This window comes from Doryrhamphus excisus, chromosome 1, assembly GCF_030265055.1.
Source record: "Doryrhamphus excisus isolate RoL2022-K1 chromosome 1, RoL_Dexc_1.0, whole genome shotgun sequence".
In the NCBI taxonomy this organism is placed as follows: domain Eukaryota; kingdom Metazoa; phylum Chordata; class Actinopteri; order Syngnathiformes; family Syngnathidae; genus Doryrhamphus; species Doryrhamphus excisus.
The window spans coordinates 24,275,478-24,419,656 of record NC_080466.1 but is presented as its reverse complement, the minus strand read 5'-3'; the positions used below and the strand labels follow the sequence as shown (position 1 = coordinate 24,419,656).

The 144,179-nt window shown below is 40.5% G+C and overlaps 4 protein-coding genes across 6 annotated transcripts; 2 read left to right on the top strand and 2 right to left on the bottom strand.

Moving 5' to 3' along the window:
- Nucleotides 1–31,524: 31,524 nt before the first annotated feature.
- On the bottom strand, nucleotides 31,525–58,130 carry LOC131100376 (CD151 antigen-like). 2 transcript variants are annotated; one of them, XR_009119087.1, is made up of 9 exons: nucleotides 57,912–58,130; nucleotides 55,334–55,418; nucleotides 47,523–47,714; nucleotides 41,056–41,130; nucleotides 35,915–36,019; nucleotides 33,937–34,095; nucleotides 33,686–33,772; nucleotides 32,450–32,597; nucleotides 31,525–31,931 (listed from the first exon to the last, which is right to left on the bottom strand). XR_009119087.1 is itself a non-coding variant. In XM_058046130.1 (8 exons), the coding sequence occupies exons 2-8, from the start codon at nucleotides 55,415–55,417 to the stop codon at nucleotides 32,538–32,540; spliced, it is 762 nt and encodes a 253-aa protein (XP_057902113.1). In that variant the 5' UTR covers nucleotide 55,418; nucleotides 57,912–58,130; the 3' UTR covers nucleotides 31,525–32,537. The 2 variants fall into 2 exon arrangements, 1 of the variants encoding a protein (XP_057902113.1); XM_058046130.1 differs by having other exon boundaries at nucleotides 31,525–32,597.
- Nucleotides 57,515–77,859, top strand: LOC131100397 (transmembrane protein 138-like). Its single transcript, XM_058046131.1, has 7 exons — nucleotides 57,515–58,176; nucleotides 58,267–58,335; nucleotides 59,291–59,519; nucleotides 60,942–61,023; nucleotides 64,074–64,708; nucleotides 66,875–66,950; nucleotides 76,558–77,859. The coding sequence occupies exons 5-7, from the start codon at nucleotides 64,418–64,420 to the stop codon at nucleotides 76,668–76,670; spliced, it is 480 nt and encodes a 159-aa protein (XP_057902114.1). The 5' UTR covers nucleotides 57,515–58,176; nucleotides 58,267–58,335; nucleotides 59,291–59,519; nucleotides 60,942–61,023; nucleotides 64,074–64,417; the 3' UTR covers nucleotides 76,671–77,859.
- On the bottom strand, nucleotides 74,071–94,751 carry cfap70 (cilia and flagella associated protein 70). 2 transcript variants are annotated; one of them, XM_058046129.1, is made up of 28 exons: nucleotides 94,329–94,751; nucleotides 93,172–93,271; nucleotides 93,007–93,092; nucleotides 92,584–92,770; nucleotides 90,779–90,874; nucleotides 90,607–90,692; nucleotides 90,151–90,342; nucleotides 89,827–90,009; nucleotides 89,514–89,608; nucleotides 89,196–89,289; nucleotides 88,923–89,060; nucleotides 88,692–88,823; nucleotides 87,669–87,731; nucleotides 87,472–87,563; nucleotides 87,246–87,306; nucleotides 85,107–85,289; nucleotides 84,867–84,998; nucleotides 84,649–84,777; nucleotides 84,416–84,549; nucleotides 84,088–84,203; nucleotides 83,597–83,824; nucleotides 82,378–82,496; nucleotides 81,090–81,227; nucleotides 80,377–80,538; nucleotides 80,131–80,220; nucleotides 79,171–79,272; nucleotides 79,012–79,059; nucleotides 74,071–78,942 (listed from the first exon to the last, which is right to left on the bottom strand). In XM_058046129.1, exons 3-28 carry the CDS (start codon nucleotides 93,076–93,078, stop codon nucleotides 78,847–78,849), a joined length of 3,168 nt encoding a protein of 1,055 aa, XP_057902112.1. In that variant the 5' UTR covers nucleotides 93,079–93,092; nucleotides 93,172–93,271; nucleotides 94,329–94,751; the 3' UTR covers nucleotides 74,071–78,846. The 2 variants fall into 2 exon arrangements, 1 of the variants encoding a protein (XP_057902112.1); XR_009119084.1 differs by having other exon boundaries at nucleotides 78,845–78,942; nucleotides 79,171–79,279.
- Nucleotides 94,449–139,797, top strand: ddb1 (damage-specific DNA binding protein 1). Its single transcript, XM_058046128.1, has 27 exons — nucleotides 94,449–94,785; nucleotides 95,962–96,110; nucleotides 96,264–96,380; nucleotides 100,897–101,118; nucleotides 102,143–102,257; nucleotides 102,431–102,528; nucleotides 104,673–104,831; nucleotides 106,294–106,377; nucleotides 106,524–106,640; nucleotides 110,419–110,521; nucleotides 112,363–112,438; nucleotides 112,513–112,621; nucleotides 114,349–114,527; nucleotides 115,611–115,774; nucleotides 116,713–116,820; nucleotides 118,096–118,303; nucleotides 118,445–118,540; nucleotides 118,872–118,983; nucleotides 122,772–122,895; nucleotides 124,633–124,797; nucleotides 125,734–125,828; nucleotides 129,047–129,217; nucleotides 130,786–130,895; nucleotides 133,888–134,057; nucleotides 137,171–137,273; nucleotides 137,482–137,605; nucleotides 139,197–139,797. The coding sequence occupies exons 1-27, from the start codon at nucleotides 94,725–94,727 to the stop codon at nucleotides 139,278–139,280; spliced, it is 3,423 nt and encodes a 1,140-aa protein (XP_057902111.1). The 5' UTR covers nucleotides 94,449–94,724; the 3' UTR covers nucleotides 139,281–139,797.
- The last annotated feature ends 4,382 nt before the right edge of the window (nucleotides 139,798–144,179 follow it).

Genomic DNA, 144,179 nt, shown 5'->3' with positions numbered 1-144,179 from the left:
CATCGGGGAGAAGGCTCTGCAGCATCCGCTGTAGGACAACCAGGTTTAGAGACAGCTATCTATCTATCAGCTACTTCCCCCTGGCCATCAGATTGCTCAGTGCCAAATAAGCCCCTCTACCTGCCCACACGCACAACCAAAACTTTACATTATTATTTTTATTCTAAATTATTTAAATTATTTGTACAAATTACTGTTTACGCTGTACATTTTATGTCATCTATTTATTCTCCACATTATTATTATTTATTATTATACGCGAGCCAGGCAATGACATTTCATTGGCAATGTCACTGCTGTGTTATTGTGCAATGACAATAAAGGACAACCAAAATTACCCCAAGAGCACAGTGACAACTTATCCAAAAAGGTCACAAAAGACCCCACAACAACATCCAAAGAACTGCAGGCCTCACTTGCCTCAGTTAAGGTCAGTATTCATGACTCCACCTTAAGAAAGAGACTGGCAAAAGATGGCCTGCATGGCGGAGTTCCACCGCTGAACATAAAGAACATTAAGGCTCATGTCAATTTTGCGAGAAAACATCTTGATGATCTTCAACACCTTGGGGAAAATACTCTGCTTTGATGAGGCAAAAGTTGAACTTTTTGGAAGGTGTGTGTCCCATTACATCTGGTGTAAAAGTAACTTCAGTAATATCAGCAAAAGAACGTCATACCAACAGAAAAATATGGTGGTGGTAGTGTGATGGTCTGTTTCAGAACCCGGAAGACTTGCTGTGGTGAATGGAACCATGAATTCTGTCCACCAAAAAATATCCATCCATCTGTTGGTGACCTCAACATGAAACCAACTTGGGTTCTGCAGCAGGACAATGATCCAAAACACACCAGCACGTCCACCTCTGAATGGCTGAAGAATAACAAAATGAAGATATGGAGTGGCCTAGTCCTGACCTGATCCCTATTGAGATGCTGTGGCATGTCGTTAAAAAGGAGGTTCATGCTGGAAAAGCCTCCATTGTGGCTGAATGACAACAATTCTGCAAAGATGAGAGAGCCACATTTTTTTAGGTTTGGATTTTTTCTCACTTAATAATAACATTTTCATTTAAAAACTCAATTTTGTAATCAGAAATACACCACTGTATACGTATGTTCTTACTATTTGCACTGTTTATATCCTACTTGTGTTTATTATTTTCATGTTTTTGCATTGAAATCTATTTTGTTGTTGCTGATGCTGTGAGAGAACCTCCCCACACGGATCAATAACATTTCATATCATCTTATATGAATCTGTGCACACGGTGCTGACAAGGGTGCGTGAGATACTTTCCTAGGTTTCCATTTAACATCCACTAATATTGCAGTATAACTACTTCTACAAGTGCAACAATACCGCTTATGTCGTAACTAATTATTGAAGAAAATGATGGCACTGTAACCATGGAACGTCATAGCCGTGAAATGTTGTTACACAAACCACCGAGAACCATATGTAAGACTATCACAGAAATGTATGGTTATGATAAAACTGCTCCTTTGCACCATGTTTTAGCTGCTGTGTCTTTGTCATCAAAGCTGTGTAAAATAAATGGTTTTAATCATTAAAATCTAGCATGAGCAGATGGGATTTAGTTTAAGTATATGATTTAAATCCAAAATAAATATTGTACTTTTCTTTCAGGACGCCATTGATCTTTTTTAGCCTTACTTTTTTTAGCCACGCCTTATTAATATGCAAAAGGAAAAATGTAACCTGAAAGGCTTCAATGCAAGAACAGCCTGAAGTGCAAAATATGACATGCATATTGTGTTCCAATTATCTCCCTTCAGAGTGCCTGCATCCAAAATGTCCTCATTTTTGTTCCGCAGGCAGCAGGATTGTAAGCCGACGGTTTATTTGAGCAGTGATGAATAGGATTTAGCAAAGGCCAGAAGCACTGGAATACTAACCAAAAGGAACCGGCACACTGCAACATTTGGAAAACATGACTTTATACATGCCTTCTGCTCGCAGGTATTGATTATTAGAGGAGACAGACTGGTGCTTTGTCTCACCTGACAGACATATAAGATAGGATATGCCTTTATTCGTATGTTGTCCTGGTTGCTGCGGCATCAACCATCAAATGACTTTCGGACAAAGCTGACTTTCATTCACTGCTTGTTCTCAAAGGGTTTTCCTTGTGTGGTTGCTGTCAGGTCAAATTTCTGTTTAGATGATGAAAAAATCTTAATTGATATTAACAATAAAAATGTGGAATGGTCCGATCAGAGTTTTATGCTGCTGATTTTGATGCCGATCATTCATGAGTGAAATAGGCCAAATACCATTTAAATACCATAAATTTTTTCTATTTAAAATTGGCTCTATGACATGAAAATGGGAACCGTAAAATCGCCTTCATTTAGACAAAAACATCTTTGACTTACTTTTCCAAGAGAACATATATGAGACGCCTTCTTTGATTGTCGATGATGATTGTTTTGGGTTTGGCATCCCAGCGCAGCGTGAAGGAAAGGGAAGTGGGCTGGAAAGTCTCACTAAAGGCTGCATGCTGCAATCGTACGAGCCAGATGTGATTGATTGGCTTTTGTGATCAGCGTTGAAAGGCTTTTTCATGGAAATCGGACAATTTTGATCGGTGGCCATTGGATCGCCGCACTTCTAATAATGATGTGAACCACATACAGTATATAGATAGTACAGTCAAACCCTTGTACTGTATTGTTTTAAGGCCCTGAATGCATTTCTGATTCACTGTCGGGCATCTTTTTTTAAGTGAGACTGCCAGGTAATGCCAGGTATAATAATTTCACATTGTTTTCTGCATGTAAAACTATAGATGAATAAACTGTTTTTTTTTTGTTGTTTTTTTTTATTTATTTTCCTAACATATCTGGGTGTCTGGTTTTGGATTAATTGGATTAATTTGAAATCAGATGATTGCTTTCCCGTTTTATAGCACGTACAATCTGTTCACAATACTTGAATACTTGTTTTATTTTTGGGTGGTATTTTCAGTTTTTCACTGGCTAACATACAGCTGTAATCGTATTGAAATGGGGAATCATCCATTGTACTGCAGTTGCGAATTTCATGTTCTTGAATATCTTTGGCCAGAACACAAAAGACAAATTAGCAGTTAACACAGATGCAAGTTGACAATGGGGAATACACAACGTCACTAATAGGCTTTGAATTTGTTGGAGCACATTTCCGTCCACCGCCTGCTTTTCCCTCTGCTGATACCATTTCATCTGTGCGGAGCATGATGAATAGTCCGTTGGATGTATTCTTCCCCAATGGCGTGGACTTTAACCCCATTGGGAATTGTCAGGATGTGTTTGGATGGCTGTTTAACCATCATCACTACAAGATCTACAGATTGATTTTTTTTTGCCAGCGTGTGTATCTTAACATGCTCTGAGGATCTAAAAACAGCAACACGGATAAACTGTCTTGGAAATTCCACTCGGAAAAGCCTTTGGCTTTCCTTGACAAGACTCCTTAAGAAGGTTTTAGACTGTTGAGTCGCCCTTGTTAAATCCAACTCCACAGACTGATTCAAACATTGCATTTGGTGACCTAAAAAGATTTGCAAGTGTACTTACTGGTATGCTCCAAAGACAACACAGCCTAAAGACAGAGTCATCCCGGATCTCGAGTCAAATCAACTTGATTTCCTGATACAGTCCCATTTTCTTACTGCTTCCTTTCTGTTGTTCATCCCTAAAGGAAAGTGAAAAAAGATTCATTCAGCATGTTCATGGTAGCATAGTTCCAGTTGCTAGATGGGTAACTATGACAATGCTATAGTGTATTTACAAAGTGTGCTAATAAAGACACACTCTATTTGCAGCATTTCTCTGGAGACTTTGCAAAAATGTGTTGTGGAGTCATTAAGAGTCTCTGTAGCATTCGTCACCCGCTAACGCTCTGCATTCACACCTCTTCAGTCAGTTGGCTTCAAATCACTTTTTCAAAACACATGTAAACACGTTAATTAGATCGCGTTCAGCTGTCTAAAGATCGGATTATAGGACAGTCACAAGATCTCTCGAGACTAAAATGTGATAAGATTTCTTGTTGGAAGAAAAGCTATCGAACGAGAACAGGGCAGACTGTGAAGCATGGCGTCGCTACTACGAATGATAATTCTTTACAGTAAACTGGAAGTGGCGGTGCATGGTGCATTATTGGTGCTGCACTCTAAGTGCTTCATGCAAACCTTGCAATCCAAACTACCTGGTGTTGTCACTGTCAGCAAGTGACATGTTGTTGGTCGCATGTGTTTTTGTACTTCAGATTCTGCTTTGTCATGATTGTTAAAATTTCCCCTTCAATTCTGTATTAACCTCCATCCATCCATCCATTTTCTGTACCGCTTATCCTCACGGGCATGATGGAGCCTATCCCAGCTGTCTTTGGGCGAGAGGCGGGGTACACCCTGGACTGGTGGCCAGCCAATCACAGGACAATTTGGAGTGGCCAATTAACCTAGCATGTTTTTGGAATGTGGGAGGAAACCGGAGTACCCGGAGAAAACCCACGCATGCACGGGGAAAACATGCACACTCCACATGCCCGAGGGAGGAATCGAACACAGGTCTCCGAGCTGTGTGGCCTGCACGCTAACCACCAATTCAAACGGAAATCCAGAAATGCTGAATTATTGAAACTGGTGGTGAAGGAAAGGGAAAACACCGGCATTATCCGGACACCAGAACAAATTTGAATAAAATGGAAACACATCAAACAGGTTTATTCCAAGACAGAAAAGGACAGTGAAAGGAGTGTACACGATGCACTTGAGGACATGCTAGGAGGACGACCATGGTTTCGGGGCACAAACGGTCCCCCACAAAACTTATCAAATTGATATGGATATGGATATGGATATGGATATGGATATGGATATGGATATGGATATGGATATGGATATGGACATGGATATGGATATGGAGAGTACATCCCATAATCAGTTCCCAGTTCCACATGTCCAAAAGGAGTAGGAAGAAGCAAAGCTTATTAAATCCTACCCCTCCATCTGGTACTTTTACAATCAGTAACTGTTACATTTGTTCACTTCCTGCTTTCCATAATACAGTTTAAGTTTTTTTATTTTTTTAATAATGTACCTCGTACCAAAGTCGGAGGTGATATGAGCATCCAATGCCATAATGGGTACCATAGTGCGTGTCAATATAGTGATATATATAGCACATCATGACTGGTTCAAGACCATATGGTTCAAGACCATATGGATATGGATATGGATATGGATATGGATATGGATATGGATGTGGATGTGGATGTGGATGTGGATATGGATATTGATATGGAAATGAATATGGATATGGATATGGAGAGTGCATCCCATAATCAGTTCCCAGTTCCACATGTCCAAAAGAAGTAGGAAGAAGCAAAGCTTATTAAATCCTACCCCTCTATCTGGTACTTTTACAATCACTAACTGTTACATTTGTTCACTTCCTGCTTTCCATAATACAGTTTAAGGTTTTTTATTTTTATTTTTTTAATAATGTACCTGGTACCTCGTAGGAGGTGATATGAGCATCCAATGCCATAATGGGTACCATAGTAAGTGTCAATATAGTGATATATATAGCACATCATGACTGGTTCAAGACCATATGGTTCAAGACCATATGGATATGGATATGGATATGGATATGGATATGGATATGGATATGGATATGGATATGGATATGGATATGGATATGGATATGGATATGGATATGGATGTGGATATGGATGGAACCATAACCGTGCAGTTGTCCAACCACCAACACAACACAATAATCCAAGTTAATCCAAGTTTTTCTCGACTTCAGTGACAACACACGACCTACATAGAGTATGTGCCGATGTTGAGCGTGATGGGTCACAGTTTCATATTTCAGGCACCAAACAAACCTCCTCCTTTCCTTCAATATTGGGCTGACAGTCGCCACCAATTATAATTGTGGCCTATTAAAATGACCCACATGTGTCAACTGCCAATGTATCATCTGCTGAATAGCAGTCAGTGATGAATGGAGCCGTCTCTCCAGCTCAGTATGATGCTGGCTGGACGCCTGTCCTCAATGCAATCACCAGAGATTATTCATACATATTCTATTTGGTTATGTCATGATTGCCGGAAAATATGGACCCACAATAGGTGATTGAAGAAGCTGGACGTCCACCAAGGAAGACTTGTTTGTCTGAAAAATGTGCAAGACGGTATTGTGCCGTGCCATTCCGGTTTGCTCATTCCCTTTTTTCGGTAATTTTTGGTAATTTGTTATTTTTAGCCTTATGCATTATTTTAGCGGGCGGCACGGTGGTCTAGGGGTTAGCGCGCAGACCTTACAGCTAGGAGACCAGGGTTCAATCCCACCCTCGGCCATCTCTGTGTGGAGTTTGCATGTTCTCCCCGTGCATGCGTGGGTTTTCTCCGGGTACTCCGGTTTCCTCCCACATTCCAAAAACATGCTAGGTTAATTGGTGACTCCAAATTGTCCATAGGTATGAATGTGAGTGTGAATGGTTGTTTGTCTATATGTGCCCTGTGATTGGCTGGCGACCAGTCCAGGGTGTACCCCGCCTTACGCCCGAAGACAGCTGGGATAGGCTCCAGCACCCCCCGCGACCCTCGTGAGGAAAAGCGGTAGAAAATGAAGGAATGAATGAATGAATGCATTATTTTAGCTGTTTGAAGATGAACTATATCAGCAAGTTGAAGTATTTGTCATTTTAGAAATAAGGAGTTAGTATGTTCTCTGTAGGCGGCATTATGAATTATCCTTACGGACCTTTTTTTGCAGTACATTTAGTACAGTACAAAATTGGTAGTGTATTTTTTCTAGAAAACACTGTACATATTCATTTGAAATGAAGGTGTCAGTGGAGGGTGTAGGAATATACACTTTTTTTATTGCATCAAGGACTCCTGACTAATAAGAACATTTGTTTGAGCAAGGAAAGCAGAGAGGGCCAACTAGCGTATCGTGACAGCGAGTCTGGGGATCACCTTTGGGTGAGTGTCCTTTTGTATAATGTTTGTTTTTGTTTTTTAGCTCTAGGACTCCGCGTGTGACACGGCGAGCTGATGTGCTTAAAATAACAATTGCCACGGAGCCTGCTCGTAAACATCCTGAAGATGTGTGTTGACAGATTCTCTGTAACAGGAGGATCTGACTAACAAATGGAAACGTCCTTTTTTTTTTTGTACAGATCTCTGATTTTCATCTGAAACACACAAATAACCCAAATAAAATGATGAATTCAGAAAGTGACAATGTAATATGATGCAGTGCAGTTTTTGTTTTACATATCAAAAAGTCTATTTCGACATTGACGGTTATGGCAATGAATGAAACATTGTTACAACAATAAATGAGTGACAATAATGGAACAACTGATTCGTATTAGGGCGTGTCATAGCTAACAAAAACTAATCTGCATATTGTTCTGTTGCAGTTTATGAAGAAAAACCTACAAGAAAATCCCATTTTAGTATTTGTTATGACAGCAGGGGACTGTTTAGGGAAATCTTAAATGCTTAAAAAAGTTATCCAATTTATTCACTTCATAAATGCTTGATTTTCACATTTGTATGACTAAAAAATTTTGTTTAAATCAAAGGTTTTGAAAAAAAATGTTCCTGTGATTAACAAGTGCCTCACCACTGAGGCACAAAAAACTAAAGGACAGTTTCTTGGAAAAATTATACTGCTTTTTATTAAAATTCATGATAACGAGGCTTTTAATGTGAAGTGTTTTTCATAGCGTACCATATTTAAGTTAATGTAATGGCAACATATTCTGACATAGAGATAATGGACTGACCCTGCTTAACTTCTGGGTGGTCTTCAAATCTTTGTTAGTTCACCTTCCTCAGAATAATGATGCAAAAGTGTGTTTTTGTTTGTTTATTTCGGGCTTTTTCCTGTTTTGATATACATTTAAATATAGCTTGAAAAATGCCCAAGTAAAAATAATATCTGTTGTCATGATGGGACCCCAGGATGCAGAGATAATAGCAAAAAGTGTAAAAAAAAAAGTCTTTAATTGCAAACATTCACAACAGCAAAAGTTGAGTTAAAATTGACAAAAGGCAACAATGAAATAAAAAAAATAAAAGATCTGAGCTGCTATGGCCATAGCAGACAAGTGATACTAAAGGTAGGCACTTGCAACCGTGCAAAGAAGAAAAGGAAATACCAAAATAAGAGTCTTAAACAGGAAATGGTAGAAGAAATGAAGGGAAATACAATTCATGACAGTGACAATCTGTACTAGTATTGCAATAATGACTGTGTATTAACTATATGTGTAGTATGGCCAACTTCTGTTGGGCCGCTGAGTGCGGTGGCACATTTTAAAAATGTGCTTAAACATTTAAACAAGGTAGTTAAAAATGTAGTAACCATTAGTGAGGTGACAGCTAATCTGTACATATTTCATTAACTAAAATGAATGGAGGTGGTGGGGGGGGGTCTGATGCTGTATGAAATCTACCTGACTAAAATTCCAAGGAAAAGATAAATAGCAGCATGGAGCTGCCTCATTGGTCAGTTTATCCAGACACGTCGACCCCTCCTGACTCTCGGTACGGCCATTCAGCCAAATACGAATTGATATTTGGAACCTCAAATGGCCCGCACCAATGTTGTCATATCATCAGTCATTGTTTCATACTCACAAATATTAATTTGGTCACCGTAGGATGAACACGATCAATCAGGTTGTAATGTAGCTGCAGAGGGGGATGACGTAATGTTCCTGTCAGGGAGGTGGGAGACTACGGTGACCATCAATGACCATCAAAGTTTTACAAAGCATATTGTGTGATGCTATCAGGGATTAGCAAGACAAAATAAGTAGATAATAAGTGGATATCCCTTAAAGGGGAACTGCACTTTTTCATGGAATTTTTCCCATCATTCACAATCCATGTGTGAAACACGCACACATATTTCTTTCCCTTTTCTGTGCAACACGAGAAAACTAGTTAATTTCAGCTAGCTTACAATGCTGTCATTGGGATACACCGATTTCAACTCTGAAGCCCTGTAAAAAAACCTCAAAAAATATTTCATTGTTTAACATCTAAGCTGTGATCATACATTAACAAGTACAGTGATGATAACATGTAAGAGTTGCAGTGTCTTGCCGTATTTTGATGATTTAAAACTTCTAACCGTCTTCCTTGGCACATTGATAGTAACTAACTCACTATACACCTTCAATAATGTACTGCAAAAAAGGTCAGTAAGGATAATTCATAATGCCGCCTACACAGAACATACTAACTCCTTATTTCTAAAATCACAAAACACATGCTATGTGCTATAGCATGTGCTATAGCCATGCTATGGCTAGCATAACGTAGTCCTAGCATAGAAGTGTTTCAAATGTACTTCTTCCCTGAGATCATATTTCTCCTCTCTTGTAGAGAAGTATTGGATGACATTTTTAGCTAATTGCTTATTTTTAGCCTTATGCATTATTTTAGCTGTTTGAAGATGAACTATATCAGCAAGTTGAAGTATTTGTCATTTTAGAAATATGGAGTTAGTATGTTCTCTGTAGGCGGCATTATGAATTATCCTTACTGACCTTTTTTGCAGTACATTTAGCCAGTGAAGATTGCTTTTATAGTTATTAGCCCATATTTCCACACAATAAGTAAGATATGGTAGAACCAGAGAACAATAAAGAGTGTGGAGTGATTTCTGATTGAGAACAAATTTTGCTTTGTCCAATATTGAAATATTTCTGACCACCTTATGTTGTATATTTGTAATATGAAAACTATGTTGATCCCCAGAAATTTATTTCCGTTCACCCTTTCAATGTCCACACCGTCTAAAGCAGGGGTGCTCATTAAGTCGATCGCGAGCTACCGGTCGATCGCGGAGGTGGTACTGGTCGATCGCTGGTCGATCGCGGCGTGACATTAAAAAAATATCATCCCAGCATCAATGCCGTCACTTGATTGATATACAGGGTAGCCATTCAGATGACAACTGAATGTTGCCCTTCGGGCGACCAATCAAATCAAACAACGTCTCTAAGTGCAGCAGAACTTACGATGTCAGCCTATCATCCATCCCCGTTACTTGATTGACATACAGGACAACCAGTCAGATGACAACTGAATTTTGACCTTTAGGTCACCGCTCATGCGTAAACAACGATGCAAAGTGCTAAGCTAGTCGGCGAATTGCGAGATTTTAAGCCCTCGCTAAAGTTTATGGTCACTAAAATGAGTGAAGGAGCTGGACCAAGTAAAAAGGCAAAAACTGGACCAAGTAAAAAGGCAAAAAACATATCACTTCCATACGGATATGGAATATTATACGGATATTATGATACGGATATTATCCATGACTGATAAACATTTGGAAGTGTGCTTGAGGCTGGCTATCAGCAGCTACTGTCCGGACTATGCATCCCTGGCTGGTTCAATTCAGTGCAAGTCATCAAAGTAAACTCAGGTAATTACAAAAAATGTTAATAGTTAATTATGTGTGTTTTGCAATATTGGCTCATTTGGTTATGTAAGGTACATCAACATACATTGTACGTACAAATAATCCTCAATACATTTGAAAATAAATAGATGTTTTGCATTTTTGTAGTGGGTAGATCATTTTGACTCGGTCATTTTAAAAGTAGCTCGCATGCTGAAAAAGTGTGAGCACCCCTGCTCTAAAGCATCTATCTACTGTACATGCAGCAACCTGGTGGATGCTTGACGTGTTTCCAGAAAAGGAGCAAAACGATATGAAACCCTAAAAGCGGTGTTTTTATTAGTCCACTCCACAACGCCAAGGCCCATGAAACACTGACTTGGTGTGCAGGCTGGGGGCACTGCCACTAGGAGTTAATGAGGTCAACTCCCAGTTACATCACTGCATGGCACTCAACCTGATAAATCTGCCCTGGGAGGAAATCGGTCCAGTTGACTGGGAATGTGCATATATTCGGTATCATGTGACAACACACAAAGAGAGGTTTTACACTTGAAGGCGGCATCACATCAACAACAATTGTAGGCATTCACATGAATCATCTCCTCCCCGTACCAGCGTTCATCCAAGCTTGGGCCACCTATGTGCTCCAATCTCTCAACAAATATTACTGTTGGCAAAAGTTTGGCTGTCACGTTGACTTTTGTTACGAACGCAACTTTGACAGTGCAGCACGACGGAGAACAAAGTGTGTAAAAAATAGCACCGCAAATGGTCCTCACTGTCACGTCGCGTTGACATTAATGAGCCTGCCCGGGCAAATAGATAACCATCCCCATTCTGATCGAAGCTATATCCACATCAGCCACGGCCGCAGCAGCCCAGACGACACTAACATCCGCAGATGCATCTCATTTGATGCATCGCAATTGATGCATCTCCCTGATGCGGCCCTAGCGCTTCTCCATATGAGCGTCTGGCAAGACCCTCCTTGTCAAAGCAGATAGGATGCCTGCACACAGTCCAGGGGACAAATAGTGGGGGTGCTGAGCTGCAAACAGAATGAAAATGACCCAGAGAGACAGAAGGAGATGCAGCGATAGATATAGAGGCATCGTGCTGACTTATTCAACGCTATCACTCCTTGTTATTTTTGGGATTGTTTTTACGACAATGATTTTGCCATGAATCACCTTGTGACCTCCGTGTGAGCACTCCATCCCTCCAGTGATATAAGTCCTCAAAGACTCAACATAGGCGTTAAGGTGTGGGTCGTCTTGAAATGCATACTGTATTCTCCAGACAGGAAGTCAGGTCAGAATATAAGAGGAAAAAAATAGGTGTCCATAATGCTGACATATTATTCATTCATTCATTCATTTTATACCGCTTTTTCCTCACGAGGGTCGCGGGGGTGCTGGAGCCTATCCCAGCTGTCTTTGGGCGAGAGGCGGAGTACACCCTGGACTGGTGGCCAATTATCCATTCATTTTCTGTGCCGTTTATCCTCACTAGGGTTGCGGGTATGCTGGAGCCTATCCCAGCGGCGGGGTACACCCTGGACTGGTTGCCAATCATTCAGACTTGCATTCGTACCTATGGAAACCTGAGTACCCGGATAAAACCCACACACTAACGGGGTCCTAGGTCTTCCTGATCTTTTGACTGTGTGGCCTACATGCTAACCACGCGTCCTAACCACTCGTCCTAACCACTGCTAACCACTTGTCCACCACGCGGCCCATGGTAAATTATCTATACCAGGGGTCCCCAAAAGCCAGGCCGGGGACCGGTACCGGTCCGTGGAGCATTTGCTACCGGGCCGCACAGAAATTCCTTCATTCATTTTCTACCGCTTAACCTCACGAAGGTCGCGGGGGTGCTGGAGCCTATCCCAGCTGTCTTTGGGCGAGAGGCGGGGTACACCCTGGACTGGTGGCCAGCCAATCACAGGGCACATATAGACAAACAACCATTCACACTCACATTCATACCTATGGACAATTTGGAGTGGCCAATTAACCTAGCATGTTTTTGGAATGTGGGAGGAAACCGGAGTACCCGGAGAAAACCCACGCATGCACGGGGAGAACATGCAAACTCCACACAGAGATGGCCGAGGGTGGAATTGAACCCTGGTCTCCGAGCTGTGAGGTCTGTGCGCTAACCAGTCGTCCGCCGTGCCGCCTTGACATATTATATGCACAGTTATTCAGCAACACAATAGCATGAAGAACATACCTGGGAGGCCAACAAGCAAGTTACCCATAAGCAAGTTCACCAAGCTCCCAATCTCATTCCACTTAACTGTTGCTATCACAAGCATTAAGCGTCCTCTCACGGCTGTGAGTGCTAATGTTCACCCATGGTTCATGTCAGTCAGAATCAATTAACGTTTAAAAACATGTTCAATTATCCATTCATATTCTATGCCACTTATGCTGGAGCCTATCCCAGTGGCGGGGTACACCCTGGACTGGCTGCCAATCATTCAGACTCGCATTGGTACCTATGGAAACCGGAGTACCCGGATAAAACCCACACACTAACAGGGTTTTAGGTCTTCCCGATCTTTTGATTGTGTGGCCTACATGCTAACCACTCGTTCATCATGCGGCCTGTGGTCAATTACCTATACCAGGGGTCCCTAAAAGCCGGGCCGTGGACCGGTACCGGTCCATGGAGCATTTGCTACCGGGCCGCACAGAAATAATAAATAATTAATTATCAAGTCCCCTCACACCCTGATGGGACCATCTCGTCTCAACGAAACAAGCTCAGGCCCCCCACTGATTCAGCGGGTGAGTTATATTTTCCCTGCACTTAACATTTGCTTTTAGCCCCGTCATGTCATTTCATATTTGCTGAAAAAAAAGACCCAAATCACACCAGTCCTCGGTGCAAAAAAGGGTGGGGAGCCCTGATCTATATTGTATATTTTGTAACATATAATAAGTCTCACTTGACTAGGACCGGCCAGATTATAAAAAAAAAACAAACATGTGACTTATAGTCCAGAAAATATGGTTCAGATTCATTCATTTGGAGGTGTGTTGGACCGGTTTTTCTTTGCAAGATTCAGAGATTTCATCTTACAGAAAAATGGGGCAGTGAAAAAACCTTCTACAGGGCTCTAATAATGCTTAATAATTTGTCTACCCACCAACTATATGTGGTTTCTTAAGTTTTTATTATTTGCCATTTTATTATTATTATTATATTTATTTATTACTGATTGATTGATTTTCTTTATTCTTCATTTGTTTATTTATTTTTCATCTTATTTTGTGCAGAAAAATAACAATTAAGATATTTGAGAACAGTGGAATGTTTTATCAGAGCTTTTATTGTAGAAGATCAGAACCAAAGCACTGAAAAAGTTTGTATATTTTTCTGTTTTTAATAAATGCGTTTGTTTTTTTTTTTTGGAAAACCTGATGCAGCCCAGTCTTGCCCAGACCCTAGCTCCAGTGGCCCCCAGGTAAATTGAGTTTGAGACCCCTGGCCTACAGTGTCTCTATAATATTGTTCTCCATTCTCTTGGCCTTCAAGGAATTGGTTAGAGTATGTTTAATAAACATAAATATGAAGAAAAACAGCTTGGGCACCCCTGTCATGCACTCTACTAAGACTCGTATTGTTATGCTGTTTTGGTTATGATTTTGCGTTTCTTTTTTGAGCAGTATATCTATTTCTTTCTTCATGTAATGCAGGCCTGCAAACAAGCAACAAAGAAAAGAAACCAAGCATAAGATACAAAATAAAGTCGCTGTTTAGCAGATTGGAAAGCATGGCAAGAACTAGCTGGCTGGCAAAAACAACATCATTTGACTTGTTGGTTGTCAGCTTAGATTGTTTTCCAGCTTAGGCCATTGAGCAAGGCACGCTACGTTTCACCCACAGGATCCCAGCAGCACGTTCTCATTTCAGGACCAATGAATTATCATAATGAGCCGTCTGTGGAGTTGATGTGTATGTAAGTCAAACATGCTGCTGCAAAGTAGCCTAAGGCGCACACACACACACACACACACACACACACGCACGCACACACAAGTGCACGTCTTCGTGTGAGTCTGCAATACCATTGACTGAATGATCCCACGTAATGTGCAGTCCTAGAAAGTCATTTTGTGGCTCAACATGGGGGAGGAGGCGGCCCTCAACCAAACATCAACATGGCGTATGGCGTGTAGCGTATCACGTCAGAACGACAGCTTCCTAGAACCATCAGTCATCGTGACAGAGGTTGCATTATGAATATAAAAACAACAATGGCATATGGAGATGTTTAAGCTTACCTTTAGGCTCAGAGCTCAGGTGAGTCCAGGTCAGTTCAAATGGACTCTGAAGGTGATTAACCCTGAGATGCACGAGTGACCGGACCCTACACTCTTCCATAAGTGGGTCAAATATGACCCATACTAGAATCAATGCCTTTTTATGACAATTTTGCCATTTTGGTTAGGAATGATCACATGTATGATATTTAGTATTATATTTAGGATCACACAAGAATGATTTCATGTTAGAAACATCTTCATTTGTCACTTTTTAACATCTTTGAAAAAGAAAATGACCCTGTACAACAATAGAAAATGTGAGGATCCATTGTGTGTTGCATAAAGGTAAGTTAAAAATGTGAATGACATGATATCAAAAACACGTTTTTTTAGGAATACTTTGAATATGAAATGATGAAAAATTTTCATTACGAAGATATTTCAAGAAAACAACCTGACCGGGTCATTTTTGACCCACGTATGGAAGGTTGGGGTAGTAACACAAAAACTAAAATTTCTTAAAATGTATAAAAGGTAAGTTAAAAATGTAAATGACATGATATTAAAAACATATTTTTTTTAGGAATACCTGGAATATGAAATGATGAAAAATTTTCATTACAAAGATATTTCAAGAAAACAACCTGACCGGGTCACTTATGGAAGGTTGGGGTAGTAACACAAAAACTAAAATTTCTTAAAATGTATAAAAGGTAAGTTAAAAATGTGAATGGCCTCATATTAAAAACATGTTTTTTTAGGAATACTTGGAATATGAAATAGAACAATTTTTCATTACAAAGATATTTCAAGAAAACAACTTGAGAGGTCATTTTTGACCCACTTATGGAATGTTGGGGTAGTAACACAAAAACAAAAATTTCTTAAAATGTATAAAAGATAAGTTAAAAATGTGAACGGGATGATATCAAAAACATGTTTTTTGAGGAATACCTGGAATATGAAATGATAAAAATGTTTCATTACAAAGATATTTCAAGAAAACAACCTGACCGGGTCATTTTTGCCCCACTTATGCATCTAAGGGTTAACTGAAATTCTAATTAAAAGCAATCTTTTTCCGGACTTCTCTAATAGGCCCATTTGAAGGACAAATATGGCAGCTAGGACTGTGACATTAATGGGAAAACAGAGCCACCGCTCTGCTTGCACCTTTATTAACACCACAGCTGTTGCAATGGCTGTTTTTTACCCGCTGCAGAAACACAGCGGAACTCACAGCAGTGGGTTATTTATGGAGAAATCACAGTCATCAAAACACGAGGTATTCATCTTAGATGCTCAACGTGTATTTCATTTGCTCAATTGACCTTAATATTACCTATAGTTACAAGTAGGGATCGTTCATTCATTTATTCATTTTCTACCGCTTTTTCCTCACGAGGGTCGTGGGGGTGCTGGAGCCTATCCCAGCCAATCACAGGGCACATATAGACAAACAACCATTCTCACTCACATTCATACCTATGGACAATTTGGAGTGGCCAATTAACCTAGCATGTTTTTGGAATGTGGGAGGAAACCGGAGTACCCGGAGAAAACCCACGCATGCACGGGGAGAACATGCAAACTCCGCACAGAGATGGCCGAGGGTGGGATTGAACCCTGGTCTCCTAGCTGTGAGGTCTGCTAGTAGGGATCAAATCAACTTTATTTGTAGAGCACTTTTCCTGCAAGGACATGCAACACAAAGTACTTTACAGAATTAAAAACAATTACCACAATTAAAAAGAAAAACAATTACAAAGAAAGCCCCTCCCTCCATACTAGATACACACACACACACACAGTAGGGAGACATGGCATGGCACTGAGGATCAAGGGGGCGTCCACACTGGGAGGAGCCGCAGGCCGTGCCATCGGGGGACCAGCACCCGGGCCCCCTGACTCCGACAGACGGGTGGACCCCCACATCAAAGGGAGGAACCCCCAGCCGGCCGGGTCAAAGGGACCCAAGGACAGCAGACCCGACACAGCCCCCAGTGTGGAGGACCCCCCCTGAGGAAACATTTGAGTTAAAAGCTAAAGACTAAGAGCATAAAATAGAACTAAAAAGATAAAAAAAGTTTAAAATATGAGTTAAAATCCTGATTAAAAAGGAGTGTCTTTAATCTTCTTTTAAAAATATCAACAGTCTCTGCAGACGTCCAACTGATATGCCAATATTGGCCATTACGGTCGATCGGCGGTTGATGCGGGCTCTCTTCCTGTTTCCCAGAGTGCTTTGCTCCACGGTTGTTGAAATGGCAATGGCAGTGTATAAACGAATGAATGTTGTATTTTAACGTACCTTTTACTCTGTTTACTTGTTTTTATTCAACTCCATTTTTCTGTAAAGTGTGTTTGAGTATTTTGAATAGCTTTGTATGTTCCATGATGTATGGGAATTATATAAATGCTCTTGTTTTATTTTCAGATTGAATATATTGTTTTAAATTTATACAAAAAGTTCAGTCATCCTGTATATACTAGTGAATAATAATGGGCCAGTAACAGTAACAGTGTTGTAGTATTAGAAATAGTAATATAATTAACAACAATTACTGGATGACAATAACAGTGTTTATTAACGTCCCAACACTGGATAGTAATAATATTCCTATACAACAACTATGGGACTATGGGGGAAGATTTATGGCAAAGTACCAAAATGTGTGCACTGCAAATGGCCACAGAACCACAGTTCCCATCATGCAGATTCAGGAAGTCGTGAAGTGGACTCCAATGCTATGTTTTGAAGTCATATGCAGCAATTTTTTGTTTTGTTTTTGATCTGACAAATCTTAAGTCAGTTTGATCAAGTGTACAATTGGCCCAATGAGGTTCATTTGGCCTAACATTTAGATATTTTTAAACAATTCATTTGAACGAGACCGAGATTTTCAGTTTCCAGTTTAAAATGTGTACTAGCAGGGTTCGTCAGAGTGGCCATGTGATTTTCCTGTGACGTGTCATGCCCCCTCATTTATGTGTGGATGTTTGTGTTCCTGTCAATGAAGGCAGGGTGAAATCTCTGTGGTTTTTTTTTCCATGGAGGAGAAGGCCATTGATACGGCACCAAATGTGGACTCACCATGTGGAGAAGATGTGAGGATGATATCTTAGAAAAAATAAAGAAGGGACACACACAGAAGGGACAACTAACAGACCATTTGAACACAGTAGACAGCACAAAAAATATCCAATATACTCCTGAAGGAGAAATGAACAATGCAATAAACTTTCTGGACTTGAATGTAGAGCACAAGGAGGATGGAAGCATCAAAATAAAAAGATACAGGAAAGCAACTCACACCGATCAGTATCTCCTATATCTCCTATATATCTCCTATATATCTCCTATATCTCCTATTAGCATCAGAACACCCCATCACTCATAAACTCTCTGTTGCATTCATTCATTCATTTTCTACCGCTTGTCCTCACGATGGTAGCGGGGGTGCTGGAGCCTATCCCAGCTTGGTGCTGCACTTTAAGTGCTTCATGCAAACCTTGCAATCCAACCGACCTGGTTAGGCTTGAACAATTGCATCCGTGTCAATGTCCAAGTAGAGCTGTAGTCATTTTTTGACCAAACTTACTCAAAATTTGTCAGATCAAAACACACAGATGTTCTGTTGTAATGTTGACAATATATTTTTAATTATAAAATGAGGCTTTATTGTTGGTTGCATGTGTTTTTGTACTTCAGATTCTGCTTTGTCGTGATTGTGAAAATTTCCCCTTCAATTCTGTATTAACTTCCATCCAACCATTACCATAAATGATACCAACGTTTCAGACAATGAGGTTTGCATATTCGGAAGTGAGCCCTGAAAGAAGTTTGGGGTGGCTCAAAACGCTCGGTTTGAAAATACGTAGTAAAACTGCCTCTTTGTACGACAAACTCCTACGTAGCAATTTTGTTTACTCCTCCTTTCCTTTATATTCCTGCTCCTGTGTAATGGTTTTGTGTGTTTGTCTGCATTACGCTGACACAAGTCGATGGCGCCATGGCTTGTTGACCCTCCAAGTGTCGCTCGCATGCATGAACGCAACAGGCTCATCAGATTCACGCTTCTCAAGGCACATCAAGGCGTCCAGAGGGCCATTGGTCCAACATGCAACCGCGGGTCTCATTGACAGGAAGTTTGAGTCCGCATGACCAACAATGGTGGATTTGCACGCTAGTAATTAATCTAGCATGTCTGTGGTACATGCGAACGCTTGGCACGGGAATGCGGATCTGCAGTCAGCACATCTCAGCAAGAAAGGCTGTAAATCTATTTAGTTTGGGAATGATTGATAATTAGGGTAATTGAATCCAACAGTGAGAATGAGCGGGAATTAGACATACTTATGCCTGAGAGTCTTCTCCAAGTATAATAACAATAAATATCATAATCCCAATGCAATTACATCCTCAAAAATAGAACAGACATTATTATTATTATTATTATTATTATTATTATTGTGGTACATTCAGAGACCCTCAGGGGGTCTTTGTGTAACAAAAGCCAGTTGGGAAAGTAAACATCTGCACATAAAAAAACAGCCTGTTATCACTGAACCACCATATTCCAACATACAGTAAAAAGTGGTGTGTGATGGGATACATGCAGATCATAAATCATAATATTCATGTAAAAGCCCTCCTGATGCTCATTGCTCCCACAACAAAGTGTTCCATAATGTACAGCTCATTCTTCTATACACATTTCAGGTAGAATGTTAATCAGTAAAACAAAACAAAAAAGCCTGGCCATAAACCTTTTATTACTGCCATTATAGAACGCTTTCATGCAGAATTAATGCCTATAGGGAGCTCCAATCTAATAAGGCAGAAATATTGACCTCATGTTATAGATGAAAAAAAAAAAATCCTCTGCGCTTGCAGCAATTAGCAGTTGTGAGGCTGTGCAATACACAAGAAAAGAAGACCCACAGAAGCAGCTTTATTGTTACCACTATGCCACTACGCAGCATACTCAAGCAATCCATGGCTGTAATTAGACTGCTTGACGGAGCATTCATGTTCACTGCTGTCTTGGCACAGCAATATTTACCTTTGGTAGACACAACCTATAGCAATACAACGTTACCCCTGCATGAACCCTCACGTTATGCACATGAGGGCTGCATGGTTGTCTTGCTTAGAATTGAGACCAGGATTCTTTGGGACAACCTTTTACACCAAATAAATCAATTTTGGTAATGGTAATGGTAATGGTAATGGTTTTATTTCATTTGAACATGCATCAGATTCCAATTGAGTGCATCCCATAATCAGTTCCCAGTTCCACATGTCCAAAAGGAGTAGGAAGAAGCAAAGCTTATTAAATCCTACCCCTCCATCTGGTACTTTTACAATCACTAACTGTTACATTTGTTCACTTCCTGCTTTCCATAATACAGTTTAAGTTTTTTTTTTGTTTTTGTTTTTTAATAATGTACCTGGTACCTCGTAGGAGGTGATATGAGCATCCAATGCCATAATGGGTACCATAGTGCGTGTCAATATAGTGATATATATAGCACATCATGACTGGTTCAAGACTCTTCATCCTTGTATTTAGCAAACATCAACTGCTTGTATTGTTTCTTGAATTGGCTCATAGTTGTGCATTGTTTGATTTCCTTACTCAATCCACTCCATAGTTTGATTCCACATACTGAAATGCTATGGCTAGCATAACGTAGTCCTAGCATAGAAGTGTTTCAAATGTACTTCTTCCCTGAGATCATATTTCTCCTCTCTTGTACAGAAGTATTGGATGACATTTTTAGCTAATTGCTTATTTTTAGCCTTATGCATTATTTTAGCTGTTTGAAGATGAACTATATCAGCAAGTTGAAGTATTTGTGATTTTAGAAATAAGGAGTTAGTATGTTCTCTGTAGGCGGCATTATGAATTATCCTTACTGACCTTTTTTGCAGTACATTTAGCCAGTGAAGATTGCTTTTATAGTTATTATCCCATATTTCCACACAATAAGTAAGATATGGTAGAACCAGAAAGCAATAAAGAGTGTGGAGTGATTTCTGATTGAGAACAAATTTTGCTTTGTTCAATATTGAAATATTTCTGGCCACCTTATGTTGTATATTTGTAATATGAGGTTTCCAGCTCATATTTTCATCTATTGTGATCCCCAGATTTCATTCATTCATTCATTTTCTACCGCTTATCCTCACGAGGGTCGCGGGGGTGCTGGAGCCTATCCCAGCTGTCTTGGGGCGAGAGGCGGGGTACACCCTGGACTGGTGGCCAGCCAATCCCAGGGCACATATAGACAAACAACCATTCACACTCACATTCATACCTATGGACAATTTGGAGTGGCCAATTAACCTAGCATGTTTTTGGAATGTGGGAGGAAACCGGAGTACCCGGAGAAAACCCACGCATGCACGGGGAGAACATGCAAACTCCACACAGAGATGGCAGAGGGTGGAATTGAACCCTGGTTTCCTAGCTGTGAGGTCTGCACGCTAACCACTAATCTGCCATGCAGCCCTGACACAAACATGTCAGCTCAAAATAAGATTAGTTTATTTAGGATACTAGTTTTAATTCTAAATGTTTGTGAGTAAAAAAAGCCCATTTATGAACATTCAGAAATGATTATTATTCAAGGTTTTATTCAATTGACCTTTCCTTCATGCTAATGTACAGATGAAAATAGTTTAAACACAGGGAAATAGACATAAAACATTTCATCAAAATTGCAAACTCAGTGTCATTGAATTCATTTCTCTTTTAAAACACATTCAAATACGTAGAAATTCATTATTGTATTACAGTAAATATTTGACTACAATACTGTAACTATAAATTAGAAATCCAACACTTTTTGAATGTTTAACGCAAGCTGCGATATGGCCTACTTTTTTCATGGTCATTGAACTCACCGTCTACGGTTTTCCGATGCAAAGAGGGATATGGGTGCATTTGGATGTATTTTCACACTTTCTCCTTCACTTCATATTTGCTCCCAAATGCTGATACTATGTTGGAATACATAAAGCTAACATCTGATGACTTCAAGTGCTAATTAGCATCATTGTGGTACACAAACAAAGTCTACCAAGCGGGATGGTGGCTCTGTGTTCATTTAGTACTTTTCATGTGACGTTCTCCCTGCCATAGTTTTATCATACATAACATCAATCACATCGCTATAATGTACCTATAATAATGTTTTACCCAGATGTTGAAAATCTTCCAGCAAGTTCGCTGCTAAATGGCTAATGCTAGCACAACACTCATCATCACATTGACAGCCTGTCAATAGCAGCTGTGATTTCAACTTTGGCTGGCAGTTCAACCCTTTTCCGGTTAAACCACGCCCACTTCCGGTTTATGCCCCACCCACTCCAAGTAATTACAATACAAACAGACATAACGTGCGGCTGTAAATATGTTATGGTGCCAGGATAGCTTTGTGAGGGAACAGTTTTAGTCCGAGTCCGGTCCTCCTTTTCAGTTCATTTTACAGTTTAATTTATCAACTTTATACGGAGGCGACCCCGCCATGTTTACATTTCCCTCCGCTACACCGTTTCACCCTGAAGCAGAGCGAGACGCTCAGACCATTTTTACAAAGTCCAAGACACCTCGAGACGTGGAATTCCGTGCATCCACGTAAATTGGATATGACCCGGAAGACGACAGAGGGCCAGCTGTTGAGGCGCTACGCTTCAGGGAGTTGGCGAAGGCCCAAGCGAGGCTGAGTGAACAAGTGAGTGACAAACAGAGGGATGTGATGTGGATCTGCATGCGGAGGGATGAGCAGGCTGGAGCTGTACGCAGCAATAAAGTTGCTCCTTTTTTTTTTTGCACACGTGCACATCAGCCGACACGGGCTTAAAGCCGAGAGGCGGCTCAGTGACGGTTTTTAATTCACAGCTTGAAAGTTTTCTCATTTCCCTCAGCAAGGGGCTCGCACATCGCAGGAAATGTAAATCACTTACGTTATGAGGACCCCTCACACACTTATCCAAATGTCAAGTCAGCACTCAAATAGCTAAATAGAACCAGTGAACACATTTTTTGGGAGCTTCTGCTAATGAGTCGTGGTGATGATGTGGTTGAAGTTGTGTTAATTATGAGCCAGTCTTTACCAAATTGGTCAAAAAATGCATTTAGACGTCAATTAAGCTTGGATTTGTGCACAGGTGTGAATCCATGGTGCACCATCTTTTTTCTCATGAAGGATTATATTCATTCATTCATTCATTCATTTTCTACTGCTTTTTCCTCACGAGGGTCGCAGGGGTGCTGGAGCCTATCCTAGCTGTCTTCAGGCGAGAGGCGGGGTACACCCTGGACTGGTGGCCAGCCAATCACAGGGCACATATAGACAAACAACCATTCACACTCACATTCATACCTATGGACAATTTGGAGTGGCCAATTAACCTAGCATGTTTTTGGAATGTGGGAGGAAACCGGAGTACCCGGAGAAAACCCACGCATGCACGGGGAGAACATGCAAACTCCGCACAGAGATAGCCGAGGGTGGAATCGAATCCTGGTCTCCTAGCTGTGAGGTCTGGGTGCTAACCACTCGTCCGCCGTGCCACCCAAGGATTATATTATTAAATCCTATTTTATCGGTGGCCCTCGACAGCCATGGAAGAATATATTTTTTTTTAATCCATTTTATTGCGATAGATAGACCAAGCGTATTGCTCCCATCTACACACACTAGATTACATTTGTTGGCTCTTTGCTGAGGTCTCCATGCAGCACACATCCAAGGCCTTGAGTCAAAGTGAGACATCTGCACTTGGAGCACAGATAATGCAGGCAATATAGCCCAATACTGACAGATTAGTTGTGTCTCGCATTCCCTTGTAACATCGCCGCAGGGTTTGGCGGAATGAAAGTCACAGCAGCCTGAGGCCTTGTAAAATATCCTGCACAAACATTCATGTAGTACTACTTCACTCTTCATAGTCACAGCAGCGCTGTGAGGGATTTGACCTCCGACAATGAATATACAGTAAAGAGGCTTGCATACTCACCATTACACATTCATTTGGTACAATACATTCTATTTGGCCGAGTGGTTAGCTAGGAGACCGGAGTTCGATTCCACCATCAGTTATCTCTGTGTGGAGTTTGCATGTTCTCCCCGTGCATGCGTGGGTTTTCTCCGGGTACTCCGGTTTCCTCCCACATTCCAAAAACATGCTAGGTTAATTGGCCACTCCAAATTGTCCATAGGTATGAATGTGAGTGTGAATGGTTGTTTGTCTATATGTGCCCTGGGATTGGCTGGCCACCAGTCCAGGGTGTACCCCGCCTCTCGCCCGAAGACAGCTGGGATAGGCTCCAGCACCCCTGTGACCCTCGTGAGGATAAATGAATGAATGAATAAATTCTATTAAGAAATGATAATACAGGTAAAAAAACAGCATATACTGTATGTATACTGTACTAGATGCTTCCACAGAACAACGGCAAACAGAGTGAGATCTCTTGTCTGTCATACTATTGTCTCAGTGGGGGAGGCAGGTCCAGGGTGTACCCCGCCTGTTGTCAAAAGACAGCTGGGATAGGCTCAAGCATACCTCAGTGAGGATAAGCGGCTCGTCTCAACAGTAAACAAACATTGGCTGGCAAAGTAAATACAAACAGAACAGCACTAAGTTGTGTGCGTTCACAGGAAGTCATTGAAAAAGAAAGCAAGACGAGATCGACAAAACAAGAAATGCTGCAAACGTTAGACAGCATGAATTGCCTGCCAGAAAATACATTCCACACATGGCAAAGAAAGAGGGAATATTAACAGAAAATATTGCATTATTATGATATTTATTACAGTATTTACATTGTTGTTAATATTATATATTATCATAACATGAATTGTTTATTTGATTAAAATGTTTACAATAATATTGTTAAGTGTCAATCTGTGGGACAATAAACATATCTAAACGCATCTGTATTGTTTTCTAATGAGGGTTAAATAAACTGTTTGATTCTTAAAATGAATGTTCAAATCTTGTCTCCTTTTGTGGACCCAATCTCGTGATCATCTCAGCTGGTGAGTTGGGTGACACTTCTATTCACGGGTGGTGTGTACCTGTACGTTTTAGACTTTAAAATGTGTGTAAAATAAGGTTATGACACATATTTAAGATCTCGGGGGAGGGGGCTGGACCTGAATCTAAAATGGCCAATATTGACACTCCAACACAAGGCGTCCATTCCAGACTCGGTACCAGCACTTCTACCCTGCAGCAGTCCTCTTCCATAACGCAGAACCTACATAAGCACAACAGTGTGCTAGCATGTTAAGCAAGTAGGAGAAGGAGTGATCTGAGCCGTGGAGCTGGGTTCTCGTTAAAAGTCCAAAAAATGATTTTGCAGCCGAGTGCAAGACATGTCATTCACAACTCCTTATTTCTAAAATCCCAAATACTTCAACTTGCTGATATAGTTCATCTTCAAACAGCTAAAATAATGCACAAGGCTAAAAATAAGCAATTAGCTAAAAATGTCATCCAATACTTCTCTACAAGAGAGGAGAAATATGATCTCAGGGAAGAAGTACATTTGAAACACTTCTATGCTAGGACTACGTTATGCTAGCCATAGCATTTCAGTATGTGGAATCAAACTATGGAATGGATTGAGTAAGGAAATCAAACAATGCACAACGATGAGCCAATTCAAGAAACAATACAAGCAGTTGATGTTTGCTAAATACAAGGATGAAGAGTCTTGAACCAGTCATGATGTGCTATATATATCACTATATTGACACGCACTATGGTACCCATTATGGCATTGGATGCTCATATCACCTCCTACGAGGTACCAGGTACATTATTAAAAAACAAAAACAAAAAAAAAAACCTTAAGCTGTATTATGGAAAGCAGGAAGTGAACAAATGTAACGGTTAGTGATTGTAAAAGTACCAGATGGAGGGGTAGGATTTAATAAGCGTTGCTTCTTCCTACTCCTTTTGGACATGTGGAACTGGGAACTGATTATGGGATGCACTCAATTGGAATCTGATGCATGTTCAAATGAAATAAAACCATTACCATTACCATTACCATTACCATTACCAATTGCCTGATGACAAAGAGATTTACGGCTTACATCAGCAGATGACATTACTTGGGAAACACTTGTTGTTCAAAGATGTACGTCTATTTAAAGTCGGAATTAGACAAGTTAAAAGACGGGCAGACAACCTGTGTTCAACAGTCGTCTTCATGTGTTAAACTACTTTCACTGCGCTGATCTGCATATCACCATTAACAGAAAATCACCAGGTTTCACATGGAGTACCACCACGAGGTACTGAATTGTATTTTATTATCCCAGGTAAAAAACCAATTATTCCACTGTAGGTATTGGAAAATAGCTACTGTATTTTTTAGACTGTTAGTTGCAGTTTTTGACAGATTAATTTACTATTTTATTTAAGTTTCAGGTTCAAGAACACAGTCTTTAAAAGCCGAAATCTTAGAAAATGTGGATTTAATGTCATTTTCTTTATTCACGCTGGTCATGATCACTTCAATGCAAAGTCAAAGCTCAGTCAGATTGTGGAGCTGCTTAACTCTTAGATGCATAAGTGGGGCAAAAATGACCTGGTCAGGTTGTTTTCTTGAAATATCTTCACAATGAAAACTTTTTATCATTTCATATTCCAGGTATTCCTCAAAAAACATATTTTTGATATCATCCAGTTCACATTTTTAACTTATCTTTTATACATTTTAAGAAATTTTTGTTTTTGTGTTACTACCCCAACCTTCCATAAGTGGGTCAAAAATGACCCGGTCAGGTTGTTTTCTTGAAATATCTTTGTAATGAAAAATTGTTATTTCATATTCCAGGTATTCCTCAAAAAACATATTTTTGATATCATGCCATTCACATTTTTAATTTACCTTTATGCAACACACAATGGATCCTCACATTTTCTATTGTTGTACGGGGTCATTTTCTTTTTCAAAGATGGAAAAAATTAATTAATTAGAAATTATTCTTGTATGGTCCTAAATATAATACAAGTGATTATTCCTAACCAAAATGGCCTAATAAGGCATTGATTCTAGTATGGGTCATTTTTGACCCACTTATGGAAGAGTGTAGGGTCCAGTCACTCATGCATCTAAGGGTTAAGCAAGCTTTTCGCCATCACGCAGTCGTTTTTTTTTTTTTAAAGCTTATTTTTTCAAATTTTTTTTACAACATTAATACAAACAAACAAACTAAAAGAGGGCACTGGACATACGCAGTTTACAAGTTAGGATTTCCTTGTCATGGTGCAATTTGAGTGATTTCCTTGGCTTCTGTCCATGAACAGAGTCCACTTCAGCCATTTTTCTCCACATATGTCTTCTTCAGTCCTCAATCTATGTGTTAATAGTTACATATTGTTTATTGTGTTCATCACACAAAGCCAGTCCTCCTGTACCGGGGGTCTTGGATTAAGCCATTTTTTGGTAATGGCTTTTTTTTTTTTACCTGCTACCAATATGATTTGATATAAATACCTATCTTCCCTTAACACAAGGTCCCCCACCAAGTGGCCCAGATACAATGTCCCGCATGAAGACGTCACATTATAACCCAAAATCACAAAAACCCAGAACCAAAACACATGGACTGTACCACCCTGGCGCCAGCGTGGCTGGGTAACTTTAAGACATTTTTGTTTCATTTCTGCTGTATTGAAAAATCTGATTATATTCTTCCAGCAATGCTCCCTCCAGACCCGAGATGATGTTGTGGAGCTTTGGGTCATAATCATACACAACCATTCGTTTCTGTAATGTTTGTTTTGAGCTCTCTTTCCCATTTTTCTTTAATATATCGAGTATTCGCCTTTCCCTCCATTAAATGTTGATATAGTGTGGATACTATCTTGGTCGGTTTTGATTTATAAGCAGACATCACCATTTGAATCAGCCCATGTCTTCTTCTATTCATCAAGCATTTTATTTTCCGGTCATAGTAATTTCTCATTTGTATGTATCTAAAATAATCGTTTTCGCCCAGGTTGTATATTTGTTGTAGTTCTTGGAAGCTCATGAATTTCCCCTTGTTTACTTTTGTACACCATGCGTGATACCTCTTGGGATCCATTGTTGAAAGGTCTTATCATGACCGTTCGGAACAGTTCTTATCATAAGCTATCCGTTGGAACAGACAGAGGTCATCCTCTAATTTAAGTTTCCATATTAGACCGAACCATAGTTCTCGTGTAATGGTTAATGGTCTATAATTAAAAGGTCAGTTGCAAGTTTTTCCATTTTGATACAAAATGTACGTCACACCAATATAGAATCACTCATCTGTGCAGCATGGAAATATTCTTTACGGTTTGGTAGTCCCATGCCCCCCTTGTCTTTGCTTAATTGCAATGTTTCAAATTTGACCTCTGGCTTTTGGTTATTCCACACAAACCTTGAGATCATTTTATTCCATTGTTTAAACTGTTTTTCTGGAATATTAATAATTGGTAGTGCTTGGAATAGATAGAGAAGCCTTGGGAGCATATTCATTTAGAGCCAAAATGGAGTACAAGGACTGCCAGGCAGTCATTTTTAACTTCTTAAACGGTCCTGAGGGTTATGGAACCAAAAAGTCAATTGGGAGTACCCCCCAAAAATCGTACGGGATCATCCTCAGTCCAAATGAATGTTGTTACTGGTGCTGAGTGCAGGCCAAAAACCATCAAACAGGATTTTAAGGTCAAAAAATGTTGTCAAATGTTGGCCTCGTCTCCTTCAATGCTACGAAATTTCCCATTTGGAATTTGCACAAGAGCACCAAAACGGGATATTGAAAGGTGGAAGAAAGTTATTTTCTCTGATGAGAACAAAATGGAGGGGAGCGCCATCATGATCTGGGGGGCTTTTTCCGTCGATAGATCAATGAATGTTCAGGTTGTGCAGGGGTGTGAAATGGCACATGGCTACGTGGAGATATTCCAGGGTTTCTTTTGGACTATTTCCCCCTGATTGAAATCCAAATGAGGACATTTGAAGATGGATGGCAGGGGACGGATACAAGACATCAAGTTTACTCATGTCCGTTCCAGACTCCTCCGTGAAGCCATCTTCACCACCTGGCATCAACACTGGCATCAAGCGTGCCAGACCGTTTTTTCAAGTGAATAAAAAGAATGGCAAAGTTAATGGCAAAGCTATTTTATGGGCGTTTCTGACCCCCCCTCCCCAGCTATTGTCTTGAAGTTTTGATCAGCCTATTTCAATATAATCTATGTTAAATTGCTTACTTGAAAATGTTTTTGTCTCGCTTCCATTTCTTCTATTTGGATTCTAAAGCACTTAAAACCTCCTTAAGATCCAAAAGTGCAAAATGTCAATTCTTGCAATTTTTCAACTGGTCTTAATATTGATGTTTTTGCTCTTTATGATGCATTCTTAGCCAATGCAGTTTATAGTCTGGAAAATACGGTACACACATAAGCAGAATTTAAAATGAAATAATTGAACGCTATGACAGATGACTCAGTAAGATTCACAGCCCTTGCGACATCTGCTACTCACAATGTAAGCGAAAATATCTTTCCTGCGTCTATTAGGAAAGATATTAGGAAAGAGCGCATGGCGGGGGGTGGGGGGGTTGGGGGGGCGGTGGGTAATCCTGAATAGCTTCAGGGTGTTTTGCACACACTCTCACCAGCTGTTTTCGTCAGCAAGCTGTTGAGCTGATGTAAGTACGGAAGGTGCCGCCTCCCCGCGTTTGCACTCGAGCACTGCTGCAGTCGCAGTAACATTGCTGACACGCCATCAGCATCACAAGAGGTCACAACAATAGATAAGTTAGACGACATAAGGCCATAGTAGCTTTCACGGTATGTAGGTAATGCAGCAAGCAAGGCAGCCCCTGTCAGGGGAACGCTTCATGTTATGAACTTACAGCCCTGTAGCACAGCGACATTAGGGAATTGATTAATACACTAATGTACCTGTAAGCTTGTGCCAATCATGGAGGGGCCGCAGCTTACAGGGCGGCAGGTCTTAACACATTTTTGGTGTTCTTTTGTACATTTTTGTGGGTGGCATGACCTGCTGACTGGCATGTGAAGGACGTTGGAAGTCACTGTTGCACTGCACATTTTACTCCAAGTACATTTTGTCACTGGGGGGAAGCAGTTACTGTTATATTGGCATAGAAATGGCATACCGGATCATATAGTTATGTTTTTATGCCAATAATGATATCGGTACATGAGTGAGACCTCCTCCATTTGCACCATGTTCCACAGAGCAACAAGCTCACTATGTCTGGTTTGCATGGCGTTCAGATCGCAAACTAGCAATTTGCAAAAGTGTTAGGTTTTGCACTTTGTGGGTAATGGGTTCGTGTAACTTCGGGTCATTGGGTTTTCTTTTCATGATTTGAATTTCATTTTGATATACAGAACAAAATTGGAAAAGCAAAGCATTCTGGTTTAGTGTCAAAAAGCAATAACTACAGTCGCCCCTTGCAAATCACAGTTTTCCACTAAAATAATTCATAAATTGGTCATTTTGAGGTTGAATATGGCCTATTATTAGTCCAACAATATTGAATTACAGAATATATAGTACTCTAGTAAATAGGCATCAATAATGTCACGAGACATGATGTTAGATTATATTACTTTCACACAGCATGGAGACTGGCTATGGAGCCAGCAGAGCCAAGCCAACAACCATGGTTGAGACGGACATGCCATGGTTCGAGTGAAAACACGCTTATCCTCTCATCTGTGTGGAAGTGGTAATTTTTTGGCTTGTCATTTTTTCCTAAATGCTTAAGTTTAGAATATGTACACTGGCGAGGCTAAGTTAGCTTGGTAGCTTGCTATGCTAGCGACTGCCGTTTGTTATGTTCCTGTAGCACAATGTGATCTAAATAAATAATAGGAGTGTAAAAGGTGGTTCATGTCTACGGGGCTCTGCTACTGTTAAAACCTGCATTTAATCATAAACAGGTTATATAGTCATAATGACTATGAAAATATTCAATTTGTTTATTAGTATTGAACCCCACTTAGCATATTCACCTATCGCTGTAAGATCTGGAACCAATTAACAGCGATAAATGAGGGACACGTGTCCATGTAAATAAACAGTTAGATTTTTATTGTATATTTCATACAACATAAAATAAAATCACCAATCAACAGAAAAAAACAGACCAATTACTGATTATTTTTTTGGTCTTTTTCTTTTTTGTTGACTTGTTTTGTTGGTATATGAAATATATAGTATTTTTTTTCATAGGTGTATTATTGCTTTTTAACACCAAAACGAAGAATGCTTACTATTTTATGTTCTGTATTTCCAGTCATGAAAAGAAAATTGCGTGAGCAAAAGTTACACGGAACATAACGCAGGTAAACAACAGCCGGCCACTAAAGAGAAACACGTAATGCAGCACATTGTGTCAAACAGGAAACAGAAACCCAAAATAAGAGCAGGATATTATTTAAAAACATAAAAGTCCAACTTGCTGTGCGGTTATCCAAAGGAGGAATAATACGTCTTCTTTCAGTACTTCCAGTCTCATATCATTCACAATCAATCGGAGTCACATGCAGTATTTTGCCACTGTCTATATTGCATATTACAGTATTTGTCTTACTTTTCCATAATCAGTGTTTATTCGTGATATAAATCCAGCAGAAGCTGCATATTGTGTTCATTACACAACATTAGTTTGACGAAATACCGGCTACCAATATCAATATTGCTAATAAGTGGTAGACAATATCGGATATCAGTAAGAAATATATCATATTGTGAATACTTTATTGATGATCGTCACAAAAACAACATCTTAACTTTGAAACAAAAGTGGTATGTGATAGCATTTGGTAAAGACACAGTATACGCACAAATCAGTCAGTGTATATTTTGGCATCAGTGGTGTAAAGAAATACAGTAACATAAAAACCAGGCACTTTTCCGTGAGCGATGTCGGTACATTCATTACCACAGTGACAAATATTACTTTGAAACGTCAGCCTTACAAATGAGCCTAGATGTAAATGGTTAAAATGGCGGCACGATGGCGTTATTAAAGTGATAGTGCAGTTATGCTGGTGAGAAGGTGCAGTCATCGTACCGTCAGTCTGGCAGATAAAGTGCCCTTGCCAACACACTGGGGATAAGAGCCTGATCCAACAGTGGCACGTCACTATGCGAAGACACATTAGGCGATAAAGGACAAACTACAGTCAGGAAAGCACCTCAGACATTACAGAGAATAGTCATTTACAAAGTATAAAAACAGTGATCCTACTAAGTGTTGGGAGTTTAAGATGCTATGAAGGAGTAGACATTTCAAATGCATGACTGGTTAGTTAATATGGAAATGTGATGCTACAGCAAGTGAAGCGGGCTTGTTAAAACCTGCAGCTGGTGCTGCTGGGAAAGGGAAATGCTGTCACCAGGTTTTAGTCCATAAAAACATTACAATACATTAACATCACTGTATTGCACACAGAGGGAATAAAACTGATGATTGAAGAAAAAAAAATCCACAGAGGGTATCCCCCACTAAATTAAATTCGGCTGCAATATTCCCAACAGTTTCTCTCTGAGGCTTTTTTTTTTACGGCGCTGTAATCTTGAGACTCTAATTACTTATTAAAGATCAATTGTTTTTCCACAGTAGCGCTATAAGGAACTCAGATGTGTAATTTGATCCCTCACCTCCTCCCACAAGCAAGCTGAGAAAAGAAGCGATAGGATGTTTCAGGATGTCAATGAAGTGACTTCTCCCGTCTCTTTCTCTCCTTCTCTAGTATGGCTCCGTCTTCAGACTTTGGTACAGGCAGCATGTAAACACCATCCCTATGATCTGGATATTGCATGGAGACAGCCAAAATGACCAACATCTAAATACACATTTATGTATATAGATATGAAGAGCTTGCAACCAAAAGGCGCTAAATCCATTTTGACTGATTTCGAGAAAATCAATGATTTTTAACTACGCACATATCAATCTATTTGGTCATCAAGTCTATATTGCAAATGAAAGAGCTATCAATATAGGTCATAAAAATGCATGCTATAAAAATCCTGCACACACCATGTATTTTATATATTTTTTTATTCATTTTTTTTCCGGATTTAGCGCCTTTTGGCTGAAATAAATTTGAAGTCACCTTTAACTTCTTCAGTGGCATTGTTGTAAAAGAATGTAAGGTGCTTTAATGTGCTATGCTAATAAAATAATTACAACACAGAAGCCATTTGCAACACACAATACAAAATAATTATTATTAATTAAATTAATAAAAATGTTATTAAAAGCAGTGCTCATATTTGACTGCACCATGAAGGTGACAGTGACAAAAATCATCTCATTCCAAACTCTTTACATTGTATGTTTTTTAGTACAAGTAAAATAATGTTTCTCATGAAAGTTGGAGGTGTCAAGGTAGAGACATGCCTTTTATGGCGTAAAAAAAACTTCCATGTTACAGAATACTGTAAAAACACAATTTGTATTCTCCTGAATTGCATAACATACTGTAACTATCATACGTGTACTTAATGTACACAAACAAAACAGGATGCGCACTGATACTGGCTTTCTGTATGTGCAGTGCCAATTGTATTCTTCTCTCTGATTGGTCAGATTATCAATAGATGGGAAACTTGGGCCAATCAGAATAAAGAATAAAGAAAGGGATTTAGCTCCTTTTGGTTGAAATTTGAAATGGAAATAGCGCCTTTTGGTTGAAAGCATAAATTTCATATCACTTTTTTTCATATTTTTAAAAATGATTTCAAGACCAAAATATGTGATTTGGATACACATGACAGAGGTCTATTAAACTCATGAAAAACATGCAACTTAGTGAAAATTGGATTTAGCGCCTTTTGGTTGCAAGCTCTTCATATATGGAGCATGTTTTAAAAAGTCAAGATTTTATTTACCTGCACACACGCAATCCCGATACCCACCGCTCCAATGATCTTCAGGTGGTCCTGGATGAACGTCTCCAGTTTTGAGATACAGCCACCCTAAACAAAATGCCACGGGATGATAAAGCTGAATGAGGTGTGTGTGTGTGTGTGTACTACACTTACAATTTGAATTATTGATGGCACGAAGACCACCAACAGTGTGACCCCCGTCTGAGTAAGGCTTAACCCACTGCCCCCATCTGCACCTTTCACGGACTCACCTCAACCTTGTAGATGTTGGAAGGGTGCCCCCCACGTCCGCAAAGCTTGGATGGAGTCTTACAGCAGCTGTCAGGCACTACTCTGCCATCTCCATCCCTGGAGCGGATCCAGACACTCTGTGCCCAGTCGGATGAATTGTTGCTCCCACAACACTTGAACTGATGGGGGAGACGGACAGAATACATAATCGTACATTAGGAGGGAAAATGAACCAATGTTGACGCCTGATAGCCACGGATCTGAAATAATGTTACATCAATCAACTAGAAGGCTGAATTGTGACATTAATGTATCCAAATCTTCAAATGCTGTTGATTGGACAACTAGCACGGTTTATGCTGCCGAGTCCGATCATCCATGAGTGAGATTGGCCGATACCGATCATATGGATTAAGTGTACATTTTGCAATTTATTGATGATGATTCTATACACAGTCATCAATTTACCGTATTTTCTGGACTATAAGTCGCTCCGGAGTATAAGTCGCACAAGGCCAAAAATGCATCATTAGGTAAAAAAAAAAAAACATACATGAGTCGCACTGGAGTATAAGTCGCATTTTTTGCGAGGAATTTATTTTATGACCAAAACAGACATTATGTCCTCTTGAAAGGCAAGTTCTAACAATAAAAGAATTGAGAACAGGCTAAATAGGTGTAAGATATGCTAACACAATGGTTATTCAGCTACACCAAAAAATAAACAGAAAAGGTGTCCAGTGTTTATGTAACATTCATTCATTTTCTACCGCTTATCCTCACGAGGGTCGCGGGGGTGCTGGAGCCTATCCCAGCTGTCTTGGGGCGAGAGGCGGGGTACACCCTGGACTGGTGGCCAGCCAATCACAGGGCACATATAGACAAACAACCATTCACACTCACATTCATACCTATGGACAATTTGGAGTGGCCAATTAACCTAGCATGTTTTTGGAATGTGGGAGGAAACCGGAGTACCCGGAGAAAACCCACGCATGCACGGGGAGAACATGCAAACTCCGCACAGCGATGGCCGAGGGTGGAATTGAACCCGGGTCTCCTAGCTGTGAGAGCTGCTCTCTAACCACACGTCCGCCGTGCAGCCCCGTTTATGTAACATAAACATTTTTTTTTCATTTATAAGTCGCTCTGGAGTATACTACGTTGCAAGAACAGCCAACTTATGAAAAAAAGTGCAACTTATAGTAAGGAAAATACGGTGACAGTGTCACAATCTGATGTTTTTTTATTGTATTTTTTAGAAATGTAAATGACAGGATATGAGGAAAAAGTGTTTGCCCCCTTCCTGATTTCTTCGTTTTTTTAGTTTTTTTAAAGAGTTTGTCACACTTAAATGTTTCAGATAAGAGAATAGTCAGCAACAGTAGGAATGACAAAAACTGTTGTCATTTATTTTCATGCATCTGGTGTATAGTTTTAACACAACAGGCCTAATGGAGCCATTCTTGAAGTGCTCATTGAAGCTTTTAAACCCAACATCACTCACCTCCAACAGGAGCTGGCTCTTTTTTGTTATAGCCCATGACTTTTTGCCATCCCGTAGGAGTTTCTCATGCTTTGCAAATGCTTCAAACGGCAATGAATGTGTCAGGAAGCATCCATCCATCCATTTACTTATCCTCACTTGGGTCGCGGTCGCGAAAATCCATGTGACATTTTTATGGCGTTGTTTGAAATGTGCGATGATTACATTTCCCCGGTCTTGTGCCACCACAGGGAACTTGTGTATGGAACTTTTCGGACTTTAATGTAAATACTGTTACATGGCTGGCATCACTTCTATTCCTGGCTAAATACGCATGCTGAATCTAAGTGCTGCTGGTTGATAGAATAGATACATATATATCAGATTGGGATGCCATGACTTATTAACACACGTCTTAATATTTTGTCCATGTAGCTGACATTTTAGATATTGTGCTGCTAAAAACAACATCACAGCATAAACATGTCTCTTGTGTCACATCCAAACAATACCTCCTGTTGCAGCTTATCCACAGCACTGGTGACATGTTCGTGAGAATTCTGTTGGTACTTCTGGACCATGGTCTCCCTCAGGTTCTGCTTCAGCTCCTCATTTAACTGTTCACAGAAAAAAATGCACACACACAATTCACGATACAGCAACAACATTTGTCTCGGTCCAGTCCAGACTATGGCTGGTAATAAATTAGTTGTAACTTGAATTTTGGCGCGGTAAGATTAATACGCCACCCTGACAATAGGTGAGCAAGGTTCTATACATGAGGCGGAAGCAAGAGTGGAAGGAGGGGGGGGGGACTTATGTATGTTTTGTTCTCAGGAACGCTCAGTGGCAGAGCAGGGAGGTCTGGAGGGGCTCAGTTTCTATGGCAACAAGCCAGTGGGGAAACCACTGTAAATCAAAGCATGACAGAAATATCAAGGGAATGAATGATGGGAGGAAATATAGAGGACGGAGCGAGATTAGACAGAGAGGGTGGAGAGAAACAGGAAACAAGGTAAAGGAAGGGGCCAAGGGTTCAACACCTGTTCACAGTTTAGAACACACTGCGTCAGTGATGTGAAAACGGCAATGAAAGAATCAACGCCCTGACTTTTCACTTCTTTACATACATAAAATCAAGATTCCATTAGGGTTTATCTGCATTATACAATAACAAATCAAAAAATAAATAAAACAAAGGACATGACAGATTGTCCACTGAGATACGCTGATTTGTTGGTGCGCTATTAACAATTACTACAAGTCGATATGTTCTTTTTCCCCCAAAAAGTCGTTCTCTCAAATGGAACTGAACTCGCGCTTTTCTAACAGACCAACTGACCAGTCTGTGATTATGTTGGTAATAATGTGCATACACAATTGAAAGGAGCAGTGTACCATTACCTCGCAACACAGCCTCTCCCTGCAGCTGTGGCCCACCGTTTAATCCAACTGAGAGAGGACATGATGAACTTCAAGAATGTATCCCCTTCAGCAATAGCTTTCTTGCAGCGGGTACAGCATTGTCCTTCCTAGCTGGCAACCCAAAAATACTCTCAATAACTTCATAGCCAGCACACACAAGGTGCCATGGCCCTCAAATTGTTCCTTCCAATAGCAGGTGCTGACCCCTGGTGTTGCATGCTGTGCGCTACATCAAATTACCATTGCCGTATATATATATTTACTGGTATATACAAAAGTAGAACAGAACTGACTGAATTTTTAGTGACCATGTTTTACAAGGCCATGTAAAATGGATGGATAGATGACTCAAAGGTACTAAATATTTGATGTCTTTAGGAAGTTCTTTAAAATGTGATGCTAAAAGTGATCCATGTAAAACGTGGCGACAGTATAGGATAAACTGTTGAGTACAGCTATGCGGTAGTAGCAAGAGAAGAGAAAATACAGCCAGAAGCACCACCCACATCCACCCACACTGTTTCACTGTGCTGTATAGAAGCAATATGGATACAGTATTACCTGCGACAGTGATGGATGGTGGTGGTGAGTGAAACAACGCCTGTGCAAAGGCATGTGTGGTTTATGGAAAGCGGCAATACTTCCGATATGATGAAGCGCTAAATAAGACATTACCTTGGTGTGCCTGTTGACAGCACAAGGACAAAAGTCAGGCATGAAGAAGATTCATCTTTTTTCTATTCTAATTTAAATGTGAATCAGGACTTTATAACTGTTATTTTCGGCTGGTGTTGTGAGCATTTTACACGTCTAAAGGTGGTGATCACGCTCTATAGTGCACAAGTGTTAGTGTTATTTGTCAACTGTCATTAAGACGTTGAATGTGCCAGGCCTTTCCTTTTTTATGCCTATTATATACACACACTGTTTAATTGGAATGTATGTCTTAATTGTCTATATGTCATTTTTGGTGGTTTTTGAAATCCTAATATTTCTAATGCTGGGTATCAATGTACTGTAAATTAGCGTCAAGTTAGCGCATTTGTTTAAAAAAGATAGTTTAGATGTTGTTTGACATCCCCGTCAGCAGTGTAGTGCATCAACAGTGACTTAACCCACTCTTGGCCCCTTCAGCCCACTTTTGGTCGGATTCCGGTGATGAGAAACGCAGTTCCGGTTAGTTGCTGGGGTTACTTAAGTGATTGCGTGTGATTGCTTTCTCTCTTCTGATGTATCACTGCGCACAGTCGCCTGTCCATTCTTGTGTATGTGGTGAAGATAGTGTCATTACACGAGCGTTGCTACCATCTTGTTTACATATGCGTTTGACACGTTGCAGCCATCTTCACCGCATACACAAGAATGAAGAGGCGACAGACAGTGAAAAAGTAACAGGTCTGATTTTATTGGACTCATTTTTGTTATGGGGCATGGTGGTCTAGTGGTTAGTGCGCAGACCTCACAGCTAAGAGACCAGCCTTGGCCATCTCTGTGTGGAGTTTGCATGTTCTCCCCGTGCATGCGTGGGTTTTCTTCGGGTACTCCGGTTTCCTCCCACATTCCAAAAACATGCTAGGTTAATTGGCCACTCCAAATTGTCCATAGGTATGAATGTGAGTGTGAATGGTTGTTTGTCTATATGTGCCCTGGGATTGGCTGGGTGTACCAGTCCAGGGTGTACCCCGAAGACAGCTGGGATAGGCTCTAGCACCCCCCACGACCCTTGTGAGGAAAAGCGGTAGAAAATGAATGAATTCATTTTTGTTATGTAAATGGACTATATTCTTTTCAACACATATTGTTTTGAGACGCTAAACCCCAGCAACTAACCGGAACTATGTTTCTCATCACCAAAATTCGACCAGAACTGTTGATTCACATCCCCATCCCCATCCCCATTCCCATCTGCAGTGTAGTCCGACAACTTCATGTCACAAAATACAAACTATCCCTTTAAATGTACACTGTTCCAAAAAATAAAGGTAACACTAAAACAACATATCCTAGATCTGAATTAATGAACTATTCTTATTCAATAATTTGTTCTTTATGTAGTTGAATGTGCTGACAACAAAGTCACACAAAAATTATCAATGGAAATCCAATGTATTTGATTCATTAGAATCAAACTTAAAATGAAAGTGGATGCAATGCATCAACAATGCATCAAAGTAAGGGCTGTGAAATGAAATGGGATGGCTTTTTCACCTATATGGTAGTAGAAGTTTAGAAATATGTATATAATAAAAACGTTAGAATATGAACACCCTTTAGCTTACTTTTGAGTTACCAAATATATTCAAGTGGAACTAAAGTACCTAAGGAAAGTGGAATGCAAAATGAATCTGTGAGGGATTTAAAAATATTTTTCATGAGATGTTTTTTCCACTCTAACAGGCTTCCAGAAGGGTATCATACAGTCGAAGAAAACCAAAGGATGTGAGTAGGATTGGCTTAACTCACACAGGGGTTGTATGAAGCGAGTAAAGAGAGAAACTCAATGACTGATCATAAGATGACAACTGGTGTATTATAAATGAGGCATTATAAATGAGTACTGCACCTTCAGACTGACCTAGAGTACACGCTGCAAGACTTGCAGACGAGTTGGGTTGTGACAAAAAAAAAAAAAAAAAAAAGCGCAGGGAGCCTAAATTCTACAATTCTAAATTGCGTCGAGGAAGGCTGTCAGCTTTAGTTAAGTTTCACATTTAATACAGAAAATAAGCACAGCAGTTTGTTGAGCATCCAGTGGGAGTGGAAGTATTCCTTTTTAGACATTAAACTGTTTCACACCACTTCCTTTTTTTTCCTACCTACAATTGACTTGTCATCTTACAAATAAAGCAAAGTCTTCAGCATTATGTCAAGATTATGAGGTTTGTCATCAAAAAGTATTGAGCCTTTCACTGGACTACTTCGTAGCATCAAATGAACATATCAAATGACATCAAATGAACATGTTTGTTTGAATGTGCTGATTTCTATGGTAGACTACAAAATAATAATGTTAAAAGGGGGATGTCCAATATTGGCTCTTTTGCCAATATTGTCCAAATCCCTACATCCGCAAAGAAAATTATCAGACATCCCTACTCATATATAATAACAATAAATTAGGGTACCTATTATGCTCATTTTCAGCCCTTTGTATTGAGTTATGAACTCCTATAGAGCAGCTACACACGCTAAGCGCCACAGAAAGCTTTCTACACCTTCTGCACCTATCTGCACCTATCCCAGCTGTATTTCCTTGGATTTCTGATTTATAATTAAATTAAATTTGTTTTAATTTATCCTACTCGCGGCCCGCCTCGAGGCATGCCTACTCCGCCGTAATTGGTCATACTCCCAAGTGTTCCAAAGGACTTCCGGACTACTGTCGAATGCCACTTTGTGATTTTGTCGATACAGGAGTTGATAATAAATTAATACAACTTTTGCAGAGCTTCTTGAAAAGTGATTAGGAGCTACTGGTAGCTCATGCTAGCTAGTGGTTGGAGACCCCTGACTTACTGTGTATGAACTCAGAGTGGTAATAGTGTTTTTTTCGGGACTGCCCGTGTTTAAAAAAAAAAACTTAGGTAGTAGACCACTGACTGTGGTGGAACAAAGCTAAAAGTAATTAATTTAATAATAATTCGCACCCTGCTGCCTGTATGCACACTCACTCAGACAACCGCTTAGTTACACAAAATAAACACAGGACTTGTAAATTGTTACTTATAGCTTTCGCTTCTGACTCTTCCACAAGACCAAGTAACGTTGGAAAGGCATCAGACTTCAGCAACAGTTTGGTAGATGGTCCAGCTTTGCCCATGTTCACAAAACAGTCCCATATTTTTCTTTTTCTGGCTTGGAATCATCCACTCCAACCACTGCCCTTTAGCTTTCCCTCAAACCTGAACAAACATGTCCTGGAAGAAGCCAATGCTCCTTGTTAACAGGGTGAAATCTCTGACAAAGCTGTGCAACGGGGGGCAGGGTTCGCCGGGGGGTTGTACAGCTTGTGCTCACTGTTGGCACATCGTCATATAGAGCGGAGTTAAACTTCTTTTAGGGCTCACTTCTAAAAGCGTGAACCTCATTATCTGAAACTTTGGCCTCTTTAAAACACAAGAATGCAACATTGCAACTACATTTATAGGTCAGAAAAGAGGAAAAAACATAATTGGTACCCTTTCCCACTTCAGCCTACAATCATTTTTGATGATTTAAGGACAGTTACCTGCCGGTAGTAGATGTAAGCCAGGACACCAGCAAGGATCTCCAACAGGAAAATACAAAGCAGCAGGACAAAATACTGTAGAGAGATAAAAATACACGTTATCAGACAATGAATTGTGATTTCTGAATGTCTGTGAATGTGACATGACCCCTAACTCTTTGTGTGCCTGTTGATGCGACAGGGGGATGGCTGCATAGAGGACAGCTGGGTTTGCTGATGATGTTACTTTGGCGTGATTTGGCCAACAGCAGTTGTGTTGCTGGACCACCTGCTTGGGTAGATGTTACAATATGATCTTTATCCTTAATTGTGGTAGCGACAGTCCAGTATTCAGAGTACAATGGCTCCACATGAGCAGCACATAGTGTATTCTTCCTCTGTAACTAGTTCGAGTGAGTCTTATATTTACAGACCAAAACTGAGTTTTATTTAATTAATGGAAGCACGTCCATAACCTCTAGCACAGAAAATCTGAATGCCATAAATGGAGAACAACCGGTAATCCCCTGAAATCCAATTGGTTTCCACGGCTATAAAAGACAGAATATTAACATTTCACAGATGCTTGTCTAAGATTTTTTAATCTTTCCGTATTACTTGGTGTTCAGAATGTATCGTGGGAGGATTGAACAGCATTAAAAGGCCAGAAAAGACATTATCAAACTAAAACCTTGACCTCCACCTTCCCATGACCTGCTGCTACGAGAGAGGAAAAAATTGGCTCAGTCAGTGGACTTAATCTTTGATTTGATGGCTTGGACTGATTACATCACTACATGAGTGAGCCTGAATGCTGAACAGTTTGGAGTATTGGTGTACCATATAGACATTCACACGAGAATAAGTTCTATCTAACCATTAAATGCATGTCCATTTTCCATTGCTTATTGCATTTGGGGATCGCAAAGAGCTGGAGCCTCTGAACTAGTCAACATCTAGACCAGGGGTGCTCATTAAGTCGATCGCGAGCTACCGGTCGATCGCGGAGGTGGTACTGGTCGATCGCAGCGTGACATTAAAAAAATATCATCCCAGCATCAATGCCGTCACTTGATTGATATACAGGGCAGCCATTCAGATGACAACTGAATGTTGCCCTTCGGGCGACCAATCAAATCAAACAACGTCTCTAAGTGCAGCAGAACTTACGATGTCAGCCTATCATCCATCCCCGTTACTTGATTGACATACAGGACAACCAGTCAGATGACAACTGAATTTTGACCTTTAGTTCACCGCTCATGCGTAAACAACGATGCAAAGTGCTAAGCTAGTCGGCGAATTGCGAGATTTTAAGCCCTCGCTAAAGTTTATGGTCACTAAAATGAGTGAAGGAGCTGGACCAAGTAAAAAGGCAAAAACTGGACCAAGTAAAAAGGCAAAAAACATATCACTTCCATACGGATATGGAATATTATACGGATATTATGATACGGATATTATCCATGACTGATAAACATTTGGAAGTGTGCTTGAGGCTGGCTATCAGCAGCTACTGTCCGGACTATGCATCCCTGGCTGGTTCAATTCAGTGCAAGTCATCAAAGTAAACTCAGGTAATTACAAAAAATGCTAATAGTTAATTATGTGTGTTTTGCAATATTGGCTCATTTGGTTATGTAAGGTACATCAACATACATTGTACGTACAAATAATCCTCAATACATTTGAAAATAAATAGATGTTTTGCATTTTTGTAGTGGGTAGATCATTTTGACTCGGTCATTTTAAAAGTAGCTCGCATGCTGAAAAAGTGGGAGCACCCCTGATCTAGACAATCCATTCACATATACATCATTCCATCCCTAAGTAGTAAGTGAATCCCTGCTGGCTACATGGGTACCCAAATCCCTGAAATCAGTGACCCGGAAAGTAACAAAAAAAACAACCAAAAAAATGCTTTCAAGTACATCACGTGTACAATGGAACCTCGGTTAGCCTCATTAACCCTTTGCAAAAGGTTAACAAAACATACTCTGACTTAATTTTTTACCATAAAAATAAGGCAAATCCGACATTGAAAATGTTACCAGAAAACATTATTTTTAAAATATAATTTTACAATTACAGACATACAGAAAGCAAACAGACATGCATACATATGAAAAATAAAAGGTGATAAACAAACCTTTACCATCACACTTGATTGACAAATTGATTGCTGAGGCTGCTATGAGGCAGCAAGATCCACACAGAACACCTTTGTGTTTTGCAATGACAGTCCTTGGATGCAATCGGATTTCTCACCTTCTTCATCAAAATGCTGGCAGTTGCAACTTTCTTTTGGCGTAACTGTGATAGTTAGCTAAAAAAGTAAAGTCAGCTTTTGGTGACATCGTAGATGGGCAACAGAGCTGGTATACAATGACTTGCAGTTGCGATTTCCATTCTACCTGTAACATGCTGCTAATAAGGATTCACACAGTCCAACACGACAAGACGAGCACCATATTGTATACTAACCGGAAAAATATATATTAAAAAATATGTTAACCGGAGCATACACTAACCAAGGTTCTACTGTAAAGGTTCCAGTATTAAAATGCCCCATGCATACATACATCTTCCATGCCGTTTGTCAAGGGAGTATGCTGGAGCCTCTCCCAGCTGACTTAGAGCGAGAGGCGGGGTACACCCTGGACTGGTGGCCAGCCAATCACAGGACACATGTAGACAAACAACCATTCACACTCACATTCATACCTATGAGGAAATCGGAATACCCGGAGAAAACCCATGTACACATGGGGAAAACATGCAAAGTCCCCACAGAGATGGAGATTAAAACGTGTACAAAGCAAATACATGTTGTATATACTTTTTTCTTTTGGACAACTAATGGATGTTCTGATCATGTTGGTTTGATCTTTCACCAAACTCTTTTGTGAAATCAAACAATGTGGGGAAAAAAGCTGCAAGTACAAAAAAAACCAAAACCCAACAACAACATAAAACCTGTTCAAAAATGTTTGATTTGTTTTCACAGAAGCACACCAAGGGAAAAAGTGTGATGTGGAATGTGTTGTTGGCCGGCCAGGCTAAGGCAGGTGACTCAAGAGGATTCTTTATGATCATCTTGCAGGCAATTTAAGGTTAAGAGTGTAATCACTGCCAATATGACTCAGCAGGCCCATTCACAGCTGTTGCAACTTCCTTGCCATCTATGTCTTGATGACGCTGTAGTGGATATCTGGACTTCTGCCTTTTTGTTTTTGGCTGTCCTTTTTAGCATTAGCTGTAGCTACTGCTATACACCATGATTTAGGAAGATATTCAACTGTTGGGAGCCAACATCGAGCCATGCAGATCAAAGACAAAGAATTAACAAGATTGCCATGTTTTGGCTCACATTTTGAGACTTAATTACACATCTTGATTTGGTTTGATTTTGGTAAAGTAGATGGTGAGACATGCAGAACGGGGGAGATTAAATAAACTCTACTTCTTCCTACTCCTTTTAGGACATGTTGAATTGTGTAAATTGTGAGAAGTAGATTGTAAGATTGCTTATTAGTCAAATAAATAAATAAGAAAATGAAGCATTTTCACGCACTAAATGGCGAAATTAACTAAAATACAAATACAAGACAGAAAAAGAGGTCTACATTTTTTATGCATCAAACGTAATCGCCAGAAGCATGTATTGCAGGTTTAAATGATCTCACAACAGGTACAATAATATCATAATGATATTAAATACATAAGATGCTGAAAGACCTCCAACGTAAGTTCCTGTCCACCAGCCACTATAATAACATTGACTAATATTGTGTTGTGATAACTAAATGACACACAAAAAAAATAGCTAAAAGTATTTTTTTTTGACACAGGCACTGCAAAACGAAACACCAGTCAGCCCTGGAATGAAATCCCATAGTATTATTCATCGTAGAAAAGTGACTGCAATCAGGTACAAACAAGCACAGTCATGAACCCATGCAAAGGAAGTCACATATTCACAAGAAACAATAATAACATACCCTAATATTGTGTTGTGATGAGTATTATATGTTTTACTGACACTGATAACTACATTAGCAAGTGCGTCAGTTAGGAATCTACAATGCATTAGCCATCAGCACTAGACTGGCTCCTATGAAGCATATTAGCAGGAGAAAAACTTACTGCTACCTTGGCACGCTTTCCCACTTGTGGATTTTTGACTTTTTTATTTCTATCTCCTGGGCAGTATGGAAAACTTTGTCCCATGATGTTTGCCGATCTGACAAGGCAAATGGTGTCTTTTACAAATGTGAACAAGCTTTCTCCATCTCCTCGAGGGTTCCAGCAAAAGTCTTCAACATAACGAGCGGGCATAATATAAATGTATATAACAAACAATAGGGGCGGCACGGCGGTCGAGTGGTTAGCGCGCAGACCTCACAGCTAGGAGACCAGGGTTCAATTCCACCCTTGGCCATCTCTGTGTGGAGTTTGCATGTTCTCCCCGTGCATGTGTGGGTTTTCTCCGGGTACTCCGGTTTCCTCCCACATTCCAAAAACATGCTAGATTAATTGGCCACTCCAAATTGTCCATAGGTATGAATGTGAGTGTGAATGGTTGTTTGTCTATATGTGCCCTGTGATTGGCTGGCCACCAGTCCAGGGTGTACCCCGCCTCTCGCCCCAAGACAGCTGGGATAGGCTCCAGCACCCCCGCGACCCTCGTGAGGAAAAAGCGGTAGAAAATGAATGAATGAATAACAAACAATAGAAATTCATCCAGATCGCAAGCAGTTAGTAACAACTGTACTTTTGTATATTTTCTATCGGTACATGTGTGTTGTGCTTTCAGCCTTTGCTAACACTGCAATTCACACACCATCAGTACTCAAATCAGGTCCTGATATGTGGAGTATGGTGTGTGTCGAAAATGTATTTTGACTGTTGCTAAGTGAGATAGCTAGCTGGGTACCAACCATGCAACCGTGGGTGTCGCCTTTATTTCACATACAAAGTCGGCCTAAAACGCTCAGTTTCATTACTTAAAACCCAACTTTGGCACACACACACACACACAGCAGCTCTAAACAGCTAACCCAGCCAGTGGACGGTCCGCTGAGTAACGACTTGTCTCCTCACGATTACAGAATTTCAATATGCACAAGAGTCCACATTGAACAGTAGATTCCACTTTTATTGGCCAATTCCATTAATGGAGGAATTCGAGGACCCTATATGTGTAATGTTGACATTTCTTTCTGTGAGAAATGACAGGTATGAAGCATGAATTGTCAACTTTTCATATTGCGCCAAATTTAACAACCAAAAAACATTATGAAAGACTCATGAGGTTGCAGCGCAGATGGGCTGTAAACTGAGCAACCTGACACAAATGAATTATGAACTATAAAGTGGAGATCTCATTTACCTTTGCTTCCGCTTGCATCTCTCTCAACCTGTTGCCTCACATAAATAAAGTTCTCCAGGGAGTTCCAGTCAACTAAATTCTTCACCAGTGTTTCCCATCCATTTATTTGTGGCAGGCCACCATAGATGCTCTAACTTTGGGAGGAATTTTCAGTTCACAAACTCGTGTTGCTTACTTCATGTTTAGATGTAGCAATGGTTTTTTTTCCCTCCACACCGCACCCTTCCTGTTTGGTTGGCATCAATTTTGTCAGTGTGAAGTAAAGGGAGCTTGTTACGTTTTGAACCTGTGATAGTTAAAATTACAGGAGTGAATCAACTATCACTGCTCCTTGTGTAGTCCTAGAAGGTAGCGTGTACTCCCACCAAACACAGGAAGACCATGAATCAGCCTATTTCCTCCCTTATGTTTGCCCTCTTTAACAATCTAGATAGCATCTCTCCTTGCTGACAAGTTCATTCCATCACTGTGATTCATCGCCCTAATATAAGCTCTTCAGGAAGCATGGGGCATTTACAAATACACAACACACACACACACACACACAGAATCAGTCATCATAACTCACATAATCACAACATCGTAATAGGCTTTTTTTATTGTTTACACACAGCATCTTCAGTTATGTTTGCCTCTGATAATAACTCAAGCTCAATTTAGGGTGGCCCTTTAAATCCGCCAGACAACAGTGATTTCACTTTCTCTTGTGCGAGATGAATAATATTGAACCATTCAAGTGTCACACATTAACCTCTGCTAGTACAACACTACAGTGTCTTGAATCAAATATAGCCACAAGGTTTTGTCCCGATAGAAAATAAGACTATGGTCTGCACAGCAATCTTGACAAAAGTTTGTGTTAACTGCAACACAAAACAAAATGCAACCTTTCTGTGATAAACACACTTTTCCGTGTCCGAGGACAACAACTGACGTGTTGGTCTTGCGTGTAGTTTTTACACTTTATTCAGAATGTACTCCATGTTTAGTGAGCTTACCCATCACTCAGTTACAACAGCCTAATGTGATCTGTTTGCTTGGACAATGTATGTTTCATACAAATGCTCATTGTGCAGCCTATGACACAGTCTCTTACCACTCGCAGTAGCCTCCTCTGCTCCTTGAAGGTGGCACAGCATCCCAGAACGCCTGTTACCATGACGATGGCTCCAGCGAGGACCAGTATGTAGGCAGAGGCAGCATATGTCATGGAGGGGAGAAGGCTGATGTAGTCGCTCTTTTCAACCAAAGTCCAAACACCCACAGCCATCACGACGCCCCCTGCGAGCTGAGAGAAGAACATAACATGAGTCAGATCTCGAGAGGAGGAGGCGTCTGACACTACCGATAGTCAACAAATGAATGAGTGTGAACTGAAATACTCGGGATTCATGTTGCCACTCGGTTTTGTACTGATAAACTACAGTTAATTAAGTGATAAACACAGCTTTGATTGAAAATCTGAGAAGTATGACACTGCAAAAACTTCAAGAGATATCTAATTTTCATCATTTGAAAGTATAAAAACTAGGTCTTGAAAAAAGGTTTGAGATAGTTCAAACAGGGTGGTGTGCAGTCAGGGTCAGCAAAGCCTTCTCTGAAGCACAATCAGAAGCACTGACCTTTACTTACCACTTAAATTCTGGTATTTCTTCCACGAAATGATATTGATCTATTCTCAACAGTCTAATATCTCCATTTTGTAGTGGGACTCTTGGTTGCCCTGCTTCTAGTAGATCTTTTTTCTCCAAGCAGATTTCAGCTTCTGTATGCCACGCCATCTCATTTGCGTAGAGGCCTTTAGAATCAAGAGTAGTGATGTTGGATAATTATGGGCCTGATATCAGCCTAGGAGACGGATATTGAGATGTTCTCTCTAACTCGTACACTGCCAACGACGCCGATAGATGTCTTTTCAAACAGTAATGTTGACTGCTAAGCTCCAGATCAAAGTCTTGTGCATCTCGTGTGTGAATTTTAAACTTGTAGGTAATGTATTTCTGTCCCAGCAGGGGGCAACCGTTCTATTTTCCTCCAATCGACAGCAAGAGCTTGGTTAAGAACAAGACAGAAGTTGGTGTATTGCGCTCCGAGAAAGTACAATGCCGATGTATATGAGGAAATCCAGCAGGGACTTACAGCAGCTTACACTGGCACAGAGTTTGTCTGACTATGGATCTGTTGTGATCGCGAAGGGTACGGGGAGACATGGCGGACGCCGTTGTTGTTAGTCTACAAACAGTTTGCACACGATGAAGGAAGAGAGTTTCTTTGCATAGTTTCAAAGTTTATGTAGTCCTAAAACTATCAATCGACTATCAACGATTAATATTCTGTGGGTCTTGAAAGTTCAGCAATCAGTAAACATGCCCCAAAACTTTGGCAGTATACAGTTCTCCTCTTTGAAAATGGCTGGCAGTCAAGTAGTACATGAAAGCCGAAATACAGCATGCAGAACACACGTAACCAAAGTAGCAAAATGGCTGAAATCTCAGCATTACACAGTTAATACCGCACTGCTCATGAATCAGGTGAGAGCCAGGTAACTCTCTACTTAGCAAGCAGAATAACAACGGAACTCACTTTGGACTTACCAGCTCCAGAGAAATCACATGCAGGTTTATATTCCACTTATCATTATTACTCAGTGTCTGCACTGTTTGGGGAATTTTGCCCAGCATTCACAATCCTAATGTGAAATAATGTTTATTTCATATTTCTTTTCCTTTTCTTCCTATTAACACGAGAAAATTAGTGAATATGATATGAGCTTACAATGCTGTCAGTGCAATACACCTATTTTGACTATGAAGCCCTCAAAGAAAAAAAAAAACACTATTTCCTCGACACATAGTTTTGTCGTATGATGCACAGAAAGGGGACAGAATATGTGTTCATGTTTCACATAATGATTGTGAATGATGAGCAAAATAAAAAAAGAAAGTGCTATAACATCACACAGCTACATGATAAGTAAATAGACAAGGAAAAGAAGACAAAGAACTAGGTGAGCTGTAAACATGTAACTTATTCTCCATTTACACCAATAGTACAGCAAAGCTGTGAGTATACTACTATCCGTATCTGTATCTGGCTGGTCATCTAAATTATCTGTATCCATATCTGTACTCAGAGTGGGTGGGGAATAAACAGGAAGTGGGTGTGGGTTAATTGGAAATGGGTAGGCCTTAAAGCCACGCATTAATTTTTAAATCTGAAATTGATGGATTGATCAGAAGTTGCTATATGTATTGTTTATTATTCAGCTATATGTGTATGTATGTAAGTAATCCTTACTTAATTTAATACTTTTTCTTTATTTACAGTATATATATATATATATATATATATATATATATATATATATATATATATATATATATATATACACACACACTACCACTCAAAATTTTGGAAATTGTTTTTTGAGATATGGCTTTTTCCTGGCAGTCCTGCCATGAAGTCCAGCATCCTGAAGTGGCCTCCTCACCGTTGATCTGTTGATACTGACACTGGTGTTTGACGGCTACTATTTAGTGCAGCTGCCAGGTGACGACCTGTGAGGCGTCTTTGTCTTAAACTACACACTCTCAGATATTTGTCTTCTTGCACAGTTGTGCATCGTTTTTCTGTCCTTGTTAGACCCAGTTTGTGCTGCTCTCTGAAGGGAGTAGTTAACAGCATGGTAAGAGATTTTTTAGATGGGTTTTCTAATCATCTATTAGCCTTATAAAATGATGAACTTGGATTAGCAGCCATACCAGGAGATTGATGCAGAGGACTGACAGTTGTTGATAGTTGGCCTCTATGCAAAAATGTACATCCTTCTTTGAAAATCATCTGATTCATTTTTATTGTTTGTGAAATGGATCAAAATGTTTGTGAAATGGAAAAATTGTTTGTGAAATGCATGAAAATGTGTTTTTCTTTGGAAAACAAAGACATTTGCAAGTGATCCCAAACTTTTGAGCGGTAGTGTGTATATATATATATATATATATATATATATATATATATATACAGTGAAGAAAATAAGTATTTGAACACCCTGCTATTTTGCTATTTCTCCCACTTAGAAATCATGGAGGGGTCTGAAATTTTCATCGTAGGTGCATGTCCACTGTGAGAGAGATAAACTAAAAAGAAAAATCCAGAAATCACAATGCATGATTTTTTAACAATTTATTTGTGTGATACAGCTGCTAATAAGTATTTGAACACCTGAGAAAATGAATGTTAATATTTGGTACAGTAGCCTTTGTTTGCTATTACAGAGGTCAAACGTTTCCTGTAGTTTTTCACCAGGTTTGCACACACTGCAGGAGGGATCTTGGCCCACTCCTCCACACAGATCTTCTCTAGATCAGTCAGGTTTCTGGGCTGTCGCTGAGAAACACGGAGTTTGAGCTCCCTCCAAAGATTTTCGATTGGGTTCAGGTCTGGAGACTGGCTGGGCCATGCTAGAACCTTGATATGCTTCTTACGGAGCCACTCCTTGGTTTTCCTGGCTGTGTGCTTCGGGTCGTTGTCATGTTGGAAGACCCAGCCACGACCCATCTTCAATGCTCTGACAGAGGGAAGGAGGTTGTTCCCCAAAATCTCACAATACACGGCCCCAGTCATCCTCTCTTTAATGCAGTGCACTCGTCCTGTCCCATGTGCAGAAAAACACCCCCAAAGCATGATGCTACCACCCCCATGCTTCACAGTAGGGATGGTGTTCTTCGGATTGTACTCTTCATTCTTCTTCCTCCAAACACGCTTATTGGAATTATGACCAAAAAGTTCTATTTTGGTCTCATCTGACCATAAAACTTTCTCCCATGACTCCTCTGTATCATCCAAATGGTCATATGCAAACTTAAGACGGGCCTTGACATGTGCTGGTTTAAGCAGGGGAACCTTTCGTGCCATGCATGATTTCACATCATGACGTCTTAGTGTATTACCTACAGTAACCTTGGAAACGGTGGTCCCAGCTCTTTTCAGGTCATTGACCAAGTCCTGTCGTGTAGTTCTGGGCTGATTCCTCACCTTTCTTAGAATCATTGAGACCCCACGAGGTGATATCTTGCATGGGGCTCCACTCCGATTGAGATTGACCGTCATGTTTAGCTTCTTCCATTTTCTAATGATAGCTCCAACAGTGGACCTTTTTTCACCAAGCTGCTTGGTAATTGCTCCGTAGCCCTTTCCAGCCTTGTGGAGGTGTACAATTTTGTCTCTGGTGTCTTTGGACAGCTCTTTGGTCTTCGCCATGTTACAAGTTAAAGTCTTACTGATTGTATGGGGTGGACAGGTGTCTTTATGCAGCTAACGACCTCAAACAGGTGCATCTGATTCAGGATGATACATGGAGTGCAGGTGGACTTCTAATGGGCAGACTAACAGGTCTTTCAGGGTCAGAATTCTAGATGATACACAGGTGTTCAAATACTTATTTGCAGCTGTATCACACAAATAAATTGTTAAAAAATCATGCATTGTGATTTCTGGATTTTTCTTTTTAGTTTATCTCTCTCACAGTGGACATGCACCTACGATGAAAATTTCAGACCCCTCCATGATTTCTAAGTGGGAGAAATAGCAAAATAGCAGGGTGTTCAAATACTTATTTTCTTCACTGTATATATATTTATTATTATTATTTCATATATATATGAGCTGTGTGAAGTTGGTGATTCATGCAAACATGGTAATAAACCTGTGTCAGCCATTTTCTCAAAAGCACAGAGTTCAGTATTCGAAGCAGTTTTCCTACTGACTTTATATCAACAGACAAACCACCCGAAACAAGCAGCCAAAAAAAACCTGTCAGTGACTGATGCACAGTCGTGCCCACTGTCTTGTTAAAAACAAGGTGCATTTTATGAACCAAGTTTAAGATTGCGAGGTGCATACTGCAACGTATTGAGAGGGGAGTAATATTTTATGCCAGCCGTAAATGCAGAATGCGTCATGGTGCAGTGAACTTGCATGGGAAGTGACGCTCTAACTGCTGGTTGATAACAGTGTTAATCCGTTAATACGTTCCACAAATTCATGTTTGTAACAAAAGCTTATTATTATATTTTTTAAAAAGGGAGGGCGGTACCAAATCGGATTGGCTATATATCGACTATAAAACAAAATTGGATCAGATCGGAAGCAAAAATGTGGATCGGGACATTCCTAGTAAATACTGATTCCGTTTGCAGTTGTCTGAACCCTTTATCAAGGATGCATTCCATTTTCGATTATTTCATTCGGCTGAGCACAAAATTTACAAGCATGGCTGATCACCGGTGGAAGTTACTAATGCTCCCAGTCAGGGTGAATGGCAATACACTGTATATTAGGATCTTTGTATGCACTGCCTGCCACTGTTCAAACCATCACATCATATCTTACGGTTATAAAAACAAGGAAATGCTGGAAAATAAACTGTTGAGCAAAAGCAAGAAACAAATCTACTATAGCCACTAGTGTGAACATACTGTATATTGAGACACATTTTCTATGTCATCTTCAGAGTCCTGTTATTTACAAGTGTTCAACAAGACCACTGCTTTTGACAAGGGGCTATTTGTGGCTCAAATTATTAACCCATGTACTAAACCCACAGAAGTAAATGCATATTGCATATTTTAAAAAGACATATGTTTCAGAAAAGGAATTGAGTTTTTTTTAACCTTTATTTAATATAGAGGAATAGCAATGACTGTCATTACATATTTCATAGTTTGGATCATCCTTGAGGCGGCACGGTGGTCTAGGGGTTAGCGCACAGACCTCACAGCTAGGAGACCAGGGTTCAATTCCACCCTCGGGCATCTCTGTGTGGAGTTTGCATGTTCTCCCCGTGCATGCGTGGGTTTTCTCCGGGTACTCCGGTTTCCTCCCACATTCCAAAAAATGCTAGGTTAATTGGCGACTCCAAATTGTCCATGGTTGTTTGTTTGTCTATGTGTGCCCTGTGATTGGCTGGCGACCAGTCTAGGGTGTACCCCGCCTTACGCCCGAAGACAGCTGGGATAGGCTCCAGCCCCGTGAGGAAAAGCGGTAGAAAATGAATGAATGAATGGATCATCCTTGATAACTTACATCATTTGGCTCAACTGGGCTGAAATTCAAACAAACGGAGCCTGCATTAGTGATTTTGTTTTACACTAAAAAGTAAATTGATCTACTTGTTGTCTCAGTCTCTTTTTAAGATATCACGTACCCTCTCATTCATTCATCCATTTTTAATACTACTTGACCTCATTAGGGTCAGGAATGAGGTGGAGCTCATCCCCGCTGACTTTGGGCAAGAGGCAATCACAGGCCACAAGCAGTACAGACAAACAATCATTCACACATATTGACAATTTAAAGTCTCCAATGAACCTAACAAAGTGTGTGACGAAACTGGGGTAAACCCACACAAGCACGCAAGGAGAACATGCAAACGCCACACAGAGAGGTCCGAGCTGTGCAAGCCTCCTTGAAAGGTCAGTATTGCAAATCCAAGTCTAGACTTATTTTGATACAGTATATCATAGTTCTGTTCAGACTTCATTTGTTTAGGTTTTTTTTTAGTTTACTGCATGCATCCACAGACTGAACCTTTATAAAAGTCCGGGCAGTCAAGTGCAGCGCATTCTCACAAGGGAGTCCGATGAAACAACAGTATGGTTCAGTCTTGTCAATGATCCTCCCGTGTGGTCAATAAGATGCGTTGTGTGTCTGTACTCTGGTAAAACTGAGGCACAGTAAGAAGTGAAGCCAACCACTATCTAATCTAGTGGCCAGCGACCCCATGTGGTCGCAAGAGGTAGTAACTCATGAACTCTGATTTATAACAGTAGGGAGATTAAGGTAGTAAGTAAAGGGAAAGCATCTTTGTTACATGTACACTGTTGACTAGGCCCTTTTACAGGGCAAGGTCTTCCCACATTCTTTTGTTCTATTTGTTTCTTTCTTTCTGCTTTTTCCTTACGGAGTCGCCGCAGCAGACCTTTTTGATCCGCATACTTGACATACCCTTCCTGACAAATACCACTGGTGCTTACTATCAGCTGTTGAAATAATGCAATGACAATTAAGCTTCTATTGAAGTGAACTATTGCAAGGCCAGTGCATTTACTGTTTGTGAAATGTGGTTTTCTTTTAAATGCAAATTAGGTGCCAAGATAAAGAAGACTTTTTGAAAGGGTTTTTATCAGTATATTTATCAGGTATTTATTAAATGGAAAGTAGGAAATGGAAAATAGATTCATGGACTTTTTAAAGAAAGGTTTAACATCCAACATAAATACTATGATCAAGCTCTGCTCCAACTTAGCCACATGATGGTGAAATGATGGTAGTAACTATAAAAGCTAAAGTATGTGGAATCAAACTATGGAATGGATTGAGTAAGGAAATCAAACAATGCACAACGATGAGCCAATTCAAGAAACAATACAAGCAGTTGATGTTTGCTAAATACAAGGATGAAGAGTCTTGAACCAGTCATGATGTGCTATATATATCACTATATTGACACGCACTATGGTACCCATTATGGCATTGGATGCTCATATCATCTCCTACTTTGGTACGTGATGAAAAAATAAAAAACTTTAAACTTAAATTATATTAGGAAAGCAGGAAGTGAACAAATGTAACAGTTACTGATTGTAAAAGTACCAGATGGAGGGGTAGGATTTAATAAGCTTTGCTTCTTCCTACTCCTTTTGGACATGTGGAACTGGGAACGGATTATGGGATGCACTCAATTGGAATCTGATGCATGTTCAAATGAAATAAAACCATTACCATTACCAAATGTATGAAACTTAATGAGTGAACATGAAACGACCCTGTGAGTGAAATGTTCATATTATAGGGCCATACATAAAGGGTGAGTTAATCAACAAAGACTTATCCACAACAAAGACTTACCCAAAAGAGAAAGTTGAACATGAAGAGTAGGTATTTCTGGCAAATTGTTCCACATGTTTCCTTCTTCTCTTCACGTGCACCCATGCTGCAAATGACACAATAAGTAAGGCTATGCGTAAATACACAGGCAGTGTATAGATATACATATATCAATAACCAAGGAGACATTGAGTTCCAGGATCTTTGGTGGACACAGACAAAATTGCTAAAGAAGATAAAACATTTGTCATGGCTGATGTGGAAAAAGACAAAATATCAGCTGTTCTACATGTATTGACATTTAAAATAACAAGGAATTCAACACTGCACAATTATTGTGCAGCTGGCCATTCATTTTTTATATTTATAGGGGGGGGGTAGTTGTGAGTCAGGCACAGCTATTTAGTTATTTCATGTAGCTACACAGACCCATGAGCAAACACTTGCTCCAAGCGGTACAATTCAATGGATTTTGCACATAGCAAAGAACAAAGATTTAGCTTAAAATTAAACATTTATTAATGTCTGACAAGCTTTGACAAGCTTTGTGTGCAGCCTAGTTGCTCATACTATTTAATGACAATGGTAAAAACACCAAGTATGATTTTGATATCTATCTACAGTATATATATGAAACGTATTAGTAGGTTACTACCTGCTGAACAACTTTTGCCATTTGCTAAAATTCTTTTTTCACCACACTCCACCGCCTCTTTGATCCCTTGTCAGTCAAGCTCAGACTCGCCCTCCTCCAGCCGCCTCCTATTGACTCTTTCCCTTCCCTCGTACTACAAATACTGCTGTCAGTTCAGAGGAGAGCGCAGGACCACGTCTGTTCATTGACCATCTGCTGGTGGATGGTAGACACTTAGCATCAGTCTGGAAATTAAATGCAAACAACATCTAATGGGAACCTTTTTTCCTTGTTTAGTGCCGAGTACGACACAGCTGTGTAAAGAAAGGAAAATCTGCTTCACGTTGAAGAGCAGAGGCAAAGAAGCACGTTGAGGTCGGTCATTTTCCCTCAAATAACCATTCCAAGGCCAAGGGATCTTCCTCGTAACAGGCTCCGACGCCAGTTTTGCGTTAGACCAGGACGCAGTCGTGAATGGAAGCGATGGAAGTATAGTTCGGGGGCCTTACAATTCCATCTCTGCTATTTGGCTCACTTCGGGCTGCGACCTTCAGCGTTTACTGGGATGGTTTGCATCTGAGTGTGAAGCTTCTGTGATGAGACTCAGCACCTCCAAATCAGAGGCCATGGTTCTCAGTCGCAGGATGGAGGGTGGAGTGCCCCCTCTGGGTTGGGAATGAGGTCCTGCCCAAGATGGAGGAGTTTAAGTATCTCGGGGTCTTGTTTACAAGTGAGGGAAGGTGGGAGCGTGAGATCGACAGACGGATTGGCGCAGCCTCTGTAGTAACGTGGTCGCTGTACCGGACCGTCGTGGTGAAAAGAGAGCTGAGCCGGAAGGCAAAGCTCTCAACTTACCGGTGGATCTACGTATGTTCCCACCCTCACCTATGGTCATGAGCTTTGGGTCATGACCCAAAGAATGAGATGGCGGATACAGGCGGCTAAGAGATAAGGCACCCTAAGAGATAGGGTGAGGAGCTCAGCCATCCAGGAGGTACTCAGAGTAGAGCCGCTTCTCCTCCGCATCGAGGGGAGCAAGTTGTGGTGGCTCGGGCATTTAGTCCGGATGCCTAACTGGTGAGGTGTCCCGGGCACGCCCAGCCGGGAAAAGGCCCCGGGGCAGACCTAGGACACGCTGGAGGGATTATGTCTCATAGCTGGCCTGGGAACACCTTGGTGTCCTCCCGGTGGAGCTGGAGGAGGTGGCCGGGGACCGGGAAGTCTGGGCTTCCCTACTAAGACTGCTGGATAATTATTTTGGTTGTCATGTTTTTGCTCACTTATGGTCTCTCACTGCGTCCATAAAAATTCCATGTTACATGGGTTATGGCAAATTATGCTAATTAGACGATGATGTCATCTACAGTCTCCCTCAGACTATCACCACACATAGATTAGAGTCCTGGGGGTAACATGTAGTTTGCCACCGTGTAGAAGTGTACTATATAGCACCGACAAGTTCAGCTAATGCTATATTGTGGCCGGTGAAGGCGGTCTGAGTGCCGTAGTGCTCTAGTTCTCCATGAGAACACATTGTGGGTTATACTAAGTGAATGAGCTCTGTGTTGCGTTGATTCAATGAGGTCACGTATGACATTAGTTGAATTATATACTTTTTTTTACAATCCAAATAGTTTAAAAACGTTTACTGTGAATGTATTTTATCTAGACAAGACTGAGTATAAACGACAACAGATTTGAGCCAAAACGTTAGGAAGCTAAGTCGACACTACAAGCTAACGCTAATCGAAGGTGATGAAACTCGCAGGTTATTTAAGGTGTAAAGGGTGGATTATTAACAAAGTATGATTTACACTGGGAACACACACACATTTCTGTCGTGGGTTTTTAGATATTACACTTGACTTTAGGGGGGCAAAAAGACCGTCCTGTCTCGGACGGGCTACGGGACATCATAGTGCCCCATGACTGAGCGATAGCTGAGTAAGTGGTGCATTCACGTACCTGCTGTGTCGGTGATCAGGTCTTCACAAAAGAACAAATGGCAACTTAATCCGTTTTTTGATGATAGTTATCCTTCGGTTTCCAAGACTGTCGAGTGAGAGGAAAATAACCTGCAATCGCGTACCACACAAACTCCACCCAGGGACGCCTTCCGGGACACCGTACAGGCTGCTGCCTTTTTCCTGTCCGGAGGCCACATTTATCCCACACTTTGCATATCGACTACACCGATACCACGGCTAGTATCAGCCTCGGATCGACACTGGTAATTAGAGTTCAGTTCTAAGAGTTCCAGTTCTGTGTTAATTTGAAGTACCGATGTGTTCATAATCATACTCTTACATTGTGTACTCAGGGAATATATTATTGGACTCATCAGGACTACGGGGGCAAACATTTGAAAGGATTTGAATGACAACCAATGGTATGTTTAGCTTTTGTTTAGTTATTTTTACTATTGACTTTTATTCATTATGATCAGCAAATTGGGAGTAAAATCACAAACTCATTCAATCCGGCCAGGGCTGCTATTTCATCCGCCCCACGGAACTGTTTGGAAAATGGATGAGCATTACATATACGTCATTGGCCTGTGTGTAATTAACAATATTCACCACTGGATGGCAGTAGTTTTCTTCACATACACTTCCACTCCCATTTTAAACGGAATTGAGGCTGACGGGGACTGAAACGCATCCACAATAATTGTTTTTATCAGTTGTAACTTGTTCTTGGTATGCACTTGTGTTCAATTGAATGAACACAGCATTGAAAGTTAAAATTTAATAATATGTTTTCACAAAAAAATAAATGCATAAATGCAAGTATTCATCACCACTCATTACCATCATCAGTAATGAGACCATTACTTACATAGGGTGATACCTGAAATGTCACAATGGTCAGTGGGATGGCCGGAGGATGGCCCACTCTGTACCAACCTTATTGGGACAGTAGAGGATGCTGTGGAAGGACGCATGCCATTTCATTTCATACCCAGCATTTGTGTTTGAGTAGCAGCTTATCTTGTCGCGAGTGTAAAATAAAGAATATAATCTCATTGATGGAAAGCTGTCAGGGAGTTTTCAAAGAAGATTAAGTCATGCAGTACTAAGGGGAAAATATCAGTTTGTCAAATACACACTCTTATAATCGAGACCACATGTCTGAAAACATCTAAACTTATAAAAAGATGATTATGTGTAAGGTTTTACACGTGTCATTGCTGTCTTGTTTATTGACCCTGTTCATCAGAATCCATAGGTATAGCACTATTTGGTCTATGGGTCATCGTCCCAGTCTTAAGAAGGAGGCCTAATCTCCCTCACACCTGCTGTGGCTGTGCCATGCTATTAATACGTCTCCTGCATGGGCCTTAGGGGTCAAAGGAGGATCACCCGGTGTCAGCCTGTTGTGCACTGATCCTGGCTCACAGGCAGCAAGTACGGCAAAAAGTGGACCCCTTTACTACCCATACGTGACAGATGGTGAAGAATTGGACTTTGCTATTCCTGAAATGGATGGAAACTTGAAAGGACTCTTTTTTCTGGAATATTTGAAGCCATCACCAGAGGAAATGACTTCACTGATGAATTGTCCTGCATTCAGGTAAACATGAATTAGTTATCATACCAATGGAGCTTCAGGAAACATTTCATTCATTCATTTCATTTCAGAAAACAACAGATGGAATGATACAGCAAGATGCAATGAAGTCTGTAAAATTAAATAATTAAAAAAAATCAAAAAATTGTTAACTATAATGATGAAAATGATGATTATAATGATAAAGATTATAACAATAATGATAATAATAACAGGGGAAAACAAGACTGTGGCATGAACATGATTATATCTTGCAAAAAGGGGTAGGCATTTATAAGCTTTTGCTTCAGCCTACTTCTTTTGGGCTTGTGATCAGATAGTTGAATACAAATAAATAATGGAAAGTTATATTTTGATTGATGTAAGAAATGCACTCATATATTTCATATATTTGCCCAAATAAAAAAAATGGAGCTTGTTATGGAACATAACACAACAGTAAATGAGGATTGGGAAGCACATATTTCACGTTACCATGTATTTTCTTTTTCAGCTTAGGACTATACTGTAAAAGTATGTTCACGGTGGTTTTCAGGGTTTTATTCTGCCTATTCCAATACCAACCACATAGATAAAGTAATGTTTATACAGTATGTAATGTTTACATGTAAGTTCAAGTGAGAGCAGTCGGCAAACCCGGTGGCTTCCGCTCCTGAGAGAGGCTAGTCATCTCTCAGCCTCTCTGCCATGAATTCTTATCATTTTCTGGGCTAATGGTTTAGACTGACTGACTGTGGTGCACATACGCAGTGTTGTCTGGCGTTTTGGCTCCAACTCACCATCTACGTCAAATGTTTGTTCTTCAAATGCTGGATTAAAGTAAAGCTTTTCAAAATGCTACCACGGCAAGATATTTTTTGTGGCATGTTTTGCTGGGTGCAAAATTTCTATCACTCTCACAAACCACAGGTAAGTCCCACACGACAGACATGATTGTTTTAGGTTTGGCAGGCCTGCACAGTGTGAAGGAAAGGAAAGTGGGCGGTGGACGCTTGCTCTGCTGCAATAATATGATTTGCTTTTGTGTTTGGCGTTGAAAGGCATTTCAAGATCTGCGGCCAATCGATCGGAGCTTCCCTACTGTAAACCAAAGTCCTGGTTTCTGAGCTATAAATACTTAGAATGTTGTATTCTCGTGTTAAACTATGCGCATTTGTAAGCGAGCCCCAAGAGAAGCTTTGGATGGCTCAAAACACTGGATTTCAATAGGCGTTGTAACCGGGCAGACTTCCTTATATGGGCGTGTCTGTAAGCAGATAAGGTCTCTGCCCTTCCCCAAGCTCTGTTCCTTTGTTTACTTGCTAGCAAAGCTACATTTGTTTACAAATCAGGCATAAGTGGTTGGAGTTCCTGATTCCCTACCAGCAAAAGAATAGAATTTTAATATGTCAATGGAATTTAACGCTCGACCCTTTCTGTTTCCAGTATGAAGCTGGATTACCTCACAAACTGCTGGTGAAGCCCGACACCTTTCCAACGTTACTTGGTCGTGTGGACTGAGCAAGCAGTAAGTAAGAATTATTTTGTTTTGCAAACAGGGAGAGGGGTTGCTAATAGTCGTTTCCCACCATAATTAGTGGCCACATTAGATTTTACCCATGCTGTAGAAAACCTAACGCTAAAATGCTAAAGCTACTTACCATTGAGAGATGTCTTGAAGTAACCTCTTTTCCTGAGAAACTTCGGACTGTCCAGTCTCTACTTGCGGATCAGATTTGGGATCCAACATGTATGGCTGTATGTTAAACTCCGACATTTTAAAAAGATAAATCGCCGTTTATTATCAACTCCTATACCGTTAGCTAGCGGCACAAACCGTTATTGTGACCAACAACAGCGGAGTGGGCGTACCAGGAGGTGGGCTTTGGGTGGAGTACATAAAAAAAAAAATTGTGGGAACCACAAAATCCGAAGAAATACAGCTGAATAGGTGCAGATTCTGAAAGAACTAGAAAGCTTTGTGTGCTGTTATTGTGTGTAGCTGCTCTATAGGAGTCCACAACTCAATACAAAGGGCAGAAAATGAGCATAATAGGTCCCATCATTGTTTATAATAGCACTGTTTATAGTGTGATTCAAATGTTCTGCTACTATTAAAGAGACTAGCCATCCATCCGTTGAACAACCACCAACATCATTCAATATCATTTCAAACAGGAAAGGCCGTTACGCTAAGTTCATTTAATAATTTTTATAAAGGCGAGAAATGAGGCTGCTAAAAGTTGTTTGTTTTTCAAGCCATGTTGTTCCCATTACGACCCCCATCAGTTACCAAGGACATTGAAAGACTCACACCATCCCTTATTAAGGTGGCATCCCTGCTAACCTCGGTCCACACCAGTTTGCACACAACAAACTGGTTAACAGAAGATGCCAACATTTCATTTTTCTAATGTGTTGGTCTTGTTTTCAATGTCACTAAATAAATATACGCAGGTACTGTTGTTGCACACCGACCATGTTTATCTAAGTGTTTCTGTCTGTTTCTTGTAGGCGGAAAAAGTTTATTTGTCGAGATCGCCAGTAGCTTTGTTCTTAAAACAAACAAAACATCCATAGTGATCCTTAGTTAAAGACATTACTGTCTGTCTAGCGTTTAATATGTTGTGCAAACAATAGCACATCTTAAACAAGAAACATTGTGTCCTTCACACGTCTTAAAACTTCATTTTTCCAAATTCCATTGGCACCTTGACAAAAAGATGCTAAAGATGATAAATAGTGCCGTACTGGAGTCACCCCCCAAAGTGGTGGTGATATCATCATTACTGGCAGATACAGCACAAGGGCAAGCAAGTATCTGCTAGATCGCCGCAACACAAATACTGGATAATAATATAAGTCACCTTATCTTCGATTACATCGTCATCGATAGGACTGACTTACTACATTAGTGCTGATAACTTTCAGTTATTGACTCATTTCCACCGGAAGTTGCAAAATTGGGACTCAGCCAAATGTAACGAGCATAAACAGAACAGTTTGGTGAACACCTCATCCATCAACAGCAGGTCACAATCAATATTTACCTCATAACATGACAAAAATATGAAACCTTTAAAATAAAATACATCTACTGAACAGAGATGCCAACTTGTCCTTCTAACTTGGCTTGGAGAACAGTTTTGCTCTGATCAACTCATCTGAGGATTGGAAAGCGCTGATGTTGCTGTGGAGGCGTATCTAACCTAATTTTTTAAAAAAAAGGCTGAAATAGTGTGGCGGGACATGAGAGGCAGGGAGTACTTAGTTAGTGCATACCTGCCAACATGTAATAATAAATAATAATAATACATTTTATTTGTATAGCGCTTTTCAAAATACTCAAAGACACAGAAAAATGGAGTTGAATAAAAACAAGTAAACAGAGTAAAAGATGAGTTAAAATTAGTTAATACGCAGTTAAAAGATGAGTAAAAGCGGGGAGGGGCGGGGCACAGCAGTCAGGTATAAAAAGTTAGACATTAAAAACAGATTTAAAGAGGTGGGTTTTGAGTTGTTTTTTTAAACTGGCAAGGTCAGGGCAAGCACGGAGTGAATGCGGCAAAGAGTTCCAGAGGGTGGGGGCAGCGATGGAGAAGGCTCTGTCCCCCCAGGTTCGGAGCTTGGTCTTACAGGGGAGTGCCAGGAGGTTGGAGTCTGAGGAGCGAAGGGGACGCGGGGGATTGTGTGGATGGAGCAGGTCTGTGAGATATGGGGGGGTCAGATCATGGAGGGCTTTGTAGGTTATGAGAAGAACTTTGAAGTGAATGTGTTGGGGGACGAGGTTTTTAAGGACCGGTAGTTTGTTGAGGGTTTTGGAAGGTGTACTGTAGAGAATACTGTTGCAGTAGTCCATTCTGGTTGGGATGAATGCATGGATCAGGGATTCAGCGGCAGAGAATGTAAGTAATGGACGGAGTCGAGCTATGTTCTTAAGATGGGAAAATGCAGTCCGGGTTAACTGTTTGACGTGGGGTTCAAATGAAAGGGTCTGGTCCAGGAGGATACCAAGGTTGGTCATTTTATTCTACTCAATAAGTTGACTCTTTAATACACTTGAATGTTTTACCGCTCTAGTACATTTTGTTGCAATTTCCTAGTTTCAGTTTCAACAAATAAATAGATATGATCAGTTTCTCAGTAGTATATTTAGATTTAGGACAGCAGAGAAGGTCTCGCTGGCTCTGACTGCACATCACTGCATTGAAGACATAGTTTTGAACCGTCAACTACCCAGAAGGTCATACTATGTACTGCATATTCTGAGTTGTGCCGACAGACAACAAAAACAAACACACACACACGCAGTATTTCACCTCATAGCGTGTATTTTATTGCAGCCACGATTACCTCGACCCATGATGTACAGATAGATGTACTCATCTCCTGGAAGCCCGTAGCTCCTATCTCTGTGCGTGCATTTTTCCAATCAAAGTGAAGACACGGCATGAATAAATGTATGCAAATCTGTAAGCCAATGACATTTGTTCTATGCGGTGAATATGATTTGCAGCATGAAACGCTCAACAAGAATACTAATGTCAAACACTGTGTTGTTTCCTCTCCCGTATCTAGATTGATCTGCACTTTAAAAATGAAGAGAAACAAACCCTAAAAAGGCTCCTGATGCTGCGGTCATCCAACATCCCCTCCGATCAAGGAAGACGCTCTAGCAATTTGGAAGACATCAGCACATCCTCGGAATAACCGAGACTTCCCGCTTTAGATTGATGTTAGTGTATGGAGTGTGCATGAGAGCAGTGCAGCCTTGGATCCATCGTGGAACCAGAATCCCCCCGGGCGCCCAGCCTATGGGACGGAGCCGCTCCACACCAGCAACTACTCACTGGTGTTGCTTCTTCAGCTCAGCCTGCTCTCCTTCGACCTGTTTGTCAACTCCTTCAGTGAGCTGCTGAGGGATGAACAAGCAGTGCAGCTCGTACTTTTCATGTGAGTTCCACAAACACGCCCGAGATCAGCTAAACCGTTCCATGTCTCCTGACACCCTTTCCCCTCTTTTCCTTTCTCTTATTGGTAGCATTCAGGACATTGCCATCCTGTTGAACCTCATCATCATCCTCTTGATGCTGTTTAACACATACGTGTTCCAGGTCGGCCTGGTTGCCATATTGTTGGAGAGATTTAGAGCGTTGCTAATGCTCTCGGCGCTCTATCTGACCTTCAGTGTAATACTCCATTCCTGGCTCACGGTAAGTGGGGGCAGAAATTTTGCAAGAAATGAACAAAGGCAACATGAGTTAATAAGTAGACATGCTTGATATCGGCTTCCTGACCACGATACAGTTACCAACATTGTGTAGCACTTCATTACCGATCTCCGATATCAAACTAATATCAGGTGACACAAATGATGTTTCTTTTACTGTGATGCCACTAAATGCATTCCACAAATACATACACCAAAAATAAGACGTATACGGCAATACGCAATACTAGTTATAGAAAATCACTATATTTATTTCAAACATTTTGGCCTCTAATTTTGTAGACTAGTACGCCGCGCCAACAAGGTGTGGCCAGCGCACTTAGTAAATTTCAGGAGCAGCGCAGTCTGGCGCAGCGCAGCGCACCCACGCCTCCGTCCCTACCACCACCAGCACAGGTGGCAAAGAGGAAGGAGAGAAGGCGTGAGAGGGTTTAACACAGCCGGGTGTCATCTTAACCAATCAACAAATGACTAATTATTTCATTCGATAGATGCCGGCGGCACAGCGGTGGAGTGGTTAGCGCGCAGTCCTCACAGCTCGGAGACCAGGGTTCAATTCCACCCTCGGCCATCTCTGTGTGGAGTTTGCATGTTCTCCCCGTGCATGCGTGGGTTTTCTCCGGGTACTCCGGTTTCCTCCCACATTCCAAAAACATGCTAGGTTAATTGGCCACTCCAAATTGTCCATAGGTATGAATGTGAGTGTGAATGGTTGTTTGTCTATACGTGCCCTGTGATTGGCTGGCCACCAGTCCAGGGTGTACCCCGCCTCTCGTCCGAAGACAGCTGGGATAGGCTCCAGCACGACCCTTGTGAGGAAAAAGCAGCAGAAAATGAATGAATGAATGAATGATCGATGCCCTACGCCCCCCACACACACACATAATCAGCCCTTTGCAATCATTGCAAATTTCATATTTACAATCCCAAGACCAAGTGTGGAAATAACTCCAGACGGCCGACAAAACCAATATTGGCGTGGAGTGATACCCATATGATCCAATATCTCATTTTCATTACAGAAATTTTGGCCTGGCAAAATATTCTTTATTGGCTTCAATAACTGCCATCAACTTCCATCCATCCATTTGATCCCACACTTGTCCCACGTGCCTTATGGAAATCGTATGTTTGACATTTTGTACTTTTTACACACTGCAGATAGGCTGCGGTTCAGAATATGGTCCAAAACATTTGATTTCATGGTGGTCATATCTTAATCATTTAGCCATCTAAAGACAATTGCATCCATCTGAATTGCATTTTGAAATGACTGTTACTTAGCTAGCTAGTCATTCATTCATTCATTCATTCATTTTCTACCGCTTTTCCTCACGAGAGTCGCGGGGGGGGGGGGTGCTGGAGCCTATCCCAGCTGTCTTCGGGCGTAAGGCGGGTTACACCCTAGACTGGTCGCCAGCCAATCGCAGGGCACACATAGACAAACAACCATTCACACTCACATTCATACCTATGGACAATTTGGAGTGGCCAATTAACCTAGCATGTTTTTGGAATGTGGGAGGAAACCAGAGTACCCGGAGAAAACCCACGCATGCACGGGGAGAACATGCAAACTCCACACAGAGATGCCCGAGGGTGGAATTGAACCCTGGTCTCCTAGCTGTGAGGTCTGTGCGCTAACCCCTAGACCACCGTGCCGCCCCGCTAGCTAGTCAGCGTCACATTTATTTATGCTAAACTTAAGAGAGTGTTTCAAATGGAGTGGGGTAAGAAGCCAATAATGCACCACTTCCACAAGGAATGGGAGGATAACCTTTTTTTCCACATCATGTTGGACATGCGATGTCATACCAGATGCAGTGTGAAGGTGACAATGTAAAGTAATGTAAGGTAATCAATGTAACATGAGAACTTGTCTTCATGTGGTACAAATGTTGTTTGAAATGTAGCATAGCACCGTGCGACACTTTACCACGGCCATGTCCTTGAGGCATTCCACTGGCTTGACATCTGGCAACTACAAGATGTTCCTCTTATGTCACCCTTTTGTTCGAATGAAGAAAATGTTGAATTGTGGAAATGTTGAATTTACTGGCCGTAAATGTCTTTGAATTCCACATCCACTATTTATATTGTTAAAAGCAAAGTCAACAGCGATGGATGCCTCTCTCTCTCTCTGTTTCAGAATCTGCGATGGCTAAGTACCAGCAAATTTATTTGGACAGATGGCCTTCAGGTGCTGTTTGTATTCCAAAGAGCCGGTAAGATATTCTTCTTTACAATACAAACCAAATGAGAAATAACATTAATGGAATATTTTTCAGATGTTTGGTAAGAATATATAGTGTGGTTGCAAGTGTAAAAGTAAAGTGAATTCAAGTACAGCACTTTGTCGCTGGAGGTCAATATGCTGAAACTTTTATTTCAACAGGTTTTCAGTCATCATTTCAGATGTTAAGTAGCTCTCTGCATTGTTATGCTAGTTTTCATTTCCATTGAAGGCCAGAGATAGTCATGCACTGACTTCTTATTGTCATAGAATTTAATAAGTGTATCAGAAAATGAGACAATATTTCATCGCTGTTCTCTAACGCCCAGTTTTGTCTGCGCACTACGTTGTACCCTCACCATTTTCCATTCAGGTTATTTTATTTATAAAGGTGCATCTCAATAGATTATTCATTCATTCATTTTCTACCGCTTATCCTCACGAGGGTAGCGGGCATGCTGGAGCCTATCCCAGCTGTCTTCGGGCAAGAGGCGGGGTACACCCTGGACTGGTGGCCAGCCAGTCACAGGGCACATATAAACAAACAACCATTCACACTCACATTCATACCTATGGACAATTTGGAGTGGCTAATTAACCTATCATGTTTTTGGAATGTGGGAGGAAACCGGAGTACCCGGAGAAAACCCACGAGGAGAACAAGCAAACTCCACACAGAGATGGCCGAGGGTGGAATCGAACCCTGGTCTCCTAGCTGTGAGGTCTGCGCGCTAACCACTAGACCGCCGTGCCGCCCTCAATAAATTAGAATATTTTTATTTCAGTGGTTCAATTCAAAAAGTTACTTACGTTCTATTGGTTCACAACACAGTCAGATATTTCAAGAATGTATTTTTAAAATTATTTTTCAAAGTATTTTTTATTATTTATTTATTTTTGATATCTCTTGTCATTGGTCAACGCTAAAGAAACAACACTTTGATATGATGTATCAACACAACACAACAAATATGTAATTTGACCCCGTTAGCCATTTTCTCTCCTTGCGGTCATGTGACTTGTCAGTTTTACAAGGTCTTCAATGTACATGGAGCTGGTGTGTTCACGCATCACGTTCACATTTTCTCATACTGGTCCCTTGAAGTTCAACATTGCACTTCATCGCAAACAAGTGAGGATGTAGGAAAAAATAATAATTGTGCTTCTCCATAAAGATGTCCACACCCTGAAACTGACCTGCAGCACGGTGGTCATACGGTGGCATAGTCCTTTAACAACATCTTCTGCCCAGAACAGGCCTTGCCATGGTCCGCCAAAGGGTTTTAATGTTGGTTAAGCAGTTGGTGAGGGTGGAGCAGATATTGGAGCTGATGGAGGTGCTGGAGATGTGTAGCTGTATGTTGGAGGCATAACTGTGAAAACTGAGGCCGTGGCGGCAGACCACGTTACCAAGTGGGAGGATGTAAAGGATGAAGAGGAGAGGACCAAGCACCAAACCTTGGGGAACACCTGACGATAAAGGGGCTATGGAGGAGCAGCAGCTGTTGATATGCAATGATATAAGATATGATATGATATAACTGTATAACGTAGTATGGCAGGAGCCAGGAGAGAGCAGAGTCGGTGATGTTGAGGCTGGTCTTTTTTCCCTTGAAATGTGTTTTTGTTTGATTCCGCAGTATAAGAATTTTGTTCATTTTCAGTTCACAGTATACGGACGTGTCAACAGTACACTTCCACAGCATCAAGCATCCTGCATGTATGGCTAAAATATTACTAAAATATGACACCCCTCTCAGTATGCACCTTGCAATCTTAAATTGTTTCATAACGTACACGGTGCATATTTTTTTAACACAGCGGGCACGATCGTGCGTCTACTAACGGTGGTTTGGCTGGTGATATAAAGTCAGTTGAAAAACTGCTTGTAGTTTTGAGAAAAACACAGCCAACAAGGCGAACAGATTATTATTATTATTATTATGTTTATTGCCATGTTTGCATGAATCACAGAGCCCATGAACAATAATTGAAGAATAAAGTAATGGTAATGGTAATGGTAATGGTAATGGTTTTATTTCATTTGAACATGCATCAGATTCCAATAGAGTGCATCCCATAATCAGTTCCCAGTTCCACATGTCCAAAAGGAGTCGGAAGAAGCAAAGCTTATTAAATCCTACCCCTCCATCTGGTACTTTTACAATCAGTAACTGTTACATTTGTTCACTTCCTGCTTTCCATAATACAGTTTAAGGTTGTTTTTTTTAATAATTTTTTTTAATAATGTACCTGGTACCTCGTAGGAGGTGATATGAGCATCCAATGCCATAATGGGTACCATAGTGCGTGTCAATATAGTGATATATATAGCACATCATGACTGGTTCAAGACTCTTCATCCTTGTATTTAGCAAACATCAACTGCTTGTATTGTTTCTTGAATTGGCTCATCGTTGTGCATTGTTTGATTTCCTTACTCAATCCATTCCATAGTTTGATTCCACATACTGAAATGCTATGGCTAGCATAACGTAGTCCTAGCATAGAAGTGTTTCAAATGTACTTCTTCCCTGAGATCATATTTCTCCTCTCTTGTAGAGAAGTATTGGATGACATTTTTAAGAGATCTAAGAGATTGTCTAAGAGATCACTTACACACATAACACAGTACACATATAGTGAACATTCAACATGCACGTTGTGGGAACGTCTTCTATAAAAGGTTACGGATGAATTAGAAAATAAGGCTGATTTGTTTGCAAGGAACCTATTTCGATTTTGTCAAGGTGGAGGGTGTATTATATATATTATATTCATAAAAGATGGTATTGCTGTTCATTCTTTCCTAAAGAGTCTCAGGTATGCGGGGTTGTGGAGGTTTTCAACCTTGTGAATATATAAACCTTGCAATGATGTAACTACTGTGGTAGCTGAAGAAGATATCCACCAAGAAGTTTGGTGTGGAGATTTGAATATCTTCAACAGTTTATGGGGTTGTGATGAAAATGGATGTCTTAATGTCGTGTGTTTGAATAATAGAAAAGAATTGATATTTATAGAAATAAGATGTCTTGTATTAATCTTCCATCCTCTAATCTGTGAGTGGACTGTTGGGATCATAATAAGGCAAGTGATGACTTTCCAGTGTATTGAACCATAAATGTTGTAAACCAGATAGAAATGCTAAATGGGAGCTATTGGAGGGAAAATGTCGCCAGCTGGCACAGGATGTTAACATGAGTGGAAATATAGATCAGTGCTCGCAGGAAGTTACTGAAATGATTAATAGAGCCGCTTTGAGACGATCCCAAAGACTACGCGGTACAAGGGAACAAGAAAAATGGAGTATAGCCATTAGAGAGTGTAATGAAGCTTTTAGGGTACTTAAAAGTAATTAGAGTGTTGAGAATTGATTGGAATATAAAAGGCAGCGAGTCATTGCTGGAAGACAATTAAAGCAGCTAAAATGACTAAATGGAAGGGAAATAGGTGTTCAACTGGTGTGGAATATGGTTAAAAAGATGAGTAGTACAGCTATAATGGACATAGACAAAGCCAATATGCTGAGTCAGGTCTTTGCTTACAGTACAGTACATACAGTACATAGTGGTAACCATCTATCAGATACACATAAACGGAAAAGGAAGACGCCCTTCATGAATATGAAGAGAAGAAAGACCGATTTTGATTCAGTGGTGAACTTGGGATTTCACTTTGACTGAAAGGAAAAGGACTTTAGAGGGGAGTAGAAACTCAGAGTAGAAGAAACATGAATCTCTTAGTTCTATATTTACCTGAGGAAGCTTTGGATGTGCTTTTAGATTTGTTCAGTCACATCTGGACAGCAGGTTTGTCACCAGCTTGGTTTGTCACTTTGCCTTTTTGCAAAGATGCAGGCAAATCCTGGAAATCACAGACCAAAAACACTTTTGGTTAAATGGATGGAGAAGATGGTCGTGTCAAGGATGTGAAAATGTAAAAAGGTAATAAATCTGTTCAGATGCATTAGCGGTAATTACAGGGTTTCACTGGGGATGCACTTTTACAAATCTAGAGAGGACTAATGACAGACAATTTCGATTATGGTTTATGGTTGTTTGGTGTTTGATATTGCAGCCAAAATGCCACTTGAAAAGTTCAACATAATTCATGAGAACTACCCTGGGCGGCACGGCGGTCGAGTGGTTAGCGTGCAGACCTCACAGCTAGGAGACCTGAGTTCAATCCCACCCTCGGCCATCTCTGTGTGGAGTTTGCATGTTCTCCCCGTGCATGCATGGGTTTTCTCCGGGTACTCCGGTTTCCTCCCACATTCCAAAAACATGCTAGGTTAATTGGCCACTCCAAATTGTCCATAGGTATGAATGTGAGTGTGAATGGTTGTCTGTCTATATGTGCCCTGTGATTGGCTGGCCACCAGCCTCTAGCTTGAAGACAGCTGGGATAGGCTCCAGCACGCCCACGACCCTCATGAGGATAAGTGGTAGAGAATGAATGAATGAATGAATGAATGAATGAATGAATGAATGGCCCTATTAAGCTTGCCCTTACTTATTGGACAAAGATTGAAGAGGAGGAAAATCAGTACAGCATCTTCCACATTACAGAACTGTTGGGAATACGGAAAAAGAGCAGCAAAAGGTCTTGGATGGAAAATCAGAAGTCTCGTTAAGACTCAAATAGGTTGCATTCACCTCCTGTAGTGGTCCACAGTAAAGATGCATCTTGGCTTTCCCCACTTCCAGAAATAAATATGGCATTACTAAAGAAAATGAAAGAATGGGCATTGGTTACATGGTGGAAAAATATCTAGGTCTAAAGTGCAAAGTAATGGATGAGTCGGTTTAGGTGTCTTCCTTCCTGAATTATCTCGGTATTGACTGCTGAAAAAGTCTCGAGTGGGTCAAGGAGGTAAAACCATGACTGGCAGATCAGATTCTGCAGTTGCTCTGCTTGGTTTACAATCTGGTCTCTGGACTTGTGAAGATCATCTTATCCAAGTTGATATGCTTTTTGTTACATATACGACTATTAAGCATCCAAATCCAAATCTGATCTAAGATACGGTTGTAGTCAGCCAATAAACCAAGAATCAGTTCCCTCAAGTCTGACACCAGTGTTTCGGTACGAGGTATTGAAACGGGTTTGGTACCTTTGCCCGACACCATCTTCATGCGACGTCAGACGTAGTGAAGGGTTTCTTCAATGTGGGTTCATTGGAGAAACACAACAAACGAGATTTCCAATTGTTGGTGTAGATTTCATCATGGCACAAGGTAAAGTTGACCCTGTTCCTGAGGCGGTTGCTGGTCCCCTCTGAGTCCCAAGGTGATATAGCCGTCACCACAATGTTTTTCTTGCTGGTGTGCTGACCTGAAGCCAATCCCATAAGCATCCACAAGAATTTGACGTTGCTGATTCAATGAGTGGCTCTGCTTTTTCTGAGGACATTTGGCCCTCTAGTGATGGTGCTGTAGCCAGCAGAGGGACTGAGCCCGAGGCCAAGCTCACTGACTCACCAGTCCTCCGATCCGGGAGGCCCTTGTCAAAGCTCAGGGAAGTGACCCATTGTTAGCTGGCCGTTGGTCTGCTGTTGAACACCACTTGTCTTATCTGTGAAGATCTCAGAAATGAGAAATAATTAATCGGCTTTGCACATACCTAGTAGAAAAGTATTGTTCCACATTTGGTAATTGGCTATTTTTAGCTTTGGGCATTATTTTTGCTGTTTGAAATGTACTATATCAGCGAGTTTTAATATTTGTGATTTTAGAAATAAAGGATTTGTATGTTTTCGATAGGCAGCATTAAGGATTATTAGCGAGTAAAGATTGCTTTTATAGTTATTAGCCCATATCTCATTCAATGTCTGCACCGTCTATTTGTATTTGCTTGTACGTGTCTTTTCTACTATTACCAAACAACATTATTTTTGTTTTACTTATAGGTTCAAGAATATCTTTTTTAATATGACCATTTCATCTGTGACCAGATCTCTTCTGAGCTTCCTCCGGAACAAAACACAGTAGTATCACCATATAAGTCTTTTGTGACAGTAGTGGTCCCAGTATTGACCCCTGGGGTACTCCACACATAATATTTAAACTTGCAGATGTGTGTTCTCCGAGCTTTACGTATTGCTTCCTGTCAGCTATGTAGCTTTGGACCCAGTTCAGAACTAATCCTCTGATTTCGTTCCAATTCTGATTCTGTTCTAATTTCGTTATTAGGATTATGATTAATTGATCCAAGGCTTTTGTCAGATCCACGAATACTGCAGCCGCACACTTTCTTTGATCTGTAGCATTAATGATTTCCTCCGTAATTTTAATCAGTGGCATGGAGGTTGAAAGTCAGTAGCTCTGTACTGACTTTCTGCTAGCAATTTAATTTTATTAATAAAATTGCCCAACCTGTTATTCACTAGCTTATCATCAATTTTAGAGAATTGTGGTAATAAGGAGGAAGATTTCGGTGCTGAGAGCGAAATGATACGACAGCAGAGAAAATAATGCAGAGCCATTTGTGAGGTCTGATTTTTTTGAGTAGGCATTTTTGTGATGCAAATGTATTACGCTTTTGAACGCATATTGTTTTGAGAAGCCAAACTGTGCACAGCAACTAGCTGGAACTACTTTCCTCAGCACTGAAATCCGACCAGAACTCGGCTCAGGACACAAAGTGGGGAGTGAGTCGCTGTTGACGGACTTCACTGCTTATGGGGGTGTCATGCAACTGAATCCCAACTATCCCTTTAAGATGCAACAAATCATCCAATTGACGTACCTTCTTGTCGATATGATTCAGCCTCTGCAAGTCTCTGTCCCGTAGGATCCAGCCTCTGTCCCATAGGATCCATCCTGTGTCCCATAGGATCCAGCCTCTGTCCCATAGGGTCCAGCCTCTGTCCCATAGGATCCAGCCTCTGTCCCATAGGGTCCAGCCTCTGTCCCATAGGGTCCAGCCTCTGTCCCATAGGATCCAGCCTCTGTCCCATAGGATCCAGCCTCTGTGCCATAGGATCCAGCCTAAGTCCCATAGGATCCAGCCTCTGTCCCATAGGGTCCAGCCTCTGTCCCATAGGGTCCAGCCTAAGTCCCATAGGATCCAGCCTCTGTCCCATAGGATCCAGCCTCTGTCACATAGGGTCCAGCCTCTGTCCCATAGGATCCATCCTCTGTCCCATAGGATCCATCCTCTGTCCCATAGGATCCAGCCTCTGTCCCATAGGGTCCAGCCTCTGTTCCATAGGATCCAGCCTCTGTTCCATAGGATCCAGCCTCTGTTCCATAGGATCCAGCCTCTGTCCCATAGGATCCAGCCTCTGTCCCATAGGGTCCAGCCTCTGTCCCATAGGGTCCAGCCTCTGTCCCATAGGATCCAGCCTCTGTCCCATAGGGTCCAGCCTCTGTCACATAGGATCCAGCCTCTGTCCCATAGGATCCAGCCTCTGTCCCATAGGGTCCAGCCTCTGTCCCATAGGGTCCAGCCTCTGTCCCATAGGGTCCAGCCTCTGTCCCATAGGATCCAGCCTCTGTCCCATGTCATCTCGGTAGTTTCATTAGTATCTGTTCCAGGGTGTCTTGTTGCTTATTTGCTGCCATTTGCATCTGCACCAGCTGGCGTTGAAATTGCCTGATGGCGGGGCTGTTATAAGACACGCACCGTCTTTCACCGCTATGTAGAACCATATCTGGAGTGCTTCAATTCCAGCTGAAAGAGCTAGAAAACCTGCTAGTAGATTCCTGAGGAGATCCTCTTTCTTTCTCTTTTGACCTTTGAATTGTTGCGATTGCTAATGTCTAATGTCCTTATGTCGACACCGTCTGTCGATTAGCCCCTTAGCTTGGTTTAACAACTGTCTTTTACAGCGAGTGTTGTCTCTAACCAGTAGTTGTCTCTTCAAGAACATTCCAAGATATTATACAACTCGGGCTCGCTTCCTAGCTAGCCTTGTGGTCATAACAGTTGTGTCGTCTCCTTACTGTTGGTTTGTTATGGTGAGTAGAGTCCCCTCGCTTGTCCACATTAAGGCGGAGATGTCGACACTATTTTCTAGAGTTGTAACAAGTGATGGTCAGGAATTTTCCCCAAAAAGTTCAAAACTCCGGTAGCAAAATCAGAGATCTTGCCATGAGTGTCCTTCTCTGAAAACAGGAAGTGACATTTTTGAACAGGAAGTGTTCAAATACTTAATTTCCCTTTGACCTCTCAGAGATTGAGTGGGATGGGAAGGACATCGACCGGGGGGACACAATGTGCCATCCATCCGACACACAGTTGCAGATATCTGTTGGAAAAGAGTGCACCACAGAGCGGACAGCAACTCATCGCTGCGGCCCAGGTTGTGCTGCAAATGACTTCCTTTAAAGGGGACCTATTGTCACGTTGCAGCTTGCGGGCTTTACGGTTCGACCCCAGGATGCAGAGATGACGACCCAGTTGCGGGTAAAAATATATTTATTGGATGCTATGCAGCAGAACACCGCACTCGCATCACCAACTCAAAAATGACAATGACCCGACAAAAGGAAGACGCACCGGCTGAACTAATTACAATCAACAAATTACAAACAGGTGCGCGTAGAAGAGAAAGTAAAAGTGACTGAACACAGGGCAGACCAACATAGGAAATAATACAAAATAAGAGCATGAAAGCAGGAACTAAGGCAGACAAGACACAAAACTGTCACACAGACAAAGATGTAGATTGTGACACCTATTATACTGTTTCCACTTTTCTGACCTATAAATGTAGTTAAAATGTTGTGGTTTCGTGTTAAACGATTCCAAAGTTTCAGATAATGAGGTTTGCGCATTTGGAAGTGAACCCTTAGAGAAGTTTGGGATGGCACATAATGCTCGGCTTCAAAAGGCGTGGTTAAACTGCCCCTTTGTGATGTCACAGAGGGGTGGACTTCCTTATATGGTTCATAATTAGGAAGCACTTTGGGGTGTGACCAAGCCTGGATGAGGGGGGTGGGTAGAATGAATTAACACAGAACTTTTGTCAGGAAGCACAAATGAAAGGAATTACCGCTAGAATAGGTGCAGATTGTGCAAAGGTTTCTGTGTGGGTTATTGTGTGTAGGGTCAAGAAATGAGCACAATAGGTCCCCTTTAAATACAAAATATTTGAGAAATTTGAGTTGAAAAGAATTTTGCAATTTCATTTTCATTTATTCATTCATTTTCTACTGCTTATCCTCACGAGGGTCACGGGGGGTGCTGGAGCCTATCCCAGCTGTCTTGGGGCAAGAGGCGGGGTACACCCTGGACTGGTGGCCAGCCAATCCCAGGGCACATATAGACAAACAACCATTCACACTCACATTCATACCTATGGACAATTTGGAGTGGCCAAACCTGGAGAAAACCCACGCATGCACGGGGAGAACATGCAAACTCCACACAGAGATGATGGGGTCGAATCGAACTCAGGTGTCCTCGCTCTGTGGGTTGTGCGCTAACCACTCACCCACCGTTCAGCCCGCATTATTTCATGTTATGCTTTATTGTTTTTCAACCGTCTGTGATATTTGATGCTTAAAACCACTAACAAGTCCTCAGCTATTTAAAGAACTTTGTTCTGTATTTTTATGTGTCCATTCATGTGTGTGTGTGTGTGTTAACAGCTTCTGTGTTGTACTACTACCTCTACAAGAGGACCTCAGAGTATTTGGGTGACCCTCGCCTCTATGAGGATTCACCGTGGCTGCGAGATATCTTTGAACGGGTCAGACAGTAAACCCTGAACATTTCTCAACAGACCAGTGATGCCACAGCAAACATGACATTGGGAACGTGGCAAATAAAGTGGATTCATTATGAGGTCTGGTTTGGGTCATTTATCCCTTTTAAGGGTACAGAGCATGTACACCCAACAAATCTAAAAAATATACAAAAAATGAAATAAAAAAACACAAAGCTTTTGTTTTTGCTCCCATTTTTCATGAACTGAGCTTAAAGATGTAAGGCCCATCTCTTTCAAATATTGTTCACAAACTGTCCCGCATTGTCTTTACATTGGCCGCAATAAAAGGCTCCAAAATGTGCAGTTACAGTCCGACGTACATGCTCCTGTGCTGACTACGTGCAAAAATTGGGAAAATTGCAAGAAACACACACATGGCCCCCACGCACAGACACTAAGCGTGCTGTGGATCGGCGTGTACGTGTTTGAGCCAAATGGTGGCCATGGCACTGGTTTTCAGGACATGAATAACGATGTAACTTGTGTGTACATTTGTGCAACAAGTGTTGCATTTATGTTTTTTGTTGAGTGTAGTACGTAGATGTAGTAACTGGTAGACGTGGATACGGTCTTCCCAGGAATCATAATAGAGTACATACATTGTTAACAATCAATATGTTGTATATAGGATGTAACAGGATCACACTGGATACATTTGCTTGTGTAAAATGTGCCAAAATATGTATTTCTTAAAGCGAAGTTTGAATGTGTTTTCCAGGCACTACATGACTTTTTTTTATTTTTGAATTCCCACTGCATGTTTTTCTGTTGTTTTTTTTAAATACATTTCAGACTACTACTGTTGCTGTGTCTCTGCAATGTTCTATTAAACAGTTGCTATCATGGTGGGTTATTGAATATCTACATGCACATTCGACTAAATGGGCCACATTTTACCATTCCACAATATATTGAGTTTCAACACACATAGGAATAATTGAACCGCATTTGATTTCAGTAGATTTCTGATTTTTTTTTCCAAATTACATAGCTTTATTTTAACCTACAAAACCATAGCATCACACATCTCTCGTCCCTTTGTACATTGTGGTTCACTCTATGGCGTTTAAAAAAATACAAAAATAAATCACTGTTTCGTGGTTTAATACAGCTTGTTATAAGACAAAACTAGGGCTGTCAAATGATTAAAACATTTAATCAGATTAATCCATTTTACAATTAATTATGATTAATCACCACCCGCAACTATGTCTGAAATATGTGAATAATTTTACTGTATTTAATTAAGACAGAGAAACAACAGGAATTACACACACACACACACACACACATATATATATATAAATATATATACATTCATTCATTTCCTCACGAGGGTTGCAGGGGTGCTGGAGCCTATCCCAGCTGTCTTCAGGCGAGAGGTGGGGTACACCCTGGTGGGGTACACCCTGGACTAGTCGCCAGCCAATCACAGTGTGTATATATATATATGTGTGTGTGTACTGTATATATTACTAGCTCCAAATGAACTGAATATGTCAATCAAGATACCAGGCTAGTCTTTAATAGTAGCAGAACATTTGAATCACACTTTAAACAAATTACAAGAAGGCTAAAAAGAAGGCTTTTTAACGTAGTCCTAGCAAGTGTTTCAAATGTACTTCTTCCCTGAGATCATATTTCTCCTCTCTTGTAGAGAAGTATTGGATGACATTTTTAGCTAATTGCTTATTTTTAGCCTTATGCATTATTTTAGCTGTTTGAAGATGAACTATATCAGCAAGTTGAAGTATTTGTGATTTTAGAAATAAGGAGTTAGTATGTTCTCTGTAGGCGGCATTATGAATTATCCTTACTGGCCTTTTTTGCAGTACATTTAGCGAGTGAAGATTGCTTTTATGGTTATTAGCCCATATTTCCACACAATAAGTAAGATATGGTAGAACCAGAGAGCAATAAAGAGTGTGGAGTGATTTCTGATTGAGAACAAATTTTGCTTTGTTCAATATTGAAATATTTCTGGCCACCTTATGTTGTATATTTGTAATATGAGGTTTCCAGCTCATATTTTCATCTATTTTGATCCCCAGAAATGTATTTACCTTCACCCTTTCAATCATCTATTTGTATTTGCTGGTACGTGTCCTTTTTGCTGTTACCAAACAGCATGATTTTAGTTTTACTTAGGTTCAAGGACAATCTATTATCATCAATTTGGTTGAAAGCATGACGTCAGAGGACGGATCTGGGCCTGATTCTGCAGCTCTTTTACCTCCCTGTGAAGCGCTGCGTTCTCCAAGTTGTACTGTGAACCAATCAATACAAAAATGTATATTCAGCTAGGAAGTGTGTGGTAAAAATCACTCCAACTCACCCTGTTAGCATATTTGTAGAACAGTTCTGCTTCCCCATGTCTGTCACACTAAAGATGTTTTATGAAGTCATAGTTAGGTATGGGGGCCATGAAAAGTGCTTTCTGATCTAACGTTAAAGCTGAGTTGTTTTTACTTGGACAAATCTTAATGTGACTTACCTTGAGGCAGATGAGAGTCAAATAGGCCCACACCTCCGCGTTGTGATTGTTCAAATGGTTGGCCTCCGTCAAAGCTTCTTCAGCAACACAAAGCTCGCCCAGCTGTACGCTCAGACACAAAGACAAAGCACAGGCTTCTTATTTGCTGGCAGTGCTGTTAGCTTTTTGGAACAATGGTGCTTTCAGGTGCATCACATAACTTGTCGGGTTGCCACTGAATTCCCGGACACTTGGAAATCACAGCACAGCACGCATGCACGTGCAGCCGAAATCACATGATATTTACAAAAGCAGCCCCTTGTTGCTGATAACATGAGACAACGTTCTCCAAAATGTTCTACAGTAAACCTCGGATATATCGGACTCGGATATATCGGAAATTCGCTCACAATGGACAGAAAAAAAGAACCATTTTTTCTGTAATGCATTTCCAATAAAAATTAATTGCATATATCGGATTTTTTATAACGGATTTCGCCTATTTCGGACAAAATCTCCAGTCCCGTTCCAATGCATTTCCATTAAATTTCCCTCGCAAATTTCGGATGGCCGCATCGTGGCGCTCCGATTCGCCGAATCGTGACAGGCCGCTATACGACGTCATTTGCAGCGTTTGGGGTACATTGGAAACATAGTCAAGGAAGTGCCTTTTTATAACGGATAAAATCCGATTTACGCATATACTGGATATAAATCCGATATATGCGTAAAACGGACATTTTCCGGTATACGCATATAACAGATTTCGCTTATATCGGACAAAACCAGTGGGAACAATTGAATCCGATATATCCGAGGTTTACTGTACTTATAACAGACATCAATGCTAAACAAATCCACACATATTCACGCTGAAACCATAGTCATCATGACGGACAAAAAAGTGAAGCTCAAATTTAAAGCTCAAAATATACAGTATATGACGTCAGGCCCATAAAAGTACTACAGAAGGCTTTTTACCTGGTAACAGGCGATACCAAGGCCCAACCAGGTAAGGCAGGAAGGAGATTTTTCACAAGCTTGCAGGTAGGCCATTTTAGCTTGCTCAAACTAACGGGGAAGAGCAGAAATAGGAAATGGCTGTTTGAAATTGTGACTTATGTGGAAAGATTGTTTGCACTCTCACAGCAATTTAGCGGCCAGGCTTATACAATCATACAGTGATGACTGACGCGTAAATATTATCCGTGTACGCTCATGTCTAACCTTCTTCTTCTGGAGATAAACGCCTCCCAGGCGGAGAAGCACGAGGTGAGTGTCTGACGGCTGCTGTGGGAAGTCCAGGCTGCGTTCATAACTCCCCTGAGCCTCAGCGAACGACTCACACAGGTAGTGACAGTGGCCATTTAGCGCCCACATATCTGCAGACTGCTCACAGTGTGGATAAAACTCTGGTAAACATTCATTCATTCATCGTCTTGGTTGGTCATTTATATTACACTAGCATAAGCTGTGGCTAATTTGCCTAAAAATCTAATCTGAATGCCAATACTTCAATCACATGTTGACTGTTTTATTTCAATGTATCAAAATGCTAACCTTACTATCACAACTGTCCCTTCTTTATTGCGGTTAATTGGTTCCACGCTCCATCGTGATAAGCCAGTTTCCACAAGGTTTATTATATATATATATTTGATATTAAGGATGCTCCGATCAGTGTTTTATACTAGATACTAGATTTATACTTAGATTTCAATACCGATCGTCCAGATCATCCATATGCGGAAACCTCATTATTTGAAACTTCGGCATCCTTTAACACGAGAATACTACATTCTCATACTGCATTCTAACTATACTATAGGTCAGAAAAGTGTCTTTTTCTTCAGCCAAATTGTTCCAAACTAACACGATTTGTGTTTCTTGTGCCTTGATTTGTGTTTTTTTTGTAAAGATTGAATGTATTCTTCCCCTACCGGTTCTCCGTCAAGCAGGGCCTCACTGATGGTGATAGCAGCTTTGGAGTAGTCAGCTCTGAGCAGCTCCACACGAGCCAAATAAAAACGGTGATCGCCCTCTGAAGTCAGCTCCTTGGAAAGAGCATGCTCTGCCATCTGACAAAAAACATTTTCATGTCATTGGTCTTTTTTTTTCAAAAAGACTACTTAAATGATCCATTTTGCCTAAACCAGGGGTGGGCAAACTACGGCCCGGGGGCCACATGCGGCCCACTAAGCGTTTGAATCCGGCCCGCCAGTTGCTTTCTAACTTTTAACATACATGCTGGCAACATGACTTGCAAGTTGGATGTCTTATTCAGTCCAAAAAATAAATAATAATAAAAATAAAAATAATTAATTATTTGTTTTTTAAATGTAAAATTCAAGTTTGTTGTTTGATGTGGTCTGGTGTTTAAAGCGTTTGAATCCGGCCCGCCAGTTGCCTTCTAACTTTTAACATACGTACATGCTGGCAACATGACTTGCAAGTCGGATGTCTTATTCAGTAAAAAAAAATAATAATAAAAATGTAAAATTAAAGTTTGTAGTTTGATGTGGTCTGATGTTTAAAATGCTCTGGAAAAAAGGGATATATGGAACATATTTAAAACATATAGCTAATAATCTGACACGTTTACAGATAAAATTATACAAATAAGTAAATAAATAAAATAAATAATAAATATATAAAAATATAATATAATTGATATGTAATGTAATTGATAGTATAATTATAATATATATAATAAATTATATATATATATATATATATATATATAATGTGTAGATTAAATATAATATATAATATAATATAATCAATAAAATTAGACAAATAATTTAATTCAAGGTGGACTGTTAGAATTATAAGCACATACAAATATATACAAATATATATATATACAAATATACAAATAAATAAATTAAATAAAGAAATAATAAATATATAAAATATAATATATTAAATATAATAATAAAATTAATATATATAATATAATTAATCATTATAATATACAATAAATAAATAAAATTAGACAAATAATTAAAGGTGGACTGTTATAATTATAAGCGTAAAATAGTGTGTGTTATAAAATATATATTCTGGCCCCCCCGCACAGTTTTGTTAACTCAGTGCGGCCCACGAGTCCAAAAGTTTGCCCACCCCTGGCCTAAACGGTTACAACATTACTCTACATTACTGGTGAGTTTTTCCATGTGTTTTTCATGTTTGCTAGTCTGGCAAACAGGCTGCTGTGTGTCTCTTTACCTGCAGGGCATAGTTGTGCAGCAGAAACTCAAGGGTCTCAGTGTAAATAGATTTGGACAGGACATTGTTTTCTTCCGCCTCTGTGTGCTCTGCTGTGTCCTGGTTATCAGTCTCCGTGTCTATGATGAAAAGATCAAAACGTAAGTCACTATGGTGGCTCCAGTAGCTCATAACCACCGCAACTGCTTTTATTTACATCTGGATCGAAAAATATCACCTTTTGTTTGAAACCACACGTTTTTCATGTGGGAAAAAATATTGGGAAATGTGACTGTTATCTTTTGATGGCCTGGTGTGTCCTATTACGTTGCTTAGTCAAAATAAACGTCTTTGCTAAGTTTCAGATTGGTAGGGACAGGTTCTGATAAAGAAATAAAACACTGGAATATTAAGTAACAGTAAGATACTATCGTAATAAACACCTGGTTTTTACATAATATGCAAAAATATAGAATAAAATGAAACACAGGGCTGCACGGTGAACGAGTGGTTAGTGCGCAGGCCTCACAGCTAGAAGACCTGAGTTCAATTCCACCCTCTGCCATCTCTGTGTGGAGTTTGCATGTTCTCCCCGTGCATGCGTGGGTTTTCTCCGGGTACTCCGGTTTCCTCCCACATTCCAAAAACATGCTAGGTTAATTAGCCACTCCAAATTGTCCATAGGTATGAATGTGAGTGTGAATGGTTGTTTGTCTATATGTGCCCTGTGATTGGCTGGCCACCAGTCCAGGGTGTACCCCGCCTCTCGCCCGAGGCTCCAGCACCCCTGTGACCCTCGTGAGGATAAGCGGTAGAAAATGAATGAATGAAAATGAAACTCAGAAAAATCCAGATTGTTACCTTGTGTTATGGGATGAAAATTATTAATATATATATATTTTTTTAATTTGAACTTTCTTCATACATTAAACAAGCACAGGTAGCTGTTTATGCATCAGGGTGTCCTCCAGAGGAGACCTCGAGATGAACAGTTCTGTAAGTCCGAGAGAATGTCTGACTTACTGCACATTAAAAAAGTGCCTTTCCTGATTGTGTGTCTTGTGTTTTTATCTGCCATTGATATTATATATTGTACTATATTGTCCCATATTGTCCTGTGTTTATCTTTATGGCTTGGGACTACAGATGAAAATGAAAATGCTTTAATTTGGCTGATGTTGAGTGTTCATAAATGTGCCTTGTCCCAAATAAATAAATCAAATAATAGCAGGATACTGACCTGGAGGTATAATGTGATTTTTCTCTTCCTGGACCACTGGATTTTCGCTTTCCTCATCCACATCCACACCCACATACATATCCACACCGGCATTTTCTGCCTCGTGAGTTTCATTATTTTCTTCCTTTGCAGTCAGATGGTTTGCTTCCTTTGCGTTCAGATAGCTTGTAGCCTCCAGGAAAGCTCTTTCAGCCAGGATGTGTTTGTCCTGGCTCTCTTGGACCAGACCTGGAAAACAAATGCAATGTGGAAAGTGGCTTTTCTCAGAATCAATTGTCACTTTAGAAGCTTTGAATTATTTAGGACCTACGCTGACACTTAGCCAGTCTATGCAATCCAAAAAACGTATGTTTAAAAATGATATTGTTTTAGGTAAAGGACAGGAAACGTGTCCACACTAATCATCCACACTAATCAACACAGAGGATTTTTCATGAAGGATGTGTCTATTTGTATGCGGAACAACATCAGAGTGAAAAGTTGGATCTCACCAAGCAAGGTCCAGGCCACCAAACTGGGAGGTTCTATGCTGGTGGCTCGCTCCAGGAAAATTTCAGCTTGCTCAAAATCATTAAACATGGCTGCCAGGACGCCGCACATCATCAGACTAAATGGAGAAAATGATGGAAAGACACAGACTGGAATGTGAATTTCAAGCCTGAACTGACTTGTTGTGACGAGAAGCAAAAAGCAATGCTTCATTTTATCTTAAACAAAATGCATCCTCCCATAAGTTATGCTAATATATGCTAATATATGCACTGACCGATCAGATGGAAGTACCATCTGCTATGTTTTAATTGCATTTTTATGTCTGACCTGGGCTGGTGTGCTTGCTGAACAGCGACGGCATCATGGAAACACATTTTGGCCATCATGTATTCTCCATTTTGCATGTAGAACCCCCCCCACTCAAACTTGTGGGAGGGCTCACGGGGCTCCCTCACAACCAACTGCAGCAAAATACACACAAGATTTACTGGTTTGAATTTTTCAATTTCTTTGCCCATCAACACTGGCAAGGAGCAGATGTTTTACAGGTGTTATCGTACCTCTTGGTAGTAGCGAACGGCCAGACGATAATCCCCCATGAGCTGAGCCTCTCGAGCAAAATGTCTAAGATGAGAAATGCTCAAATGGATCTCATTAATGGGGTCTTCCTCAATACCATGCGAATAAATCTAATTAGGGGGAATAATTACAGTGATGAAGGTTTATGTCTGTATAAACTGTAAAGTGTGTGTATGTGTTTTGGGATGGGTGCATGTACTTTGTTGAGAGCAACGTGCATCTCATCCACCAGGTCCACATACAACTTGCTGACAAATTCATGCAGATCCTGGTCCACTGTAAACGAGTCTGTCTGCTGCATCTTGTCACGCACGAACTTCACCACTGCGGGCTACAAACCACAAGCACGCAAACACAAACACACAATCATCTGGTCAAACTGCAGGTCAAATATCACCTGGTGGACATATCAAGCACATCCATGTTGCACGACTCCAACCTTCATTTTTTCTTTAAAGGCAAAATATCTCCCAGAGACGTTGAGAGCTCCCATCAGCTGAGCCATCATTTGATCCTGATTGCAGTTAGTGAGCGGTTGGAATCCTGTTCCAAACAATTCCTCGTACTGCTCCGAAATATGCTTCACCACTTTGCCCACCTGCTTGTGGAAGTTCAACACCGCCTACACAGAAAGGTAGTGTTAATTAGTCTCTATATAGGGTGTGAGATTCACGATTGATTGTGAGTATACAGTGTGTGCATACACTATACTATACACTATACTATACACAATACTATACACTATACTATACACTATATGTGTATACATACTGGGTTACCTACACATTACACCTACACTGTGGCTGTTGTGCTGACATTTTTATTGTGTTGCCTTTCTGTGACCTCCTGCTAAGGCTCTAATATCGAAAATATGCTTTAAAAACATGGGCGGGACCAAAACTGGAAGTGGCCACGGTTTAACCAGAAATGGGTGGGGCTTATAGCAGTACTCATTCATTCATTCATTTTCTACCGCTTTTTCCTCACGAGGGTCGCGGGGGGTGCTGGAGCCTATCCCAGCTGTCTTCGGGCGTAAGGCGGGGTACACCCTAGACTGGTCCTTATAGCAGTACTGATTGATTTATTCATTTAAGTCTGAATTTGAAGTGGGTTGATCAGAATTTGTCCCCCCAGCAGCAGCAGGTGCCCGGCACCCGCAGGCTGCGGCACTCCGCCTACCCGGCCCCCAGGATAACCACCACCACCCCACCCACGCCCCATCCCAGGATCCCCACCAGAACCCCCAGGAGGCAGCCCAGCAAACAAGTCCGGGGACACCCAGCCCCCGTCCGCCCAAGTAACTTTTCAAACCAAAATAGAGGTGAGCTGTGGAGCCAGTGGGCAACGCCAGCTTGCCAATTGCAGCCTGCCTGAATGAGGCATCGCAGCTCCTCTGTGGCTGCCACCTGCAGCCTGAAGAGTCAGTCTAAGGAAACAGGGCTCTACATTAAAACCAAAAATGACTTGCTTGTGGGGAATCCTTAAGGTGAGAACTACTTGCCCCAACTTGCCCCATGTAAAATGAAAAGACTGCCATAATGATATTATCTCATTTTTGTGGCATCACATGAGAATCTCAAATAAAGATGAAATGATGATCATTTCTTGTGGTTGTTTTCCTACATAGATCATGACGTTGCATGGAAATCTGGATTGGCAAGAGACTTCTAGGCGCTTTGACTTTTAGAAGTTGTGCACCACAATGAAACATTATTGAATAGACACATTTGTGTACTAGTAAAGTGTTTTTAATCCAGAAAAAAATGCTCAATGGTCAAACAATAATTTGTGAAGCAAAGGTGAGAAAAATCCACAGAGAAATGGAAGCGCTAGATTTTGTAGCTTGTGCAAAATCAGCACTTGGTATTGGATCTAATGGGTGGTGTTTCATTGTGACCACTTCAAATTGTCACAGCAATGTGATTCACTCACCTGTGCCATCATTTGATTTGCTGCCGCTAATAAAATACTTGTTTAGGAGGCACTGCTTCATCACTTTTTGCTGTTTTCCTTCACAAGTTGTTGAAGAATTAGACCATGTTGGCAGCGACGCCATGATAGATGTTTTCCTAGTCAAACCATCGCTGATTGGTTGATCGCCAACAAGAACGGGTTTAGGTAAAACGCGGACTGTGGACTACGGACCGCGGTCTAAATAAACGATTCTGATTGGTCCATTTCAAGATTTGCAAGGATTGGTTTGCAAATTACCACCGGAATTACACAGTCCGTGTTTTACCAACACCCAACAAGAACCGCTTTAAAAAAAACTCTTGGCAGTACGGCATGCCAAAGTGCACTTGCCCCACGGGAATATCACTGATTGGATTTACTTGCCCCAATTTGGTTTTAACTTGCCTCGGGCCATCGGTACATCGTTATTGTCGAGCCCTGGGAAAGGTAGTCGCTGTTTCATGTTCGTACTCATCAAAAATGACTATCCGTAACGGATACTCGTTTATAACAAGTATGCAACTCATACCTACTGTACTCCATGTACTAAATTGCTATTGGGAGCACATTAAAACACACACTTATTTACGGGATAAAATTCTATAATGTATTTGAATATACTAACTCTTTCAGCTCTGTTGGGTCCCGTTGAAGGTATGGGCCTTGGGGGGATCAGTGCTTTCACCCTGCAGAAAGATTTCAGAACATTTGTGCCAAATCTAAGTATAGCATGTGCTGACAAACTGCTTTTTCGGAGTTCCCATTTTTATGACAGCTCTGTGCCAGAACCTTGCAGGTAAGAAAAGACATACAACACATGTCATGACTTAAGAACACTCAGTGCACATTACCTTCTAGCCAGCTCCTCCGATGATGTTATGGACACCAGTGGTTTCGTCAAGGAAATTTCGATTAAAATGTATGATCTGGACTCCGTATAAGCCTGTCATGATTTGGAAATTGAGCTTATCATACTTAGGGTTCTCAACTTGCCATCACAGAAATATGTTCTAATCATATTCATTCCGTACAATGCTTCGAAACTTACTTTTCTGTCTGAAGGGATGTGATCAATTACGTCCGAATCTGTCAAACCGGCACTGCCAGGCGCCTGACACACAAACACAAAATAGACATTTAAAGACACAATGACTTGTGTAAAATGTGTATTGTGTGGTAAACTACACAGTTTCATAGTTTGTTCACATGGATGTTTGTACCACATAGAAATGAGAAAATTAAATTATTATATGCAAATTCATTCATAACCCATCATACTTGTTGATGGTAAGAAAACATGTTATTTTAGACTATTGGTCATTTTTTTTCAACAAATATTAAAAAAAAACACACACTTTGCTGTAACTTACGTTTCACATTTTCTATACCTCTTATCCTATATGAGGGTCACAGTGTCATGCTGGAGCTTATCCCAGCTGACTTCAGGCGACAGGCGGGGTCCACCGTGGACTGGTGGCCAGCCAATCACAGGGCACATATAGACAAACAACCATTCACACTCACATTCATACCTATGGACAATTTGGAGTGGCCAATTAACCTAGCATGTTTTTGGAATGTGGGAGGAAACCGGAGTACCCGGAGAAAACCCACGAATGCACGGGCAGAACATGCAAACTCCACACAGAGATGCCAACCGGAGATCCGAACTCAGGTCTTCCCGATCTCCTGACTGTGTGGTGAACATGCTTACCCCACATTAATGTATAATTAGCATATTATATTACATATTAACTTACATTGCATAGTATTGGTCCTATTTTGTACAAACATTATTTGTGAAATGCATGTAGTGGCATCATAGTAAAATAAGCATAATGTGTACATAATCAGTACATCCATGAGATGTGACCTGAGCAGCTGCATATGTTGGTATTATTATGGTATCAGAAATGAAGTGCTGGACAGTATGAGCATATTAGACATTATTATCGTTTTTGGCAGTCAATACCATGAACTCCCACTACTCTTACATTGTCAGATTGAGCACTCACATCCCACTCTTAGGTAGATCTCAACACTAACACACAGCATTGTTAAACTTACAAACCTTAATACCATTTCCTTTTGCATCCTTGGGCTTTCCCGTATTTGTCTTGGAAAAGCCTAAAGCTGTGCCGCAACGTTCTTTGTTGCTTCCAGGCTTGGAAAGCTCTTTTAAAACACTGAAGGTGCGCTTGGCCTGGTGAACAAAAATAGGATCAGTGACTAACAAGTCAGACCGTAGGATTACTCTGACAATACGCCATGACTACTATAAAAAACGTGCCCGTTGCAATACCTTGTTAAGTAGTAAAGTGCTTGAGTAAGGATGAATAAGGTATGCTCCTCGGATATGGGTAATTCCTGGATACAGCAAACGGCCCATGTCAATAAAGGCTACACCATGGGAGGGTATATGCGGTTCCTCCTCTGTTCCCTGCATGAATACACAACATTACATGTTGTTGGAGAAGAGCTACGCTACTGATGGTCAGCAGTACAATAGTTTCTATAATAGTCAATACAATAGTATTGACTACAATAGTCTATTCTAGAAGAATGACAATCTCACCATCTTGGAAGTCATGCCTGCCTTTTCGTTGGGAACCAATGACTTCATGATCTCAAGTGGCCACAATCTGCTCTCAGTGATCTTCTGACGCAGCCTGAAATCTCAGTGGGCATTATGGACCTCATTTCAGCTTGCACGTGTCGGCTATACTGCATGTGTGAATTTGCTGTTTGGTGGATGTTTTGAGAAGCCAAACGCTTTACTTAAGTGGCCCCACCAACTACCTGGAACTACCTCATCACCGAAATCCCAAAAGGAACTTGGTTTACGGGACAAAGCGGGGAACTATAAAGAACTATAAATAACAAGTAAGCTGACCTGGTAGTTCCACCTGCATCCAGAAAACAGGACATTTCTGTATCCCAGCTCACTCGGTTCAGCAACGTCTCTGCTTCATTACGAAAGTCACGATCCTGTGGTTGACATTCAGAGCTTCAGCTTTTCACTGTTCTCGTCCACAGCCAAAATATTTCTAGGTTTTGTGTTGGTGAGCTAAACTGTGCCTACTTTATCAACGTACATTGAAAGTGTAATAATGTTTTGCAACCTGAGTAATTCCATGCAGAGTATGAACATCAAGAGCTACTGACTTGTACCATCTACCATAGGTTTTGGTTGAATTTGCAAGTACCTCTAATCCAGAAAGCTCGCCATCTTCAAGATCAATAGGTTGGCTCTCGAAAACAGCTCCTGGCAGGAAATGGTTCCCAGGAGCCAGGAGGGCGTGATGGGGCCTCTTTCTCTGTCGGCCATTTTCTTCCCTGTGCCCACCTGGCTTCATTTGGCCTTCAGCGAACAGCAAGAGCTGATCTCTCTGGGAGTCAGAGGAACATAAGACACTTTATAACACGAGACTCATAGTGCTATTATGCAACATTGCACTGCAGTCCTACTTTATTAGGAAAGACTAATGCTACGCTGGTGACTGTCGTGCAAGTAACCCTGTTACACCCACCTCTGCTGCACATGGGAACTCCATTGCAGCAGTGCATATGTATGGGGGGGCTGCAGGTCCACCACTCTGATTGAACGTATCAGGGAGCGAGTAGGCAGTCTCCAGAACTACCTTCACCAGGTTGGAAGTTGAAAGGTCTTCTTCTGTGAGTAATGGAGCTGGCACGTTGACACACACGTCCAGAATGGGGTACTACATGGGGGAAGGGTCTGGATTATTGGGTGAAAACAACACTGGAGATCCAATATAGGCTGATTTCCATTTACAGCAAAAGTATTTCTTCATTCCTCTACAGATTGTAACACCTTTTACTAAGATGACAAATCTGAAGTGGTGGCTATGTAAGGGCGGCACTTAGCTATTAACTTTACAAGGTTGGAATTCTTGATGCAGTTTTTATATTGGATAATAGATAATACACACACTATATACACACACCACTCTAAGCTAACTGACCTTGGAGTTGAGTCCCGGGATTGAACCCTTTTCTGGGGGGGCATTAATTGCATGAAGCACAACCGTGGATGAGAAGCTACACTCGCCTGAAGACAGAAAGCAGAAAAAGAATAAAATGCCATAAAAGATGAGATGAAAGCATCAATAAAGTGTTGCCAATGTGTTAGTTTACCTTGCAACAATGGCAGCAGGTCAATTACTGCCTGGCCAAGGACGACTGCTTTTGGCTCCGCTTTTTTCTTCTCAGGAACAAGCTCAATCAAAGTCACTGACAAAAATAAACGCAAAATTAAACGCATGCTTGACCAAATCATATGTCAACATTGCTGAGGAAAAAGTTCCATATTGTGATTTTTTTCAAGGGCCAATGGCAAAAACAGGAGCCTATTTCACAAACACGTACTGCAAAGGTTGCCGTAACAGTCCCCTATTGGGCACCACATGAGATATCAATACATAATTCACTTAATAAGGTTTTATTTAGGTGGAGTACTTTGTACTTGTAACAATAGCTGAACTTCTTGCTTTGCAGCTTGTGTGTGTTAGAAACAAAACATAAGGTGTGTTGCAGGTAGTGTGTGGCAGAGGACACAAAATCGAATTGCTATTGTTATTGGAAAAGTTCCAAGGTTCCTGTACTTAATGTAGAAGGAATGGTGTACGTCTTTTGGAAACGACACATCGATAAAGACTTCGACTGCAAATCATTTTACAGGATGCAATGAATATAATATCAAAGCCACTCAATAACACCATGATTTTCCTGTCAAGTTGGAGTGTCCTTTTTTTCTCATAGAATATGTAGGATTGAATCATCAATCAAGAAAAGACCACGTTATGTTTTCTGTAACTCATGTCACTTGTTCTGCTTGAAAAGTAACATTTGTTATGTTTTCTATAACTCATGTCGTTCACGCTCCTTGAAAAGTAATAGTGATGTTTTCTGTAACTCATGTCACTCGTGCTACTTGAAAAGTAACATTTGTTGTTTTCTGTAACTTATGTCACTCTTGCTCCTTGAAAAGTAACATTTGTTAATTTTTCTGTAACTCATGTCATTCATGCTGCTTGAAAAGTAAGTTATGTTTTCTGTAGCTCCTGTTACTCGTGCTACTTGAAAAGTAACATTTGTTAATTTTTCTGTAACTCATGTCATTCATGCTACTTCAAAAGTAAGTTATGTTTTCTGTAACTCATGTCACTCGTGCTCCTTGAAAAGTAACATTTGTTAATTTTTCTGTAACTCATGTCATTCATGCTACTTCAAAAGTAAGTTATGTTTTCTGTAACTCATGTCACTCGTGCTCCTTGAAAAGTAACATTTGTTAATTTTTCTGTAACTCATGTCATTCATGCTGCTTAAAAAGTAGCATTTGTTATGTTTTCTGTAACTCATCTCATTCATGCTACTTCAAAAGTAAGTTATGTTTTCTGTAACTCGTGTCACTCATGCCACGTACTTGAAAAGTAACATTTGTTGTTTTCTGTAACTTATGTCACTCTTGCTCCTTGAAAAGTAACATTTGTTAATTTTCTGTGACTCCTGTCATTCATGCTGCTTGAAAAGTAAGTTATGTTTTCTGTAACTCATGTCATTCGTGCTACTTGAAAAGTAACATTTGTTGTTTTCTGTAATTCGTGTCACTCGCGCTGCTTAAAAAGTAACATTGGTTATGTTTTCTGTAACTCATGTCATTCATGCTACTTCAAAAGTAAGTTATGTTTTCTGTAACTCATGTCATTCATTCTGCTTGAAAAGTAGCATTTGTTATGTTTTCTGTGACTCGTGTCATTCATGCTACTTCAAAAGTAAGTTATGTCTGTAACTCATGTCACTCGTGCTGCTTGAAAAAGAAAATTTGCTGTATTATGTGCGCTGTGCAATGGAAACACAGAAATACAAAGAAAGAAATCAAACAAATACAATGGTAATTCAACTGATCAAGCTGTATTTCAGTAAAGTACCAAGCTACAGACCTATGACTGGTTTGTGGGCGATGTCATTGAGAGGCAGGGCATCATTGCAGCAGACAAAGCTACAGGTGTAGTCATACTGGATGAACAGGGCCGTGGGATCCACTGGCTTCTTTTCAGATTCTCCCACAACTGCACCATTCATCTCCACCCGAACAAGACTTTGGAGGTTTCCTGCTTTTTTGCCATGCTGACAGAAAATATAATGTTGTAATTAGGTGTGGAAATGATACATCAAAAAGACAGAAAGAATACTGTGTTCCACAGATTCAACTATATTGTCCTGAACTGGTGCTTACACTATAAGAGTAACGTCAGTCATCCAACAACATCTACATGTCAGAACTGGGAAGGGTGGAGGGACACATGGATGACCTCTCGATGAATGCCAACAATAAAGATAAGCAAATGAATCTCTTCACTCACCATGTTAGTTGCCCGAATGATAGTTACTTTGATGCAGAAAGTAGTCTCTACTTTGTCTACAGCAGACTCCATTATTAAAGGCTAACCTGCAAATAATGAAATTAATAGGATTATAAATCGATGTAGATCTTTGATATAACAGTTTTACTTTAAATGCAACCTCACCTCTAATCCTTGTACAGATAGATTGCTGTCAAATGCTTGCAGATCATCCACTGTGCGCCTATTGGAAACGCTTTGCCTCGTTTCCTCTTCTTGAGCTGTGCTGAAGACACAGACATAAAACTATGTGTTTAATATTTCACCAAATGTTATTGTTATACATGTTGCCTGACAACTGTGTGGTGATTCACATTGAAGTGATACCTTTAAAGGGGGATGCCTGATCAGGTGTTTTTTTTTTAAGCTGAACTAAAACTGTAATATTGGGCTGGCAAAGATCTTAAGAAAATCACACTTTCAAATAACAATTTAGTATGTCAAAAAGTAGGTGAAAACTACAGCACAGCGATAAAATCCATTCATTCATTTTGTACCGCTTATCCTCACGAGGGTTGCGGGGGTGCTGGAGCCTATCCCAGCTGTCTTCGGGCGAGAGGCGGGCTACACCCTGGACTGGTGGCCAGCCAATCACAGGGCACATATAGACAAACAACCATTCACACTCACATTCATACCTATGGACAATTTGGAGTGGCCAATTAACCTAGCATGTTTTTGGAATGTGGGAGGAAACCGGAGTACCCTGGAGAAAACCCACGCATGCACGGGGAGAACATGCAAACTCCACACAGAGATGGCCGAGGGTGGAATTGAACCCTGATCTCCTAGCTGTGGGGTCTGCACGCTAACCACTCGTCCGCCGTGCAGCCAGCAATAAAATCCATCTCCCGTTAAAATTCATTAAACTTGACCATAAGGTTTACCCAGTCATTTGCTCATTGGTGTCGGTGAACTTGCACTTATAATTATACGTTTTTGCTCTTTCTACATGGTCCCTCCACTGTTGCCTATAGCAACCAATGTTTTCAATCCCGTCCGGATGGATAGCATTTTTCGAGCCAAAAATAAAGTTGTATCTTGCTATAGAAAGTGACTTTTTACGTTTAAGGATGTCGTTGAGTGAGTGACTTAGTGATCTCACAGCAACAGGTTGATTTTCTACACAATTTTACAGCACTACCATCTATCCATAGAGCGTACAATAACGGAAGTATCTCATCTCTACTAATATATCTATCTACTAATCGAATATATTTCATATTTAAATAAACCGTTACATTTAACTTGACTTTTAGCTAAGCAACAATGCCCCCAAATACCTCAGGGTAGTCCTGAAGGTGCACCTTTCGGTTGGAACCTGGTTTCCTTCCACTTGAGCACTCGACGCTCTGACGTCATAAAGACGCTGATAACCGCACACAGTCATTCTCATATTATTTTTGTATAATAACAACAACAACAATAATGGCATTATTATTTATTATGTAATTTACTCTTTCTAAAAACGTTTTAAAGCTGTCTACTGTACGCTAAGTGGAGCCTCCGTGTCAATAGAGGGCGCTTAAGCTTTTCGTCGCTGCTAGCTTGCCATGCTTCATGGACGGATACCGTGGCTGTGCTAACTAACTACTTCCGGGAGTTGTAGTTTCAATGATTTTGTCACTTGTGTGAGAGATATAACACTATTCTGGTGTTTATCTTGTACTGTGGTAAAAATGTCATACAACTACGTGGTTACCGCTCAGAAGCCCACGGCGGTCAACGCCTGCATCACAGGTAAATGACAGTTTGTGTGCTGTTTTTGCTGCGTTGAACGGAAAGCTACGTGAAAGCTAGCTGAGCTCCCGCGCTGCAAGCCCCACATCTCCACACGGGCCTGCAGAAGCCGCTAGCTCTTGTTTAGTTACGCTAGTGTTTACTTGTCAAGACTATAAAGTGTCACGCTCAATGTGCAATGCATTTGCCTTTTTCTAGTAGCTCACATACGATCGGCTTTTGATGGAAACATTTGTGTGTGTGTCACTACGTGCTTACAGGATGCAGTGTTATCTTGCTCATAAACATAGCCAAAATGCGTCACAGCTACCATTAAAGTTCTTTGAAAATAGGCTGTATTATAGACCTATTAAAGCTGCTCATTAGTTATTATGACATACAATAAATAATTGACTTTGCACTAGCTCACTATAGAAATATTACTAAACGTGTTTTGACATAACATTCGCTGAGTCACAGGTGTTAAAATCAGGGTCCGGGGGCCAGATGTGGCCCGCTACAAAATGTTACTCTTCTAATCTGTTTCATTCAGCCATGCGATAAGATACTCCAAGCATTCTTTGTTATCAAAAATAAATACTTGTCACTACGGGTGTCCAGATACCAATATTACAATTTTGATTTTCAGTCGATATTTCAAGGAGGCTTGATCAAATGATATTATTAACAGAGAACAATAATCAACAGTTGGTATGAACTATTTATTTCTTTATGCATCTGGGGTAAATATCGGAGGTTTTAGATGCAAGCAGTATAATTCGATACTTGTTCTTTTGCTGATACTTTCTTGATATCAGTATTGAATTGGGACACTCCCTCTTGTCCTCTTTGCATTCTCACTTCAAAGCAAGTTATACTTCAATTTGTGAGTAAAAATATAATAATAAAATGCATGGCCAATTATGTAATACTATCATCAGGTTACATTCATGTATAGACAGTTTCAAGCATGACTCTGAGGGCAGCCATAACTGCGATGTGGTCCTCAGTGAAAAAGTGTTTTCACACCCCTGTGAGTCATCATTTTTTGTCATATTTATCTTAACAATGTCAGCACCCAGGTGTTATAAGGTAGTGGCATGCTAACTGCATACTGAGCCACTGTCAAATTGTGACTCTGTTGACATAAACAATAATGTAAACAGCATGTTACATGTCCTGGTTATGATTTTACAGGCCACTTCACCTCCGCGGAGGACCTCAATTTGCTAATAGCAAAAAACACAAGATTGGAGATCTATGTTGTCACAGCTGAAGGTCTCAGACCTGTCAAGGAAGTGGGCATGTACGGCAAGATCGCTGTCATGGAGCTCTTTAGACCCAAGGTATGCATTCACTTTTTGCAGTTTGAAGGATGCATGCTTGTGAAAACCTTGAATGAAAGCCAAGACTAAAGATATATGTCAGTTGTTTGTTTGTGACAGTCACAATGGCCGGAAGAAGTTTTTTGTTCAGTGCCATATTCTTAATTTCTGCAGGGTGAGAACAAGGATCTGCTCTTTATTCTGACATCCAAGTACAATGCCTGCATCCTTGAATACAAGCAGAACGGCGAGAGCATTGACATCATCACTCGCGCCCACGGCAACGTCCAGGTGAGTGAAACTCATGAATAACTGAGGTACTCTTCGTCGCAAGGAACCAACTATAAAAACGCTCAAGTCTACAGTGAGCAACAACATGCAAAATTAAGACTAAAACCAAAGTTATATTGTTGGAACTCAGAAAAAAAGTATACACACCAAAAAAAAGTATACAGAGACATTATCTGCATTTGTAACAAAGCAGTATTTACATTAAAAACAGAATTTGGGGGGGGTGAGTTTGAACAGTTTGTGTCCGGTGTGTGAGGGTCTGCAGTGATGTTCCCTGCCTTCTTCATGGCCCTGGACCGAGGGAAGGTTGTTTTTTTTGCAGCTTTGATGGTCCTTTGTAGTCTTTTCCTGGCCAGTTTGGTTGCAGATCCAAACCAGACAGTGATGGAAGTGCACAGAACAGACTGGATGATTGCGGTGTAGAACTGGATCATCAGCTCCTGGGGCAGATTGAACTTCCTGAGTTGTCTTCGGAAGTACAACCTCTGCTGGGCCTTTTTACATACAGCGTCTACAGGGCTGTACACTTTGCTTTTTCGCTGGGAGCATAGGTGCTCTTAAATGAATAGCAATGTGAAATTTCTTAACACAATTTTTTTTTATGAACACTCGAACAATGTACTTGGTAACACACATGCACTCATACATATAAACACAGTGCCATGATAAGGACTTGTTTGATTTGTGGTCCTGGCGTACTACATGCCGTACACACTTATGCTAACTCACATCACATGCAGTAACTCGTTACGTGACAGAGACAGTTGTGGCTGCAGGTGATTTGGCGCTTGGAGTGGTTGTGTTTTGTTAGGCTGCCATTTTGTCTTTTTTTACCTGCCTGCTTCTGCCCTTTGCAATATTTACAGAACATGAGGTTCTCAAACTCCAGCCAAAAGAAGAGTTTGATCCAGTCTGATTGAAACTTGGCTAGCATTGTCAGTGACACTAGTGCGTGGTAGTAGTAGTGGTAATACTTCACATTTTCTCTCACTAAGTTCCTTTCCTTTCTTGGTTCCACTTTGAAAATACGACTTGATTTTCATTTTTCACTGGACACAAGGTCAGTCATCTTCCCTGCAACACTCCAGTATCCAACTGATAACAATTAGTACTTGTACAGTATATTTCTGGGCACATATGTGAGTGAAAAACCTGCACTGTACAGCCATGGTCTCTATGGGAGGACCACTTGAGGTCCTGAGAGATTGTAGTTACCAGAAACCTGAAAGTGTCCACATTACACTGTGCTGTTGAGGATTGTTAGGAGTTAGAGTGCAGGAGGGTGGTGGGAGTGGGGGTGGGGGGTTCTCCTTAAGTCCACAATCATCCCCAGTCTTGAGCGGGTTCATCTCCATATGGCTCTCACCACACCAGAGGACCAGCCGGTTGGCTTTATGGTGCAGAAAATACAGTCTTCCTTAGTCATCCATGAAAGCTTTCTTTGTGATCTAGCCAAAACAAGGTAGCCACACATATCGGTTTTGACTTTGGAAAATGGCGATGGGCATTTTTGCCTCTTTTCTGATGAGGACACAATCACAAACTGTAGGTTTTGGATCATATTAATTTGGTCCATCTTTGGCTTAATCAATTACTCTATTAACTGAAACAAGCTTTAGATTAATCAGCCAAGAAAATGATTGATTGTATTTTTGTGTATATTTTTTGTTTTACTGAACCTATTAGACAAACATTAGGGATTTTTTTCAATAAAAATAAAAATAGCTTACATTAATAAAGCTATTACAATTACATCTGCAATTTTATTTAAAAGCTTTTGACATTCCAATTGCAATATGAAATACTCTTGAGAAATCAGTTTATTGCTTTTGATAAGATGTGCTTGCATTATTACGCCATGTAGTGAATGACAAAATGCTCTCAAAAAATGTTATCAATAATATCGATTATCAACAATAATTTGTAGGACAATTATCATCCAACTAAATGTGTTATTGTGACAGGCCTACTGTGAAGTGATTTAAAAATGTAATCACATGTCTACTCCATGAATAATCATGATCAATCACACGTTTACCTTGGCTTTGATGAAGTAGATTATCTATTGAATACTACAATGAATTTTGTTTTGAGACAAAATTAGTACAATGATGGTGTTTGAGTAAAGACATATTTAACAAATTGGCATTTTACAACTTTACATCTGCAACTTGAAATACTACCTACGGAGTGCCCCGGCTGTTTAATACTCAGACCAAAACTGTTCAACTCATATCAATGGCATCTGTAACTTGATAAAAGACTTAACGTTTAGGATGATACTACTATATCAGAGGAAGCGTAGAAGAGATCACTAAAAAGGTCACAGATTAAATGGTTTTATTAAAAAGATTGTTTGAATAATCTTAGATTACACTGGAACAGAAGTAAAACTAAAATCATACTGTTTGGTAATAAAGTAAACCTCGGATATATCGGATTCAATTGTTCCCACTGGTTTTGTCCGATATAAGCGAAATCCGTTATATGCGTATATACCGGAAAATGTCCGTTTTACGCATATATCGGATTTATATCCGGTATATGCGTAAATCGGATTTTATCCATTATAAAAAGGCACTTCCTTGACTATGTTTCCAATGTACCTGGACTGGGCAATGAAAAGAGACGTAAGGTAATGAGAATTTAACTTTATTGGACTCTGAGCATAACAAATTGTTAATTAAGCTAGGCCCTGTTACGCCCGTCAGGCCTACGTTATTTCCAATAGTGAGGTTAAGATCTCATTCAATAAATCCCAGGGTGTTTTCTGGCAGCATTTGCCAGAATAACCCAGTTTCGTCGGCATTAAAAATGTCCTCTGCTTTAAAACCTCTCAGAATGTCAGCTAGCTTCAAAGCGCCACGATGCGGCCATCCGATCGATATATGTGAGGGAAATTTAATGGAAATGCATTGGGACTGGAGATTTTGTCCGAAATAGGTGAAATCCGTTATAAATGAATAATGAATTTTTATTGGAAATGCATTACAGAAAAATCGGTTCTTTTTTATGTCCGTTGTGAGCGAATTTCCGATATATCCAAGTCCGATATATCCGAGGTTTACTGTAGTAGAAAAGAAAAATATATAAATAGAAAAATATACGAACAAATACATGGTGCAGACATCGAAAGGGTGAATGAAAATACATTTCTGCAAGTCATAATAGATGGAACAAATGAGCTGGAAGTCTCATATTAATAATATACAACACAAGGTGGTTAGAAATATTTCAATATTGAACAAAGCAAAATTCGTTCTTGATCAAAGATCACTCCACACTCTTTATCTATGATATCTTTATCTTTTTCCCAATAGATATCTACCATATCTAACTTTCATTCATTCATTTTCTACCGCTTACCCTCACAAGGGTCACAGGGGTGCTGGAGCCTACAGTTGGGAAACTGTCTTCGGGCGAGGGGCGGGGTACACCCTGGACTGGTGGCCAGCCAATCACAGGGCACATATAGACAAACAACCATTCACACTCACATTCATACCTATGGACAATTTGGAGTGGCCAATTTTGGAATGTGGGAGGAAACCGGAGAAAACCCACGCATCTTCACTCTATAAATTCACGCTATAAATCTATTGTGAAAAAGATCAGTGAGGATAATTCATAATGTGCCCTATAGAAAAATACACATTCTTTATTTCTAAAATCACAAATATTAAAACCTGCTGATATAGTTAATTTTCAAACAGCTCAAATAATGCTTAAAGCTAAAACTAGCCTGTTACTAAAACCATGTCATACAATACTTCTCTTCAAGAAAGGAGAAATATGATATTATGATTTTATAAGCTTTGCTTCTTCCTACTCCTTTTGGACATGTGTCACTTTCAACTGTGAATTGAATTATGTGATGTATTCCATTGTAACCTGATGCATGTTTAAATAAAATGAAACTATTCCCATTATTATTAACAGCTGTACCCATAAAGTCAATACACAGACAGACGTACAAAGAAGTTAACCAGTATTACAGTAAGACATAAAAGCAATTACACTCTGTTATATATTTCCTAATTAATGACAAAGGTAAAATGCATATTTGATAGCCTCACACATCTGGTTTTTGGATAGCCTCCAGCATAGCCGCGACTAGTGAGGATGAGCGGCATGAAAATGGATGGATGGATCTCGTTTTTTGAACTTGCAGAATTTGTCACAAAATAATAACCACAGTAAGACATAAAAACAAAGGAATACACCATATTTGAATCAGCACTTGGATGTGCCTCTGCTTACTTAGTTTAACTTTGTGTTTCTCTTCTGTACTCTTTGCTAAATACACCTTGTTGAGGCTGGTCCTTTTTCAGAATAAATATAATATAAAACATCAACCCAGAGTGATCTTTCAACTGGGAATTAGTGATATATACTCAAACTGGGACTTGAAGGGAATATTTTTCACTCATTATGAAATGATACTGTTTTTATAATTTCAAAAAAATATATATAGCGATGTGATTTTTGTACTTTTCTCCACTTTTTGCTTTTTCAGGATCGCATCGGGCGCCCCTCAGAGACGGGCATTATTGGAATAGTTGACCCAGAATGCCGTATGATTGGCCTGCGGCTATATGACGGGTTGTTCAAGGTGATCCCTTTGGATCGGGACAATCGTGAGCTTAAGGCCTTTAACATCAGACTGGAGGAGCTGCAAGTTATTGATGTTCACTTCCTCTATGGCTGCCAGGCCCCGACTGTTTGTCTCATCTACCAGGTACGCTTTGCAGAGAGCAACGGCTGTCAGTGTAGTTTCGATATAAAATATGACAAAACCAAAACCTATTGGAAGTTTCGCTGTTCTAATTTCCACTTAACGTTATGTACTAAAGAATAATCAAATGATAGTAATTGACAGATGTGAGATGTTCATTCACTAGGAAAGGAAAACTAAACTTAATATTGCCCATCATTCACAATCCTTAGAGAAAACCAGTTTGTATCAGGATAACTGGTATAGAAGATGGATGGATGGGTAGCTAGCTAACAATACACGTCATTGGCACTGAAGCCCTAAAAAACCAAAAGTGTTCCATTTTTATATAGCTAACTTGTATATTAAACAAGCTACATCGATATTGTTGAATTTATCTGGCAGAGTAAACACGGCGCCTCGCTAGCCACTGGTATGGAACAGATGGAAGAGTGGATAGTACTGGCTCTCAGTTTCAGCACGAAGACTCAACAAGATGGCCTTTTTTTGTCAGCGTTTTTTTTACCCGAGGACTGGAACCTCAGTCTTGTGCTGGAAGACACAGCCATCCCAATGAGTGCAGAAATATCAAATGCCGTTGTCGTTTCTATGTTGCTGTCGTTGACGGAAGTAGCGTGGGCTCCTTGGCCAAGTCAATGCACCTAGGAAAAAAGTTTCGATAACGTTTAAATAATTAAAATACGGCAAGATACTGTATTACACAGTATCGTCACTGTACCGTTAATGCGTGATCACAGCATATACTGTATATCAAACAATAAAACGTTTTCATGGGTTTTCGTAGAGGGCTGTGTAGTCAAAATAGGTACCTCCCAATGACGTACATTGTTAGCTAGCTCTTACTAACTAGTTTTCTCTTGTTATAATGCACATGAAAGGGAAAGAAAAAAGTGTTCATGTTTCACATAAGAATTGTGAATGATGGCCAAAATTCCAAAAGTGGTGCAGTTTTTCTTTTAAAGTTTTGCCAAAGTTATTTTATCGTATCTATCCACCAAGAAGATGTGTCCTCTGTCATATACTATAGGACCCTCAGGGACGCCATGTGAAGACTTATGAGGTTTCATTGAGGGAAAAAGAGTTCAACAAGGGACCATGGAAACAGGAGAATGTTGAGGCTGAAGCATCGATGGTCATACCAGGTTTGTGGAACTTCTTTCATTTCACTACTTAACAATAATTATTCAATGCTTTAAATGTGGGGTCTGCTTTATCACAGTCCTAATGTATTGGGATTTAGTTTAACAATCTGTCATCAATGACACAAAGCGTGTCTCTGGGAGTGCCCGTTTAACTTATCGTGCTTGCATTTTAGTGCCAGAGCCTTTTGGTGGTGCTATAATCATAGGACAGGAGTCCATTTCGTACCACAACGGAGACAAATATTTGGCCATTGCACCACCCACGATCAAGGTAATTGCATCTTCTAGTTTTTATGTAAAGTAGATTTTTTTTGTATCATGGAAAACACAAAAGTGTGATTGTATGGTTGTGGGAGCTCTGGTGTTTCCCTTTCATAAACAGGAAATTAAAAAGCTGAACAGATCTTCAGCCCTCAGTGTTTAATACTAAAGGACAGATGAAGTGTATTACATTATCCCGTTCGTTAAACATTCGTTCAATGGGTGATACAAATGTAAAATTATATGTCGAGATAGTTGTGATTGACACTTTGACACATCATCTTTTCAAGGAGATGATATTGATTTACATTAAAATCATGACATGCTTCTTTTAGTTTAGTTTTACATTAAACAGTCAGCCCTCAAGTCAAATTGATTCCACTTTTGTACGTCGATGATAATAAAAATATAAATACTTCATAAAATGGCTATAATCTGTTGACAGGCAGTCCCTGCAATGCCAGTAGATTCATATAATTTATACATTAACTTGGTTTACACGGTAGGCGACATTGGTGAAGGAGAGGCTTTGAAAGTGAAGTAGACTGAATGAGTTAATGATACCATGACTGCTATTATTTTATCTGGTTTGTCCTTCTGTCATAGCAGACAGGAAACTCCCCCCCCCCCCAGCCAAACACTCTCAAATGAAACAACAGGGACAATCTGTCCATGTGGACAGAACATTTTTAGATATCTTTTCTCCAGTGTTACCTATTATCTTGTGGTTCACTTCGTGGCGTTGAGCTTCATTAGAAGAATGTGCAGACAGGGATATTGTCGCGAGCCAGTAGAATTGTGCCTTGTCAAGATCTACAAGTCTGCGGCCATCTACTGGCGGAAGATGCACTATATTATGGTGTACTTCTTAGTCACTTCATTGTATTAGACTCCTACTTTCATCAGAATTGTAATTCTTCCTTATACCAGGATATTTTGGCAAGGTGCAACTTTGTGGGAACAGTTTTAAAATATATAGTGGTTCTTTTACAGGGTTCCTACACAAGTATGGATTGGACATATGGAAAAAATGTCTTTTCCAAAACCTGGTCTGTTTTCTAAACAATGAATTTATGAATAACTAAAAGTATAGAAGAGTATAGAAGAATTGGATGGATCTGTTTTTCTGAGGCAGCTAAGATGTTTGTATGAGAGCACAAAGTAGGCAACGTATCCTAGAAAATATAATATATATATGGGAAGACTGACAATTTCAATGGCCAACTCTCTTCTTTTATCCTCCTCCAAGCCTTTGTATGAGGAACATTACCTAGCTATAATCTCCTGGAAATGATGTAATGACATAATGGCATACATGGTTCGCTCAGTGATGGGAATAACGGGAATAACTAACGCCGTTACTTTTTTCAGTAACGGGTAATCTAACAAATTACTTTTACATTCAGCATAATGGCGTTACCATTTTCGACACCCCGTTACTGCACGTTACTGTATCCGACTAAACATATATCACCGACTTCTTAACTAATCTGCAGCGCAGGGAGTGTTGCAGAGTGACAAGGGAGGGGGTGAGATAACCACATAAGCAATGAGGATTGGCTCAGGTTTTAGTAAAATTGCGCCTTCAGCCAATCAGAGAACTTGAATGGGCGAGTTAGAGCACATGGTTAGTGAGAACGTGGTTAGCATGTTGGCCACACAATCAGGAGATGAGGAAGATCCGGGTGCAAACCTCCATTTAGGCGTCTCTGTGTGGAGTTTGCACGTTCTCTCGTGTGTGCGTTGGTTTTATCCTGATACTCTGGTTTCCTCCCACATTCCAAGAACCCATATGTTTTTAGGTTAATTAGAGACTCTAAATTGCCTATAGGTATGAATGTGAGTGTGAATGGTTGTCTGTCTAGCATATGTGCCCTGTGATTGGCTGGTGTACCCTACCTCTCGCTCCAGCATGCACCCTCAACCCTGGTGGCATATAAAATGGATGGTGGATCATCGGATTTGCCTTATTTCATGACAAACAAAGTTCCACTGTATTTTCTTTCATCATAGTTCCTGTCAGTGTCATCTTCTAATACGGTAGTTTTGTTTTGATAGTGTATGGCTCATGTTGGTGACTGTGATGTCAAACAAATCATAGTGATGGTCTGTATGATTTTCCAAGCCTCATATCATCTCTGTGTTGGATTACAGCAAAGCACTATTGTCTGTCACAACCGAGTGGACCCAAATGGATCACGCTACCTGCTGGGAGACATGGAAGGCCGCCTTTTCATGTTGCTGCTGGAGAAGGAGGAACTAATGGATGGAACAGTTGCACTTAAAGACTTGCATGTGGAGTTGTTGGGAGAGGTACCCCGTTTTATTACGTTATCTGTCATTTTATCCTATTTCACTGTGTTAGTCCACCTGCGTTTCCTTGGAATCATTCCCATACTTAGCTTGCATAGTAACCCTGTCTCTGGCTGGCTTTTTTTCCCTCCAGCTTTCTCATCTTCCTATGTCCCCTTTGCTATTATAGACATTTTAGTGTTTTATACTCTTGACAGGGCCTAATGGGTCTTTCTACACTTGTACAGCGAATGCGACAAATCATCCTATCTCTTTGTCTGCTTACCTGGGTGTCATATATCAATTTAAAAGTGATTTAGACAACTGCTTCACGTCAATACTAGCCTTTAAAAACAAATCTCAAGTGAAAGGCAGACACCTTTTTGGCTTGTGACACGTTATCCTTAATGATCTGCCAAAGAGTGTAGTAAATGGTGTTTTCCAAGTCCTCTGAGTGATACTGGAGTTGGGAACTGCCAAGAAGAGTGCTACTGCTGAACAGGAGACAGATTGCTATATTGTTAGGACCTGTCTGCTCTTCCGAAAGGGAGCGGTATCGCTGCATTGTCACACATCATGAAAAAGAGGTCCATCTTTGGTATACATTTATTCCACATGGCGTACAGCCATATATACACAGAATCAGCTTAACTCCAGGCACTTTGCACAATCAAATAACTCTCTGAAGGTCACTTCCAAGTTGGGCTGCAGCTTTCAAATATTTTAGTAATTTAGTCATTCTACTGAAAAATTCTGAATTACTGAATAATGTGATAAAACATTTTTGCTTGATTAAAGAGAAATTAAAAATACCCAAGAGAAAATTAGACATTTCACCTATTAATGAGCGACCAAATGGTTTCATTTTTTTAGATCAACAGTTTCATTATTGTTATCTTATTAAATTCACATTTTGCATAGGAGCAAACTGTATGTACCCACCATGCTCAGTGGGCACATGTTTAAGATGCTACCAGTTAGCTCAGCTGCTTGATTGGGACTACATAATGGCAGTAAATGATTAAATAATAATTAAAGACATTAAATAACACGCCAATAGTCGTTAACCTCCCTATTATTCTTTGTTTACATCACATTGCCCAGGCTATGGGATCACTGCAAGGACAACAGATAGCCACCACTAGCCTAAAGCTACCGAGCAAACTAGTGAGCCTTTCCAATTTGCTTATTCGAAATTTAAGAAAGTATTTCAAACGGCATGGGGAAGAAGAACAAAGCAACCAGTTACCACTTCCACAGGGAATGAGAGGAAAACCGTTCTCAACATTACTGATGCCCAGTTGCATTACATACATCGGCCTCAACCGACTGTCTGTGATATTATATGTATATTTTTTCATGTACAAGTCGCAGGAACAGCCAACCTATGAAAAAAAAGTGCAACTTAAAGTCCGGAAAATACGGTTGGCAAGCAATCTGAGCATGTTAAGAAATTGAGATGTTTTGTTGTCTTCACAAACAGACATCAATTGCTGAGTGTTTGACCTACCTGGATAACGGTGTGGTCTTTGTGGGTTCCAGACTGGGTGACTCTCAGTTGGTAAAGGTAAGGAAACGTCTGAGTCCTAGACCATTGACTTAGGAACTCTAAGAACTAAATATAAATACTGTCACTCCTTTACAAATGTTGAATGTACCTATGTGCTTTTTACAGTTTCTTTTTTTTTTAAAAAAGCTGTTATTTCTTGACAGCTCAATGTAGACAGCAATGACCAGGGCTCCTATGTGGCTGTCATGGAGACTTTCACTAATCTGGGGCCCATTGTGGATATGTGCGTGGTGGACCTTGAAAGGCAGGGCCAAGGCCAGGTGAATGCCGACTCTTCTATTACTTGTTTTTCTAATTGTATGGATGCTTCTACCAGCATTTACTCCTTGTTGTGTATTTCATACAAAGATCGATGACACGGTAAATGCTAAATAATAGTTATCTGGCTTAGCAAATGGCTTGTGAACAGCTTTGTTTCATGGTGTTTAAGTACAGAGCATGAAAAAGATGATGTCTCTAAATTGACATGTTTATCAACAAAACAATGTATGAAGGTATTTGCAACTTGGAAATTTTGATTCTTGACATTTAATTGGGCTACATTAAAATGGGTGGTTTGAGATACACAGGTAATGCTTTATTTCTCAAGCAAAAATCTGTAAATCAAAATAATTTTTTGTTGATTGTTGGAGATAGTTGATATTACTAGCTGATCAGTTAATGTTGTGTGATTGAGACCATTGTGGTAAACACAGATAACTGAAAAGACTACATCATCAAAGGCCAAGTACTGTGTTTTTACACAGTTGATACTGTATATTTCCCGTAAAATAACTGCTGTCCTCAGTACTTACAGACTTAGGTCATTAAAACAGCCGCCATGAAACTCTTCTTTTGATCTCAGCTACAGAACTGTGTAAAGTTGTGCCACTGCACATTTGGGATGCCATCATAGTCAGAAAATTACAAAATGTGTCTACAACCACAAGAGACACAAATAGGGGCAGTAGAAGTAGTAGTAGTGCAAACAATACTGGATATCATTCACATAAAAGCTTTCTTGTATTGTGCCTAGACCTGTCACGATATTGGATATATTGATTTATCGAACGATTAAAATAAACAGGTCTGTAATTACGAGTGAGTATATGCGCTTCCGCTCCATCTTTCTGTGGTACACAGGCTGAATAACAAGAGGGTTCGGTCTGCATGTGTCTGTGAGCCTTGGCGCTATATGAAATAAATACAAAAGAGAGCATCCACTCAACTATTAAGCCTCTTGGTGGAGGTGGGAGCTACACACATTGCTAGCAGTTAGCAAGGATGAGTGAACATAAATGAAGACTTCAAAGTCTGAATGTAGTGTCCTTTTTGCCATCATCAGAGGAAGAACTAGGGCGCCAGCACCAAAGTAGCTGCCCTTTTGAGTGGCATTGTCTGTAGAAGGAAGCTACTCAGACCAGCCTTAAAGTGTCACTGGCTTGTGCAACTGCAATGTGGAGTGTAAATTCGGATTAATTATTGTGGACATCTTGTATGAATACTCCTTTTACTTTCTGTCTCTGGCCGTCATTTTGTTTATCACTTGTTAGCGTACTCTGTTTACCTAACATTAGCATGCAGGTCCTATTCCAGTTGCTGTAGACATGATTTCAATATTTTGATTGCAATGTCAAAATGCAGCAGTGATAGGCGCTACTCAATTAGCTTTATATATTATTTTTCAAACGTGTAGATTGATGTGCATGTCTGTCATCAATATTTATTATGCTCAGATCTAGCTACTGTATGGTTTACTGGTTTTCTGCTGTTTTCAATTGACACTTTATTAGGCACATTTTTTTTACCAACATAGTGGAAATCAAAAGTGTGGACTCACCTTTATAGCATGGATGGGACAACGTTGGTTACAGACTCGCCAAAATATGACAGACATGCAGAGCCACCTCGTTTGTCACCACCCTTGTGAAGAAACCTCAAATGCTAAATGTGTTTGTTCTAGAAACGTGTTTACTTGACTTCTTTTATTGTTAACATTTGTCAAGCACCTAAAATAAAAGCGTATTTAGTTATGTTGCGCTAAAATAGTGTAAATATTTTGCATTGTTACATTCTGGAATTACTCTGGTTAAATGATGCTACCTGTGATTGGCTGGTAACCAGTCCAAGGTGTACCCTGCCTCTCGCCCAAAGACAGCTGAGATAGGCTCCAGCATACCCGCGACCCTCGTGAGGATAAGCGGCATAGAAGATGGATGAATGAATAATATGCTGCAAAATATAAACATATAAATTCATTCATTTTCGGCCGCTTTTCCTCACGAGGGTCGCAGGGGGGTGCTGGAGCCTATCCCAGCTGCTGTCTTTGGGCGACAGGCGGGGTACACCCTGGACTGGTGGCCAGCCAATCACAGGGCACATATCGACAAACAACCATTCACACTCACATTCATACCTATGGACAATTTGGAGTGGCCAATTAACCTAGCATGTTTTTGGAATGTGGGAGGAAACCGGAGTACCCGGAGAAAACCCACGCATGCACGGGGAGAACATGCAAACTCCACACAGAGATGGCCGAGGGTGGAATTGAACCCTGGTCTCCTAGCTGTGAGGTCTGCGCGCTAACCACTAGACCGCCGTGCCGCCCTAAACATATAAATAATATTTCAAATATATAATATAATATAATATTTTTGGGTCTGTTTCCCCATTGGCCTATCAAGATATTATCGTTACCATGAGCCATGTACTGTAAATCGTATTGTATTTCTAGGTATCCTGATATTTCCAGTCCTAATAGGCATACACTTACGATCCCATTCCGATATTGCAGCCTTGAATAGCATCTGATACCGATATTGATCCAATACCAATACAGATCATACATACTTTTATTACTTCAAATGATATTACTCCACTGCTTCCACTGCATGTTCATTTCTAATATATGATTTCACTTTACCACTTCAAATGTGTGTTGCCATTTTGGTATTTCTTAAGTGCGTACACCAACTATGTACACAACCGGATGTTCACTGGTGTGCATATTCGCACTCCAGGTTGTCTTTTTATAGGGAACATACAGAAACGGAGTAGAGCCCTGCTCTATAGGTGAGGCCCCTGGTCTTTCATATTAAGAAGCCAAGTCCAAAGACTAATCAGACGAGGAAACCGTTCTCCAACCAGTTGCTCATTAGCTTCTGAAAAACTCTTAATGACTCCTAACGCCTAATGAACATCACCTCTTCCTTCCCATGCTAATGATCATTTTTTATTTCAGAAGATATGTTGCTTCCGTATCATTGGTATATGCATCACAAGTGTCATTCATCCATCCATTTACAACGCCGCTTTTCCTCACTAGGGTCGCAGGCATGCTGGAGCCTATTCCAGCTGTCTTTGGGAGAGAGGCAGAGTACACCCTGGACATATAGACAAACAACCATTCATACCTAGGTTAATTGGCATTCCATAACATTCATGTTTTTGGAATGTGTGCTAACCACTCAACCACTGTGCAGCCCCAGACAGTGCAGTATCATCACCTTTATTGTAAAAAAAAAAAGCCTTGAAATCTGCCAAGGGGACCTATTTTTTGTCAAATAAAATGAACTTTTTAATCAACTTTTGTAGTAATTCTAGTTTAATCTACCTAAAATTCAACTTCAAGTAGAAATATTTCCCTTTTTATAATTTTAAATAGTAGATTCCAGTAGTCATAGTTTCAAGACTCTAGGTAGCCTACAGGAGTGTGGTTTGTTGGTAGTTTGAGGATGCTTATTGCCACTGGTGGTGAAATTGTGGTGTAAGGTTGTTTATGTCTGCTTCAATCAAATAAGCTCCACCCACCCTTAGTTCATAATTATCGTTCACAAATAACACAATGCTAAAGTATTGATACTAGGGATGTTCCGATTGGGATTTTATGCTGTGGATACCGATAATCCATGGGTGAAATCTGTGACCGATCAATCGGAACACCCTTAATTAATACCAACTGATTAAGTTACCTGAAAATTTAAAAGGCAAATGACCTTGTATAGTATTTGGCTGTTTTTCTCATGTATGAGTTCTGTTTTGCTTTGTTGTTGTCAGCTGGTTACGTGCTCGGGTGCATTCAAGGAAGGATCTCTTCGGATCATTCGCAACGGCATCGGAATTCATGAGCACGCCAGCATTGACCTGCCAGGAATCAAAGGTTTGTGTGTCTCTGTGTTTCATCACCTCCTACTCAAGCCTCGACTTTATCCAAGCCTTCATTTTGCCCTTACTTGGCAGTTGAAACACTTGAACCTGCACAGCTGCTTAAATTGCCTTGGCAAACACCAGCTGTTGCCCATCCAAGCTCTGTATCTGGGCGTTAACACATGGCTTTGATGCCATGGGCCTTGGAGTAATAGTTTTAAAATGTCTTCAAATTTGGCACCATTACATTTAGAAATATTCTCTTTCATTTGATAAACCATCACACTCAACCACATGGCTGTAGCATGTCATTTTCTGGTGAGTGCTAGATCTTGGTATTCAGTATTGAGATTGAGTTTTTTCTTTTTCCCAAGCCAATGCCAGTAACTTACTGCTGTAAGGCTGATATCGAATTTTTTTTTATATCTATACATTTTTTAATTTACATTTAACTGTGTAGTCTGTGGAATTAAGTGACTCAAACAAAGGTATATTTCACAAACTCAGATTTATCCTAGGGCTGGTCTATGTATCGATATTTTTTTATATCATGCTTATCGTTCATATCGATATAGACTGGATTTGATGCGGAGGTCTCATGCTGAGAGGATACAAGCTAGTTAAGGCAGCTCTGTGTCTACTGCAGCGTTTTTCGTGTTTAATAGTGCTTCATTTAGTACTGTCTTATTGTTTTTTGTGCCATATCGACACCTTAAGCAAGTGTGCAGCGATGGATGTTCATCTTGTTACGTTTGTAGTTTGCCGTTTGCTCCATTGTTTACACTCGGGAGCAGCTGTTAGCTTTGAGGAACCCTTTTCTGTGCGGAGCGATCATAGCACCCTGCAGAGATATGAAGGAGGAGCGGCTGCATAGTGGGAGTGAACAGCAAAAAAGACTATATAAAGCACAGGTGTCAAACTCACTTTGAGAACTAGAAAGCTTTCTGTGCGTCCACAACTCAATACAAAGGACCAAAAAAGGAGCATAATAGGTCCCCTTTCGCGGTTGTTGTTGATTGGGATTCCGAGGTCTTTACTCTCTTGTAAAGATCCTCACCTGAAAGTCGTGAGAATGGCCTCCCCATTATCCATGTTTACAGGAATCATACATAGTGTATTGCTGCTCCAGTGTGGTAAATTTAGAGGACAGCCTTTCTTTAAACAAACAACTGTTTAAGCTGTCCCTCTGCATTCACTTTGTGTACAACACCAAGATGTCCAATGCCTTCCACAACAAGCTATGTCAAAATTGTCCAAATTATAGCTGGAGGTTGCCAGGAAATGGAGCACAGGAACGCTGGACCACAACTTGTATTCAGCGAGGCCTTTCCACTTTGATGTATTGGGCTCCTTCCCCCCTCTATAAAATCATCAGTCTTCTCCGACTGACCCTCTCTCATGTCGTTGCACTTGATAATCTGTTGTGTGTTTCATATCACAGCAAAGTAGAGACAGTTCAATTGGCTACATGTCGAGTGTCAGTGTGAACGGTCCTGTCACGGGTTAATGATGGCAGACGTGTCTTAATCCCAGAGAAGAGGCTCCTTTGTCAGGACGTTGCTGTAACGCTTAAAGGGCCACACATGCCGGTTAAGGTCTGCTTGCACTCGTCAGGCTTCAGTTGTTTATTGATCAGCTTTGCCCTAAAAGTCTTTGCTGCTGCCTCCCGTTTCTGAAAAAGACTGTTATTCACTGAACCAATCAATGGCACTCTTAGAGTGACAGGCAACCCTATGCTAAAATGTAAAAAATAAAATACAAAAATGTAAAAGTCTTGATACTCACTGGATTTTTCTACCACTCCTCTTTGCAACCGGTGATGCGAGTAACTCTTTGTCTTGAATTGGCTTACAGGTTTGTGGCCTCTCCGCTCAGAGGCAGGCAGAGAGACGGATGACATGCTTGTGTTGTCATTCGTTGGGCAGACACGGTAAGAGATGGCGGTGGAGCGTCTCCGATACATGAAGTGTCAGCAGAACTTGAAGAGTGTGTTTTTTGTCATAGTGTGCTGATGCTGAGTGGCGAGGAGGTTGAGGAGACAGAACTTCCAGGCTTTGTGGACAACCAACAGACATTTTACTGTGGCAATGTTGCACACCAGCAGCTCATTCAGGTATGTAACCTATGAAATTCTTTATATTCTTTCCTAGAATTGTTTTTTCCAAATTCTGTTATTTTTACATTTTACACTTATTTTACCAGCATAATGTCTGTGCTTTTTCGGTTAGTCAATACAATGTCCATTAATTAAATGCAAAAATTCTTACAATTATTGATGCGATACATCATAAGCCAATTTTGCATAGTAAATCAGAAATTAATATAGCTTTGCTAACTTTTCTAATGGGATGTCAGGATCTGTGAACATGGCCACAATAAAAGGAAGATGTTGATGCAAATCCTATCACATTATTATTGTAACAAAAAATGACACACTTATTTTGTTTCCACAACTAGACGAGATGTGGCAAACAGTGCTTCTCTTTTGAAGGCTGGAAGTGTGTTCTGTGTGAGTTAAGATGAGCTGGGTGCAAGAATAAAACTTGCACACTGTCAGCAAGCATTGTACAACAGTACATTAAAGTGGTAAAACACAACATGGAGCCTGAGTCGCACACATACAGCCACACCAGCATGCTTTGCTAAACTAAGCTAACAAACTAGCGTCATTTTCATGAGACAACATTTAGACGGTGTTTTAGACTGCCATTTCAACATGTTTTCAACATATTTCAGGATGGGGCTGGTTAGTGTTTGTGACGATATTCCACCACGATTGAGCGGTCTGTCCGGGGAAGTACTTCCCCAAACAAAGTTCCTTCTCCTCACAATGACAGCATTTACCTTGTGTTTAACAGTCAAATTCTTTTTTATTGGCCATATTTGCAAGTCCGTCTGCCATTCTGCTTTCGTTAATGCAGAAATCATAGAGCCAAAGTATCCACTTGATAGACATTACAGTAGACCACTTTACCAAAACGCACTTTGTTGGGAGGATTTTGATGATTCTTACTGAATGTTGAAATTAATATTTCACATTTTTGAAATTGTTGAAATGTACTTTTTTACAGGGAAGGAAGGTTATGGTCATAAGCATGGCAATTATTAGTTATCAGCTGAAACGCAATTTGCGATATATTCTTATGTGTCTGTCACATTTACACACCCTACATTGCCGTTCTTGTAACCTAATGTGTAAGCAGTGGTAATGACCTCTGATGTTATTTACACTTGATTCAAATACAACTTGCTTGGCTAAATACAAAAACTTGAAACAAATACATTGTGGCTCCCCACTAATATGTTTAAAAATATTCTCATGTAAATACACAAAGTCATAAAACTAACAATAGTGTTAAGCACAAAAAGAAAATAACTTGCGTTGTACTGAGTATCTGCATAGTGGCTAGGGTATCTGTGAAAACATTGTAGAACATTTACTTCTAAAAAAAACATTTCAAATGCTTTGAAGCACAATGTCTTTTTTGGCAGATTAGATTGAGCAGATAATTAGAGGCTTGACATTTTAATTTAACCTACATGCAAGGCCTGAGTCTTGACCTCGACACACATGAGCATCTCCACTTTATCTTTAAAACATTAGGTTGATAGGATAGGCAAAAAGCTTCACACTGTAATCGATCCTCTTAAAGAGCTTGTTGGTGAAGTAATTAGTCAAATTTGTTTGCAGGCAGGAGCAATCCCGACATGGAGCCACATGTACAATAAACAATGAATATTGCTTTGAAGCAGATTTATATTTTATCACCCCAACCCCTTCTGTCACTTCCCAGAGGAAGCTGAATAATCTTTCAAAGAGAAACCCATGTGTGTTTCCAGATCACGTCCGGCTCAGTTCGCTTGGTGCTTCAGGACAGCAAGGCATTGGTGAGCGAATGGAAGGAGCCACAGGGCAGGAACATCAGTGTGGCTGCTTGCAACCACACTCAGGTGGTGCTTGCTGTTGGACGTGCCCTTTACTATCTTCAGATCCTGGCTGGAGAGCTCAAACAGATTAGGTAGGATGATTTGTCATGCACAATTTAGCATGTTAGTCAAATTTTATAAACGACTGTTGGATCGGATTGGAGCATCTCTAGTTGTAATTATTAGATGGGATTCAGCTCCAATAACCCCCGCCCCTCTTCAAGTGCCATTGTTTACTTGCAACACAAGTTGAACTCTTAGCACACAACTGCCGAACACAGTGCAAGGACTGCCGAACACAGTGCAAAACCTCAATGTTTGACAAAGAAAAAAGGCCAGCGAAGCATTAAGACATAAACATCAAATTGTGGGATTTTTCAACAGTGGAAAATGTATGCTGTACATTTTACATTTATCATGTATTGTAAGTAAGTTATTAAGGCTTATTCTGAATGTGTTTTCATTCATTCATTCATTCATTTTCTACCGCTTTTTCCTCACGATGGTCGCGGGGGTGCTGGAGCCTATCCCAGCTGTCTTTGGGCGAGAGGCGGGGTACACCCTGGACTGGTGGCCAGCCAATCACAGGGCACATATAGACAAACAACCATTCATACTCACATTCATACCTATGGACAATTTGGAGTGGCCAATTAACCTAGCATGTTTTTGGAATGTGGGAGGAAACCGGAGTACCCGGAGAAAACCCACGCATGCACGGGGAAACCATGCAAACTCCACACAGAGATGGCCGAGGGTGGAATTGAACCCTGGTGTCCTAGCTGTGGGGTCTGCGCACTAACCACTTGACTGCCGTGTGCCGCCTGAATGTGGTTTTTACAGGGGAAAAAATTAAATTTTAAACCAAAACTCCGCTGTACACTCATATCCTCAAATTTACACATTTAGTCATTCATTAGAAACTTTAATGTTTTTAAATGAACACCCATCATCAAAACCAAGATACATTGTTATATCTAGTTCATATGCTACACATGTCATCATCCCAAGTAAACAATGCTTGTGACCTTCAATATTTTTGTGTTTAAACATTGTTTCACGTCTCACTTTTAATCAAGACACCAATAGTGATCTGACACCTCCAGGCACCCGAGTTAGGCAGTTGATTCCGCAACATTTCCCACTTTGAGTCACTCAACCCCTCTTTTTCTCAGCAACACAGAGATGGAGCATGAGGTGGCCTGCCTTGACATCACGCCCCTGGGGGAAGGTGGCGGTGAGTCACCTCTCTGTGCTGTGGGACTGTGGACCGACATCTCAGCCCGTGTGCTGAAACTGCCCTGCTTCACTGCCCTGCACAAGGAAATGCTGGGTGGAGGTGAGGGAAAGGGAGGCTGTGTGCACTGACAGGGAAGCACAAAAGCTGTTTTGGGCTTCTCAGACAGTTCTATAAAGTTTGAGGGTGTCAAGTGAAGTTTATTTTCATGCCCCAGTCAAAGTCATATAATGCCTTAATGGACTTTACAAATCCACTAAAGTGAAATTTCCGAACTGCTCACGCACTGTGGAACAGCAAGACAAAAGCTTCCCTAAAACCTTCACATCAGGAAAAGCAAAAAGGCGAGGGAAATTGCTTTGTGACTAGCAGCAGACTGAATGGAGGCCAAGAGTAGTTTGGCACCTTATTTGGCATTTTATGTGATGGACCTTCATAAAATACAAGTACAAGTCAAAGAATAATAACCGGTAATCCACATTTATGAACCACTGGAGGGTGAAGCGATTTTTGTCCATAGATGCCCAAGGGTTGTACGAGTAATTCCACACTTACTGCATCATTTAAAGATTGGGGAGGTAATTAAGAATGTTACATTTTACAGTAGATATCTTTTGGTTAAACTTATGAAAAGGTCAGTACTTTGTGGCGACGGAATTCTCAGAACATCATGAGCTTATAAAGGGAGGGCCCTTTTTTTGCAGTCAAAATGTTTCATTCATGATGAGTAACCTGTGCTAATCCGTAGTGGCTTACATTATTTTATTTCTATGTGTGTGTGGGGGGGTGTGCGCGTGCTTTAATAACTGCTCAACGTGCACATCCTACTCATAGATAAAAAAAAAAAACAGACAGATAATAGGCATATTATCTATTGTAATTATTTGTAAGTATTTAGTTCCCCCCAGTTTTTTTTTTTTTTTTTATAACTGTCTTTGTATTTTTATGTTTAACATTTTTTCAAACATTGATCAATGTGGTATTGATCTGTTACTTGTGTTTACATGAAAAATATAAAATGTTTGTGTGACCGTCCCCAGAGATCATCCCTCGCTCCATCCTAATGACCACCTTTGAAGGCAGCTACTATCTGCTCTGTGCCCTTGGAGATGGTGCACTCTTCTACTTCGGGCTAGATCTGCAGACAGGTATGTCGTTCTCTCAGCGTCGGCACACGGGCATCAGACCAGAACACATTTGAAAGTCAATTTAATGTCTCAGAAGACAAAGACAATAGAGAGGTTTGGTGTTTTTTTACAAGGTTGATACCTCGAAAATTACTGAAAAGATTCATAAATTACAAAGTTTTGTCATTGTTTCATCAAAAATCCATTTATTAATAATGAAAATAATTAAAAACGTACAATTCCTGTCACAAGATGACATACACTCGCCATGGGAATGAATGTCACATGTTTTTGGCTGTAAATTATTGATTCAAACTTTTTTTTTCTCAGTTTTGAACTTGGTTGCCGTATATTTAATATTATATACACTTGCACTGGTAAGATAATCCACTTCCAATCCAATCCACTTTATTTATATAGCACATTTTATAAACAGAGTTTCCAAAGTGCTGCACAGACTAGTAAAATAAAAAGTAAAAATAAAATACAATAAATAAAATGTACAAATTGAATTTAATCCAAAAAGATCAAATAAGAAATAAAATAGTAAACTAGCTATTAAAATATTAAAAACAAGAAGCAAAGCAATAAAAGTATAAAAAATAAAACCAATTAAAATAAAAAGAAAGAACTAAAAGACACAGGACCATACGACTCACTCCGAGTTAAAAGCCAGAGAATAAAAGTGGGTTTTAAGACGAGACTTAAAGCTTTCGATGTTGGGCTGCCTTTTTTACTTGGGAGGGGAGAGAGTTCCATAGCTTGGGGCCAACCACAGAAAAGGCTCGGTCTCCCCTGGTCTTAAGTCTCGTCTTGGCCACCACAAGCTGGAGCTGGCCCTCGGACCTCAGTGACCACGCTGGAGAGTACATTTGGATGAGGTCCGAGATGTATTTGGGGACCAGCCCATTCAACTCCTTAAAAACAAACAATAAAATATTAAAATCAATCTTAAAGCGAACTGGCAACCAATGCAGGGAGGCCAGAATTGGGGCGATCTGCTCCCCCTTTTTGATACCAAATTTATGTAGCATACTTTCATCATCACTAGCTTGCCTACTGTGGAAACACGAACCAGTTGAGGGTTTACAGTTCTGGGCTGTATTGTCGTGACTGAGGAGTGAACCCTTTGACTATGCAGTTATTACGTGACTATTTGAAAACCGCTCGGCACACAAGAGCACCTTTACTTACTAGAGCTCTTTTAATACTTCTCTTGGCCTAAACCATTTTCTTCGCCTCCACTTTTCAAACTGATGATAACTTTGTGATTGCGTTGTATTTCTGTCACTGTAGGTGCGCTGACTGAGCGCAAGAAGGTCACCCTGGGAACGCAGCCCACTGTGCTGAGGACCTTCAGATCTCTTTCCACCTCCAATGTCTTTGCCTGCTCCGATCGCCCCACTGTCATTTATTCGTCCAACCATAAGTTGGTCTTTTCCAATGTCAACCTCAAGGAGGTCAACTATATGTGCCCACTCAACTCTGAAGGCTATCCAGACAGGTCGGCAACAGTAAATACTCTCACAGTTTGAATCTATAAGCTTTACAGTGTTGGGAAATGTATACATTGTAGAATTTATTTTCATCATTATGCCAAGTCTTCATGAGTTGTAATCTTTTCTAAATCTGTGCTTTGTTACAGTCTGGCTCTGGCTAACAACAGCACCCTCACTATCGGTACCATTGATGAGATTCAGAAACTCCACATCCGCACTGTTCCGCTCTATGAGTCACCCAGGTCGGTCTCCTCGTCAGATTTGAGATGGACTGCGTAACATTTTTGCCTGCTTTTGCCCTTTTTACCGGCATCTTGTTTGTCCTGTTGTAGTTGTTGTTTGAACATATGTTACCTTGCAGGTTTTTTTTGACAGGAACGAGTCAGTAAATTATTAGATTTGTGATTGTATGTCGACAAGCCCAGAATTCAAGCGCTCACACCGTTTCATTGTGTCTTGTTCATTTCACTTCACACTGTACTTTTTTTCCCCACTTGTTTACCAGCTTACCGACTTCCGCCCACAGCTGTTTGTGCATCCTCTCACCTCGTTCTTATTTTGCTCATGCTCCAGGCGGATCTGTTACCAGGAGGTTTCCCAGTGTTTTGGGGTCCTGTCCAGTAGGGTGGAGATTCAGGATGTGAGCGGTACCACCTCTGCTGTGCGGCCGAGTGCAAGCACCCAGGTATCTTCACGTTTTGTCGGAATAAATGATCACTGTTTTATGATTGACTATAACCTATTATTAATTTAAAAAAAATGAAATACAAGTCCTATGTAGTACTCTGGTCACTAGGCATCAGTAATGCTAGATTGATGAGACATGGCATTACCCTGGCATGTCTTTGGGAGTGAATAAAAGTAATCCACCCATTAGTTGTGGAAGTGGTACATATTTGTCAACTTACTTTGTCCTTCTTCTCCACACTTTCACAAAAACAAATAACTTGGAGGCTAACTAGTTAGCTCGGTAGCTTGCTGTATGCTATGAGCGTCTGCCGTCTCTTATGACCCTGCAGTGACCACATAGCCTGCGCATTTGTGGCAACGTGGTGCAACCAAAGAGTAATAGGAGTGTAAAGGTGACTATGGGGGTGTTATTTCATGTCTACAGGCTCTAATAATGGTAGAAACTGTATTTAGAAAGTCATAAACAGGTTCGGTATGCTTTAACTAAGAAGATACTTTGCGGAAATGATCTGGAACCAATTAACCGTGTTAACAAGGGGCGACTGCATGCCATTTAATAGTTGGGTCCATTATGGGTGTGTCCCTTAAATCAGTGGTTCCCAAACTTCTCACAGTGATGTACACTTTCAGACATTTGACCTGAAGCCATGTCCCCCCTACTCCTGCACACTGAAACCTTTTTATGTTCATACACTTGAAATATTGAACATAATGGTTCATTCATTTTATAGTAATTCCGTTCAAAAATGTGTATTTTGCATAGTGGCATTAGGATAAAGTTTGACATGAGCGCTGATAAATATTTAAGTAATCACCCTACATATCTTTTATTCCACTCTGATGCTGACATCCTTGCCTTGGATTGGATGGGTTGAACAGATTTAATTTGAGCTTCACTTTTTTTTTTTCCACTCACAATGATTTAATTTTTTAAGTCTGCATATATTTATTTGCTTAACATTGATTTCTGTTATCAGTAAAACGTTTTGTAACATTGTCTTACTGTTATGAGCAACAAGTGGTTGGTTGGATTTGTAATATCACGTGATTTGGGCTACATGTGCATGTGTGGGTGGGTTTGCTGTCATTTCCAAGTGTCCGTGAATGCAGCGGCAACTTGTCTCTGAGGAGTTATGTAATGCACCTGAATGCACTGTTCCTCGAAAAAGCTGGTACAGCAACGATAGTAGTTTGGTAGTTTTGATCCTGCTTGTTGAGTATGAAGTAGGCATGTCCCGATCCGATCACGTTATCGAAAATCTGGCTTGATCAAGTGGTTTCAGACTGGATCGGAAGTGGACGTTATCTCCCGATCAGGGCTTGGATTCATATGTATATTTATTCTCGTTACTTTTTATCAGATATGTAGTTATGTGGTGGTACAGAGTGAGACCTCATAACTCACATAACATCACTTTTCTGCAGTGACACTATTGCAGGGGTGGTCAAATATTTTGACTTGTGGGCCGCATTAAGTTAACAAAATTCTCCGGGGGGCCAGAGCATATATTTAACACACACACTATTTTATGCTTATAATTTTCCTTGAATTATTTGTCTAATTTTATCTGTACAAGTGTTAATAGTATCAGCTTTATGTTCTCATGTCCCTTTTTTCAGGAGCACTTTAAGCATCAGACTCGGACTTGCAAGTCATATTGCCAGTTTGTATGTTAAAAGTTGAAATACTTAGAAAGCAACTGGCGGGCCAGATTCAAACGCTTGATGGGCCGCATGTGCCCCCCTGCCATAGTTTGCCCACCCCAGCATCGGTTGAATGTAGTCAAGTGACATAGGACACGGAAGCAGCTTGCGACTGTGGCTGCATTTAACACGACAAACCTGATACAACATCTCAAAAACAAACACACAACACAATACAACGAGTTCACCCAGGAAACCCAGCCTAAGACGAGTCAGCCCACCCTGCAGGACATTTAAAAAAAAATTATACCGATGAGTGATCTGCCATTAATCTTTCGTAGAAAATTCTTGTTTTCTAATGCTTGTGGAGCACTTAGAACCCCCGATATGGTATGCCCTCTCACCATTATTTCATAAGATACTAAGATAAGATGTCACTAAGATAAGATACTGAGGCACTTTTATTTGCTTATTTGCTGACATGCATGCCGGGTATTTTAGGTTGAGGTGCTGTTTCATTTTATCATCATATTTCTCCTCTCTTGTAGAGAAGTATTGGATGACATTTTTAGCTAATTGCTTATTTTTAGCCTTATGCATTATTTTAGCTGTTTGAAGATGAACTATATCAGCAAGTTGAAGTATTTGTGATTTTACAAATAAGGAGTTAGTATGTTCTCTGTAGGCGGCATTTAATATGTACTGTTGTACTAAAGTCCAAAGAATATATTTTATTACTTCATTGTTCAAGCTACCTCACAATGCGCCGTTAAAGTGTTAAATGTTTAATGGTGAATAAAATGAAAACACAAAGGACATTCTGGATGTGTTTCTTTGTTCTTTTGTAAAAGTTTACTGTATTATAGAATTATCAAATTGGGACAATATTTAGTGGGCAAACGGGGGCAAAAAAACCTGATCAGGCCATCTCTAGTGCCAATATATAGCAGCATGGCCCGGGCTCGGTTAGAGTGTCAGAAATAAACATCTTTATGGACATTCGGGGGAAAAGCAGGGTTCTCCTGTTTTTAGATGCTTTTGGAATAGTAACGACTTTTCTTTAGTAGTTCAAATGATCCGGTTCCAAACATCTCTCCTGCCATCTCTGGACTGTAAAAAAGGAATTCAGTTCTGCCACGTTTAAAGAAAAACTTTAACTTAATGGAAATTTGAGACTGTACATCAAATCAGTATTGTTTTTCATCCTTTCATTGGATGTTCTCTGGCATCTCGACTTGGCAACCATAATGTGCTTTCACGTACGTAATTATGGCATCCAATTATTGTCTCTCAGATCGACCTTTTTCTCTACTGTAGTGTAAAGCTCAGGGCGCCATTTTTGTTTTTTACTGGACAATTGGCCTCACTGGCCATGTCACTGTAATTTAGTGCTTCTGTATTTTCTGTCATGCTCCCCCAAGGGACAGAGAATTTTTCCTGCCCCCCCCATTTGAGATACTAGACCAGCTGATAGTATTTATTCATTTATCTGTCATTTACAGACTGTCATGTACAGACTGAATTTAAAATGAAACCAGGAAAATGCATCAAAAATGGAGAGCATACAAGTGTATTTGAAGACTATAAATTTGTACATGTTGGTAGGTCTGCATTGAAATGAAAGCCTCTCGTACCCCCCCCCCCCCCCACACACACTCCCCAACAGTTCCCTGCATCCCTCCCCACTACAGAAGCACTTCTGTAATTAAATAGCATGTCTTTTTAATTATATACCTACTCCTATTGAGACAACCTAAAGTTGAAATTACGTTACACATGATTTTCTGTCATGTAAATACGTTGAATTTGAAAGAAATGACTTCCAATGGACTGTGACAGCATGTGTTTTGCTAACTCTGTCAAGCATCACAGCCTCCGTTGCGGTGTAGAAGTCCACTTTATTATTTTTTTTTTTAAGATTGCACAACTTTGCAGGGACAAATCACTGCCAGACATGTTTGCATGGCGTCCACAAAGGTCTGCACCTGATTTTAAATGCTGTGCATCTGGGGAACAGATGGTCCTGCTGTCCCGGGGAGCTCTTCAGACAGAGATGTGAATCACTGTATAGCCCTTATTAGAATTCTCTTTGTATTAATTTCTGTTCTTGTCCCATCTCATACATCTCCATACTTCCAGGCTCTCTCTAGCAGTGTGAGTTCCAGCAAGCTCTTCCCCAGCAGCACTTCTCCCCATGAGACGTCTTTTGGTGACGAGGTGGAGGTTCACAGCCTGCTCGTTGTGGATCAGCACACCTTTGAAGGTGAGACAGCCAGATGTACATTTCTATTTGATGTCCAAAGTTGGCACCCTCATGTGGTGCGTCTGATGGTAAAATGATGTCCACTGCATGGAGAATAATGAGATGAAATGGGTAGAATCAAGTCAGTCCACAAGAAATTTTCCTCAGCCTTGACTTGACAATCATTCATCAAACTATTATTGGCTCATACATATTAAAACAGGTGCATCAACACATTTGCATTGACTCGCTTCAGCTTTGGGTTTATCCATAACCTGCGTGTTGTCTCATTTTGCGAGTATTAAACACACACCAACACACTGTTCTGTTTTGTAATGCTAATTTCCATGTACGCCATCCTTCCTTTAAAAGACACAGGACTTCACAAAGGTGCATAAATTAGCACACATATTATGTAAATAAATGTAAATAGTAAATAGGAGGACGGATCAGCAGGTTGTGTTTACATCTGAATCCAATTTATCAGTGTGAACTCATTTTTAATGTTTTTTTTTTAATACAATCCTGTATCATCGCTTATGTGCTCTGTTGGCCATGACTGACAGATATGAATTCAAGTGGGGATGCATGTTCATTGTACAGTCATTCAGGTTTATGATTGCATAATCACCACTTAAATCTGGAGTCATTTTTTAAATCTCTGCCACTAATTTGAACATGCACTTCTTAGTCCGGCTAAATTCTTCAGATGCTTTATTATTGATATTGGTTGTGTCAAATATATTTTGCATATATAATTCCTGGTCAACTTGTGGTAACCTGGGGTACGTTCTGTGTGCATCAGTGACATGCAGTGAGGTTCATGGCTGATGAGGCACCGACTCCTTTGGATTTCATTTTTTTTATGTTAATACATGTTGCTCATTAAGAGGATGAAAAACTTTTTTTTTACGGCTTTGGTTTAAAAAAAAAAAAAAATGAGCCGTGAGCCTACTCAGTGTGCACTCAGTAAGCAGTGCTTGCACACTAAGCAAACCTAGTCTGCAATGCAGAGTTCCTAGATGAAAACTACAACCACTGCTTAACAAAAAGAACATAAAGGCTCGTCTCAATTTAGCCAAAAAACATCTTGATGAAACCCCAAGACCTTTGGGGAAAATATTCTGTGGTTTGATGAGACAAAAGTTGAACCTTTTAGAGGTGTTTGTCCCATTACATAAAAAGAACATCATACCAAGAGTAAAATATGGTGGTGGTAGTGTGATGGTCTGGGGCTGTTTTGCTGCCTCGGAACCTGGAAGACTTGCTGTGATAAATGGAGCCACGAATTCTGCTGTCTAGGAGAATGTCCAGCCACATCTGTTTGTGACCTCAAGCTGACACCAACTTGGGTTTTGCAGCAGGACAATGATCCAAAACACACCAGCAAGTCAACCTCGGAATGTTTGAAGAAAAAACAAAATGAAAATTTGAAGTGGCCTTGTCAAAGTCCTGACCTGAACTGTATTGAGTTGCTGTGGCATGACGTTATAATGCGGTTCATGCTGGAAAACCATCCAGTGTGGCTGAATTACAACAATTCTGCAAAGATGAGTGGGCAAAAATTCCAGCAAAGATTGCTGCTAAGGGTGGCCCACTCAGTTATTAGGTTTAGGGGAGAATCACTTTGTCACGCAGGGCCATGTAGGTTTGGATTTTTCTCCGGGAATTGTATTTGTCGTTGTTTTGTTTTTTTCCTAAGAAAGCAACATGCGAAAGGCTGTGCTGTGCTAAAGTATATATTTTTTCTCCTACCAGTCCTCCATGCTCATCAGTTCCTCCCAAGCGAGTATGCCCTCAGCATGGTGTCTTGCCGCCTGGGAAAAGACCCATCCGTCTACTTCATCGTGGGCACTGCCATGGTCTACCCAGAGGAGGCCGAGCCCAAGCAGGGCCGTATAATTGTCTTCCACTACACAGACGGTCAGTACCCCGTCGTTTCTTAAGTGTTGACTATGTTCTCCAAACACACGCAAACTGAGCTGAACATTTTTCTCTCTTGTTTCTCAACCGTTTGCTGTTTGTCTTCTCATCTACCTCATTTTTCTTCGCTCTTGTTATCCTCCGGTCGGTTTCATTTTCTTCTTTATCCACTTTGTCCTTTTTCTTCACTCAGGGACAGTTTGTCCTATGATGCTCTTGTTTCGCTTCTCACTTAATCATTGCTTATCGCTTCTCATCAGACGTTTCCCTCACCACTGCAGTTCCTCTCATTTCCTTTCATGCTACGTTCTTCTTGAGGTGTTTATTGCCTGCTTTTCATTTATTTGCTGCAGCTTTCTTCATTCCACAGTTGTACCAATTCTGCAAAGCTGTTTTTTTTTTCTCTGTTTCACACACCTCGATCACACTCTAGCAGTGCAATGTATCCCAGTAAGATCCTGTAGGTTGAAATCAAGCAACACAATCATGATTTTTGCTTCAGTGCCGACAGTATGCTGGCCTTTCTGACGGTGTTTTGATCCTGTTAAAGCTCCTCCGCGGGGGTGGACGTGTGACTTGCAAGTCTCTACCAAACAACTCTTTTTGACTGCAGTTTAGCTTCCGGTGTAGTCGTGAACAATGGCGACGGATGCAACATCCAGATCGTTTTTTGTGCTGGAAGTAGTCGCTAGTGACTCATTAGTCACTTTTGGTGCTTTGGGGGAATGGAAAACCCCCAAACGATGGGCTAAAAAAGCCAACCAATCACAGCTGTGTGGTTTGTGTCGCTGTTGATGCAAAGTTAACATTTTTTTTTAGATGCACCCCTAGCTTTGCTGCAGGATTTGGAGGTGGGGGAGCCAGCATTGTGACGCTGAAGCATAAATCAGGTTTTAAATTGCTGGACTGAAACTGATTGATATACTTTTCCCTTAGGAAAGCTACAAACTGTAGCAGAAAAGGAGGTGAAAGGAGCTGTCTACTCCATGGTTGAATTCAACGGAAAACTCTTGGCCAGCATAAATAGCACGGTAATCATCACTTCAATAGTCAAAGGTCCCATTTTACACTTTGTTTCTTTTCAGGTCTAAAAGGTCCCACAATAGTGTATTAGTGTGTTACTCAAAATCTAGATTCATGCTGGAATGTAGGTGTTTTAAAAGTGTTTTTAGTAAGCCCTAATGGGAACACCCATTTATGTTTATAGCTTGACTGGTAATGAGCAAGTATGTGGCTCAAAGAAACTCTATTGTAAATTTTTTCCACTTTATACATATACATTACTGCGAACATGACAAATGTAATTTACAAGCTGTCCTCTTCTAAAGTGGCGGCATCATGTCCATGGGGGAGGAGATTTTTTTGTTTGTTCATGATGTCCTAAAAACCTAAGAAAGAACCATTGCTGAGTGCCTCTCCTCTCAAAAGTAGAGCAAACAAGGTGGGAGATTCATTGTCATTTATGTCCTGTTGGGTGCTCACTGACAGGATGCATGAACACACATTGCTGTTAGAACATCAACATAAAGTCAATTTTCACATGATAGAGGGCCTTTAACAATATGTTAGCTTTTCATGAACATCTGCACAGAGGTGAACAAAAAGTACAGTGTCTTGCACAAAATATGCTTTTCGTTTTACTCTTAAAAGTTCTCGTGAATTATTTTACCTTGGAGCTGCAGTGCAAAGTCTCGGGGAATAAGAGATGGGAGTGTAGTTAAAATGACCCTCATTGTGTCAATGTGCTGACAATGTGCCTTGCTCAAGTGCTAGCTCTAAAGCAGAAGTGTAGTTTATGTACTGCCCACATCAGGATTTACCTTGCTTTTACTTGCCTTTGTTTTGTTTTTGTTGTTTTGTCTTTTCTATAACCTGCTGGCAAAGGGGGCTACATATATAATATTTTTCTGTTGTAGACATTAGAGATGTTCGCACAAAAATTGTAACGTACAGCTGTCCCTCGCCATATTGCGGTAGGATTAATGCTACCTTACTATATCTTGTTTTTTCAGACATTAATTGATACCAGTATTCACACAATAAATGATGGCTGTTTTGTGGTAGACTGTTGTCTGTTATTGGACAAAAAATATATTGAAATACAAGTGATACGTAGTATAGTGGTCACTAGGCCCAGTAATGTCACAACACGTTGACGACATATTACCTGCGTGATTTCAGCCATGACATGTCTTGCATGTCATGCATAAGGACCCCCCCCCCCTTTCCGTGTGGAAGTGGACGTTTATAGCTTACGGCTGTCTCGAGGCCCTGCAGCATAAGAGTTGCACAGTGTGACGTAAACAATGAATAATAGAAAGTAAAGGTGGTAACAGGCTTGTAATTTCATGTCTACGGAGCTCTAATAGTGTTCAAGAACGTATTTATAGTCACAAACGGGTTGTCTGTAACTATGAAAATATTCCATTAATTAACATTGAATCATATATCACTGAAATTCATTGATTGCTATTTATTTACCGCCATTGGGACAATTGTATATATTTTGTTTTATATATAATTATAATAATCCATTAATTTTGGTATCACTTTTTCCTGCAGATAATGTGTTCCACACAGGAACAAGCTTGCTAGTTCTGTATATCCGTGGTCTGGAATTATTTCCAAGCTTTGCCTTTGAATTACAAAGATGTACAGGCGAAGGTTTTTATAAAATGTCAGCTGCCAACTCAATGAAAGGACAGCAGCCATGACTCAGCTATTACGCAGCTTTGTCTCACCATCACCCCACAAGGCCAAAAGGCAAAAAGCATACTTTTCAAGCCTTCACAATACATACACTGTGCGTTACATCTTGGTGGTCTCTGGAAAATAGCTTCAAACCGCAATGAAAGAGCTTGTTATGCGAGGGGGCAGTAAGGTGGCTTGCTTTAATTGGTCATGATTTTCAGTAACGTTTGTTGACATAAAATGGTTTAAACAAAGTGTTTATTTGAAAAATGCATCTAGTGGCATCACAGTAAAAGGAACATAATGTCTGATTATTACATTATCATTACGCAACATGTGACCTGACAAGCTGCCGCCTATGTTGCGTGCATTTGATATTGGTATCGGTAATGAAGTGCTGGACTATATTGGATATTGGTAAAAAGCCAATAACGAGCATCTCTAATAGATATTGTATTTTTTGTAAATTGTGGTTCCTTTATAGAGACTTAAAAAAATTGGACAAATGTGTGGCCAAGTCAAGAGATTGCAGACAAAATATCAGATAGCAACAAAGTCCCCTCTTCCATCTTTCATCTTTTAATTAAAGTCCTGTAGAGCCAGTACTGTGCAGTATGTAGTTAGTCAGACAAACATGGACCTCAGCTGCAAGCGAACTGCAGTGAATGGTGTATGAGCGTGTCAGGCAATGTTGAACCTTAATTGTATACAGTAAGTAGTGCAGGGCAGGTTGGGGGGAAATGTCTCCTCCTCAGTCATTTTGAAGTCTTGAAGCTTCCCAAATAGATTTATCTGGTATAGATTATTCTGTGAAACCACTGACACAGTGTGAGAGAAACAGCTCTCCCACTACTGCCCTGTAATGTCATGCTCATCCACGCTGAGCTATAGATAGACCAAAAGGATTATATGCCTGAAAAGCAGCCTCATCTTAAGATCAAACGAATCAAAAAGTCATGGCTTGCACAATTCTGGAACTCTTCACTCAGAGCACCCCCACCCCCAAAGTCCGAAATGTAGTGGAAGTTATACCTGCAGAACCCAGATAGTGTATTTTACGTGCATGCATTTAATGAGTGAAATCCTTGAAACTATTTCGGTCTTAATCACGTTTCTGCAAAACAATCTTATCAAGCAGAATGCTATACTTAAAGGACCACACATGGAAATTAGCTGAATGCTAATGTAAATCTGGTATGATTTCTACGTCAATAATGAAAAGTGCACACTGCCCATAACCTACACACTCAGACCAAGCTTTTTGAAGTTTTGAAGTACTACTTTGGTGTTTAGAATGTTAGATTAAGGTTGGGCAATTTACATATTTATCCCCAAAATAAGGTGAAATGCTGAGGGTGATTAGCAATTACCCGGCTGTGTAATATGGCTACTTATAAGAGAGCAGCACTTTAATGTCATGCTCACTGAAGCATGCCCTATCCGAAATAATATCATGCTCTGACTGTAAAGTCAGCAACTACATCAAACAGCAGTGCAGCTAAATGATTTCAGCTTGTTCACAAAACAAACAGTTATTCACCTTGAGTGTGTGTTTCAGGTGCGTCTCTATGAATGGACTGCTGAGAAGGAGCTGCGGACCGAGTGCAACCACTACAACAACATTATGGCGCTTTACCTGAAGACCAAAGGCGATTTCATCCTGGTGGGAGACCTGATGAGGTCTGTGCTGCTGTTGGCGTACAAACCGATGGAGGGCAACTTTGAAGAGGTAACATTATGGCATTAACTCTGAAATGGAAAAGAAAGCTTGGGTCGGGTTGGCTTATTTGCCAGTCGAGGCCAAGCTGACTATGTAATACAATTGTCCCTTGTACCCTTTTATTCGTTCATTCATTTTCTAACGCTTCTCCTCACGAGGGTCGCGGGGGCGTATCCTAGCTGTCTTTGAGCGAGAGGCGGGGTACACCCTGGACTGGTGGCCAGCCAATCACATGGCACATATAGACAAACAACCATTCACACTCACATTCATACCTATGGACAATTTGGAGTCGCCAATTAACCTAGCATGTTTTTGGAATGTGAGAAGAAACCCAATCGGTGAATCAAACCCAGGAAAAAAAATGTTTGATGACAAAATAGTAACTACATATATTCAGTGATTTAGAACATAACACAAACTAACTATCTATTTACAGATGTTTGCTTGTTACATGAACTATTTACAGATGTGTGTGTGTGTGTGTGTGTGTGTGTGTGTGTGTATAAACTACAGACGTGTGGCTCACGCACACACAAACTACAACAACTACACCTATGTGTACTTACCAAGTCACCCCTATCCTTTGCGATCCACAGCCAGACAAATTCTGGCTTCATATACGTCAACATTTTACTGTCTTAGTGCGCAACACAGCAACTTCTGTCTTCTTCATATCCAAACTGTTGCTGCCCATTGGAGGCTATGTATTTCTGTCCCTGCTGGGCACCAAGACACCATGAGCAGTTGATATCGTGGGCGCAGAGAGGGTCGGCAAGCTGGAGGGTCACAAGCACTGGATGCACCATCTGGAAGCCGCTGGTGAAGGCTGGTCCTCAAGAGGAGGAGAGAGGTTAGCATAAAAAAGGGATAAATGTTGGCAAAGTGTCAAACAACGAGGAGAATGCTGTCACTCCATGCAGCGCTAACTCGCTAACTCAGAGGGAGAAATCCATCGTCTCCCAGATGCAGTCCACCTGCTTAAGAGGAGGTTGCAGATGATCAGGTGCGTCCTGTGGTCCCGCCTCCCGCTGGATAGAGCGCTCCTGCACAGAAATAAACATGCCCAGGAGAAGACAGGGAAGTATAAAGGGCAAGGACAGGAAGGGCCTGGCGGTGAAACATGACAGCAACTCGTGCATGCTAGGTGCACTTCATGTAAGGCTGTCCGTATGTTTCATTCACTGGGGATGTACGTGTGTGGGCATCATACAGCCCACTCAATTTGCAAGATGGGCATACTGGCTTGCTACGGCACCTATGATTATTTGTGAGCGATAACAAATAACCAGCGGTAAGTGTCGCCCACCATGGCCAGGTAAGGTGCATTAATGTCGGAGACACTATGTGAGTAGCCGCCGACCGTCCACGGAGGTCGGGAGAAGCAGAATGTTGGCTGGGAGAATCTGACCACCACGACCGGACATCGGGATGTAACTCCCCCTTTTTTCTGAAATATCCTGGCAGGGTGAATGAAGTCTTTTTTTGGAGGTTCTTGCTTGGAGATAAATATGTCCTAGGAGATCACAACTACTACATCAACTAGTTTATGACGAACTGCTCATGTTTTTCCACAGATTGCGCGGGACTTCAATCCTAACTGGATGAGTGCTGTGGAAATCCTGGACGATGACAACTTCCTCGGGGCAGAGAACGCTTTCAATCTGTTTGTTTGCCAGAAGGACAGGTGAGAAACTGAATAGGGCATGATAAAGCATCACAACATTTTTGTGGTACAGTTTTCTGTTTGAAACCCCGTCTTAAGTTTAAAATAAACAAATTTGAGGCTAACTGGTTAGCTCGGTAGCATGTTACGTTTAAAAGGGAACTGCACTTTTTTGGAATTTTGCACATCATTCATAATTATTTACTTATGTGAAACAAACCCATATTTATTTCCCATTTATGTGCATTGTAACACGAGAAAACGAGTTAGATTGTGCTGGATAGATTTCAGCTATCTTACAAAGCATTGGGATACACATTTCAAGTATGAATCCCTCTAAAAAAATATTTTTTTTTTAAAAACTTGAACAACCTTTCATCGTTTGCTATACATGCTGTGATCACGCCTTAACACGTACACTAATGATGACGTCATAGTTGCAGTATTGTGCCGTATTTGATGGCTCATTGGTACTGGCTAACTAACTTATTGCAAAAGCCTCTCACACATAGAAGAAGAGTGGATACCGAGTTCTCTATTTCGCTACAAAAATGCTCGTTTGCCGTCAGCATATTTTACCTGAGGACACAGCCATCCCAAGGAGAGCAGAGATCCTAAGTGTTCCTCCCACTGTTGTTGTTGACTAGCAGACAATATGTGTATCAATGCGCCTGGAAAATTTTTGGTGGTGTTTTAAATCATATCCCACAACTACTACATGTTATGATCTATGTACGTCTTAATGCATAATCAGCGTTAGTGTTATGAAAAGGGAAATATGAAAAGGATTGTTAATGATGGGCAAATTTCCAAAAAAAGTGCAGTTCCTCTTTAAAGCAGTGGCTGTCTCGTGTCCCTGCAGTGAACCCCTAGCATCCCAATTACAGTGTGGCAATGTGGTGTCAACAAAGAATAACAGAAGTGTAAAGGTTACTAGGGGTGTTAGTTCATGTCTCTAGCGCTCTAATAATGGTAAAAAAAATGGATTTAGAAAATTCAGTTAGGTTTTCTATGCTCAAACTATGAAAATATTCAGTGTATTAATATTGCGATCACATCTGTAACCAATTAACTGTGATAAAGGAGGGATAACTGTGCAAACAATATGAGTGATGTAATTGTATCTGAAGAATGATTTGGGTCATGCCACTACTTGTCATCTACCTAATACAGGTAAGGGCCAGAAAATTAGAATATTTTCATAAACTTGATTTATTTCAGTCATTGTGTTCAAAAGGTATAACTTTTACATTATATTTAATCATTGCACACAGACTGATGCATTTCAAATGTTTATTTCTTTAATTTTGATGATTATAGGTGGCAACAAATGAAAATCCGAAATTCCGTGGGTCAGAAAATTAGAATATTGTGAAAGGGTTCAATTTTGAAGACACCTGGTGTCCTGCAAAGGGCTTTAAATGGTCTCTCAGTCCAGTTCTGAAGCTTACACAAACATGGGGAAGACTTCAGATTTGACAGCTGTCCAAAAGGCAACCATTGACACATTGCACAAGGAGGGCAAGACTCAAAAGGTTATTGCTGAAAAGGTTGGCTGTTCTCAAACCTCTGTGTCCAAACACATTAATGGAGAGGCAAAGGGAAGGAAAAACTGTGGTAGGAAAAAGTGTACAAGCGATAGGAATCACCGCGCCCTGGTGAAGATTGTGAAAAAAAACCCATTCAAAAATGTGGGGGAGATTCACAAGGACTGGACTGCTGCAGGAGTCAGTGCTTCAAGATCCACCACCAAGAGACGCATGAAAGACATGGGTTTCAACTGCCGCATACCTCGTGTCAAGCCTCTTTTGAACAAGAAACAGCGCGAAAAGCGTCTCACCTGGGCTAAGGAAGAAAAGAGCTGGACTGCTGCTGAGTGGTCCAAAGTTATGTTTTCTGATGAAAGCAAATTTTGCATTTCCTTTGGAAATCGAGGTCCCAGAGTCTGGAGCAAGAGAGGAGAGGCACAGGATCCACGTTGCTTGAAGTCTAGTGTGAAGTTTCCACCATCAGTGATGGTTTGGGGTGCCATGTCATCTGCTGGTGTCGGTCCACTCTGTTTCCTGAGATCCAAGGTCAACGCAGCCGTCTACCAGCAAGTTTTAGAGCACTTCATGCTTCCTGCTGCTGACCTGCTTTATGGAGATGGGGATTTTACGTTCCAACAGGACTTGGCGCCTGCACACAGCGCCAAATCTACCAGTGCCTGGTTTAAGGACCATGATATTTCTGTTCTCAATTGGCCAGCCAACTCGCCTGACCTTAGCCCCATTGAAAATCTGTGGGGTATTGTTAAGAGGAAGATGCAGAATGCCAGACCCAAAAATGCAGAAGAGCTGAAGGCCACTATCAAAGCAACCTGGGCTCTCATAACACCTGAGCAGTGCCAGAAACTGATCGACTCCATGCCACGCCGCATTAATGCAGTCATTGAGGCAAAAGGAGCTCCAACCAAGTATTGAGTACTGTACATTCTCATATTTTTCACGTTCATACTTTTCAGTTGGCCAACATTTCTAAAAATCCTTTTTTTGTATTGGCCTTAGGTAATATTCTAATTTTCTGACCCACGGAATTTCGGATTTTCATTTGTTGCCACCTATAATCATCAAAATTAAAGAAATAAACATTTGAAATGCATCAGTCTGTGTGCAATGATTAAATATAATGTAAAAGTTATACCTTTTGAACACAATGACTGAAATAAATCAAGTTTATGAAAATATTCTAATTTTCTGGCCCTTACCTGTACATCAACTTCGATCACTGGCTGTCTTATTGATTTTTTTTGTGTCTCAAATCTGTCTTTCATTTACTTTCTACTTCTGACATAATTATCCATTTCCATTTTCTGACGTTTGCCTCTGATGTTTCTGGTCTTTATGTTTTTCTTCAGATTTCACCTCAGACAGTATCTATTATTGTTGCGTCATCTTTGTTCTGCCTTAGTCCTATTTCGACATGGCTGTACCATAATGACTCTGATTAAAACAAACCACTCTTTTTCTACCAGTGCGGCCACCACAGACGAGGAGCGTCAGCACCTCCAGGAAGTGGGGCTCTTCCATCTCGGAGAGTTTGTTAATGTTTTCTGCCACGGTTCACTGGTACTGCAGAATCTGGGAGAGAGTTCCACTCCCACCCAAGGGTCTGTCCTCTTTGGCACGGTCAACGGCATGATCGGTAGGCACAGTTGACCACACACCATTTTGATTGTTTGCATGGATTCTCAACAGTTGGGAAGCATTTGCTGCAGTCAGTAGTAGTCCAAGGAAAAGGGTGAAAAGGTCTGCTTTCATCCATATACAGTGGTATGCATCCCTGATCGTTTATAAATCACTGGTTGTTTGGATCATCCGTTTCAGTTAAATATATCATATAGCAGACAGACACAGTGATGGATGAGAAGTGAAATGAGGTTTATCATATTTACAGAAAGTTTGCAAAAAAAGTTTAGCAGCATTCCCTTATGCAAAGTGCACTGAATAGTTGAACGATGCACAATAACACCATCTGCACCAGGATCATGTTGTAGGTCTTTGGAGCTGGTCTGTGGGTTGACTTTCACTGTTCTCACCATCCTTTGCTTCTGCTTATTAGAGATTATTCTTGGCCTGCTACTCTGGGCCTGAACTAGAACTGTGCCTGTGGTTTCCTCACTATGTTCCTCGCAGTGGAAACTGACAGCTGAAATCTCTGAGCTCACTTTTTGTATCCATGGTCTGGGGCAGGGGTGGGCAAACTACGGCCCTGTGGCCCACCAAGTGTTTGAGTCTGGCCCACCAGTTGTTTTCTAAGTATTTCAACTTTAAACATCCAAACTGGCAACATGACTTGCAAGTCGGATGTCTAACTTAGTAAAAAAAAAAAAGAAAAGTACAAATTAACATAGTTTGATGTGGTCTGATGTTTAAAGTGCTCCTGAAAAAAGGAACATAGTAGTAGTATGTATGGCACTTTTACAGATAAAATTAGACAAATAATTCAAGGACAATTATAAGCTTAAAATAGTGTGTGTGTATGTGTGTTAAATACTGTATTTTCTGGACTCGCTCTGGAGTATAAGTCGCAGGAACAGCCAACCTATGAAAAAAGTGCGACTTATAGTCCGGAAAATACGGTATACGTTCCAGCCCCCCAGTTTTGTTAACTCAATGTGGCTCACGAGTCAAAATATTTGCCCACCTAACGTTGAACAATCTTTGCTCTCAGGTCATTTGACAGTTGTCTTGAAGCTATCATGGTGCTACTATTCAGAGAAGATGCAACTTGCTATTGGCCACCCTAAATACCATTTTCTCATGGTTGGCTTCATTTGTGTATGCAGGTCAAGGGTCAATGAGCTCAGCAAAAAAATGTGTGTTCCAATAATTAGTGTTAAAGGTATTCAAATCAATAGAACAACGGTGCCCAAATGTATGTCTACTTTTGTTGAAATAATTATTGCACACTTTCTATAAATCCTATAAAACTTAATTTCACTTCTCATACATCACTGTGTTTGTCTGCTATATTATATATTTAACTGAAATTGTTGATCCCAACAGCCAGTGATTTATACAGGAAAGTCTTACCAAAATTACCAGGGGTGCTCATACTTTTTCATACAACTTTATTTGACTTACAGTACATGCACAAAATCTGTACCACATACAAATTGCGAGGAAAAAAATTGTCTAATTTTAAGAAACATCTGAGAAATGATCATCAAAGACAATCTTTAATACAGCTATCGCTGATATTAGATTGTACATTATTATTTATTACATTTTTAGAATGTATGTTTTACTACTATGCTAGCTGCAGTGCCACTTTTAAAGGTTTTTAAGTTTTAACAACATTTATGAAAATGACATAATGCAGGAGAGCAGCTATTCTTCCTCTTGGTACTAAAGAGTACATTTAAAATGTCTCTTTCCTTCATTATTAATCTGCAAAATTAGCACTCAGTTGTAAGTGGGTTGTGTATGCCCAACGCCTTGTTTCCAAGGAAGGTTCAACAGGAAGTAATTGTTGTGCACAAAAAATGTTGCTATAGTGTGTTTCATAGAAAAATAACACTGTTAGCCTTATCGTTGCTGGAGACTGTGATGTATCTGATGCTCCTGAAAAAGAGGCGAAGGCCACAGGAAGCAACTAATAAGTTCACAGACCAGGTAAACATCAAATGGTACAGGCACCAGATTGAATTATTTAGAGGATCTCCATAACATAAAGTGTCATGTTTTACTTTATTACATTTTATTTTGGTTAGCTCAACATTGAGGTTGTTTTATGATTAACATTGACGACAATGGAAAAAATCTAAATCTGGAGGAAGCTCAAGTACACGTTATCAAAGACAAATATTGATGACGTCATCAGTCACCCCCTCTGCGGTGCTGTATGGAAAACATCTCACCTCCAATTCACACCAGATGTATGTCGTGCACATCAGCGTATCCCCGCGCCTTTGCTGATTTTACATTCATGTTACAACTAATTACACTTACAATTAATCTACCGTCAATATCTAATGTTGCTGATATTCAGCACCACACCTTTGCTTATGTTGTCCTTGTAAAAATGGTGTTTTGGTAGGTAAAGGCCAAATTTCTCCAAACATTACGGTAATTGTTCATCATCCATCGTAATGTGTGCTGGGCACATAACGCTGGGTCTTTTAAAGGCCTATTATGCTCAGAAGGTCACGAGTATGACTACTGAGTCGCTTCCGTAGGAAGACAACAGTCTTGTGGTACTTTGACCAAATTCAAGCACTTAATTTGTCTTACATTGTTATTCTATAGATGAATATATGATAAGTCCACCAGGAGGATCATCATCTAATTCAGCTGCTCTCTTTGACATTAAGAAGTTGTGTATATGTGTGTTTTGTGTGTGTGTGTGTGTGTGTGTGTGTGTGTGTGTGTATTTCCATGCAGATTATGTCTCCCGCATATAAGAATAATGCACTCTTCTTTTGCGAACTTGTGTTCTCTCCCCCGCATCCTCAAAGCCTTGCGGCTGTAAAATTTAGCAGAAAATCACAATGAATTATTTAATGTTGTGAAAAAAAATGTCTCTTTTCTCTCAACACAAAGTGGCTCTGGCATATGAGCATGAAACTTGCATTATAAGAAACGCCGTCACTAATGATGCTTTTATTTATTTATCATCGTGTTTTGAGTTCCATTGCCTTACCAGCACAGACAAGGTTTTTCTATTCTGTCCATGTCCTCGCTGACATATAGAAGTGTTTGTTTCTCCTCACAGTTTGTCTTTTTTCCTTTTTCTTGGATGGTTGTGTGCGTTAGGACTGGTGACCTCTCTGTCTGAGGGCTGGTACAGTCTTCTCCTAGACCTTCAAAACCGCCTCAACAAAGTCATCAAGAGTGTGGGCAAGATTGAGCACAGCTTATATCCTTGTTTTGTGTCCACAAAGGCCATTTCCTTAGCAGTCGCTGTGCTGCATATGCATAATATCACAAAATCACTGATCTCGAATTTCCCATGGGACTTCAATCTTTTTTTGTGGGGGGATAACGTAATGACGTAATCGTCAAATTTGCAGTACCACGGCAGAGCATCATCAAGCTTGCATGGATTGTCCTTGACGCCGTGTTACCTGGAGATCCTTCCACACAGAGCGGAAGACTGATCAAGCCACAGGATTCATCGATGGCGATCTGATTGAAAGCTTCCTGGACCTCGGCCGTGCCAAGATGCAGGAGGTCGTCAGTACACTACAGGTAGGTTACACTCGCTCGTTCATTCACACACCGTCCATCTTCTATGCAGCTTATCCTCACTGGGCTGGCCGCCAGTCCAGGACCGGTACCCAGGATATTGAGTCCCAATGGGCCATATTCCGTGCCGCCAATGGGATACACGGGAGTTTGCCCAACCCGTCCACATGTGCGCTCTGACGTGCCATTTGTCAATGTGGTCCAGTTCGAGGGGGGGTTAGGATCTCATATCTGCTCTTTGTGGACGATTTGGTCCCGATGGCCTCATTGGGCTGTGACCTTCAGCATTTACTGGGACGGTTTGCATCTGAGTGTGAAGCTTCTGGGATGAGACTCGGCACCTTCAAATCAGAGGCCATGGTTCTCAGTCAGAAAAGGGTGGAGTGCTTCCTCCGGCTTGGGAATGAGGTCCTGCCCCGGGTGGAGGAGTATCTCAGGGTCTAGTTCAGAGGGAAGGTGGGAGCATGCGGTCAATAGGCGGATCATCGCGGTATCTGCAGTAATGTGGTCACTCTATCGGACCGTCGTGGTGTAAATGCCAAAATGTATGCTGTCCAAAGTGCGACCCTGGGGCCATTTCCAGCCCGAAGCTCTTTATTGGCCCATGGCATATTGTAGAAATAAAATGAAGCTTCCAAGAAGCTGAAATGGTGACACTAATTAATAAAACACAGCTTTGTCTTTTAAATATGAAGGTATTTTAAGCCCATCCATCCATTTTCTATGCCGCTTATTCTCACGAGGGTCGCGGGCATGCAAAAAATATCAGTCATCCTTTGATTTTCGGTGAACGATCCTCTATGGAAAAGGTTTGGACACCCATGTTCAGTCAGATTGCTCTCAAGTCATACCCTGACATTCTTTGTCATCATTTATGCAAGCATATTTCTACTTTGTGGTGTTCACCAAGAAAGCCTGTTTTAGTTTGCATTGCAGCGAAGGCAAACCATCGCGCGTGTGATTGGTGCTTTGTAAATAGATGAGTGTCATACTTGTCGACTAGTTGACTCACCTGAAAACTGAGACACGGCTGACGTAGACCTTCCAAAGGCAGCGTTGGAATGGAGGGCTCAGGGACATCAGGGGGTAGAGCAGGTCGTCCACTTTTATCTCCGACTTCCCCGGGGCAGCTGCGTCTCCAGATGTATCTTACCAGTGTGTGACTGACTGATTAAGACATGACTTGTGACTGATTTCAAATAGTTTCTTTTCCACCGTTCCACAAACACTGGTGACCATTGTGATCCATGGGTGGCCTACTGCTTTACACAAAAGTCAAGAACCAACCAAATTGTGCTATTAATAATAATAAATGTTGAATACAAAAGCAAACCAAACACATTTCCGATGTGCTTTATCTGGGTGAGAGTGCTCGGGAATAGAGGTTCATGGAAATGTTTGTGGACAAGAGGCTATTCCAGAGAAACATTGCCGCATTTAATGTCATGCTATTATAAAAGAAAGAAAAGGGCTCACATTGTGGACCTAAAAATCAATAAGAACCAAGTTGTCCTGGCTGTTTATTTATGCCATAATAAGCATCGGCGAGGTCTGCCTCACGTTTGACACCCTACTGTTTAATGTTCAATCCTAGATCGATGACGGCAGTGGCATGAAGCGTGAAGCCACAGTGGATGAGGTCATTAAAATTGTGGAGGAGCTGACGAGGATCCACTAGCCTTTCACGCCTCGCCGACACAGACAAAGATGCTCCTCTGGAGAAATGAATCGGAGAAAAAGCAAAAAAAACTATTGGGTCTTTGGAGAGTGTAAATAATTATAAATGAACGTGTGCATGCTTGTTGGACATGGAGGCCTTGAAGGTGCACTCTTCATTTAGAGAAGAATCTCCTGGCCAAGCCTAGCGTTTGATAAAAAGACCAAAGTGAAGACGTTGGTCGGAGTGAGTGTGTGTGTGTGTGTGTGTGTAGTGTGGAATGATGGATGACTAAAAATACAGAAAAGTGACATTTTCCTCGCCACCTTTTAGCACATTTGTGACTATTCCGAGCAGGTTAGCAAGTTCTATACATCCCACAATTGAAATGTAACAGCTTTTCACACATTACTGTAAAGGTTATTAATCAAGTCTGATGGAAAAAACAAAGAGGAAAATGATAGATTTATAGCTATTTTGTCTTTGTGATGTTTTTTTTGTTCTAATAAACCTTGCTTTAGTACTGTTATCCCGTGTGTTTGTCATTTCTCATCCTCCGTGTGTTTCAAAAGAATACTTGAAGTAGTCGCTTTGTACTGGAAACCCTCAACAGTTAGTATCCTGAAGAATAACAAAGTAATCAAGTGAGCTAATGTGGCTCAACTGTTAGCCGGAGCTAACATGTTGTCAGCACAAGGATGTTGGATCTAACACGGAAAACGCCTGCAACGAGTGAGCGGTGTCGATCTTTAGGCCATACTTGGCTTGCCCACAGCTAGTATCAGCTAGTTATAAAGCAGGCTAATTTGTTGATAATACTAAGTCATGAAGGACACACACAATATTATATGAAGATAATACTTGCTGTATGAGCACTTTATGTGTAAAATAATCTTCCTGAGGGGTGACACTTCTGATATAGTATGTGTGGTCTACAGTTAATTTATTATTATTGTGTGGAAATATGGACTAATAACTATAAAAGCAATCTTCACTGGCTAAATGTACTGCAAAAAAGGTCAGTAAGGATAATTCATAATGCCGCCTACAGAGAACATACTAACTCCTTATTTCTAAAATGACAACTACTTCAACTTGCTGATATAGTTCATCTTCAAACAGCTAAAATAATGCATAAGGCTAAAAATAAGCAATTAGCTAAAAATGTCATCCAATACTTCTCTACAAGAGAGGAGAAATATGATCTCAGGGAAGAAGTACATTTGAAACACTTCTATGCTAGGACTACGTTATGCTAGCCATAGCATTTCAGTATGTGGAATCAAACTATGGAATGGATTGAGTAAGGAAATCAAACAATGCACAACGATGAGCCAATTCAAGAAACAATACAAGCAGTTGATGTTTGCTAAATACAAGGATGAAGAGTCTTGAACCAGTCATGATGTGCTATATATATCACTATATTGACACGCACTATGGTACCCATTATGGCATTGGATGCTCATATCACCGAGTACTTTGGTGCGTGATAAAAAAAAAATAAAAAAAACTTTAAACTTAAATTATATTAGGAAAGCAGGAAGTGAACAAATGTAACAGTTACTGACTGTAAAAGTACCAGATGGAGGGGTAGGATTTAATAAGCTTTGCTTCTTCCTACTCCTTTTGGACACGTGGAACTGTGAACTGATTATGGGATGCACTCAATTGTAATCTGATGCATGTTCAAATGAAATAAAACCATTACCATTACCATTACCACTCCTGACAGCCAAAGTTGATAAGAATCAAAGGTTCCTATTGGATTCCATAGAAAATGCATGCGGATCATTTTTGACCCACTTATGGAAGGTTGGGGTAGTAACACAAAAACAAAAATTTCTTAAAATATATAAAAGGTAAGATAAAAATGTCAATGACATAATATCAAAAACATGGTTTTTGAGGAATATCTGAAATATAAAATGATTTAAAAAAAAAATTCATTACAAAGGTATTTCAAGAAAACAACCTGACTGGGTCATTTTTGACCCACTTATGCATCTAAGGGTTAAAGGGGAAGTGCACTTTTTTGGAATTGTGCCCATAGTAGTATATTAGGTATATAGTATATTGACCAAGCCACAGCAATATTATTATTGTCGCAGCTAGCATGAAAAAAACATTTTTATCTTGTGGATTAACACGACGTGCCACTAACCTAAGTTTCATTCACAGACGGAAGAGTGGACACCTAGCTCTCAAATTCAGTACAAAGACTCGACAAGATGCTGGTCTGCCGTCAGCATTTTTTATCCGAGGACTGGAGAATACGTTTTGTGCTGGAAGACACAGCCATCCCAATGAGAGCGGACATCTAAGTGTTGTCGCTGTATCTATACTGCTGTTGTTGGCGGGACAAGCATAAATATGTGTATCAATGTGCCTCGAAAATAACTTTGGGTAGTGTTTTAAATCACCAAAATACGACGGTTACTAATACTAATACATGTTATCACTTTACACGTTAATGCATGATCACGGCACATATATCAAAAGTATATCAAAAGATGCAATGTTGTAAGAGGTTTTCTTTTAGAGGTCCCCCTGCTGTTGGCAGGGGGACCTGCCAACAGCACCCTATTTTACTCAGTGAGAACACGGAATACCAAAAAAACTCCCCAAAGTCGCTAGATTTGTCGCTAGCCGCTTTTGAGGGTGGAATTGAACCCTGGTCTCCTAGCTATGAGGTCTGTGCGCTAACCACTCGTGCAGCCCGCCATCTGGACCATCAAGGCTAAATTTTTTCTCATCAGAGAATAAAACATTTTTCCACCTTTCAATGTCCCATGTTTGATACTCCCTGGCAAAGTCTAAACAGGCAGTTTTGGGGCATTGAAGGAGATGAGGCCCTGTGGAATTGAACCCTGGTATCCTAGCTGTGAGGTCTGCGCGCTAACCACTCGACCGCCGTGCCGCCCTCATGCCATGGTCAAAGGTAAAAATCATTCATTCATTTTCTACCGCTTATCTTCACGAGGGTCGCGGGGGTGCTGGAGCCTATCCCAGCTGTCTTCGGGCAAGAGGCGGGGTACACCCTGTACTGTGCATGCCAGGTAATAATCAAGTCTTTTGAAATGAAATATGAAGCAATTTGCTGCACGCTGCCATGCACTTTTCCAACTATTCAGTGCATTCATTTGTGTTCAAGAGCACTTGGCTCATTTGAGACTTTGAAGTGAGGAGACGCAACCAGCAGCTTCAGTATGCCTCCATCGCTACAGGAAGTGTTAGGCCAATCCATTCATTGGGACAAAAAGCCATGAGATTGGGTAAAGAGGTGAGCCATATTCTGTAGGTGTGAGGCCACTGGTTAAAAGATTTGACCTTGCAGCACAAAAGTTTGAAATGAAAGGCGTCTGAACTCACACACGTACGGCACTCAAGCATCTCTCATTTACCGTTAATGCACATTCACCCTGAAAGTTGGTCACAATGTTTTCATTTTGTTTTCTTTGTCACTCTATTTATCACCTTTTTCTTATTTTATTCCGCTGGGTTTCAGTCGTCCCTTGCAGTATTGCGGTCCCATTAGCGCTCCCTGGGTTTATTGCAGTGCTTCACAAACTTTGGCCGTGTGACCAACCACAGAGTGGGGGCATTTTAATCCCCTTAGTGGATTAAAACGGATTGTTTTGGCAGGGAGCACAAAAGCAAGGAAATACAGCTGGAATAGGTACAGATTCTGGAAGATCTGGAAAGCTTTCTGTCCGGGTTATTGAAAGCCATAGCATTTCAGTATGTGGAATCAAACTATGGAATGGATTGAGTAAGGAAATCAAACAATGCACAACGATGAGCCAATTCAAGAAACAATACAAGCAGTTGATGTTTGCTAAATACAAGGATGAAGAGTCTTGAACCAGTCATGATGTGCTATATATATCACTATATTGACATGCACTATGGTACCCATTATGGCATTGGATGCTCATATCACCTCCTACGAGGTACCAGGTACATTATTTAAAAAAAAACAAAAAAAAAAACTTAAACTGTATTATGGAAAACAGGAAGTGAACAAATGTAATAGTTACTGATTGTAAAAGTACCAGATGGAGGGGTAGGATTTAATAAGCTTTGCTTCTTCCTACTCCTTTTGGACATGTGGAACTGGGAACTGATTATGGGATGCACTCAATTGTAATAACAAATGTAATTGTAAACCATTACTATTACCATTACCATTGTGTGTAGCTGCTCTATAGGACTTTCAATTCAATACAAAGGGTAAAAAAAATTGCATAATTGGTCCCCTTTAATGGCATAATTTTTTGTGTGTGTGTCATCCTTTTGGACCCTCAGCCACGGGGCCAATTATTGATCAGAAATGATGGATAAAGAAAGGGCTAATTTAGCTACAGAGCCTTGGCAGATGGCTCTTACTAGAAGACCCAAGTTATTTGCATCTACTGTCCCAGTGATTGGAACTGTCATGGACTACGTTGTTGTCAACTTGCCAGAAAGAAACAGGAGGGTACTGACGCACTTTGATTGATATACAGTGGTACCTACTAGCATATAAGTGGTACCTATTAGCATATAAGTGGTACCTCCTACCATATAAGTGGTACCTACTAGCATATAAGTGGTACCTATTAGCATATAAGTGGTACCTCCTACCATATAAGTGGTACCTACTAGCGTATAAGTGGTACCTACTAGCGTATAAGTGGTACCTACTAGCGTATAAGCGGTACCTACTAGCGTATAAGGGGTACCTCCTACCATATAAGTGGTACCTACTAGCGTATAAGTGGTACCTACTAGCATACAAGTGGTACCTACTAGCATACAAGTGGTACCTACTAAAATATAAGTGGTACCTACTAGCATATAAGTGGTACCTACTAGCATATAAGTGGTACCTACTAGCATATAAGTGGTACCTACTAGCATATTAGTGATACCTACTAG

Excerpts from the sequence above, each read along its gene's own strand:
- LOC131100397 (XM_058046131.1), top strand. The coding sequence starts at position 64,418 with ATGAACAAGCAGTGCAGCTCGTACTTTTCATGTGAGTTCCACAAACAC. Across the intron at positions 64,709-66,874 it reads TACTCCATTCCTGGCTCACG|AATCTGCGATGGCTAAGTAC; the intron begins GTAAGTGGGGGC and ends TCTCTGTTTCAG. Across the intron at positions 66,951-76,557 it reads GTTTGTATTCCAAAGAGCCG|CTTCTGTGTTGTACTACTAC; the intron begins GTAAGATATTCT and ends GTGTGTTAACAG.
- ddb1 (XM_058046128.1), top strand. The coding sequence starts at position 94,725 with ATGTCATACAACTACGTGGTTACCGCTCAGAAGCCCACGGCGGTCAAC. Across the intron at positions 102,258-102,430 it reads AGCATCGATGGTCATACCAG|TGCCAGAGCCTTTTGGTGGT; the intron begins GTTTGTGGAACT and ends CTTGCATTTTAG. Across the intron at positions 118,304-118,444 it reads TCTGAAGGCTATCCAGACAG|TCTGGCTCTGGCTAACAACA; the intron begins GTCGGCAACAGT and ends GCTTTGTTACAG.
- LOC131100376 (XM_058046130.1), bottom strand. The coding sequence starts at position 55,417 with ATGGGTGCACGTGAAGAGAAGAAGGAAACATGTGGAACAATTTGCCAG. Across the intron at positions 47,715-55,333 it reads TGTTCAACTTTCTCTTTTGG|CTCGCAGGGGGCGTCGTGAT; the intron begins GTAAGTCTTTGT and ends TTCTTCTCTCAG. Across the intron at positions 36,020-41,055 it reads CTTACATCTACTACCGGCAG|TTAAATGAGGAGCTGAAGCA; the intron begins GTAACTGTCCTT and ends TTCTGTGAACAG.
- cfap70 (XM_058046129.1), bottom strand. The coding sequence starts at position 93,078 with ATGGAGTCTGCTGTAGACAAAGTAGAGACTACTTTCTGCATCAAAGTA. Across the intron at positions 90,693-90,778 it reads CCTGCTGCCATTGTTGCAAG|GCGAGTGTAGCTTCTCATCC; the intron begins GTAAACTAACAC and ends TTCTGTCTTCAG. Across the intron at positions 87,732-88,691 it reads CAAAAGGAAATGGTATTAAG|GCGCCTGGCAGTGCCGGTTT; the intron begins GTTTGTAAGTTT and ends TTTGTGTGTCAG.